The sequence below is a fragment of the Oryctolagus cuniculus genome, chromosome 16 (genome assembly GCF_964237555.1).
Source record: "Oryctolagus cuniculus chromosome 16, mOryCun1.1, whole genome shotgun sequence".
NCBI lineage: Eukaryota > Metazoa > Chordata > Mammalia > Lagomorpha > Leporidae > Oryctolagus > Oryctolagus cuniculus.
In genome coordinates, this window is record NC_091447.1 from 7,213,848 (window position 1) to 7,358,026 (window position 144,179).

General features: G+C 40.5%; 2 protein-coding genes and 1 long non-coding RNA gene across 3 annotated transcripts; 1 reads left to right on the forward strand and 2 right to left on the reverse strand.

Annotated features, from left to right (window-relative positions):
* Window positions 1–347: 347 nt before the first annotated feature.
* MEOX2 (mesenchyme homeobox 2) lies at window positions 348–78,528 on the reverse strand. The gene is made up of 3 exons (XM_002720835.5): window positions 77,727–78,528; window positions 17,849–18,021; window positions 348–1,748 (listed from the first exon to the last, which is right to left on the reverse strand). Exons 1-3 carry the CDS (start codon window positions 78,238–78,240, stop codon window positions 1,524–1,526), a joined length of 912 nt encoding a protein of 303 aa, XP_002720881.1. The 5' UTR covers window positions 78,241–78,528; the 3' UTR covers window positions 348–1,523.
* A 7,988-nt stretch (window positions 78,529–86,516) lies between these two features.
* Window positions 86,517–116,303, reverse strand: LOC127487326 (uncharacterized). Its single transcript, XR_011383046.1, has 4 exons — window positions 116,164–116,303; window positions 115,803–116,024; window positions 104,063–104,212; window positions 86,517–100,565 (listed from the first exon to the last, which is right to left on the reverse strand). It is a non-coding gene; the product is annotated as an uncharacterized lncRNA (long non-coding RNA).
* LOC100338530 (MAP/microtubule affinity-regulating kinase 3) lies at window positions 96,890–98,630 on the forward strand. The gene is made up of 2 exons (XM_008274089.4): window positions 96,890–97,927; window positions 98,053–98,630. Exons 1-2 carry the CDS (start codon window positions 96,890–96,892, stop codon window positions 98,533–98,535), a joined length of 1,521 nt encoding a protein of 506 aa, XP_008272311.2. The 3' UTR covers window positions 98,536–98,630.
* Window positions 116,304–144,179: the final 27,876 nt, after the last annotated feature.

Below are 144,179 nucleotides of genomic sequence, written 5' to 3' on the forward strand. Positions count from 1 at the left end.
GTTAAACATACATTTTAAAATATATGACTACTTTACTTATTCATTGTGGTGAATAATGTTACCTTTTCCCTTACTTTTATCTTTGATTTGTAAAGCATGCAAAGACATTCATTTGCCATATTCTTCAAATTAAGAAAATGGTTTACAGTATGATGATGTTTAGATTCTCTTTGATCACCCAAGGATTGATTTTTTTTTTCTTGCCATAATAAATCTACAAATGAAAACCTGTGATTCATTAATGATCTGGATGTGAATTAGCACAAGAGCAGATGAGTCTGGGGCTCTCTTAGATATGAATATTAAAATCTGTAGAAATTAAGGAAATCACAATGGGTAGACCAAAATTATTTACAAAGGATCATTTATTAAACATTTTTTACAAAATACAAAGATGGTTGTTCTGCAAGAATACATCACATATTAAAAATAACGTGTTTTTACTGAATTTAATTTGAAGATATTCAGAATTGTTTTGTCTATCTCCTTGGGGAGCCCATTTGGCTTTGCTCCTTTTCTGACACCATTGCTAAGAAGGAAGAAACATTTTCTTGTTAATTAAGTCATATTCATAACAGCTAAAATTTTACAGAAATAAAATCAGACAGTGTCTGCCTCAAAAAAGCTCTTTCCACAAAGTAACTGATTTGCCTATGGTCCTATTTTTTTTTTCAAGCTACAAGATAGGAAAAATCGAGGAGGAGCTAGGTAAGTTGTATAATAATGTATTAGCAGCAGTTGATAGTAAATGCAACATAAGATTTGTTTTGTCTGTGGTACAAGAATATGTCGTATCAGACTCTACTGTATTTTTCTCTACTTGTACACAAGTAAGCACATACGGACTGTCTCGGAATGACAAATGCATAAAAAGGCAGGAAGCTGGCCTGGTTGGCATTATCAGTGCCTATTTTCATCAGCTAATATGAATGTATTGCTAAAATTAGTGAAGACAGGAAAATGACTTAAGGATAATATATACAGAGTTAAAATACATCCTTTTTAAAAATCCACTTGAGTGATCTCAGGCACTTTGGCTGTTCAGGATAAAAGGTTTTATGTTTTATTCTTGATAGCAATTTCTCAGTGCAAGCAAAAGCAAATACCTGCCCACAGTCATAAACATGAACTCGTACATCTGGAATGTTTAAAGCAAGTTCATCTTCAATGTCTTCACTCTGGAGGCATCTTGTGTAGAAATGTGTCATAATTTGCTCTTGGTAGCCATTTAATTTTTCAGTGCAAGCAAAAGCAAACATACCTGCTCACTGTCATACACACAACCAAATATCTCTGGAATATTCGAAGCAAATTCACCTTCTGATCTTCATCATGGAAGCATCTTGGATAATTGGCACTTAGTGTAAACCCTCTATAAATCATGCAAAACAGAAACACGATGCCTGAATTTAATAATATTAAAAATCACGGCCATGGCCATCTCTCTGTGTAAACGCTGTTGGGTAAGGCTTGCCATCACGACGCTTCTTTCCTGAGAATGGAGCTGGTCCTGTCTGTGTGGATCATAAGTGTGCATGCTCTGAGCTGTGGTCGCTGTCGTGGCTGTCTTCGTTGGCCAGAGAGTCCCCTGTTTGCTGGAGTGTGGCCGCACCGATCCCCGACAGCTCTGAAGGGAGCAGGGTTCCTTTCTTCACGTTCACCAGTTCCTTTTCTCGGGCGGCAGCGCCCTGCTGGCCCCCTTTTACCCTCTTCCACTTCATCCGCCTGTTCTGGAACCACACTTTGACCTTGGACAAAGAAAGAGAACACACAAAGCAAAACAGAACATTAAATTCGAGTGCTTTCTCCTTTTGGCCTACCTAGGAGGAACAGATTCTCAAAGGCTTACACGAAGACACCATGTAGGAGGCGTAAATACAAAAATAAATCCATCCTGAGTTAAATCAGGTTGGTATTCATGATGATAATTTATAAACATTCAGAAGATGCATGCAGATGGTTACCCTTCATATTTTACAACAAAGGGAATTCATTGTAGTATTACCTCCCAGTTTTTTTTTTCCTTGGGGATTTAAAATTAAAAATCACAACAATAAAAAGTAGACAAGAAAGGACTTATCATTCAAGATGTCTCCAAGGTATTTGGCTCTGCTCTTGTACTGGTGCCCTGATAAGCATGGGAAGGGACATACCTGGTTATGTAGCCAGGAGCTTCATCAATGGGTTGAATGTTATGTGCACATTCATCTTAACACACTAATGTGAAAAACTGTTTTCCAAGGTTTTATCAGCTTAGTTTCCCTATTCATTCCAGGGCATAAAAGTTCAAGTAACCCACATCTATGCCAGCATTTGGATTTACCAGGTTCGACTTTTTTTTCCAACACGATGACAATAAATGTTATCTCTATGTGCTTTTATTTTGTCTTTCCTGTTTTCTAATGAAGTGAAGCAACTTTTAAGAGTTTAGGATCCAGAGCTGGTGTTGTGGCTCAGTGGGTTAGACTGCTGCCTGCGACACCACCGTGTCCCATGTTGGAACACTAGGAGTCCTGGCTGCTCTGTGTCCAATTCACTCCCTGCTTCTGCACCTGGAAAGTGCTGGCATTTGAGGAGTGAACCAGTGTATGGAAGGCCTCTCTCTCTCTCTTTCTCATAGAAAAATGAATTTTGTTTTTAAAAAAGCTAATAGCCCATTATTCTATTCTATGAAATACCTCCATGTCTCTGGTCTGAATTCTTTTTAAAATTAATCTTACTCTTTATGGACTTTTAAAATATGTCTGAGTTCTAATTTAATACATTCAGTTGTATGGAAGCTACTATCTTCTCTCAGTTTCTACCCCCCTTTTCTTAGAATATTTGTTAATGATCAGAAGCTCTTAATACATTTACATTTACACACTGTTTCTTTCATGGTTAGAACTATTGAAGTATACTCTCTGCTGAGGCCACAAATGTATTCTACGTCTTCCAAGAGTTTAAGGTTTGCATTTCAAATTGAACCTGTCAAACCAGGAAGTATTGAGTTTAGTATACAGAGGAAATAAAATGCTTCCATTTATTCTGTATGGATAACAAGTTGTTCTAGGCAGCTTCATTACATAGGCCACTGTTTCTCAGTGATCACTGTTTCAATTCCGTCATAAATCAAGTTTCCCTATAGAAAGTGGCTTCAAAAAGCTCATGGAAAATGGAATTAAATGATAAGTTGTGCATTCCAAGAGGTTTCTTTTTTCCTTAAGATTGATTGTATTTACTTGAAAGATAGAGAGACATAGAGAGAAGCAGAGAAAGAGGGACATCCTCCATCTGTTGGTTCACTCCCCCAAATGGCTACAACAGTCAGGGGCTGAGCTAGCCCAAAGCCATGAGCCCAACAACCACGTCTGGGTCTCCCATGTGGGTGGCAGGGAGTAAGTACTCAAGGCATTGTCTGCTGCTCTCCCAGGTGCATTAGAAGGGAGTTGAATCTGAAGCAGAGCTGCCAGGACTCAGACTGGTGCTCCACATGGGATGCTGGTGTTACAAACAGCAGCTCAGTGCCCTGCACAGCAGCACTGGCCCCATCCATGATCTTTTGAAGGCCCCTCACACGCACAGCTTTCTGCTCTACTCTGTTCTGTCCTTGTGCCAGTCTTTACCTGTGAGAACATCGTATTTTCATTCTTGTTGTAATTTTATACCAGATCTTTGTATCTGATAGGGATAAGTCTGCTTCACCACCAAATATATTTCTTCGTTCTTCTACACCAAATATATTTTGAATGTTCTGCATTTTCATATTGGAAACAATATCAATTTCTGTGAATACACAGCACCAACTGGAATGTGATGAGAACTATCTCAAATTTCAAAAGACATATTTGTATCTGTAACCTTCAAATCATATGATTCATAAAAGTCCATATAAATTCCTCAGACATTTACACAATATTAAAATTGAGACATTTCTCAACTCTGGATTGTCACTGCTTTCACTGCTGTGCTTAACTGTCATCATGTCTCACTTATTACCTATCCATATACTAACCCATTTGACAATTAAAAATAATACAATATAGTAAAAAACTGATTTAAAAATCAATGGTGAGGGGCTGGTGCTGTGGCAAACCAGGTAAAGCTGCTGCCTGCAGTGCCAACATCTCACATGGGTGCCAGTTCAAGTCCTGGTCACTCCGGTTATGATCCAGCTCTCTGCTATGGCCCAAGAAAGCAGTGGAAGATGGCCCAAATCGTTGGGCCTCTGCACCTGTGTGGAAAATCCAGAAGAAGCTCTAGGCTCCTGGCTTCGGATCAGCTCAGCTCCGGCCATTGCTGCCATTTGGGGAGTGAAATGGTGGATGGAGGATCTCTCTCTTCTCTGCCTCTGCCTCTCTGTAATTCTCTCCTATGTTATAAATAAGGCACTTGAGGCAAAGTTTACATGAACATGACACAGATGGAAACTCTAACACCAGGATTTAAGTGTTAATTCTGGCTCCAGAATTAGGGTTTGGGATTTTTTTATTCTAATTCTATCTCAAGCTCCTGTTTGTAGACCATTCAGGATAAGAAGGTAAAGTACAGGAGCGTGAACCATCCATGACGACTCTCGTTCAGGTAATTCCTCCACTTGCTGTGATTGGGTTGGTAAATGGGGCGCTATTTTCCTGTCCTGTACTTTAGGTAATTACACTACTCAGCCTAATCACCGTGCGAGCTTGACAGTGCAGGTTGCATTAGATCTGTTCCACATGAGCCGGGTCCTACTCTTGGCTTCACTTCTGAGTTTCTGTGTGAATTTGGGAAAATTACACTTTTCTCTGCCTCAATTTTCATATTTGCAATATTGGAATAATGAGGCTTTCAAGAATCTCCATAGGGATATTTGCTCCATTGACCATTCCAGATGGGAAAAAAAAAAACAAAACATGTAAGTCATCATCATAATCACTGTCACCAAGACTGAAATGTTCAGGCAAAATAATCTTGACAGGGAAAAAAAATGGGAGGAATAGCGTTCTCGAAATCCATGCTTATGTTCTTCACTAGGAGAGGAGGTACAGTAATACTGTAATACCAGCATCCATCTGTCATGTGCAATTCCATATGAGAAAAATCTAAGAAGGTACAGATTTTAGGAATACCACTTTGTATTTAAAAGACAATACATCCATTTGTTTTCTTTCTCACCATGTGACAATTTACTGTTTAATTTTTAAAAATTGTTTTTATTCATTTGAAAGGCAGAATATGAAGAGAAAGAGAGAGAGAGAGAGAGAGAGAGAGAGAGAGATTATCTTCCATCTGTTGGTTCAGTCTCCATGACCACAGGAGCCAGAAGTGGGCCATACCATATTCAGGAGCCAAGAACTTGAAATGGATCTCCCCCTTGGGTTGTAGGGATCCAAGTAATTCAGCTGTCATCCCCTCCCTCCCAGAGTGAGAATTAGCAGGAAGTTGGATAGGAAGTGGAGGTGGGACTGGAATACAGGCACTTTTCATTATGTGGGCATCCCAAATAATGGCTTAGCAGGTGCACCACAACAAATGACCTCCATTTCAATTTTTTAAAACAGACATCATAGTGGAAAATAAGAACTATGTACCTACAAATATTTTTTTTTGACAGGCAGAGTGGACAGTGAGAGAGAGAGAGACAGAGAGAAAGGTCTTCCTTTTGCCGTTGGTTCACCCTCCAATGGCCGCCACGGCCAGCATGCTGTGGCTGGCGCACGGCGCTGATCTGAAGCCTGGAGCCAGGTGCTTATCCTGGTCTCCCATGGGGTGCAGGGCCCAAGCACTTGGGCCATCCTCCACTGCACTCCCGGGCCATAGCAGAGAGCTGGCCTGGAAGAGGGGCAACCAGGACAGAATCTGGTGCCCCAACCGGGACTAGAACCTGGTGTGCTGGCGCCACAAGGTGGAGGATTAGCCTATTGAGCCACGGCGCCGGCTACCTACAAATATTAATATACATTTATACAACATATTTATGTGGAGAAAACATTTGATGATTTTATAATCATTGTAATACCTCATAAACTATTTTCTTTAAGAGTTGCATTTCATATTTGATATCAAAACTCCACAAAGTTAGTAATGGAACAAAAAAGCAGATTCATAATGGACACATCTTACAGAAGGAAGGACAAATACAGAACTCCAAAAGTTAACATGTTCACATTTCCTTTCAAATATGCTAGGAAGATTGGGGTGAGTTGAAATCAGAGGAAGATTTGGGGGAGACGTGTTTATCATCATCTCAAGATGAGCAAACGCAATCTGAAAAAATAATTCCAGATTATAAATATTTCTATTAAAATAATGACAGCATGGCAGACTTATACATAACGGAATTTTATAGTTCAAGTTAATATCACTTTATTAACCCAGCTTCATTGACTGGAATGAAAAATTTATTTTTCTATTTTTGTTTTGAAGGCAGTTGAAGTATGATGTATCTTCAAAATGTTTAGGGAAAGTGTGTGTTCTGAAAAAAATTATTCACTATGTTCAAAACTTTTTGCACTAAGATAAACTTTTAATTCTGTTTTCCACAATCTTTTTGAAATGCCTTTGTATATTCATCAAAATGCCTAAGATTTCAGCTTTTCAAAACAAGTATTCTAATGCTTTTAATGAAAATGTACAAGCATGGTTCATATAGTATGCTGAATTTATGAACCATATAAGCTTTATAGAATGAAAAGAATCCTTTTTTCCTGATGACTTCTGATCTCTAGTTATTCATCCATTCACATATTTTTAAGATGTTACTGAATGTCCAGGTACCAGCACTGTGTAGATCCATGATGAGAGGGGTTGAGTGAGGAATGCACAGATAAATAAAATGTAGACCTTGCCCTTAAGGCATTTACAATGAATTAATGGGAGGCTTGTATATAACAGATGGTTGCTGGCAATACATGAGGCTTTCATCAGTGCTGAGGATTGTAAAGGTTAGCTCCATACTCATATTCCTTAGAATGTCCCTAAACCATTCACTCTTATGGGAGGTGTCATTAAAAGCCCCCATCCATGTGGTGGCCTTAAACTCTATACTGTAGAGCTGTCACAGGACTGAGAATCACACGTCCTTGCCATTGTTAGCATCCTGTGTGCCTTCCGCATTTTTTCACTCCAATAACCTAGACTAGAACCTGGGGTTCTAGGAAGTTGACTTACCAAATATGTTACATACAATAAAGCAAACAGACTCTCTGAGCATGGTACATGCATTTTATGAACTCTGATGATGGTTTTATTTGGGGTTCAAGTCAATGATATCTTCTGATCTACAACTTTTCTGGAAAGTGGTGGATAAAGGAGGGTTTTTAAATCATTTCTTTCTAGATTGGATTTAAGGTAAGACTCGGTGTAAAGTGTGTTGTGTTATATAGTGTGATTAACAACTCAGATAAAATCAAATGCAAATAGGAATAATGTAGAGAGGTTGTTATTCATGAAATCAAAAATACATGAGCCAAACCTTCTATGTTATTAATATCTGTGCATACAGATGGTATTTTTCAACAAAATCTGCCTAATAAAAAATAACTAAAGCATGAAATAGATTGTTATAGTGGTAAATATTTAAAATCCCCAATTACAGACTTTCCTCTTCAAAACATACTACCATGAAGAAGTCTCCTTAGTCAACTAAGTATTTAATATTTACATTGCTTAGATGATCCAATTACTCCTCAAGTAAATAGAAAAGTCCATGTTCTCAATCTTGACTCTATTTAATGAAGAAAGCAGCCAAGAGAATTTTGCTCTGTAATTTGTTTCAATGAGTACATTTGAATTTGAAAAACACATTTTCATTTAATGTGTATAATATCTGCCTTCCTAGGTTTCACATTAGATTTAGAGAAGAAAACAAATTAAATATGAATCTGTAGTGTCTCATAATTTCCTATAGTGGCCACAGTGAATTAGGTTAATGGGAAACTGAATCTATATAATGTCATAGTCCATATTTATATTGTACCATAAATGTCTGACTTTTGTAGAAACAAACAATCATAACACCAAACATCTGGATGAAAACTGAAAATTTCAGTGACATATCCAGATGTCTCTACACATCTGGAATTTGTAGATTTAATGTTCCAACTGTTTCCATTTTTATCTGGGCACTTGAAACACTGTAGACACTGTCTAACAAATATTTATTCACATCTTAAAGATGTGAAAACATGCAACGAATCATTGTACAAATACAATTTTCAGATTTAATCACATCCTAGCGATTAAAGCTGGCTCTGGCAGTTAATGTAGACAACCCAATGTCAACAGGCCCTGCAAAGACTTACCCAAGTAGTTCAGCGGCAAAGAGGGGAGTTGAAGTGAAGAATTTGAACCAAGAACGCTTTACGGTAAGGATGAAAAAGAAAGAAAAGAAAGCTTCTGTACTTCTCCTGCCTGCAAGGATAGACGCATGTCTGCCTGAGAGTGGGGTCCCTCGGCTAGTTCCAAGCCACAGTGAACTCTGCTCTGCAGATCTGCAGCCGTGCATTGAGGTTGGGGTGCTTGATGAAAGGGGTACGGGGATAGAATACATTGCATGACTAACAACTGAATCCCTATTTACTGGGCTGCCTCTTGCCTTTATCACTAATTTTAGCACAAAGCTGATGACAAATGAATCACTTTTCTGCCTCTAGAATTTTCAGTTCTGAAGCTTGTTCTTCCCCCCTACAAATCAATCTTGCAAAACGGGCTCTTTGATGTAGTCATACAAATTTTACTATATCACTTTTTTTTTGCATTTTTATTTATTTCAAACACACACATAAGGAGAGGGAGACAGAGAGGGAACTCTCACCCAGTGGATCACTCTCAAATGCTAGATACTGCCGAGGCTGGGACAGGTTGAAGCCGGAACAAAGAATTCAGTCATTATATCCCAAGTGTATGGCAGAGACCCACAACTTGAGATTTCACCTGCTGCCTCCGAGGGTGTGCATTAACCAAGAAACTGGAATCAGGAGTGGACATAGGACTTGAAGCCAGTCTCTCTAATTTGAGATTGCAGGTGTCCCAAGCAGAATCTTAATCTCTACACCAAATGCCTCCCCCCACATGTTTTTAAGAAAACTGAATGCTCAATAGCTATTGTGAGCCATGGATAAATAACATGTTGAACAATAAATAACTCTTGTTGTGACAAATGAAACTCAACATAAGAAATGTTAATCTTATGATATTATTAAAACCAATCTTATTTTATTTATTCTAAACAAGATAAGAGTCGGTGAACTCAAGGGGCTTCCATAGCCTTGGAAACTCATGACTGGTGCATAGGGAGATTACTGATGCCATAAACAGCAGTGTCAATTTGTAAAGTCAACAACAGGAGTCACTGTGCACTTACTCCTCATGTAGGATCTCTGTCCTTAATGTGCTGTACACTGAGGCTTAATGCTATAACGAGTACTCAAACAGTATATTTCACTTTGTGTTTCTATGGGGGTGCAAACGATTGAAATCTTTACTTAATGTACACTAAACTGATCTTCTGTAAAAAAAAAAAAAAAAAAAAAAGAAATTATCAATTCCCAACTTGACTCTCACTGGGATTAAACATGACAATAGGTCTGATCTGATTTCATCATCATTTAAAAAAAATCATCTATTATTTTTCACTTTATGTTTCTGTGTGGGTGCAAACTGTTGGAAATCCTTAAGGTATACTAAGCTGATCTTCTGTATCTTAAGATAATCGAAAATGAATCTTGATGTGAATGGAAGGGGAGAGGGAGTGGGAAAGGGGAGGGTTGTGGGTGGGAGGGACGGTATGGGGGGGGAAGCCATTGTAACCCATGAGTCGTACTTTGGAAATTTATATTCATTAAATAAAAGATAAAAAAAAAAAACAATCTTATGATATCTCATTCTTGCTTCCAAAAGCGTACCCAAAGTAATAATGAGCAAAGTTGTTAGAAGTTTCATTCCTTTTAACTTGATCTTTTTGAAATGTCACAGTCATATAAATGCTAATAATGTCTTCGTACCTGATGAAATTCAATGAAAATTACTTATTTCATTAACATTTAATTACAATGGAAACTCACTACTTCTAATAACCACGTTTTCATACAAGGTGAAAGTTATTCTAAGTGAAATAAATACCATTTACTTAGTACACCATGACTTTCGCAAACTGAGTGAAAATATCAAAACTAAGTTACTTGTTTTTTTCCCTTACTTTGTTACAAAATTCCTAAATGGTAATATCTGAAGATAGGGAATCTTCGTATTCTTTTTTTTTTTTTTTTTTTTTTTTTGACAGGCAGAGTTAGACAGTGAGAGAGAGAGAGACAGAAAGAAAGGTCTTCCTTTTTTCCGTTGGTTCACCCGTCAAGTGGCTGCTATGGCCTGCGTATTGCGGCCAGCGCGCTGCACTGATCTGAAGTCAGGAGCCAGGTGCCTCCTCCTAGTCTCCCATGCGGGTGCAGGACCCAAGGACCTGGGCAATCCTCCACTGCACTCCCAGGCCACAGCAGAGAGCTGGACTGGAAGAGGAGCAACTGGGACAGAATCCGGCACCCCAACCGGAATTAGAACCCGGGGTGCCGGCGCCACAAGTGGAGGATTCCTTTTTCAAACTAACAAGACCAACTAGAATGACAGCTTTTTTTTCCCCTCTCCTATTCTTGCCTAATCTCTCAATGGTGTTTAATAACAATTAGAAACATCAATATCAATATACTTATTATAATTAACAACTTCTGCTTTACCCACCATCTCAGCTATCAAATGTATTTAGTTAAAACAGAAAAACTCAGTTTTATGAGTAAAGAACCATAGGTCAACATTACAGTTGAATCTAATTGAATTAATACTGATAGGTTCTGGTTATTTATAAGTATATATGTGAGCTCTTACTGATCGTTTCATTTACTAATTTAGAGACTACCTCCTTTTTTCCAAGATTATTATAAGAAATCTCAAAGATTATCATTACTATTGTATGAGCAGACATTGACTCTTTTCCCCCTAAAAGTAGTCAGTAATTTCAATAACTGGAAGAAAGCAAAATACTAAAAAGTATATATCATGCATTAAAAATTAGGAGTGATAAAAGGATTCAAAATACAGCATTTATTTTAAATTGAGTGCATCTCTGAGTTTTTCATAAATTATGGGAATAAGAGATCAAACAGTATAGTCTTTTATAGACAAAGTCTACAGAAAGCTCTCTTCAGCCTGGGTACTCATTTTATATATATATGTGTGTGTGTGTGTGTGTGTACAGGTATATATGAACACATATACACAGATATGTAGGTCTGTATGTGTACACAGAGATTTATTTCTGCATCTCTATAGCTATGTGCCTATCATCTATCTACCTCTCTATTACCTATCCAGGGAAAGAATAGCATTTTAAAAGAAAAAATACCATTCTCCAGGGCAGCAGTTACGATATGATCTCATTTTTCTGAGTTTTTTTCCTTTATCATTTCAAATTTGAATATTATAGTTATGAACCTGTTACTTATTTCTCAGTCTTCTACTTCACATAGGCAATATTTTTGAAAATTAGTGTATGAAAGGTTCGAAGTATTGGTCTCTGTATAGATCTGTCTTTAATGTTACTATTTCTTAAATGATTTTTTACATACCATAAACTTTTTTGTGTATGTGGGACCTACTCAAAGAAAGCAACTGACTTTTACACCAGGTAATGGTTAAATACTGATCCAAAGAAAGAAGCACTATTATAAAATCATTGTTAAGAAAGGTCATCTCAGAACAACTTGAACAGACAATATGTTGGCTCATGGAAACAAAACTGATTAAACTAAGTGTGTTCATAGAAATTTACAGAAACAAACCTAGAATGGGAAAAATTCTGTTAAAAATGAGCAAAAGACAAACCCACTGTTTATGTGGTGTACAAAAATATTTCCTTCTTTATACTCATGCAAAAAAAAGTGGATGGCTATTTTGAAAATACTTGGCATTGGGCCACTGAATGATTTATGAGTAGCAAACAAAACATAATCCCTCTCATTACCGCTAATGGAGTATAATCCAACGAGGTGGGGATTTTCCATTTATCTTGGCAGAGGTATTGAGATCTCAGTATGTTTATTCCGGTCATCTTAGCTGGTTTACAAATTCACAATATTGCACCTTTGATTAGTGCTGTGGAAAACATTTTGTGAAGTGGCAGGATCTCCCACTCCTTCTATATTTGGCAGCCTTCACTCTATAAAAATGTCCATTTGACCACTCCCTGTTAAACTCCCGTGCAGCTGCTTGCTCTTTCTTCCCACTGTCAGATACCAGATATCTGGCAGGAGACTTCTCCAAGCTTATCTGGATGAAGAAGAAAAGCCAGAATAAGCTCATCAGACTTCAAAATACCTTGGCACAGGAAGATCTTAAGACCGACTGGCTCTTCAAAATATTCTAAGTGGCCCTGCCAATTGAAGATTATTAGCTGTGGCTCTTGGGGATGTGGGAGGATAGGTCATAAACTGGAAGCTTTGAGTTAGAAGCTGGAGGGTGACTGCAGTGATAACTGCTCCACAACACAGCTTTAGAATTAAAAGACTTGAGCCTCATCTTTGCTCTAAGGTTAGCATTTTTAGTGGAGCTGGTTTTCAATATGAGCCTCTTATTTTCTTCCTGGTTGACCTTTGGATTATGGAGAAAAACACCATCTAAGAGTCTGCCTTCTTTGAGAAACTTCACAACCACTCTTAAAGATGGAATTCTGAAAATCTGAGAGATATTTAGGGATTTAATGCATCTTAGGTTTTTTTCTAAAATGAGACCCAATCATTGCAAGCCTTCAGGATGACACGCATAAGGCTTATTATGGAATGCATCACACACAATTTAACAGGTGATATAAATAAATAAGGTAGAGGTAGCTATAAATGTCATCAGTTACAGGAATGGATGTTTTATAGGTAATCACATAAAGTTTATATATAAAAACATGTCAAAGTCTAGTTCTGATTTTAAAGTCAGTTGTCATTTAAGAGAAAATTATTTCTCTTAAACAATCCTACCATGGAGCTAGATGAGTTAACATTTATTGTTTTTCCCATTTGCAGGATACAGTTTCTATCTTTGTGCTTAAATCTTGAAAAGCTTTGGCAAAGTCAAGACAAGCATCTGTTAGATTTAGAGGATCTTATTTAAGTGAAGGAAAACATTGATCAGTATGAGGTTAGATATAATATTCCTTTGTGAGTATGTGTAAGTTCCTGTACTAAATTACAGTATTTCACAGTGTGCTTTGAAGAATGCAAATGAAAAGGATGCATATATGTAGTTAGAGTTTTTAAAGATTTATTAATTTATTTGAAAGTCAGAGTTACAGAGACAGAGAGAGAGAGAGAGAAAGAGAAATCTTGCTTCCTGTAGTTAGAACATTTTATGGGTAGAAATCCTACAAAACGGTATCACTCAAGAACAAGATGAGGGTTACATGCTAAGCATGTATGGCATTAGTGAAAAATCAAAGTAATTGAATAGCTATGTTGTAATTTGAATATTTGTACCTTCCAAAATCCAAATGTCAGAATCCTAACTCTGCAGGTGACCACATTAAAAGGAGGTCTGGGGCCCACACACTGGAGCAGTGGGCTAAGCCTCTGCCTGCAACACTGCCATCCCATATGAGCTCTGCTTCAAGTCCCAGCTGCTCTACTTCCAATGCAGCTCCTACTTCCAATGCAGCTCCCTGCTGAAGTGCCTGGGAAAGCAGAAGAAGATGGCCAAGTTCTTGGGCCCTGCCCCAGAAGAGACCTAAATGGAGTCCTGGACTCCTGGCTTCAGTCTGGACTAGTCTGGGGCAGTTGCAATCATCTGGGGAGTGAACCAGCAGATGGAAGGTCACCCTATCTCTCTCTCTCACACACACACACACTTCACTTCTCTCTCTCTTTCTCTTTATCATTCTGCCTTTCAAAAAATTATTTTTGAAAAAAATGAGGATTTGGGGAGTGATTAGCTCATGTGGGCAGAGCTCTCAAGATTGGGCTGGGTGCCTTGTAGAACAGGCCCCAGAGAGCTTAGCCAAACCTCTCACCCCTGCGAGACGGTTGCTGTCCAGGAAGAAGCAGGCACTCACCAAACCGGAACTCTGCCTTCAGCTGGGAGCAACAAGTTCATGCTGTCTGTAAACCACCCAGTCTATCGGATTTTGTTCTGGCAACCCCAATGAACTAAGACAGGCAGCTTCCCAGTTTAAGAAGGTAGGATTCTGTGTATAACTCTATGTCTATAGCTTTAAGAGCATAATCTTCAGAAAATAATTTGAAAATATTTTACTAGGGTGAAAGCCCTGGCATTTTGGAGAAATACATCTTGGGATCACTAATATTAGAAAAATTGATGGTTGAAATCTGCAATATTTCTTCTGATAAGTTCAGCACAGTAAAATTCAGCCCAGAAAACAAAAAATAAAGCTTTTAGAATCTTAAGATGCTGTATAGGTGCAGAAGGCTAAGAATAAAATTAACATTTGATGAAACCAGGAACATATTCTAATATGATCCTGTCATTCTTCTCTTGTGACATTCAGTGCTGACCACAGTGTTGTTACTAGTCTAGTTTTTGCCTCTTCTGTGCATTCAGCTTGTCTAGCTTATTTTAACAATATTTTATATCTAACACCTGGCTCAATGTATATTTATGGTATAAAATAATTAGTTGACACATATATCAAATATTTTCCTCCTGTGATTGATGATTAAGTTTTGTACTTCATGCTAAATATTCTTTCATATGCATTATGAATAGAATTCTAAAGAAAAGAAAGAGCATACAATTTGAATCTCCATGCTGTGTCTTGAAAAGATTGTCACTTGCCTAACAATGCACAATTCTAAATGGCAAATCTCAGAATTCTAATCAGATTTTTGCATAACAATTCAATTCTTTCTGAGAAGCCCTTATAGTCTTAATTTTAATTAGGAATTACATTCCATACACATCCATCTCCTTTCCATATTATCTTGCAAAACTGCACCTAAATATTCGTGGAATAAATATAATCTGCATAATATCAACTGTTCAATTCTTTGAAAACATAATTATTTCTCAAGTGTTTTGCTGTTTTTTTTTCCACCAAGGCTGTGCTTAGATTATTATAGGAACGACTGGCAATGACATAATCTTCTCCTCCTGTCCACACTGAGTTTGGCCGTGTGACTTTCTCTGGACAATGAAATTAAATTAGCAAATATGATTCAAGTGAAGACCTGAGAAACCATTGTATGTTGCAGCTTTCCCTTTCAGTGCCCCTGGAAATGCTTCTACAACCACTTGAGGACTGGGATTCCTGGCTATCCTGTTAGAAGATGGAACCACACGCAACAGAAACACATTGTTTTAGCGGAGGCCCAACCAGCTCATAGTCAATCCACCAGCCAAGAGCAGATTCATGAGGAAGCCAGGTACTGCTGGCAATAAAACTGGCCAAGTAATTCCAGTCCAACTCTGACACACAAGATTGTGAGTGAATTAAAGCTCTGTACCCATTAAAATCCAGCAATGTTTAGAGTGTTTTGTTATACAGCATTGGCTTAGTGACATGATATTGAAAAGGGACTTCAAAAAAGTGAATAAAATTGTGTGTGCACATATGTGTACATATGTAGATATATGATTTTAACATATTATTATTTTTAAAGCATGTCAAGTCGTTTAGGAAAAAAAAGAAAAAAATATCCAAACGCCTCAAAACCTCTCAAACTAGGCTTATAGAATTACTTTTCAAAAGAAATTATGCTCAGACCAAAGTGAAACCTCTGTTCAATGAATAGATAGTTGGGGAAAACCATAGATCATCCCCAGATTAGTAAACACGGAGTTTCTACTTTGTCCTTCACTGAAGGCAGTGAACACTGGAAGCAAAACTCCAATTTCTGACTTCCTTCATGCATTATATAAAACATAGTTACCTTTCCTGGAGTTCACTACCCCTCTATAATGACAGAAATTTGTAGTTCCCCCTGCCTATTGTTCTGTCCTCAGTTAAAGAAATAATTAAATAAGAACAAAACACAGGATAGGCTGTAGTCTAGCAGTTATGATGTTGGTTAAGACACTTGCATTCCAGGTTGGGTTCAGCTCTGCTCCTGGCTCCAGCTTCCTGTTAACACAGATCCTGGGATGCCACTGTGGTGGCCTCAGTAAGCGAGTTCCTATTACTCACAAGGGAGACCTGGATTGGATTCTTGGCTCCCAGCTTCAGCCCCCAGCCAGGGATCATCGTGTACATTTGGAGTGTGAGCAAGCAATAGTTGTATCCCCTCTCTCTCTCACTCTCTGTCTCTCAAATAAGTAAATAAATATTAAATTTTTAGAAATTAAAAAGTAACAAAACAAATGCCCCCCTCTCCTTCTCTCTGCCTCTCAAATAAGAATATAAATTTTTAAGTAAACAATTTTTTAGAAATGAAAGCATAGTGAAACTATTATCTGATGATGTAGATTTTGGAATAGGTTTCCTGCATGCCAGAAACTGTACACTTATAGGGAGGACTTTGTGAAGTTCAAGGGAAGGAAATGTTGTGCTCCATAAGTTAGCTACTAGTCATAATATTTAATAAAACACAAACTGGCAATGTATAAAACCACATGAAAGTGTTCCTGTATGTATTTTCCCCACCCAGAAATAACCCACCAGGGCTGAGATGTAAAATTAACAGAAGGAAAGAAGATGATTTAAGAAATTGGATGAAGCAGCTTGCTTGCCTAAGATATGCATTCGTGTGTCCACACCCTGTTGATATTTCCTTGGTTCCAGTGGGACCCCGGAGGAGGTGTGCACAGTGAAAGAGGAAATGAGACTCCAGCCCTCACAGTGCCAATCATAACTGCACTGTCCATAAAGATGTTTGCATTTGCCTTTCAGGAATGTTTTTCTAACGCTTAACAACTGGTAACCGTCAGTAGGCTAGATTCTCCCAGGGCAAGTCACAGCCCTAACAAGGAGTGCGCTGGGTCACTATAAGAGGTGACCATTTGTCATCCAAATAAAATTCAAGAAGGGGATCTAAGAAGTGATTAATACAAAATTAACATAAAAGTACTCTTTAGGTCTTACTATTTGAGATGTGAAAATTTTTAATAATTCCAAAGTGTTCTCTGAGTTAGTAGCAGAATTTTGCATTACCAAGACCAGCACAATTTCAAAAACATTTGGAGTAATGGGACAAAAATATTCATGAATGGTCTACGTGCCCCGTGTCCCATCATTTCCTCTAAGCTGAACCATCTGACGATTTCTGAACCTGAAACACTAAATGGAAGTAACACGGGTCATTACCCATGCAAGCATTCAAGGGCCAGTGTGTGAACTTGCAATGCCTTCTCACCTCCCGCGGTTCCCAAGGACACCGAATGTGGAGATGCCAGAGAGCCACCACTCAGAGAGTGATTATCTGGAAGCCTGAACTTAGGAGACTCAGAATGGAGAGTGAGCAAATAATGAGCACTGAGGCTCAGAAGCTAATGTGTTACCACAACATAACATACTCTATTCTGACCAATACAGGAAACTACTCAAGGGTTGCCAACTTTCTAACATGCCAAATAGGAGACTTTGAAAGGATACAAAATTCCTCACCACATTCCATCTTTATGTCAAATAAACATTTTCACACACCCCATCACCACCACCACCGCCAAATGCAGGAAGAACATTATTGAAGAACACAGAATTCTTCTTTAAGCTCAATAAATGTAGGGTTTTTTTCCCCATAGAATCACTCACTGATTTTTAATTTTTTTCATTATGCTTGGCAAAAACTTAATCATGAAATAGTACACCTGTCTTCCTTTTGATAATTAAGAACCATGATATTACAAAAATGGCACAAGAGGGTTATTGAACCAAAGCAATAAAAATGATGCCCAGCTTTACCTGTCTTTCGGTGAGATCCAGATTCACTGCTATCTCGTATCTCCTCAGTCTAGTCAGATAGTTGTGATGGGCAAATTCTGCTTCTAGTTCTCGGATTTGCTCTTTGGTAAATGCTGTCCTTTCCTTCCTGGGTTTGCTGTTGACTTCAGACTTGTAATTTCCTTCCTGGGAATCTGAAAAAAAAAATAGTTCCATTCAATCAAATACATGCAATCATGTACTTTACTGTATTCATTGTGGCTGAGTTATTGCTTTCCCAGGTGCTATGCTGGTCTTGGGACAAATGGAGAGCAGAGGCAGGAAAATCCTCTCACTTCCACCATGCACAACACATTCCTTGGTTTTCCAATCTGCCTTCAAGCAACTGATGACCTAATTGGAGATGTGTCAAATTTTCTCCTTACAAAACATGAGCCACATTTAACCACTCATAAGATGATATTATAATAAAATGGACCAAATTCTGTCTAGAAGACAATTTTAGATATGAAATTTAGTAAGTTCTTAACACACATCCTTGAGGTCTAAGTATAAACAGAGTGATTTTCCATTTTTTAAGCATTATTTATTTATTTGAAAGGCAGAGCAAGTGATAAAGGGAGAGAGAGAGAGAGAGAGAGAGAGAGATTGATTCTCCATCCACTGGTTCACTCCCCAAATGACCACAAAGGCCCAGGGTTGGGTCAACCAAAGCCAAGAGCCAGGAACTCCATCTGGATCCTTCTGCTACTTTCCCAAGAGCATTAGCAGGGAGCTTGTTGGGAAGCAGAAGAGCCTAGAATTGAGCTGGCTCTCCAAGATGATGCCTATGATGCAAGTTGAGGCTTGACTGGTTGCAGCACAACAACAGCCCCTTAAACAGAATCATTCTTAAAAAAAGAAAAAAAGTACAACTTGGTATATGAACCTTTCCACAACCCAAGTGTTTAGCAAATGGACAATAGAAGTCCAAGCTCAAACTAAGTGTGTACTTACTGGCTTTTTGATTTCTAGTTAGATATGATCTCCTTGGGGCAAAAGCAATGCTTTTGTCCATTTAATATCGTACTTACTCCAAAGTGGAATACATAAGTAAAATTGTGATCACGTGTCTTAAAATATGAATGTAATTTTAAAATATTTCTCATCACATAAAATAAATATAAGATGCATAATGCCCTAACCAGCTAGCTAACAGTACTAAATCTTATAAAATATCACATAAAAAAACAAATAAGCAAATAAACTTAAAAAAAGAAAAAGGAAGGAACCAGGAGGATTGTGATCCTGAAGCCAAATAAAGAAAATTTTTATATATATAATATATATATTTATATATATATAAATAAATATATATATAAATAAATGTATATATAAATAAATAAATGTATATATAATATATATGTGTATATATAAAATAGGGTCCAGCATTGTGGAGCAGCAGTTTGAGCCACTGCCTATGACATCTGCATCCCAGGAGTACCCAGCTAAATCCTGTCTGCTTCAAATCCAATACAGCTCCCTGCTAGTGCAACTGGAAAAGCATCAGATGATGGCCCAACACTTGGGCCCTGCCACCCATGTGGGAGAGCTGGATGGAGTTCCAAGCTCCAAGCTTCAGCCTGGCCCAACTTCAGTTGTAGTCATTTGTGGGGTGAACCAGTGGGTATAAGATCTCTCTTTCTGTCTCTTTCTCTCCCCCTCTCTCTTTAATACTGCATTTAAAATAAATAAATCTTTTTTTAAAGCTTTAAAAAGTAACAATAATCATTTGGAGATATCATTCCATCTCTCTTCTTAAGAGTTCAAGACCTCCTTACCATGCAGTATATCCCTGAGATGTGGGATAGGAGACATTCTTAAGAATAAAATGTGTGCCTATCATGGAGAAAAAAACTATACACATATACCAGGTAAAAAGTAATGACATTCAGCTCTAGTAAGTCATGTCTAACTTATCCTCAGGGAAATGCCAACATAGTCAAGTTAAAGGGCACATTTATTTCTGATTTATAATCATCTTTCAGCTTGGATACAACCATCTTTATCAGGTGGACAGACACGCAACCCTTCCGCAAGCCCAAAGGTGAGAAACGATATAGAAAAATTAAGGTGAAGCCTTTGTTGAAGATTAGCTTTTAAAAAAAAAATGACAAATGTAAAATGCTATGCCTTCTAAATGATCTCTTCAACCACATTTGTTTGCTTTTCCATCTGGTGAAGTTAATTATTCCAAGAAGTACAAAAAATTATTATTTCTTGGACTAACTCCTTTCCTTCCTGTCAGCTTGGGGGAAGTCTACGTGAAGAAGACACTGCATCATGGAAACCCAGTAGACGAGGCACAGTAATGTAAACACGCTGGTTCTGCCTTGTGCCAGAACCTGAGTGAGCAGACCGGAAAGCGTCCTGGGTCTCAGAGCTGCAGCAGCAGCAGCGGGCTTGCATCAACCTCTCAGCGCACTGGCTGTTTTTTCCTCTCTTCGTGGGATCACAGTGTTGGTCTCACTGACTGCAGCATTGGCACTGTCCACAGCTCCCCCTCATTCACAGGCTGCATTGTTGGGCTTGTTTTCTGACTGCCCGCCTCTGGCCAGCACAACAGCATTTTGTGATCCCTCAAACACAGGTGGCTGGCACTTCACAAGGAGACGCAGGGACCAGGTGAATTATGTCACAGATGACATGTGACTGTCAGGTAGGTGGTACTGCCACAAGGCTGAGCTACCAGGCTGTAAGTGGAAGCCACAGTCTCTTACCCACATTTCTTGAGCCATAGATTTGTCAACTTCCGCCCTGGAAGATCATTTAGCCTTCCTGGCAGTGTGTAAGCAAAACTTCCTTGATGACTTGTCTTTTTAACTTTTGCTTGGTCTCTCTGGCAGACAACAAGGTCAGTCCTGCTCAGAACATTCAGATCACAAGCCCCTCTCACAAGCATTCGTGTTCTCACGTGAATCAAAAGGATTTGTGCCAACTTGGAGCCACCCTGGGCCTGCAATCTGTGGCTGATTATTCTCTGTGTGGGGACAAGGAGCTCTTCCCTTGAGTCAAACCACTCTGGAAACTGACAGCAAAGCCAGTGAATTTTTTCTCATGAGCAATGCAATTTGAATGATTCATGGTTAGCACATTCCCTTATGTAAGCATGAATGAACAAATTCACATTGAAGAAAGCCTATTCCCTTGTATTTATTTGTGTTTCTTTGAAATGGATCCCCTCTGACTTTTGCAAGATTCAGAGCACTTTGTAGACAGCATGTATACACACACACACACACACACACACACACACGACATGGCCCCGTGTTTGGAAGGACAGTCCCATGGAAGGGATCCATATGCACATCCACTGTAACTGGAAATACACAACAGGAAGATTATATATGCAGTGACAGCACTGAAGCAAAAATCAATCTGCCAGTCAATGTTGAAATACACAGTTTAGCACATGCTTGAATTCCAAGCTGAAATGGCTCACAGGGTGACATCCAGGGACAGAAATGGCCGTCATCACAGAAGCAGCCATGATGCTCTAATGAACATGACAGAGTGTAGGTGGGTGGGTGTTTTTGACATTGTCACCTAAGGGAGAGACTCCCTGTAGCTGAAGCCACACAGTGGCATTCATCAGCACACACTTGCATCCTCGCCTTCGCCATTCTGTTGTGGTTTTCACCCACAATACTTCCACTCTTTTATTAAAAACACACTCCCTGGAATTGCACTTCTGGACTGAGATTTCCCACAATTTTGATATTTTTTGCATGATTTTTGTTTTACAGTTTCTAAAGCCAATCATTTGCTGGTACTAAGGTTTCCCTTTTCCCCTTCCACCCACCGCCATTATCACCTGACTGACTATTCTTTGATGGAAAATGAGTGGGAGCTGTGGACGAGCCTCTTGGCAGATTTCGCTTCGGCTTCCATCTGTTTCCCAGCTGTTTCAGCAGAGGCAAAACGCCCTGTTTTCTTCAGCCTTCCATACTCTGTGCCAAATGGTAGGTGTTGAGGGGGTCTCTGGAAACTGCCTTCCTTTCTTCCCTTCAACCACACACAATGTCACCATCTGTAGGGTGCATTCCAACATAAAATACTGCAATTGTTACTTTTCGTCCCAGGTATTTTAGTGCACCTGTGGGTGAACCCGCACACTCTCACCTCGGGGAGGAATTGCTGACTTCTGTGTTCAGGTAGAATCCGCAGCCCCCCGAGTGTCCCACCTTGAGCTCCCCAGGACTATGCTAATGGGCAGAGTCTGCAATGCCTCCGTAGAGGATGAAAATTGCCCTCCAAGGACCACATCTGTCTGGTGTTTAGAACCTCCCCACATGTGACTTTGTATTTCCCCTAGTGCAGGAGGATGCCAAAAGATAATAATGTTTTATTAAGGACAAATCATGGGTGTGTGTGTGTGGGGGGGGGGTACTTGGCCTGTCCATGAGTAGTGCAGAATGCTTTTTTAGCAAAAGAGAAATAATAAAGTATGATTGAATATGTTTCTGGCTACTCTGGGTAAAATTATTAACTGACTGGAACGAAGAGCATAATTTACCTATGTCTGCAAAATATTAAAATGTAATGGAGCATCCATATAGCTTAGACTACAATGAATTCTTATTTCACATTCTGGAGGAAAAAAATGCATACCAGGGCTCAAGTACACTTTGGCCCTTTGGGATTTCGTGCATCAATGTTTTGTAAGCCATTCAAACTGAGTGTTATTCTGTTATTTATTAATGTGGCTGCACAGGTCTGGCAGTATAGGAAGCTAATAACCACCTTTGCATACATAGGGATTGTGGATGGAGGCAGGAAAATGTATAGAATAATCTTATTGATGCTAATAATTTTCACATTTAAACGGGAAATTGCCTTCTGATGGGCATTGATCCAACTTGCTACTCTAGCTCCTTAATGAGTGAGCATTTCAACCTCTCTCTCTCTCTCTCTCTCTCTCCCCACTCCCCCCCCCTTTTTTTTTTCAAAGTAAACAACATTCCCCAGGGTTTCTTAAATCCTCTTGCCAATCCACTCTCCATGTTGGTGAACCACAGTCATAGACTCTTTTAGTTGTGAATGTGTCTACTATACACTGGGGCTCGACAGCTACAGAAATGGCTCCAAACCATGCTGCCAGATCTAGAAAAGAATAGCTCTGAAAACATCCATTATTTCTTGTACCTCTGATGAGAGCGAAAGTACAGCTATCACAATAGTTTCTTTTAAGCCGCCCATCCAAATTTCACATACCACAACAACGAACTCCACAGATTTTTTTATGATTTATGCTAATAACTCTCTTCAAAAGGCAAAACTCAATCCACTTGCTGGACCCACATCTATTATGGGTAGAACTGTTCTTCTTGGTTATCTGGGTTCCTCATTCACCACTTCCTTGGTGAGTCATGGGAGTGTCTAATACACTCTCAGAGATGAGATAAATCAGATAAATCCCCATTTAGTTTAACTGAAGACAGATTCTGTTTTGTTAAATTGTGTAACCGATTGTATGTCTTAAATGAAACGTGCATAAATGATAGGCCATTTGTTTTTGTTAAGGGCACTGAATTTCCTCGGGGTCTAAATTGAAAGATTACTATGTGGAGCTAAACATTTTATGAAATATCCCTTCAACTTCAGCTTCTGTACTTCACTTTTTCCCATACATGTAGGATCTTTTTCATATAATTCATTCTTAAAATATAAATGAGGGGCCGGCGCTGTGGCATAGCCAGTAAAGCTGACGCCTTTGGTGCTGGCATCCCATACGGGTACCAGTTCAAGTCCTGGCTGCTCCACTTCCAATCCAGCTCCTTGCTAATGTGCAGAGCATTTCCCAAGTGCTTGGGCCCCTGTCACCCACATGGGAGATCTGCATAAAGCTCCTGGCTCTTGGCTTTGGTCTGGCCCAGCCCTAAGCCATTGCGGCCACTTGGGGAGTGAACCAGCAGATGGAAGATCTCTCTCTCTGTCTCTCATTCTTTCTGTAACTCTACCTTTCAAATAAATCAATAAATATTTTTAAAAATTGAGATAAATGTAAACGTAACATACATAAATGTATCAATATTTAGCAATAAAAATACTACAATGGCTAATTTATAGCATAAATCATGCTATACAAAGTAATGATATTAAGGGAGAAACATGGAGACTGGAGATGCTTTATTAAATCTATTCTTGCAAGGCATTTTTTTAAAGATGTGTTTTATGTATTTGAAAGGCACAGTTATAGAGTGAGAAGGAGACACAGAAAGAGAGATCTTCTATCCTCTGATTCACTCTCCAAATAGCCATAATGGCCAGGGCTGGGCCAGGTTGAAGCAAGGAGCCTGGAACTTCATCAAAATCTCCCAGGTGAGTGGCAGGGGTTCAAGTACTTGGACCATCTTCTGCTGCTTTCTTGGCTGCATTAGCAGGGCGCTGGATGTGAAATGGGGCAGCTGGGACTCAAACAAATGTTCCAACATGTGATACCAAAGGAGCAGGTGGTGGCTATCCCACCATGCTGACTCCTAGAAGGCATTTTAGAATAAAAAGAGAATTCAGATTTCCAGAATTATCATAAATTCATTGAGGGCTATAAAAATATACCAAAAAGAAAAGAATGAATTAGGTTAAGTTTCTGTGTATCTGAGAGAATAGAAAGAGAGAGAAAGAGACAAGAAAAGAGTGTTTAAAATTTTAAAATTGGTACAAATTTAATAAGTCATCATGAATTGGACATGAAACTTTTTAGACACATCGGAATTTACATAAAAATAAAACCTCCAGGTCTTTAAAGTTATCCACACCTTAGATGTAGATGTGTGCTGTGAGGTGGTAATGATCTTGCCTTGGCATTGCACTGCATTCCTGGAATAGACTGGCAACTGTTGTAACAAAGTCTCTGTTTGCTTCCTCCTCTCTCCTCTGTAATTTTGACATGATGGCAGTTATAGGAATTTAGGCCAACTTAAAATAGGTGCCCAGTCCATAACTCATTTCAACTGCCTACTTTCTGTGTCCATAAATCTATGAATCAAGTTTTGCTTCCAGTCTATTCTTAGCAGAGTTCATTTATTTGTAAATAATGGGAGTTTAAGCACGGATTTTGTTTTAATCTCATCATCTTGCCCTTTATATGATTTATTTACTATGTAATTCTTTCAGATAGACAGAGGAGTCCAACCCAATGGTCCTTCCTCCATGATACAAACACACAGTGAAATCTACAAAAATTTAAAAAGTTAATGAAATCACTTCCACAATTGAAAAAGTACATTGAATACAAAAGTGCTTTGTCAAACATTCAAAAACAGGCCAAAGACACAGAATGGGAGAATGTAATGAAATTCACTTCACTCAAATTAGTTTAAATTTAATTCTCACTAGGAACTGCGAAACACTTAACCTGGAAATGTAAACAGTGCATGTCTTCTGGGTAAATCTAAACTTTGTGGACCTTGCTACACATTTCTAGGTTGAGAAACTGGCCTCAGATGCCCACAGTGAACTTTATGTCTCTTGCTGTGTTACAGAAAGAAAGCATTGATTGCAGATATATCACAGTTGTGCATCCAACTACACAACGCATATGTGCATGGATTGTGCTTGATAGCCAATTACTTCTCCTGGTATTCTTTTGTAACTCCAGTGGGGCTGGTAATTTCCAGTGAAGGCTTTTTGATATGCAGCATTCCGTTGCATTTTTCTGGGTCACAATAGTTTAAGAGCATCCCCCTCCCATGGGTTTCCAGCAAATTCTTTCTGTTCCTTTCTTAAGTGCTTACCACATTGCACCACTACATGGAGATTTCTTCCTCTGTTTTCCCAGGTGCAGTAGCAGGGATGTACTCCACTGGAAGTGGAGCAGCCAGGACTCAGTGGGCAGCCATATGGGAAGCCAGCTATGCAGGTGGAGGCTTTAACCACTGCACCACAACACTGGCCCCGATCTCATTGTTATAATTTGTTTGGGCATTAGAAGTAGATAAAGATGATACTGATAATCACACCTACATTTAATCCAGGCAGAAGTATCAGGCAAGGTCATGAAATAGATTCTAATCTCAACACATGTTCACCATTCACCCTATATCCTGCCCTTAGTCAGCAGTTAGATTGGAGTTGCATAGTGCCACTGCCTCTCCAGGGACATGGGGAGGAAAAGAAACTCTTCTCACTAATTAACAAAAATAAGTAACTTGACAGGAGCCAGAGAAATTGTGATATGTCTGACTGCTGTCAACAGGGCAAAAAGAACTGAGCTGTCACACAATACCATGCAATACACAGAGTTGCAGTGAGGTGCCAGATAACTCAGTTCCAGTTGTGCCAGCAGCATTGAAATGCCTAGGTCACAGAACAGGTGAGTTGCCACAGAGTTTTCTTTTTATTATGGGAAACAAGTCTTTTCAGAGTGCAAGGTATGAATTTATACACTGATTCTGAGCCCAATTTGGGGGTAAGTTATTATAGTGATGAACATATTTTTGTAGTAGTAACATACACTGCTGAGCTTGTCATTTTTTTTTTCTTTTTGACAGGCAGAGTGGACAGTGAGAGAGACAGAGAGAAAGGTCTTCCTTTTGCCGTTGGTTCACCCTCCAATGGCTGCCGCGGCCGGCGCGCTGCAGCCGGCGCACCGCGCTGATCCGATGGCAGGAGCCAGGAGCCAGGTGCTTTTCTTGGTCTCTCATGGGGTGCAGGGCCCAAGCACCTGGGCCATCCTCCACTGCACTCCCTGGCCACAGCAGAGGGCTGGCCTGGAAGAGGGGCAACCGGGACAGAATCCAGCGCCCTGACCGGGACTAGAACCCGGTGTGCCGGCGCCGCTAGGCGGAGGATTAGCCTAGTGAGCCGCGGCGCCGGCCTGAGCTTGTCATTTAACTTTATGTCTGGTGTGTTTCTCTAGACTCAAAAGTCTAGGTAATTGAAGATTCTGAAATTTTTCTTATTCATCTTTGTACTCATTGTGCTAACCACCTAATTTTGAAACTGTTGGATTTTTTGTCATAATTATGATTTCAGAGGTGACCCTAAGAGAGTTGTTCTGTTATAGGAATTTAAGTAAATTTCAACTTGAAAAAAGGGGATTCTAGAAACTTTTCAATGTGCTTTTGTAGATCTCTCATAAAACCAACAGAAGATGGGGGCAGGTAAAATTACCTCCACCTTTTACCTACAATGATGTCTCTAAACGTGTTCAGACAGAAACATACATAACTAGAATATGGAAGGAGTGAACAATAATGTAATATATATTTCCAAATAGCCAAAAGAGAGGATTTTCTATGTTCTACTGTGAAGAGATGATAGGTTTGAAGTGAGAGATATGCTAATCACCCTGAATTGCTTATTGAACAATGTATACATAAATTGAAACATCACATTGCACTCAACAAATGTGTAAAATTATGTTAAAAATGTTTGAAAAAATTCCAGAACATTCCTTCCCACAACCACCAAAAAAAAAAAAAGAAAAGAAAAAAAGTAAAATACACCAAACCAGTGTCACTACTGTAACATGTAAAACCCAAAACCCAAGAGATTGCTTGTTACACTACCTGAATGAATAGACTTCACAAAGGTCTTAATTCCTAACCCCAGTGCTTCAGACTTTTGGTGTTGGACAATTCTTGCTACATCCGTAATCAGTGAAATGCAAACACCTGCAAGACAATGGTGGCCTGGCTAATGGTAGGAGGGCTAGCAACATCCCTGGTTTCTATAAGTAGGATGCCTGTAGCAACCCCCAACCTTTCCTTCTGTTGTTGTCAGATACCATACAGGACTCCCAAATGAACTTGAATTTCATAGAGAGAGTGAATAATGTTTTAGTGCATTAGAAATTTCTCATGAAATACACTACATTAAAATTATTGAGGTTTGAGGCAAAACCAGATTCAACTGAACATCTATATTTGAACTAGCTAAATCTAGCAAATACGATCCTAGTTGTGACGTGAAGTTATCTCCAGACATTGCAGTCTAGGGAGAAAACATCACTCCCAGTTGAGGTCTGCTACTTACAGATAATGTTGGGTATATGAAATCAATGACTCTAAGTTACACAACTCTCTCTAGGATGACCAACCTGAATTAGTGTGAATTTCTTATCTGAGTAATATCACCTTAATCCTAAGGCCAAGCCACTTTCTAGATTACAGGTAAAACTGCTGAAGAAGACATTTTGTCAATTAAGTACCTTTTATAACTTCAGAGCATTATCCATGCCAAGCAGTAAATTGGTTCATTTGTCTTAGCCATAGAATTGATTTTGCCATTTCCCTAAGATGTCCCTTTAGTGGTTTGATAGATTCAACAGATTTCAGAGGCAAGTATCACATATCTACAATACATCAAAGCACAGAAGAACTAGAAATAAGTCAACCATTTTGTTAAACACATATTTAATTAGAAAATATGGATTGAATTTAAGAACATTGATTTGATATGCAACAATTTTAAAAACTGAGGAAGTGCTTACAAATCATTTATTTCTACCTGCCCTAGTTATACCTGGAAAAATGATGCTTACGGTGGCAGAAGGATTTTTCAGACGTCTCAAAAAGTCCACACAATTCTAGGTGTTAAGGCAATTCTAAAGCTTGGTCATTCGGTTATAGAAACTGTTATGGTACTTATGATGAACTCCTTTAACATCTACTATCTATCCATGATCTTTTTTTTTTTTTTTTTTTTTTTTGACAGGCAGAGTGGACAGTGAGAGAGAGAGACAGAGAGAAAGGTCTTCCTTTGCCGTTGGTTCACCCTCCAATGGCCGCTGCGGCAGGCGCGCTGCGGCTGGCGCACCGCACTGATCCGATGGCAGGAGCCAGGAGCCAGGAGCCAGGTGCTTTTCCTGGTCTCCCATGGGGTGCAGGGCCCAAGCACCTGGGCCATCCTCCATGGCCACAGCAGAGAGCTGGCCTGGAAGAGGGGCAACCGGGACAGAATCCGGCGCCCTGACCGGGACTAGAACCCGGTGTGCCAGCGCCGCTAGGTGGAGGATTAGCCTAGTGAGCCGCGGCGCCGGCCTTATCCATGATCTTTTTACAGGAACAAAAGTTTCCCTGGCCATTGTGGTCATCTAGGTAGTGAACCAATGGATAGAAGATCTGTCTGTCTATCTATTTACCTACTTTCTGGTAACTCTGTCTTAAATAAATAAATAAATAAATCCTTGGGGGAGGGGAAGGAAAAAGTGGAGCAGATATTGTGGCAAAGTGGGTAAACAGCTGCCTGCAACACCAGCATCCCAAATGAGCACTGGTTTGCATCCTGGCTGCTCCACTTCCAATCCAGCTGCTTGCTAATGTGCCTGAGAGGGCAGCTGAGGATGGCCCAAGAACTTGGGTCCCTGCTGCCATGTGGGAACCCAGATGGAGATTGAGCTTGTTAATTCAACCTGGCTCAGTCCTGGCCATTGTGGCCATTTGGGGATTGAACTTGTGGACAGAAGATCTCTTTTTCTAGCTTATCTCCCTCTCTGTGTAGCTCTACCTTCCGAATAAATGAATAAATCTTTGAAATAAAAAAAATCAAGAATTTGAAAACACCTCTATTTAATTATGATACTATGAAAACTAAGACACACAAGCAGACTCTTGGTTACCCAAGAAGCCACATTCAGCTGATGTTAAGAGTACAACCTAGGGCCGGCGCCGCGGCTCACTAGGCTAATCCTCCGCCTAGCGGCGCCGGCACACCGGGTTCTAGTCCCGGTTGGGGCACCGGATTCTGTCCCGGTTGCCCCTCTTCCAGGCCAGCCCTCTGCTGTGGCCCGGGAGTGCAGTGGAGGATGGCCCAGGTGCTTGGGCCCTGCACCCCATGAGAGACCAGGAAAAGCACCTGGCTCCTGGCTCCTGCCATCGGATCAGCGCGGTGCGCCGGCCGCAGCGCGCCGGCCGCGGCGGCCATTGGAGGGTGAACCAACGGCAAAGGAAGACCTTTCTCTCTCTCTCTCTCTCTCTCTCTCTCTCACACTGTCCACTCTGCCTGTCAAAAAAAAAAAAAAATAAAAAAAAAAAAAAAAAAAAAAGATAAAAGAGTACAACCTAGAGTCGGCGCCGTGGCTCACTAGGCTAATCCTCCTGCAACGCCAGCACCCTGGGTTCTAGTCCCGGTTGTGGCGCCGGATTCTGTCCTGGTTGCTCCTCTTCCAGTCCAGTTCTCTGCTGTGGCCCGGGAAGGCAGTGGAGGATGGCCCAGGTCCTTGGGCCCTGTACCCGCATGGGAGACCAGAAGGAAGTACCGGGCTCCTAGCTTCGGATCAGCATAGCGCACTGGCCGTAGTGGCCACTTGGGGGGTGAACCAACAGAAGGAAGACCTTGCTCTCTGTCTCTCTCTCTCTCACCGCCCACTCTGCCTTTCAAAAAAGAAAAAAGAGCACAACCTTTGCTACTCACCTGCTTATTCAACCCTACTACCTTCATTTCCTGATCTTTAGCCCAGAATTGATGTGGAGAGGGTTAAATTAAGTAAGTAATTTAGATAAATGCCTGCATATTGTAAGTATTCACTGATTAATTGTAAACTCTAACCTTTAAGAGAGGACTGTAGCCTAAGGCCTTAGTATTTGCAAATAATACATTTGATACAATGAAGAATTAGAAAACTTAAAAAAATAGGAAAAATTTGTTCTTAAAATGGAACTCAGTTTAAAATGTAAGATGTTTAGTATTCACACAATGGATAACTGTGTTCTAATTCACACTGAAAAATAGATGAGCTCCTATAAGGAGCTGTATGTTATTTTCTGCCAGCCCACAAATGAAACAGAAGGTATAATTATGATTTCCAAGGCCCAGTAGCATCCACAGATGAATTTTTGTTCCCCCTGAAAGTTTCTTTGGGAAGCTTGATGAAATATAACTAATTCTAGTCTGCCCAGTTAACTGGAGTCAGATAGTATGATTGTGTGTGTGAGAGTGTGTTTGTGTAAGTATTGGTGAGTGTGTGTATGAGTGTGTTTATGTGACTGTGAGAGTATGTGTGTGTGACGAAGTGCGTGACTGTGTAAATATGGGTGGGCATGTATATGAGTGTGTGTATGTGTGAGAGTGAGAGAGTGTGTGTGTGAGGGTGTGTGTGTAAGTGTGTAAGTATGGGTGACTGTATATGAGTGTATGTATGTGTGAGAGAGTGTGTGTGTGTGTGAGGGTGTGTGTGTAAGCATCTAAGTGTGGGTGACTGTATATGAGTGTATGTGTGTGTGTGAGAGTATGTATGTGAGGATGTGTGTATGACTGTGTAAGTATAGGTGACTGTGTATATGAGTGTACGTGTGTGTGAGAGTGAGAGTGTGTGTGTGAGGGTGTGTGTGTGTGTAAGCATGGGTGAGTGTGTATATGAGTGTATGTGTGAGAGAGAGGGTGTGTGTGTGATTTTTCTCCTTTAAAGAGTCCCAGCAAACAGATACATGGATTTAATAAGAAGAGTCACATCATGCCTACATGTTAGAACATACAAAATGCTATAACTTGTACTCCTAAATGATTTTTAATCAAGAAAAAATTTACTAAAAAACACTTCTTAGCCCATTCTTTTAAATACTATGCCCTTATTATGTATAACTTTCTTCATATAGAGGGTTTGAGATGTAAATCACTCAGGTATTTCTTTTTTATTTCTGGATGATTAAAAGTCAATCATCTGCCTATTTATTTCACTTGACTTCACAGTAGAAACTGTAAATTATAAAAATAAACAATATATAAAAGTAATGATATAAAAATAAACTTAAAATCCGAGATAACCAGAGTTTCCAGCCCATGTACTAAACATCAGTTTGCTTGCATCTGCTGCTGGAAAGAAATGCCTTGTGATCCATTCCCTATTGCAGTGGCACGGGCAAGAAAGAACATTGTCTTGGGGTGAATCTTCTGCAACACATTTCTGATTGCTTTTGTAAAAGGACTTTCCCAATATGAGAATTCAAAAATCATAGACGTTCCATTTGTAGGACACTGCTTGATATCCTTCACAGATAGAATTCTGTTCACATTGACTAAGTAGTACTTGCTTTCCAAAAAAGTAAAATAGCCAAAGAGAAAATCAGTGCTCTGCAATGAAGTCAACTTCTTGTACAACTTAATGATTTCCTCAAATAACAGGGAAGCTCTGATGTAAACATGTTTGAGCAAAATAATATGCAAATGACAAAGAAGGGCTTACTCTTCCCAAAGTGTGTAAGTCGGGGTCAGCACTGTGGCACAGTACGTTAACGCGCTGGCCTGAAGCACCAGCATCCCATACGAGCGCCAGTTCGAGACCTGGCTGCTCCACTTCTGATCCAGCTCTCTGCTATGGCCTGGCAAAGCACAGGAAGATGGCCCAAGTCCTTGGGCCCCTGCACCCGTGTGGGAGACCTGGAGAAAGCGCCTGGCTCCTGGCTTTGGATAGGCGTGGTTCCGGCCATTGCAGCCAATTGCAGAGTGAACCATTGGATGGAAGACAACTCTCTTTCTGTCTGCCTCTCCTTTCTCCATTTGACTCTGACTTTTGAATAAATAAATACATATTAAAACAAACAAACAAAAAACCAAAGTATGTGAGTCATATCTCCATTGTCTTCTTCATCATTATTACTATTACTTTATATGGGGGGAGGCTGTGTGCAGGAGGGAGGGGAGAGAGAGAGAAGAAAACGTTAAGTGACATTTACTTATAAAAAATACTGAATGTGAGATCCAACTAGAGGGAATGAAATGATCATCCAAAGAATTTCTGAGTGTAAAATGTGAAGAATTGCTGACTTAGCCTGTGCAGAATACGCAAGCAAAGAAGGTGATAAGGAGACTGGGGAAGGCAGAATGGATACAGTAGTAATGATTATGAGTAACAGCAGAAGAGGCTTTCGTGTGGTGCATAAATGCCTTTCTGGAAGAGGAAGAAGAAGGTGAGGTCAGAGGCGCTGATCCTAGTGAATTTCTTTTATAAAGGAGGCTATGAAGGAAGGAAAGTGTAGGATTGGCTTACATGTGTGGAGAAGGGGGAATGGGGAATTGACTATCTTGCTGAAATAGGAAACTCAAAAATAAAGTATCTTTTAAATACCATTTGATACTATAATCCCTTTTAGAAATGTGTACACATAGCCTATACCCTATGGTGAAAGTGTGATAAGTGTCATATTTGACATGTGACAATGACGAGTAGTTTGCTGTACAATGTACTTTGAAATACACAGATTAATATGACATACTGCCTATCAGGAAGTACCTTACAATCAAGTTGGGGATAGGAGCAACTTAAAATTAACCATAAATAATTATAAATAGTAGTCCTCAGGGTACTATCAAACTATCATGTGTTAAGGATTGATACTTTGGGATTTATAACCTTTTTCTTTGCTAGAGCAATCTATGGGAAATGGCAATGATAATGCCATGGAGTGGGCATTTTGTTGAGCTGTTAAGAAGCTGCTTGGGGGCCGGCGCCATGGCTCAATAGGCTAATCCTCTGCCTTGCAGCGCCGGCACACAGGGTTCTAGTCCCAGTCGGGGCGCCGGATTCTGTCCCAGCTGCCCCTTTCCCAGGCCAGCTCTCTGCTGTGGCCAGGGAGTACAGTGGAGGATGGCCCAAGTGCTTGGGCCCTGCACCCCATGGGAGACCAGGAGAAGCACCTGGCTCCTGGCTTCAGATCAGCGCGATGCGCCAGCCACCACGGCCATTAGAGGGTGAACCAACGGCAAAAGGAAGACCTTTCTCTCTGTCTCTCTCTCTCACTGTCCACTTGCCTGTCAAAAAAAAAAAAAAAAAAAAAAACTGCTTCGGATACCCACATTTCATACTGGAGGGCTTGGGTTCAAGACCTGGCCCTGCCTCCAATTTCAGCTTCCTCTGACTCCCATTCTGGGAGGCAGCCCCAAGTGCTTGGGGCCCTGTCTCCTCAACGGGAGATGAGGTTTAAATTCCTAGCCTGAGACTTTGGCCTGATCCAGCCAGGGCTACTGCAGGCATTTGTAAAGTGTATCAACAAATGCAAAGTCTCTCTCTTTCTTTTTGCCTTTCAAATAAACAAATAAATACACATTTTAAAAGGGAAATTTAATTTCACTATTACATATACATTTCAGAGAATAACCTGAATGTTATGTTAAAATTTATTTTCCTGGGACAGTAGCTTTAACTGAAATATGATATATTTTTAAAAAGTCAAATTTTAGATTAGATACAAAAAAGTCTTCTATACCTACTTCTAATCTCTACCAAATGGTATATGAGTAAGTTTATTTGAAACGGAAGATTTCACCTAGGTTTACAGATAATCCAAAGGCACTAATTGTTTATTGAATAGAGGCACTCCATCCAAACCCATAATTTGATATTTTTTCATAGGCTCATAACTTTTTTCATGGCTCATAACTTTTGAAATATTTAATAAGTTTTAGATTTAGATATTAGATAGAAGATTGTAAGATATTAGATAGAAGAAGTGCATTTCATTACACTGAGGGGAGAAATGAACTGGAATTGTACATTTTTCTTGTACTTAACATGTAAGCCATCACTCTCAAAAGAGGATGCGATTTGTTCCTAAATGTGATTATTTACCAGCATTCCTGCCCTTGCACACACACAGCACACAGAAACATGAGTTAAGCACATCACTTGTTTCATATGGCAATAACTCTCAGAGTAGGAAATAAATCTTAGTAGCCATAAATATTTTTTAAAGTTTTGCATTGATTAACTGAAACTCTGGTTACAGCTACAGTTTATAATGGGCATATTTTTGCTTAAAACATTTACAGACTCAGAAAAGAAGAATGACTTGGGGAAAATAGCAGAAGGTTTGACACGTGGAGACTTGAGTTGAAAATCATTGCAATTTGCCATGTTCATGGTCTTCTAAGCCAATTCACTTTTCAAGTTCAGATTTCTTTCTTTCTTTCTTTTTTTTTTTTTTTTTTTTTTTTTTTTTTTTTTTTACAGGCAGAGTTAGACAGTGAGAGAGAGACAGAAAGAAAAGTCTTCCTTTTTCCATTGGTTCACCCCCTCCCCAAGTGGCCACTACGGCAGGTGCGTTGTGGCCGGTGCGCTGCGCTGATCCGAAGCCAGGAGCCAGGTGCTTCCTCCTCGTCTCCCATGCGGGTGCAGGGCCCAAGGACATGGGCCATCCTCCACTGCCTTCCCGGGCCACAGCAGAGAACTGGACTGGAAGAGGAGCAACCGGGACTAGAACCCGGGGTGCTGGCACCACAGGCGGAGGATTAGCCTAGTGAGCCATGGCACCAGCCGAGCTTTCTAATGTATACAATTATGCATGATTGTTGCAAACAGAAAATTGAGAGAATTTAAAATACAGATGCGGGAAATGGAAAATAAATTTAGTAATAATACTTAGTATTGATAATGTCAAAGAAAATGTACCATGAGTGGGATTTAATTAACTGAATAAAAAGTAAGGATTTACCTTAGTTTTTTTGAAAGGCAGAGTGACATAGAGAGAGGGAAAGACAAGGAAAAAGACATCTTCTATCTGCTGCTTCACTCAGCAAATGGTTCACTTCCCCAGATGGCTGGGCCAGGCCAAAGGCAAGATCCTGGAACTCCATCCAAGTTTCCCAGGTGGGTAGCAGGGGGAACCCAAGGACTTGGGCCATCTTCTACTGTTTTCTAAGGCACATTAGCAGGGAGCTGGACTGGAAGAAGAGCAGCTGTGACTCGAACTGGGCTCATATGTGACGCAGGCTTTGCAGGTAGCAGCCTAACCTGTTGCACCAAAATGCTGGCCCCTTAACTGAGATTTTTTACTGTCACATTTACCAGTATTTTAATTCCATTTAAATCACCTCACTGTCATTTGACATGTAGCATTTAGTAAAATGCATCTTTCTTTTCTTAAAAAATGAAATTCATTTTAGAAAGGAGGAGATGCTCTTTCTACTAATACATGTTTTTAAAAACTTGGCTGTGTTCATAATTCCTTTGGCCAGTGAATTAGGGTTAAGTATGCTTGCTTTTAAGAAATAAAAGTGTTTTAGCAGGTCTGAGTGTTTTTATTTCTCTCATACTATCTTTTTATAACTCTGTCATTAAAAACTCATCAAATTGAAGCATAAATCAGTTTTTAAATATAATTTAATGGCATTGTTTTCTACTTTCAAAGTAAGTCAAACTAAAAGGTGTTTATATGTTTTTTATGTGTGTGTGCAAAGAATTTAGGGAACATGAAATTAAAAGATAAGTTTCTGGGGCTGGCACTGTGGCATAGTCTCCACCTGCAGCACCAGCGTCCCACGACGCCAGTTCGTGTCCCAACTGCTCCACTTCCAATCCAGCTCTCTGCTTGTGGACTGGGAAGGCAGTAGAAGATGGCGTAGAAGATGGCATGGCCGGCTCTGTGGCTACTTGGCTAATCCTCCTGCCTGCGGTGCTGGTACCCCGGGTTCTATTCCCGGTTGGGGTGCCGGGTTCTGTCCTGGTTGCTTCTCTTCCAGTTCAGCTCTCTGCTGTGGCCTGGGAAGGCAGTGGAGGATGGCAGTGTGCCATCCGTAGTGGCCATTTTGGGGGGTGAACCAACGGAAGGAAGATCTTTCTCTTTGTCTCTCTCTCTCTCTCACTGTCTAACTCTGCCTGTCCAAAAAAAAAAAGAAAAAGAAAAAAAAAAAGAAGAATTAGAAGAATTACAATTAGAATTAGAATTAGAAGAAGCAGAATAAGAATTAGAAGAATAAGAAGAAGAATAAGAATGAGGAGGAGGAGGAAGAAGGAGGAAGAAGGAGGAAGAAGGAGAAGGAGAAGCCCCAAGGACTTGGGGTTCTGCACCCGCATGGGAAACCTGGAAGAAGCTCCTGACTGCTGGCTTCAGATCTGCCAAGCTCCAGCCATTGCAGCCATTTCTGGAGTGAACCAGCAGATCGAATACCTCTCTCTCTGTCTCTTCCTCTCTCTATCTGTTACTTTGCTTCTCAAATAAATATACAAATCTTTTAAAAAAGAAAATGCATAATCTGAAAAAGTACTTTTTCTATGCAAATTAGTTTCAATAGCATTTATTTTAAATGCATGATACCTTCCTAATCTGAAGAAAGTAACCCTACATTTGAAACACACTATATATATATATATATATATATATTTTTTTTTTTTTTGACAGGCAGAGTGGACACTGAAAGAGAGACAGACAGAGAGAAAGGTCTTCCTTTGCCATTGGTTCACCCTCCAATGGCCGCCGTGGCTGGCATGCTGCGGCCGGCACATCACGCTGATCTGAAGCCAGGAGCCAGGTGCCTCTCCTGGTCTCCCATGCGGGTGCAGGGCCCAAGCACTTGGGCCATCCTCCACTGCACTCCCGGGCCATAGCAGAGAGCTGGCCTGGAAGAGGGGCAACCGGGACAGAATCCAGCACCCCGACCGGGACTGGAATCCGGTGTGCCGGCGGCGCAGGAGGAGGATGAGCCTATTAAGCCGCAGTGCCAGCCAGAAAAATATTTTTAATATAGTGTGCCTGTAAAAAAAAAATCTTTCTGAGCCAGCCCTGGGTATAGAGAAATATGAAGAGACATTTTGTTGTTAATCACTGTATACAAGATAAACTTGAATGTTTATAATTGCTACCTAGTGTAATTTAAGTATTATCACCTCTACCTCTCAAATAAATAAATAAAATATTTTTAAAAAGATGTTTCTGTCAGTGTGAAAAACTTTTAAATCTACATACAATTTTAAATAATATGCAATTTTCATGAACTTTAAAGATTCCCAGCATGCATAGCTCCATATCTTTTCTGCACTAACATAAAGTTACACTTTAATTCCATTTTCCATGAACTTTTTGAAATCCTCTCAAATTTATAGTTTAAATATTTTAAATGTTTTAAATTTAGTCATCATTTATCACAGATGCATTTAGTCAAATTTATGTAACTTTTTTTGGTACATATATAAAAACACTTCTAGAATTCTGATCATCACTCTAAAGGAATTTCTGAATCCTCTTTTTTTTTTTTTTAACTAATTTAGAATGAATGCCAGTTGTGTGGTGGCAGAATGGGGAAATCGCTCTGACTTGTACAATTGGCCATGCTCCACGGGACATGTACCCTCCACACGGGGAATTTCAAAGCTATAAGCAAAGATGACGTCAAACAGCTCTTGAACTTCCTGAAAATTTAACAACTGGCTTCCTGAAGCCCCTATGAACCTGTTCCAGCACACTCAATACTGCAACACTTTGCTATTTCAAGAAAAACTAAATCCTGGTGTTCAAAAGCTGTCATACAATGTTGGATAGTAAGAACACATTAAGAGAGAAGGTTGATGAGTCTAAGAGGGTATGATTACTTCATTTACAAGTGATGCTAATGATCAGACACCAGTATTTAGAGTGGTATTCTTAAGTTCATCTGTAATACTCAGAACATTTTTCTAATTCATTAATTATATTGCTTGCTGTGTTGTTCTGACAGGGAATCCATTGAAATGCATAAATTGCTCTGCTGAATGGTGTACAAAAAAAATCTTCAGCACTGTTGTACATGGTGAAATATATTTCTTTTCAATCATTTGTAACACAAGTGTACATGCATTAACAATTGCTACTCATAGATTATTGGGATATCCAGCAATGATCACCACATCCAAATGTTTTGTTCTTTAAATAAAGTAATAGCTATGTCCTGCCTAAAGCAGAGAAAAAAATTATAGCCCAAAGAGCTGCCCTTTGAGTTCTCAATATTGGAATGTGAGACTAGAGAAATGGTTTCACACCAGTGGGAAGAAACTACATATTTCTCGTGACTGTAATAACATTTTTCTTTCAGGATAGATATTGGAATCATTTACAATAATTCTACACTGGTGTTACTTGAGGAATTTGCAACTCAGCTTTGGAAGTAATAGAGAGTCCAAATTGGCAAAACTCAACGAGAAAGAAGCATTGCTCAATTCTCACTTGACCAACCGTGCTCTTTGAAGCACTGTACAATGTAGCTACAGCATACAAGTACCTGCTCTCTAGAAAAGAGCTGTCTTACACGGGGTAAGCAGAGGGGAAGTTGCCACAGTGACACACAAACACATCCTGAATTCTGGGTAGTGTGCACGGGTATTTTTGTGTAGTCAAATTTTGTGTGTTTCTACACATGGCATTCCTAAAGAGAAATTTTCCTACTTTATACCTAATGTTAACTACAATATTAAGGGGAATCTTCCCTAAATGGGCACTTACTGTGAAATACTGAAAGTGAAGAAGAATTTTTTTATTTTATTTTATTTGACAGGTAGAGGTATAGACACACAGAGAGAAACAGAGAGAAAGGTCTTCCTTCCTTTGGTTCACTCCCCAAATGGCCGCCATGGCCAGCGCTGAGCCAATCCAAAGCCAGGAGCCAGGTGCCTCCTCCTGGCCTCCCATGCAGGTGCAGGGCCCAAGCACTTGGGCCATCTCCTACTGCCCTCCCAGGCCACAGCAGAGCGCAAGACTGGAAGAGGAGCAACCGGGACTAGAACCAGTGCCCATATGGGATGCCGGCCTCACAGGCGGAGGATTAACCAAGTGAGCCATAGCGCGGGCCCCAAAGAAGAATGTTTTTATGATTAAACTCCCTGTTAGTAGCCACACAGCATAATTAATCTGCCCTGCAGCTCTATTGTGTGGTAATAGCTATGGGAATGAAAATGGCAACAGCCTTGGCATGAAAACCTCGTTTCAAGTGCCTGTTTGCTACCTAACAGTTGTAATCCCTCTACTTTTAATTTATTGCCTGTTTTATAGATTCCTTAAATGGGCAAATGTGATAATATCCAGGAAATAACTTTACAATCTGCCCATAAATAAATATGGAACTTCATCTGAGAAGAGTGTCTACAGCATGTTGGAAAGGTATTTTCACAACACAGTTGTACTTTATTCCACCCCAGATCTCAGATGAACTGACATCTGTTCTCTAATCTCATCTCTCTCACATAACTACCCAACCAATTCCTTCTGTTCTGGAATATACTATCCCTCAATTGAGGGAGAGGTTCCCCTACAACACAGAAGACTTAAGTCTGAGGAGGTATGTCAAATTTGGTACAGTTCATGACAGTGAAGGTATGGAGTGTTAGGGATACTGTTCCTTACTTGATTACATTTTAATGCCTTTATTTTGAAAGAGCTCTGTTATAGACTTAGCTATAAAACAATGTCACATGAAAAGAGAGTACTGCATGGAACATGATAAGGTTTCTGTAATGAAGAGTTGTACAAATCAAATTTATATCTAATAACAAATTTGGTGAGATCTCCAGAATTTTTAACTTAAAAAAATCACACTGACATAAAACTAAAATCCAGAGTAAGAAAAAATAATGAATGAGCTAGCAAAACTGTGTCCATCCTTCCTTTTGAAGGTATTAATTTTTTCAATGGTGTTTTCTCTTTATATTCCAATGTTCTCAATTACCATATTCACTGTGCTCAAGTGCTTAATTCAAAATGTATTTGCCACATTAAATGCAATTCTTATATAATATTATCCATGCATCCAGTGGGTTTATATAGATGGGCATATGCACTGATAAATAAATATAGCATATGTATTTATCATGATAAATCAACTGTAGGTAAAGCTTACACTTTGTCTAATATTCACAGATAAAACTCAAATATTGGGGGGAAAAAGCCTTAATTTAGGTATTTAATTTGTCATCAGAAAAAAGCCTTTTTTTCAAATTAGGTGAAACACTGAGATATCTGTTCAGAAAAAGGAATCATCATGCAATTCTCATAAATCTCTAACACTCAAACATACACAGAGTGGGTGTTGGAAGAACACTCTCAGTGATAACACTTAGCAGTAACGTAAATTTGTCTCAGGAGCTCACCAGGAAAGTGTCTCAAAGACATCCCGTACTTTCAAGATTAAATGGTAAGATAGTTCCAGACATCTGGTTCAAAAACAGATTTTAGTAAATTCTACACCTAAGCTCAAAAGGCAAGGGTCTACATTAATGGTTCCATTTCTTTGTCTTCTCATGTTACACTATTTCCTTTCCTTAGCAATCTTACGCATTCATGGAAATTCTCAAGGATCATGTTCTAGGTTCCAAAAGGTAAAGACAGGAAGCTCAATTTTATGGAACATGAAACTAAAGTTTCTGTGTACAGCCCCTACATACTAGCAGCAATGCTACATAACTGGAACTTTCGGTTTGTAGGAGCCAACAACAAGAAGAAATTATGAAAAGTTTTATTACTGCAACTTTCTCAAAATGTCTAGAATTTAAATTTCTCGTTTTAAGAGATAACCATTTAATACAACATAGGACTTTGAAAATTTATTCAACTTTAATAAAATAATCAAATTTCTTAGTATTACCCTGAGTACATTAACCCATCTTCTTATAAAGAAATGATTTCAGAATTCTTTTATTTTTGAACTTCTCAATTTACAAACTGTTTTGAAGGGCTCATAAGACAAACTCAACTAATGGAAGCAGAATAACATCAGATGAATGTCTTTTACTCTCTTGTTGAAGTAGGGGAATCTGGTCTTCAAAATGGTGACTATTAATTTGTTGTTTGTTATCAGGTTAGGGATACTCCCATGGCATTCAAATCCTTCCTTAATGATGTCCACTCTTTATTTTAAAAATTAATTAATATTAATTGTGTCATGATGCCATATAATTATATATATATATATCAATATGATTGTAATATTTATGGACTTAGTGTAATACTTCTCTGAATTATCATTAACAGCATAAGCAATGAGTGTTCATATAAAAAAACAGCTAATTTGAAAAATAAAGTTGTATTAGCATGCTTTAGTTGAATAAAACGACAATTTTGAGCCATACACTACAGATGTGGGGATTGCTTTATTTCTTTAAAATGTAGCCAGTTACATATGGACAATAATCGGGGAAGGAAGGAGAAATCACATCACCAGTCTTTGCAGGAGGAACTGTGCTCGGGAGGCTCAGATGGCCCCCTTTTTTGGAAGCTGCATCATCCTCGCTGGGACACAGACACAGGCAGGGCAGGCCAGAGAACTGATCTGGGTCCTTTATTGTCGCCGTCAAAGTCTTACATAAAACTGTCTCCACATTCCATAAAAACGCCACGGTGTTTCAGGAAAAATACAGACCTGAGACAATAGTTTATTTTGGCTCAACTACAGTTCCCGAACTGAAGAGTTACTGCCAGAAATAGGAACCAGCTTGGAAAAAAAAAAAAAAAGTTTCTCTGAACTGAGATGCAGCGAAAGTGCTCCTGCATTAATTCCCTGGTGCTCTGGGACCCGAGTCAAGGGTCCTTTGTTAAGAACCTGGCAAACTGATGAATCACCCAGGGAAGTGGGAAGCTGTGGGCCTGCAGTCTATTTACCAAGGGAATTCCCTCTTCCTCGGGCAGCCCCTTGCCAGCACAGGTAAAAACGGCAGCAGCAAGGCCTCCCCCGTGATGATGAAGCATCACCCATGTGCAGGCAGCCAGGTTATTCACTCGCTAAGGCACAACCGCCCTGGGCTCTGGGCAGGGCTCCCATGACTCCCTGAGTGCTCTAAGCATCCGCTGCTCCTGGGCTTCCCCATCTTTGTTTGAATACTTGCAGTGGGAGGTATTCTGTTCCTCACTAGGAAACCGATGAGTAATAGACCATGTGACTTAATTAAGTAGTTTGTGGAAGTAGTGGGCTTGTGTTGGGTGGAGGGTGGGGTGTTGGGGGGTATGGGGAATGGGGGTGGTACAGGAAGGCAAATCAAGAACAAGGATAAAAATAAGTTCATAAATATCTAGGAACAACAAAGAACTGATTGAGTGATTGAAGAGAGATGCAAACATCCATGAGTCATCGAAGAAGAAAAAGGCATGTAAAACTGAGGAGTCATGAAAAGCTTTCATGAACAGATCAGGTGTACTACGGCTCTTAAAGAAAGGACAGAGCTCCTACAGTGGCAGAAAAGGGCCTTCCAGGTGACAAGAAAAATAGAAGCAAAAAACATGATCAGAAGGCAGAAAACAGAATCTGGAGTAGGAAATACAGATGGGAGCCATGAGAAACACATTCCAGAATGATAGGTTAAGTCCATGCAGGGCCTTGAATGAATGACAGGCTGAGAGAGGCAGTTTTTGTGAGCCTAAAGTGTTGTCACAACAGAGAGGAAGGGGGATAGCAAAAGTACAGGCGTCAGATCTAGGAAACATGGGGCCCTGAAGGCTAGACAGAGACATGGTGCTGCTGACAAGCCATCATGAAGTCTGGAACGAGCTGGAGTCCAGCAGATTCCAATATTCCTAGAAGAGTGGGGCAGAATCTCTCTGAAGGGTTTGAATTCTTTCCACTTTTCTCCATACCCAGTGGTTGGTCAATCACAGTGGTCTGTGTAAGTCTCCTTTGAGATGGCAAACACTGGAGTCAGAGTTAGCATCTTGTGCTAAGATCACTGCAATAGTCTCTTAGCCCAATTCACACTTCTAAACCTGTCATCTAGGTACTTCCCAATGTGGATTTAATCTACCATTTAAAAAAGAATATTTGCAAAGGAGAGAGTGAGAGAGAGAGAGAGAGAGAGAGAGCAAGCTTCCAGCTGCCTCCTCAAATGTTTATGATGGCCAGACTGGGCCAGGCCAAAACCAAGCAACTCAATTCCATGAGTCATCAATGCCTTCCAGAGTCTGTGAAGACAAAAGCCAGGTATAGAACCCGGGTACCATGAAATGAGGCCTGGGTCTATTAACCACTAGTAAATGCCCAACCCTACTCTACCTTTTAAAAAGTGTCCTATTGTCTCATGATAAGTGCCATATGTACAAACAATAGTGATCTCATTACTATAATTCAAGAACATTCCAAATTCATTTCATCTCCTGTGAATGCATTATTCCTAAATATCATAGAGAGCACATCCAATGTTCAGTAATGGGGTATGGGCCACTGAGTAGCTACAAAGATAAATAAGAAATATTCCTTCCACTAGAAGCTCAAGGAACTTCAGAGAGGAGAGAGGAGGGAAGAAACAGGGAAACAGAGAGAAACAGTGGGACAAATGTGAATACCTATGATTCTCTTATTTGCATTTTTCCATGCCCTGAACATATTGAAACTATAATTGTTTTGAAAGCAATTAAAGTGGAAAGATAAGTAAACCTGTAGTGGAAGGATTTGCACTGTTCTCTGAGAAGAGGAGACAGGCACTGGATCTGCCCCGAGGGGATCCCAGGGACGGGGCTTTGGAACCAGGACTTGGAACGAAAAGAGAAACCAGGATTGAGGGTACATCCAAGTGAACAGAGGGTGGAGATGCAGCAGGCAGAAGGCACTGGGCCACTCACTTGCTCAGCTGTGAGAAACAAGGATGAGGAAGAAAGAGTGGATATGAGGCTGGGCCAGCCTGGGGGAATTCCTCAATTCCCACACTGGGTGTTTGCTCTTCATAATGGAAGCCTTGGGTGATTTTAAAATAGATAGAGCAGAAAATTGGCTTGAATCTCTAATTTTGATATCTGTAAATGAAACATGATATACTTCCTATCAAGACTGCTTTGAAAATCTTCCTGTTTCTTTGATATTCTGAGAATTTCTTCCTGTTCAGAGCAATTAAAGTCAGCGATGGATTTATATATTGTGACTCATGTACGGCAGGCATGGAACAAAAATACTATCAGTTCATTGTGGCACAATCTTGATGGACAAAAGATGCCAATATATCGTCTCTGTAAAGTGGCAATAAGGGCATCATTTCCGTTCCTCACTAAAGTGAATTCTGTAAGAATGTATCATTTCTTCAGTCCTCTTGATGTTGACATAGGAATAATATCTCTTCCCTACACAGTGCTGTGGTTGGTTCACTTAATCCTTCACATGTGGTGTAAGGGAATTAAGGCACAGGGGGATTCAGTAATACATGCAGGATCACACAGCCGGCAAGGGCTGGGTTTAATCCCGAGGAATCTTGCACCAGATTCTCTATTTTAAATCCAGACCAAAACATTCTACTGAAGGAGATACAGAAGAAAGAAAAGAGCCCTGAGTGGCCGGTGCCATGGCTCAATAGGCTAATCCTCCACCTGCAGCGCCGGCACACCAGGTTCTAGTCCCTGTCGGGGTGCCGGATTCTGTCCCGGTTGCCCCTCTTCCAGGCCAGCTCTCTGCTGTGGCCAGGGAGTGCAGTGGAGGATGGCCCAAGTCCTTGGTCCCTGCACCCGCATGGGAGACCAGGAAAAGCACCTGGCTCCTGGCTTTGGATCAGCGCAGTGCGCCGGCCGCAGCGCACCAGCCACGGTGGCCATTGGAGGGTGAACCAATGGCAAAGGAAGACCTTTCTCTCTGTCTCTCTCACTGTCCACTCTGCCTGTCAAAAAAAAAAAAAAAAAAAAAAAAAAAAAAAAAGCCCTGAGCAGCATTTAATAGCTTGTGCCTTCCCAATCTAAAAACATCAAACATTATGTGGTTTCAAAATTCTCAGTGTCTTTAACTATACAAGTGGCTACATAATTAATAGAGCTACATCATTACCTAGCAATTTGCAATTCCTTGTAGGACAACTGAACATTGACAAGCATATCTTGGGAAGCAGGAATTGTCAATGATTCATTCAACTTCTTCTCAACATGGGATCTAAACATCTTGCAAAATTCCAAAAGTAACAGAAGATATCTTTTAATACGACAGGGCATTACGGCACAATTGTTTTAAGCCTGTAGGTTTCTCAGCAATTACCTTTTTTTTCTTTTTGGAAAATGTGGTTTTGAATGAAGGTGTGTCTTTTTATGATTCATAAGAAGCTGTTTGGTGCCCCAGGTGTGACTGCACTAAGCTACCTTTAGGATGCCCCTTTAGAATTGAGTGTCAAAGTATGAAATTCCAATATAATTACTCATGCGTTCTGAACACTCTCATTAAGTAATTTACAATATTTTCAACAAATCTATGTAACACAAAGCCATGACATATATGGTGCAATATCTTTTGAAAGCACAAGTCATGTGAACCGATCTACGCTCAGCCAGAAAAAGTATTTACCATTTTGAAAACATCAGAGACATTTCATATTGGAAAAGAAAGTATTTACTAAGAGAGAAAAGAGTACCACAGCCCATCTAATTAAATAAACACATATGATTTATATGCATGAATACTTTTATTTGGGGCTAATCATTGACTCATGTGCAAGCTTCATTTTTGCAAGTTCTCAATTTCTGTCATTGTAATCCTTTTAAGAATGTTATTTAAAAGAATCACACAACATCATCCTCCTGGAATTGGCTTTTCTTACTCACCGCAATTCTCTAGAGATTCATCCAACCTGTGTCTGCATCAACAGCCAGCTCCCCTTTAATTGCCGAGTTTGTTTAACCACTTGTCTGCTGGAGGATATTTGTACTGTTTAAAGTTTTTAGTTATTATGATTAAAGCCACAATTTCTTAAGCATGTTTTGTAAATATAATTTTCATTTATGAAATGAATGTAGTTTTTGAGTCACATGATAGTTGCACATTTAGTTTTGGATTTTTTTGTGATTAATTTTTGAGGGGCTGAGAAACACAGAAGAAAGAGTTGACTACCCAAATTCCTCCAATAACCAGAGCTGAACCCATCCCACATTGAGAGTTGGGAACTCAATCCTGGTTCTCCATGTGGGTGGCTAGAATCCAAGAATTTGACCCTCCAGATTCCACCTTAGTAAGTATTTATGAGATACATGCAAATAAATGAACAAATAAAAGTCTATTAGAACAATAACAACAATAAGTTGGATTCAGCAGGTTGGACCGGGAATTAAACTCACGTACTCTATTGTGAGATATGGACATCCTAATTAGCATCTTAACCACTAGAATAAATGCCTGCCCCATATTAGTTTGTTTAAAAAAAAAATCTGTCATTCTGTTTGCTGGAGTGATTGAGCCACATAAAACTCCTCCTAGCAGTATACGCCATCACTTAGTATTATCCTTTTTTTAAGTATTATAGCCATTCTGTCAGATAAATAACATATAACAGTTGGTTTTAATTTGCCCAATCCAGTAGCTCATTATTTTGAACCCTGGAAATGTTTTTATTTGCCATCCTCATAAAATTTTGGTAAAATGTCTTTTGATGTTCTTTGCCAATTTCAAAATTGGATTTTTTATTGTAGTTGATGAGCTCTTTATATATTCTTTTTTTAAAAAATTTTTAAAGCTCCAGCTCATTGGGTAAGTTGGGGGATTTTTATTATTACTATTATTATTTGACAGATAGAGTTAGACAGTGAGGGAGAGAGACAGAGAGAAAGGTCTTCCTTCCATTGGTTCACTCCCCAAATGGTCGCTACGGCCGGAGCTACGCTGATCCGAAGCCAGGAGCCAGGTGCTACTTCTTGGTCTCCCATGTGGGTGCAGGGCCCAAGCACTTGGGCCATCTTCCACTGCCTTCCCGGGCCACAGCAGAGAGCTGGACTGGAAGAGGAGTAGCCGGGACTAGAACCTTGCGTCCATGTGGGATGCTGGTGCTGCAGGCGGAGGATTAACCAAGTGAGCCACGGCACCAGCCTAGCTCTTTATATATTCTAGATACTAATCCTTTGTTATAGATGTGACTTGCTAAAAGGTTCTGCTATTCTGCGTTTTGTCTTTTCTTCCTCCTAGCAAGGTATTTTGCAAAGCAAACACTGTTAGATTTGAGGAAGTCTGATGTCTGCATTCTTTCTGCATTTATTTGAAAGACAGAGTTACAGAAAGAGGTAGAGACAGAGAGACAGAGAGAGGTCTTCCATCTGCTGGTTCACTCCTTTAATGGCTGCAATGGCCAGAGATGAGCCAGGCTGAAGCCAGAAGCCAGGAGTTTCTTCCAGGTCTCCCACCTGAGTGCAGGGGCCCAAGCACTTGGCCTATCTCCCACTGCTTTCCCAGGCACATCAGCAGGGAACTGGATTGGAAATGGAGCAACCAGGACTCAAACTGGCACCTATATGGGATGCTGGCACTGCAGGCTGGGGCTTTAGCATGCTGAGCCACAGCACTTGCCCCTCTATTTTTTCTTTTACAGATCATGCTTTTAGTGTAAAATCTGAAAACTCTTTACCTACCTTTACAGATCCAAAATATATTCTTATATAAATTTCAAAAGTTTATGTTCCAACTCATTTTGAGCTATTTTATTTATTTTATTTTTTGTTAGCGAGGCAGAAAGGCAGAGACAGGCGGGCAGACAGAGTTTCCACCTAGTCGTTCATTCTCCATCACGTCTGCAACAACTGAGGCTAGTCAGGCTGAAGCTTGGAGCTAGGAATTATTCCAAGTCTTTCAGGTTCCTGGAAGGAATCCAATTAGTAAGAAATCATATGCTACCTTCCAGAGTGTGTATTAGCAGGAATCTGAAATTGGGAGAACTAGGATTTGAACCTTTTCATTGTGATATGGGATATGAGTATGCCCAGTGGCATTTTAACTGCTACAACAAATGTCTACATCTAGAACTAATTTTTGCACGACATGGGAAATTCCTTTTTGTTCGTGGTTGGCCACTTGGCCTAGCATAACTTTTTGAAAATATTGTGCTTCCTATTGCTTTTGGATCTTTTGTCAAAAATCAGAAGGGTAGGAGCCGGTGCTGCGGCATAGTGGCTAAAGCCACCGCCTGCAGTGCCGGTATCCCATATGGGCGCCGGTTCAAGTCCCGGCTGCTCCACTTCTGATCCAGCTCTCTGCTATGACCTGGGAAAGCAGTAGAAGATGGCCCAAGTCCTTGAGCTTCTGCACCCACGTGGGAGACCTAGAAACAGCTCCTGGCTCCTGGCTTTGGATCGGCACAGCTCTGGCGGTTGCGGCCATTTAGGGAGTGAACCAGCGGATGGAAGACTCTCTCTCTCTCTCTCTCTCTCTCTCTGCTTTTCCTTCTCTCTCTGTTGTAACTCTAACTTTCAAATAAATAAATAAATAAATCTTTTTAAAAAGTCAGATGGGCATATTTGTTTGGTTTGTTATTTATTTCTTGGGTTACCTACTTTTTTTTCACTGAACCATGCTTCTCTTTCCATCAATACAATCACAATATTGACCAATGTAGCTGTGTAGTAAGTCTGCAAATAGACTGTATTGCTTCCCACACTTTTATTCTTCTTATGGAAAATCATTTAGCTTTCTAGTCCTATTGCCTTTCCACACATAACTGAGAAAATTTTCTTACATAAAAAAATTGCTGTTGATATTCTGTTAGGAATTGTGTGAAACTACTGTATCAGCTTGGAGAGAATTTACATCTTTATCGTGCTAGTTTTCCAATCCATAAGCACAGAATTAAGTTACATTTAAAAGTTTGTAGAACATGCAGTTAAAAGATAAATTGGTGGTGCCACACTGGGTTAAGTTGTTTGTGGTGTTGGCATTCCATAGTAGTGCCAGTTCAAGTCCCAGCTGCTCTACTTCCAATCCAGCTCCCTGCTAATGTGCTTGGGAAAGCAGAGGATGATGACCTGAGTATTGGGCTCCTGCCACCCATGTGGGAGACCTGGTTGGAGTCCTGGCTCCTGGGTTTGTTGTGGCCATTTGGAGAGTGAGCCTCAGTATGGAAGGTTCTCTCTTTCACACACTCTCTCTCTCTGCAACTCTACCTTTCAAATAAATATATATAAATCTCTGTTAAAAAGGCAAATCTGTTTGATGAATTTTTAAATTGTTTATTTTCTTTTTGACTTAACAGTAAGATGAGAGAGAGAGAGACTCTTCCATCTACTGTTTCACTCCTCAAATGCTCACTGTGGCTGGGCTGGGCCAGGCTGAAGCCAGGAGTCACAGATGCAAATGAGGTCTCTCACTTGAGTGGCACAGACTCAGCTATGTTGAGCCATTATCTGCTGCCCCCTAGAGTGCACATTAGCAGAAGCTGGAATTAGGAGCACAACCAGGACTGGAATGTATTCACTCTGCTATGAAATGTGGGCACCTCAACTGATATCAAAGCCAACAGGCCAAACAGCCACTAATTGGTGCAAAAATGTAAAATGTGTGCGTACAAATGGTCTCCAAAAAGTCTGAAAAATATGTATGTTACAAAAAACTTACATACAAATTCCTTTACACCCAAATAAAATTATCATTTAACCTAAGTACTCTCATGTATCTTACCATTTACAATATGTTGGTGTTCTTTGATTTTTTTAATCAGAATTTTGTAATTTCAGTCTTTAATATGTACACATTTGTATATTTTTTCAAGCTATTATAAATGGAATTGTGTTTTAATTTTAAAGTTTATTGCTCTAATTGCTTGCAAACAAAGACATAATTTTTGTGTGTTTATCCTATATTTTGTCGCTTTGCTGAACTCAATATTATGTAGTTCTGTGGGGGCATTTTTTGGTAAATTTAATGGCTTTCCATTGATCTAAAAATAGGGAAAAATTTTTTCCTTTCCTTTTTTTGTTCTGAAAATATTTATTTTCTCTTCTTGCCTTATGCACAAGCTATAACTTTCAGTATTATGGCAACTAAGAGTGATGAGAGAGGTCATCTTTGCCTTATTCAAGGTTTCCATGGGAAAGAGCTAAATATTTCATGATTAAGTGTTTAGCTCTGGGCTTACATTTTTTATTTATTATTTAGTTATTTATTTATTTATTTATTTTTGACAGGCAGAGTGGACAGTAAGAGAGAGAGACAGAGAGAAAGGTCTTCCTTTTGCTGTTGGTTCACCCTCCAATGGCCGCCGCGGCCGGCGCGCTGTGGCCGGCGCACCACGCTGATCCGATGGCAGGAGCCAGGAGCCAGGTGCTTTTCCTGGTCTCCCATGGGGTGCAAGGCCCAAGCACCTGGGCCATCCTCCACTGCACTCCCTGGCCACAGCAGAGGGCTGGCCTGGAAGAGGGGCAACCGGGACAGAATCTGGCACCCCGACCGGGACTAGAACCCGGTGTGCTGGCGCCGCTAGGCGGAGGATTAGCCTAGTGAGCTGCGGCGCTGGCCGACTTACATTTTTTTATCAGGTTGAGGAAGGTCCCCTTCACTCTACATCAATTGGTATGATCATGACAAGTTTTTGTTTTTGGTTTTACATAGTAAATTTTTAAATATTGACTCAGTCTTGTGCCCCTACAATAAATACCACTTGAGTACAGTACACAACTGCTTTACATTCTGAATTTTATTTGGCAATATTTTGTCAAGAATATTTTAAGTGTTCTTGATATATATTTTCTCATAAGCTTTCAGTCTACATTTATCTTTAATTTAAAGGAAGATTTTCTCACAGAAAACAAAAAGTTGGGTCATGTTTTGTAACCTATTTTGTCAATTTCTTAATTTCAATTGATGTATATTTAAATAATTATGTAATTATTGATTAAACTAGAGCTTATGCCTGCCATGTTTTCTTTTTATTTTCTCTTTTTCCCTCTGTTTTTCACTTCCCTCTATTTTCCCAACCATTGTTTTTGTTATTTGAACATTTATTTAGAATTCAATTTTGGCTTGTCTATTGTATTTCTGTGTGTCTATTTGTATAGCTTTTAAGAGAAGATTTATTTTATTTATTTGAAAACCAGTGTGACAGAATAATCGTGATCTTTCAATGGCCAAGTTGGGCCAGGCTAAAACCGGGAGCCTGGAACTCCATCTGGGTCCCATAGGTGGCAGGGGTCCAAGCACTTGGATAATCCTGTTTTCTCAGGGGCAATAGCAGATAGCTGGATCAGAAGTGGAGTAGCTAGGACTCAAACCAGTGCTGCACTACGAGATCTCATTTTCACTAGTGGCGGCTTCATCTGCTGAACCACAATGCCACCCCTATTCGTATAGCTTTATTAAAGTTGCACTTGGTATTGCATTATATATAAATAATCATATAATAATAGCATCTTCATTTTATTAATTTTGTGGAGCATAGAATGTTTATCTCCTCTTTTGTCCCTTTACATTTTTCAGCTTACATGATCATTGTCATACATATACCCTTTATCTACTCTTTGAACCACACTAGATAATGTTATAATTTTTTTGCTCATAATTGAGAAAACTCAAAAGAGAAAATGTGCTGTATTTACCTATAATTTTACTCTTACTATATTTTTTCTTCATTTTGATATTCTGGGGCTGAGCCTTTTATCATTTCTTTGCAGTTTAAAAAAACTTACGTTTGTCATTCTGTTTGTGCAGTTCCATTCAGAAAATTTCCTTACTTTTCATTCATTTGAGAATTTCTCGATTTCCCTTTCATTTTTGAAGTATTTTTTTCTGGACATAAAACTGAGATGACCTTTCTTTTCATCATGAACTTGCAAAATGCTGAATTATTTTTTTTTATGTCCTCCTGGTTTTTCATGGTAAATCCACTAGCTTGCAAAAATTTTTCCTCCATAGAAAAGGTGTCATTTCTCTTTTAGCACTTTTCAGATTCATTTTTTTTTTGTCTTTAGTTTTCAAAACCTTAATTATGATGAGTTTAGTGTGAATTTGTGTTTATCAGTTTGGGGTTTCTTTCAACATATTTTATCTTCAAGTTTACGACTTGCTGTTTGGGAAAATTTCCAGCCACTATTTTTTGATTACTTTTTCACCCACCTTCATTCTCTCTTGGGAGAGGAGACACTAAGGACACAATGATAAGAACATTAGAATTTTTCATTGTCCTACAAGCTCCTGAGGCACTATTTTTATATACATTTTCTTTCTGTTGTTCAGGTTGAATAACTGCTGTGAGTCTATTTTTAAATCTATTAATTTTTCCATTGTCTTCTCTATATGCATTGAGATTTGTACTTTGGATAGCATATTTTTCAGTTCCAAAATTTCCACTTAGTCTTACATTATATATTCTGGCTTTGCAGAGTTTTTTTGTTGTTGTTGTTTATTTCTTTGCTGAGATGTTTGAATTTATTCCTCTCAAGCATGTTCGTGCTTCACCATGGAAGAATATGTTTGTGGCTGTTTTGAACTTTTATCAGATGATTCTGCCAAAGCATCTTTGCTATGTGAGGACTCATATGTTGTTGAAGGTCATTTTCATTTAAGTGTAGATTTGCTTGATTCTTGGTATGAGCATTTTGAGCAAGTTTTCAACTGAAGCCTGGATCTTATTTAAACCTCTGACTTCTATTGACATCGTTCTGACAGTAGGGAGAGCAGCCTCCTCATTGCCTAGGAAGCAGCCAAATCAAAGTCCCCAACTCAGCCTCAGTTGAGAACATAGGGTAGGAGAGCAGCTGATTGCTGGCAGAAGGAGGTAAAGTTTCCAGCTCTCCATTCAACCTTATCTGGGAAGTAGAGGAGTAATATGTGCGTGACACTACCCAGGAAGGAGGGATTCACCTCATCACCTCTGGGTGGTGATGCGAGTCCTGCCTCTCTACACCCTTCCTTGGATACCTCCCCTGGAGGGCAGAGGATGAGTGGCTCATCAATGTCATGTGGGTGTGGAGGTCCAGACTCCACACATAATCTCCACTGAGTGTGTGTGTGTGAGTGTGTGTTGGGGGGGGGGGGGCAGGTGTTAATTAAATCCCAGTAAAGATGGTTCTTTACTCAGCCTTCTCTGACACTGGCCCAGTGGGAATGGGGTAAAGACTGCAGTGCCTATTTAAAGCTTGGTGGGAGTAGAAGTCCAGGCTAACCACTCAACCTTTGCTAGTCTGAATGGAGGAGAGGTCAGAGTTTTCTTCACTTCCCAACAGAGAGGCTGCTGTCTTGAGGTGTTATGATGTAGGGGGGCACCTATGTCCTGTACTTCTGACTGTGTCTATTGGTGTTTGGGAGCTGCTAACTTCAACTACAAATCTGAGATAGATGAGGCCAGAAGAAAACAAAAAAACTCAACACCATATTGTTCCTTGGGTCTCAAAGTACCTGTAGTCTATGGACTGAAAGTATGTGTTTCTCAAGTTCATATGTTGAATCCTCAGGCTTATGCTGATAGAGATTTGGGGAGATACTTAGGTAATAAGGGTAGAGTCTGATGGAATGAGTGCCCTTACAAGAAAAGACTAGAGATAAGTGATCTTCCTTAGATGTATGAGGACACCAGGAAGAATGGCCTCATCAGACAGTGGATCTGCCGACACCTGCATCTTGTACTTCCCATCCTCTGGAACTCTGAGCAATAAATTTTTTCCGCCACTCATGGACAGTATTCTGTTGTAGTAGCATGGTGGCTCTCTCTTCCTCTCTCTTTCAGAATCTCCTTATGTTTGTTTTATGTATAATGTTGATAATTTCTAGGTGTACTTAATAGAAGGAACTGAGAAAAGCAGATTTATTTCATCTTCCTGGAAGCAGAGGGCTGAAAACTCACTTTTAATTTATAAGCTATGCAATGTTATTTAAAAATATGATTATGAGTTGTAGGAGAACCATAATATTGATATTGTATCTTTTTTACAAACTATTTCATGTACTTATTTGTAAAAGCAGAGATTAGTAGTAGGAGAAAAGGAAATGATCTTGAAATCTGTTGTGTACGCATGGAATTCAAATTTCATATCTATATCTCTTACATGTCAAAAGATATAAAACGTCAGAATGCTGAATTTCAAACACATAGAAGAAGATCAGGATTACTTACTTTTACAATATCCATGTAATATAGACCCTCCAAACTCTTCCCACATTACTCATGTACTTGTCTTATTCTTTTATTAAATATATGTGAAAGTTCTGTTCCAATAGTTAATTGTACTGAGCACTTATAGCTAAAGAGTCTCAAAGATCAAGTTCAGAATATACATGAATAAGGTAAGTACAAAATCACTCTTTCCATATTAAAGATTGCCCAGTAGGCTACAAGATCAGTGAGAGGAAGGGAAGGGTATCTTTGACAGCTGGAGTGGGTCTTAAAGAATGAATGAGATTTCTGTAGATGAAGTAAGAAGCTAGTCCAGACAAAGGAAATATCAAGGACAAATTCTAGAAACACAAAGGAGCACTTAGGAAAGTCACACTGTCTTGGAACTGAAGCCTAGCACATGGAGAATGGAAGAGAAATAGCAGTAGAGTGTGGGCTATGACCAACACACAGTATAAATGCACCAGTTCAAGGGTTTAAGTCAGGGTGGACTGAAGAATGGGAATCTGAACGTATTCTTAGATATCCTCCATCCTCCTTCCACAGTGTTTCTACTTTGACACCATTGGCATTTGGAGCACATGATTGTGTGAAGGACTGTCCTACATACTGCAAGCTATTCAGTAGCATCTTTGATCCTTAACCCGTGGATGCCACTCCCCTGCTACCTCCAAGTTGTGACAACCTTGTGCCTTTAGACATAGTCACATGTCTCTTGGAGGGCAAAATCATCCTGATTTGAGAAACACCAATCCCACCTTAAAGTTGTAGCACTGTTTGACACACAGTCAGTGCTCAATGAACAATAGTCAAATCCATGGTCACAATTTCATTAAAAAAAAAAAAAAGGAAGGAGGCAGCATTTGGATTTTGGATAAACCAGTGAAAGCTACTACAATGACTCAGGTAAAAAAAAATGCACTCCAAAAAAGAAAGTAGAGTAGGGGAAAAATTATAAAATATCATAGAAAGTAAAATCAACAGACTTGGTCACAAAATACATAAGTATCTTATCTGTTGGTCAGTTAGTATCTTCTTTCCTAATTAGAGTTCCTAGGATCTGTAGCTGAGATACTTCACATAATAAATAAAGGCCAATGTTCACCATCATCTCTAGTTTTTCTTAGAGCTAAGGTTATTGTGGTTTGATAGATATTTAAAGTTTCTCAATTTCCTCCAAATTGATTAATATAATGGCACCGTGACTAAAGTGATGTGATTAAGTAGGCACTTATATAAAATATGGGGCTTGAGCTTTTAGAACACATTTTGCTGTTAAAATCAACCACACTGTTTTTTTGGAAGTACATTAGCCTGAGAATGGGAGGCACTTAATCTGCAATTTAAAATGACTAAATGCCTGCAGGAGTGCAGAGATGAATCAATCCTCCTAAAAATACAGTCATTTTAAAGAGGTATTTTTGAATGGGCTTTCCATTTGTGACTAGACCAATACACTCAGTTCCCTCTGTAATGCAAGATGCATTTATTACACAGCTGTTAATGAAGAGGGTAGTGCTTCTCTACCCTTGAAAGAAAGCAAACCTCTCTGAGAAAAGCTAGCTTCGCCTCCCAAAATCCAAGCTTACAGTTTTGGCAGCATTAGTTTGACTCTACCTACATGAGCTAATGGACACATTTTCTAGTGATCAACTGAGGCAGCAGGTGGTAAGTGTTACAACCATCATAGTTATATAATCATATAATAGCATCTAAACAGTCAAGTTAAGTAGGGTAATTTATGGTTATACAGAACTTTGCAATGTAACCATTTCATTTTCATTTTGGGCAAATCCTTTTTCACACCCCGAAATAAAAAAGCATTATATACACTGTGGTATGTTCTCTTACCCTTTATTATTTATTTGTTTGTTTATTTATTTATTATGGTGTTGACTAATAAATCTAAACCAGAAAAGTAGCACTATCTCTGCCATTTGATTTCCAGTTAATTTTTGGAAAGGAAAGAAAAAAATCAGTCAAAAACTGTTATTAAGAGAAGTCTACATTTAGCAACTTTGAGGTCTTCAAAGAAGGGTCCCACACCAACTTCACACAATATTTTTCAAGAATGTGTATGCCTTTTAGTGGCTTCTGGTCCTCCATTTTCTTAAACTAAAAGCAATTGAGTAGCTATGGAAAGAAATCTTGAAACAACTCTACTTATCTTCAACTTAAAATGTACTTATCAAACTGCTCCAACAGTGTGAACATCAGCAGAGCAGTTGAATCATGAGATTTGACCTATCAGCAAAAAGAATCTGAATGATAATAGGCTCAAAATCAAGAAACAAAGACAGAAAAGCTAGGGATATTAAAGCATATTTTGTAGTTGCCAGGCAATATAATTTTTCAAGGTTGAGTAATGCATTAATCCCCTATAGGAATAAGCAGACTTTCAGTTTCCATGGTGTTATAAGCCAAATTCTGATATTTTTGGCTTACAACAATGGATCAGGCCCCCATTCCTTCAAAGATTTTCCACATCCTCTTTAATATCCACACTGTGCAGTAACTGAGAGTACTTTGGTAATTTATTTGTATTTCACCCTGAGATTTATAGAGAATGAAACCTCTCCACAAGATTTATGATAGAATGCAGTGCATATGAAAATCTTAAAAGCATAGTTCCATTAAACCAATCAACATTTCCCATGATCAGAATGCAAGAAGCTAACACGCAATGTGCTTTGCATGCTCTGGAGGGCAAATCTAAAGTACCATCAATACTGTGGGAACCTATTCCTCAGAATTAAAAGACCTCTATCACTTTTCATCCAATAATTCAGAGATTTAGTTAGCTCAGGCTTCAAGCACACTAACATAGTGTTCTGTCCTGTATCTATGGAATAGCCCATCTAGAAGTCTATCCAAGGGTGGAACACAGCCTCTCCTAATTCAGTCCCAGTGACCGAGGCAAGACAGAACACACAGGCAAGACTCTTACATATCCACTAGCTTTATTTTCTTTAAAATTCAGAGATTTCAGAAAATTAGCATAATTATAAAGTAACTGATGATAGTTGAAGAGTAGAAAGATTCGATTTTCAAAAACAAGCACTTGTCTTGTGACCAAATCTGTGAATATCAACCAGGAGATATTCCTATAGTATCTTAAAATATAAGAATGACATAGCACTAAATTTATTTTTAAAATAAAAATGTGCAAGCTTCCAGAAGGCATGGACTATTACAAATAGCGGCAGTCATCCTATGAGAAAGTTAGATAGGCTATGAAAAGCAGGAAAGGCCATAGGTTGTGGCAACAGCATCATCCCAGGCACCGAGCCACTGGCAAAGACAGAACGAGTCTCTGTTTTGATCTCCCTACTGACACTCTGGTGGTCTTAACACCTCTGTTTGAATGTGTGCATGTGCACACACGCATGCCTGTCTGACTTCTTCATCTTCAGTTGACGAAAATTCTCAAATGGAACATTTATCTCAGATCAATAATTTCCTTTTCCTTTCTGTTTTATTATGATTATTAAATATAAACTACAGTTGATTGTGCTAAAACTACATATGCAGGAGATGGGTTAAGAGAGATTTGCTCAGTTATTGAGACAAATACATTCCTTAATCTAAAATCAGAGATTAATGAAAATTTAGGGGAAATTGCCATGTGTTATGCTTTTACATTTAATTTGGGGATACACTTTCAGTTGTCCTCTTAGTGTCTAGTTATTTCCTTTGAAAATTTTTTTTTGCATAGTGAATTGCCAATTAGAGTGCATATATATTTGCCTTAGAGGAATTCATTTGTTTTGATGGAAATAAATGATAATGAAACATAAATCTGGAATTGACTGGAATCAGACATGTAAGCAAACAACAACAAAAAGCCCTGAGCAATCAATGATTGATGGTGACTCTCTTAGTGGAGACTCCATTTTTCTAATAAAAGTTCTTGTCAAAGGTTTAATCACTATTTCACTTAAAAGTAGAAAATAAAATAATGTAGGTACAAATCTATTATAGGATAATTCAGTTGGAGGGCACAGATCTCCAGATATGATTTCTAGCCTTCTCTCTACAAATTTCCTATGTTCCCACAAATCAAGTCTTCTTCTTCACAAGGGACCAAGGAGCCTACACATTTTGTTGTTGGCTCTCTATCCACACTGTTGGGAGTATCAGGATTGAGGTTCGGCTGAGCATCTGGGCTGTAGACACCTGCTGACTTTCTAGCCAGTGTGACGACCATGCTGCTCCTTTTCATGCATCTCATTTCACTTATTAAATACTTTACCTTGGAGGATGAAGCAAAAGTGGCTTTTGTGTTTCCTGGCAGTCTCGTGCTTCAAAGGACTTAACAGTGATTTGTTTATTTCAGAGGAAATGGAAACCAGTCAGTGATGACAGATTTATTGGTTAAGTGGACATCAAAAAAAAAAAAAAAAAAAGGAAAACCAACAAAACTTTTCTTACAGTCAGATTTCTTCTAACCACACACTCAATGTTCAAGGCAATGTTATATGTTTTGGCAAATCAAATCCATGTGATTCAGTATAGTCAAATTTGTGAATTTAAATGACTTCCCCTGCCTACATTTGCAGAATAACCTAGCAAAAAGAAAATGAGCAAAGAAAGCTAAGGTTATACCCTAAGTAAAAAGGGAAAAAAAATTACCCTGATGGGTGGGTAACTTGGAGTATCTTTTGGAAAATAACTAAAATGATATTAAAAATAAAGTGATAAACTGTAAGGATTCCAGTAAAATGCCTGGTATTTAGGAAGGGAGTATTGGAAAAACCTCAAATTCCAGATCACACAGCAATTTCAAGTGCAACAACACTATAGATTTAGTTTTTCATATCAGTCATTGATGAAATATCCATTAATGCTAATTTAAGTTGACAGAGTAAATTCAAAGACTACACATCAGCTCCAGATTGATCCAAATTATTCCTCCCTGGTGAATGATCGATTTTATCAGGAAGTAAATGACATGCAGGGCAGTTATGAGCTTGCATCAACAAAAATTCCATCCTTTCCAGACTGAATTAAAAAATACCATCAATGAAGGTTCACTGTGCATTCAAACCAAATGGACATCAGTTGTTAAAGTATACAGTAGGCTGGGCAAGAAGGTGCACTTGCCATCAATCTCCCTGATCAGTTGAGCAATTCTCAAACATAGAACTTCAGCTACTTGGCATCTTAACAAATACATGGGACAAAATTTTCAGATATCAGAAGATCAAAATAAGAGAGGAAACTATTGGTCTCAGCTCTAAGTACCTAATATTAGGGGTTCCACCCTCTCAGTCTCACTCAATCACCTCGTCTTTAAGATTGAGGCAGTGGTATTGATGGATTCTGGAAGCCCTTCCAGTCCTAACTTTCTGCGAAGATAGACTGTAGGAAAGTCTCACCAACTTTCAAGATCAACATGGAAAGAAAAGAGGAGATGAGAAGAAAGTCAACAGAGGGAAACCTAGGTAGAGTTCAAAGTCATTTCACCTGCTTCACCATTTTCATCTAAAATCTGTTCCTCAAATATGGGAACACCAATCACGTCCAACTCGTGCCTGTAAATTGCTCCAAATCATCTTTCATTCACCTGACTCTGCCCTTACCTCATGAGAATGACATTGATTTCATGTCAAGAATGATGCAGCTTCTGTATTTAACCAGCTAGAAAAACCTCTTATCTTTAATGTTGATTTAAACAAATGATGTCCTGAGAATAATATTTTTTTTAAATTAAAAAGTTTACTGTGTATCCCACTTCCCATGTTGGATCATTTTCTCCCTTTTTTATTCTATAGGTTAGTATTTTCAGACACTAGTCTTGTTTATGTGATCCCTTTGACTCTTAGTCCTATCATTATGATCAACTGTGAACAGAAATTGATCACTTGGACTAGTGAGATGGCATTGGTACATGCCACCTTGATGGGATTCACTTTGTGTTTCTATGTGAGTGCAAACTGTTGAAATCTTTGCTTAATATATACTAAACTGATATTCTGTATATAAAGAGAATTGAAAATGAATCTTGATGTGAATGGGAGAGGGAGCGGGAAAGGGGAGGGCTGTGGGTGGGAGGGAAGTTATGGGGGGGGGGAGCCGTTGTAATCCATAAGCTGTACTTTGGAAATTTATATTCATTAAATAAAAGTTAAAAAAAAAAGAAGCTAATCAAGTTAGAAAAGAAAAAAAAGTTTACTGGCCTCAGATAAATTACTATCTCATTAATCATGGCACATGAGACAAAGGACTTTTTAAGTTGCAAAAATTAAGGATATGAATAAGAATAGTCTAGAAACAGATTGTGTGCATGATTCCAGGAACCCCAAACACATCCTGCCTTTAATGTTCTTATTATTTGACAAGGATCTTTGTATTTCCCTCCAAGGGTGACTTGATCCACACAGCAGTCTAACAGATTTCCATAAGCTCATTACTTCAGCTATAAGAAGTGAGAGGAACTGAGGAAGGTGTCACTTTTTTTCTTCTTCTGAAATCTCCCTGGATTTGTCTGTCAGTGTCATCCTCTATCAGACAGTTGCAAGGATTTGCTCCCATACTTTTCTTCCTTTCTCTTCCCTGGACCCTTCCTGGAACCTCAAAGCGGTCTATTCATCTTGGAGTACCCACAAGACAGAGTCAAGTCCCAGGCACATCAGGGGCATTGAAGGGATTATGTATGAACTACCATGCTCCTGAAATCTCTATGGCACTGGCATGTGTGCTGCAAGCTTGGAAGAGATGGGCTACAACTTAACACTAATTTCCATTCAGTGACATGGTCCTTAGCAACATTTTAAAGTACTTCAGCTTGATCTAAAAACCCAAGGCTTCTTCCTAAGGTTAGTAGGAGATGAAAAATGAAGTATTTCCATGAGAACATGGGAAATGGAGGAGTTTAAAAAATATTTGGAGAAGTGTAGAGAAACTGTGAGGGAGGCTTTTTGTGTATGCTTAGCCTAACACAGCAACTTCACAAGGAACTCTGTGAATAACAATCTGCTTGTGACTCAGCTTAGGAGGCCACTGCCTAGTACATAACCTTCTTGGGGCACAGTTAAATGATGGACCCATTTCATTCTACCTCCTTTGAATCTTGAGTTTTTAAGTGAAGCCAGTCAATGTGGAAATCTGCCTATTTTCTGTGATGCACTGAACTACTTCATTGCATTGCACTAACATGGTTCTACTGGTTCTCTATAATAGAGATGTTTTACAAACATAGAATTTCTTTTCTGTGGTTTCTACTACAGAAATAAACTCTTAGCTCTAGTTACTATAATCATGGAAAAAGCAATAACTTTTTTAATTGGGGAAAATCAGATGCATTAATATAAAGTAAAAACAATTGGCATTAAGAACATAGATTACCACATCTACACACATGTGCACTGATGGCCACTGATAACATAGGACAAAGTTTCAATATAAAAATAAACTCATAAATTTTCCTCACTTAAAATGACTAAAATGTTTTCCCGCCCCTTTTTTCTACACTGCCAATAAAACTTTACTGCAAATTATATTTGGTTTGGATTTTTTTTTCTGTTCCAAAACCCCTAACAAATAATGACAGTTGCCTAGACACTTATTTATTTGGTTCAGTGCTGTACTATGTGTACATATTTCTTTCCTGGGTTCCTAACATATCCTGAATCTAATCATTAACATTTTTCTTCATTTCCATACTTTTAATGCACAATCTCAACCCATAAATTCTAACATAATTGCACCCAGAGATATCTTTGTTTAGTAGTAATAATGCTTTTTCCACCACACAGCTTACAGAGCAATCCTCAATTAATTCCCAATTAATCTCCATTAAAAAAAAAAAGAATTCAGCAGTGAATAATCCTTCTGCTTCCCAAATCCTCATGCCGTGCGGTTGGGGCAGCTTCATTGCACAATGTATGGCCAAAACCCCAGCAGGCCCAGATGTTTCACGGGACAGACGCTGCACCCCTCACACTTCTCTACATTGACTTTCCGCAAATCCAAGATGAACGCTTTATCCCCACTGTCCTGCTAAAAATGCTTCAAATCTCCTTTAGGAATAGCTTCTGCTTGTCAGCTACCTGACCGGCAATTCTGGAATTCAGACAAGGGATTTGAAAAGACTGAATCTTTTGTGAGGCTTTAAAAGTTAATGATTCTATGTTAATTGCCACTGTCTGATTCTATTAGGCTTTCATACTTTTCCCCTGGAAAATCTAGCCTAGTTCCTGGCATGTTCCCCACCCTTTCCCAGAAAAATGTTCTCCTCCCTGTTCCTCTAGGGGCCTGGAACTCTCCCTAGTTGACCTTACATTTTTGAATATGTTTTATTGTTTGCCTTCCCACTTCCAAAATTCCATTTTCTGACACTCATATCCATTATTATGGTGCATTTGACCACATTTTAATTGCATATCTACAACTTACTTATCTAACATCTCAGTATCTCTGAATCCATCTGTCTTTTGATAACTGCCCAAATTCGATGCTTATACATTGTCGTCAATTAAGAATGACTTCAGGATGCACATCAGCCCTCAAATTCATGATTGCATTTTCTTCTAAAGAACAGCTGGTTGATGCAAATGTTTATTTCTAAAAGGTTCTTTTGTAAAATTGTGCTCTTTAAGTTTTACTTTTAAGGATGCTTTGACTTTTTATCATATTTAGTTTCTCTTGGTGTTGGAGTTCTCATAATCTTTCTCTGTTGAGAAGGTCCCTCTTTCAGCAGCTGAAGATTAAGAAGGTTGGTCTTTATGTCTAGACACTTTAGTGGAAACTGGACACTTTAGTGGAAGGAAGGGCTCTGTATTTGCATTATGACATACATTAGCCAGTAGCCACACACAGCCATGGTGAGCATGGAATGTGGTTAATTGAATCAAGGGATTGCATTTTTAAATTTACCTAATTAAAATTTAAACAGCCATAAGTGGTTAGTGGTTCCCTTACCACACAGCATGAAAGAGTATTATAATGGGACAGGCAGGAATGCTTTGAGCGCCTGGTTTGGCATCCTGGCTACACTTCCAATTCCACCTTCCTGCTAATGTACACCTTGGGAGGCAGCAGGTAATGATTGAAAAATTTAAGTCAGGGCCACCCACATGGGAGATCTGGATGGAGTTCCAGACTCCTGGCTTTGCCCTGGCCCAATCCCAGATGTGGCAGCCATTTGCAGAATGAATCAGCAAATAAGCGATCGCTTTTTGCCTGTGTCTGTCTCTCTGTTCCTCTGCCTTTCAAATAAATAAAATAAAAAAAATATTTTTATAAAGGGGAATTACAATTATCACTGATGACCACAGAGACAAGCCATGCATTGTAGTAAATCTGTAATGCTTAGTTGGACAGTCATGTCTGAAAAGAATGACATCCAGAGGACAATTGCTTGTGTCTTAGGACTTCTCATTGAGAAACAAGACTCTTCTTGTCTTGGAATTCTCAACTCTGGTGATATATAAGAATTGCTTAGAATTTTTGTAAGCTGGCAGTGTCCTGATGAAATGATGAAACACTTGGGACTTGCACCAAGTTACTGGGAAAAATGGGAGCAGAGACAGGATGGCAGAAATGAGCTGGCATTTGTCACGTGCTGATAAACACTGAACAGGACGTGCACACGTCCCATACCATTTCTTTCTCCCATTTTATGCTATGATTTCCGTGTATTGTCAAATTTAACAAATGGCAGCTCCACTCCAGATGAACTTAATTGTAATCCAATGCGCTTCTGTATTTTTGGAAAGGGCTTGTATTACTCCAGTGCTCACTAAGTTTGAGAATCATTGGTTTATGAAGAAGTCCTGATGCACAGAGGATATGAACTATCTTTCTTTAAGATCTGAAGAGATCAGGGAAAAGGAATCAAGACCTAAGTCAAAGAAAACAATATTTATTAAAAAAAATTTATCAAGAAGCAGGCTTTGTGGCATGGCTGGTTAAGCCACTGCTGGTGACACTGGTATCCCATATCAGAGTGCAGGTTTGAGTCCCAACTGTTCTGCTTCTAATCCAGCTTCCTGTTAATGCACCTGATAGTCCAAGTACCTGGGATCCTGCTACCCATGTGGCAGACTAGAAAGGAATTCCTAACTCCTGGTTGCTGGCTTCTGCCTGGCCTAGCCCTGGCTGCTTTGGGTATTTGGGAAGTGAACCAGTACATGGAAAACCTCTCTCTGTCTTTCTTTTCCCTTGCTATCACTCTGCCTTTCAAAGTAGTAGATAAATAATCTTTTTATAAAAAGAAATAAATAAAAAGACAGGACAAAATGCACTGCCATGTGCATTAACTCCTTTACAAAAAATAATGCTAACGGTGTTGCACAAGTAGATTTACCACCAACTTTCCTTTCCAGGTGGTTTATGGGACTTATCTCAGAAGACCTCATGAGAAGATTACTGTTGGTCTGCCCACCCTCTCTTTCCTTGTACTTTAATCACTGGCCAGGCCACCCATGTGGTCATCTGTCAGTATCTCAGATCCATGTTCCCTAATCCTGCAGCACTGTTTGACAATGGTTAGCAATGATCCTCTGCAAAGTGGATCATACAGAAACAGACATCCCGGACTGAAGCAGCATCATTCTATCAAGGTCCTCATAAAAGGGATTTTTAAAATTATTTTTTAGTCAGTCAACTTAAAAAATTTGAAAGCAATCTATTTTTCTTTAACTGACCAATATGTGTGCCACTATCAAATAGTACAATGCAGCTTGCTTAACATTCCTTATTTTTCCCAAATGTCCAATAATTTCAAGTTTGGTTTAGTGGCTGACATTTTAAAAACGATGAACTGGCTATATAAAATGTCCAACAATGCATAAATGTATAAAATGCATAAAGCTCAACAATGCATAACACAGCTCTGCATAGATCACTATAGAATCTCATGCCTCACCTAAAAGTAATGCCATAAGATATTCATACATATTGGTTAATAGGAAACTGGATTTCATAGTTACCAGATTATTAAAAATATAGACACCTTATCTTTTAAAATACACATTTCTTTAGCTTGGCTATGATAAATTTTTTAATAAACATGCACTTATTTTTGTCCATACTTAATCCAAAAATTGTAAATATATTACATGTAACCAAAGGTATTAGATGTTAGAAAGCATCCATTGATATCAACCAGACACAAATTCAAACAATGAGACTTTAGTGAATGTTTGTCTACTTTTCCTGTGAGTTGACCATACATTTTCCAAATTCGCCCAACTACTAAAAACCTGGATCTAGGAGCCTCAGAAAACCTCAACCATGGAGGATTCATTCATCATCAGTGCAGCATTTTCTAGACCAGATATAAGATTTACCAAATAAGTAGGGTTTACCTGACTCTATGCAAGTGATACTCTTTACTACTAGTGGAAAATGTAATGATTAATTAGGGAGGTATGCATTTGACAAGGTGTCATGCAGATTTTAATAAAAACAATGCATACAGATTGACAAAAAGATACTGCAGTCTGTGGGTAAAAAAATAAATAAATCTGACAGACAACATAGAGCTAAACACACACACACAAAGCATGTAAAACTAGTGAAATCTGGGTAATGTTGGTGAATTATATCAATATGAATTTCCTGGTTGTGCTATTATACTGCAACTATTCAAGTGACTACTGTTGGGGGAAGCTAGGTAAAGGATTTATAGGATACCTCTACATTATTTCTTTAAATACTGCACATGAATTTACACTTGTCTCAAAATAGAGTTTTTGTAGTGAAGTGCTAAACAGAAGCAAGTCTATTGGAAAAAGATTTGTTAGAACAAAACAAAATCAATTATCAGTACAGATGTAATCAACTATTCAAAAAGGCTTTAATGATTGGGTTAAGAAATTCTAGATGAAAGCCTATTAATAGATACTCCAAAATTCTTATCAAAGGAAATCATATAGTAAATACAGTACTGCATGTCACTAGGGGTTCTTGGCTAAATGATGGATGCAGAAAACCTGGAAAAATTCCTGAATGAACCCTTCACAGTGAGTTCTAGGTACTCACATCATGAAGTAACAGAACACTGTCTTGAATGCTAACCATGTATAATCGTGCTCCAAAGAATAATTTTGCCAGAAAAACACTGTACTCAATAAAACTTGATTGCACTCAGGAGCCAATCCAAGCAAAGTTGCCTCGTGTGTCAGCGATGGATATTATTAGCCACTTTGTGTGTCATATGCATCAATGTTTATGGTTAAACATTTGTATAGCAAGTGTGGAATAGCTTCAGGTTAATGCAGAAGTCTATGAAGAGAAATGATTGAGTCAACATATTACTGTGTGTTATAGTAAAGAAATCCTACAAGATCCCACTAGGGAAGAATAAAAACAGATAAAAAGGCTCATAGGACAGTTAACTTGGGAGTTCTGTGGGGAGGAGAATACATTAAATTCCGGAGACACAAAAGTGTGACTAGGAACAAAAGAAAGGATGATGTCAAGTAGAATACATTTGGTCCATGCTGAGTAGAATAAAGCCATTGCACTGAGGACCGAATGTAAGTATAGATGAGAAGTCACCAACGGGGAGATCATTAATGTGAAGACATTTGGAAAGCAAATTAAAATTAGTTACGTAAAGCAGGGATTTTTATGTGTGTGTTTGGGATTAGAGTCATGATTAGACAAAAAAAATGTGGAATAATCAACCCTACTTTCCATACTTGATTTTGTTTTGAGAGTCTTGAAAAAACAAGGATCTGAAATAACAACGAGAGGTCAGAGTTGGGGTCTTTGCAGGGCTCAGTGATTTATTGGAGGAGGAAGGAACATATGGGCCTGGTGTGCACAGGTTATTGGGAAGATGATGTGGACAGGAGAGGGAGAGAAAGAAGGAAAGCAAGTCTGCTTAGTGCAAACAAAATGGCCAATCACAAATATTTTTGAGCAGTTGCTGGACAAGGTAACTGTTCAAGTTAAGAAACTAGCAGTTATCTAAGAATGCAGAGAGAAAGTTAAGTACTTGAGACAAGGTAGGGCTGCTGGGTATAATTGCAGCTAATTTATTTATTACTTTATCTGGACACAAAGACAAATAAAACTATAGGTAAAATTCAATTTCACAAAATTGCCTTAAATTAAAAATTTTAGAATAGGAAATAGATTCTTCAATTCATCAATGGTTATCCAAAATATGAATCTATTTATAAAATTATCTCTAATTTATAATAGATAGATCCTGTGTGCATATAGCAGATATGAAACATTAAAAGGCTACGGTATTTTTCATGAGGTGTCAAAAATATTCAGGCACTTTGTTAGCAGGAGCTACATCACTGGAATGTTCAAAAACTGAAGCTAAGAAATTTTATCAGTGTTTATGTTCATAAAACAAGGATCAAAATGACTTAGGTAATCATAAAACCTGATTCAGAGAATGGTATTTTACACCCAAATAAAGCGTTTTGTCAAATTCCATTGTGTCCACTCAATGGCAGTAGCCAACATTTTAAATGATGCCGAGATTTATTTTTATTGGGAAGGCTAAAAACTTAAGGTTTCGAAACATTTTACGAGATTTTCCTTTTAAGGGCACTAGGCTGCAGTCAGGATACGGCAGTTAGTTGCCACTACTTGGCCGAATGGACAGACATTACTTAACTTCTCTGGGTACATTCCCTCATCCAAAATGTGCATTCATGAAAATGAGTAGTACCTGAGTTCCTTTTAGTAGCTGATACTTCTGAGTCCCAGGATTTGTCTAATTATAAACTGTAACTCATTAAGAAAACTGACAGAGCAGATATGTCCTGAAATCTGAGAGTTAATGAAATAGTGGATGTGGCTGAGTCTTACTAGTCACTTCTGCATACTACTGACCATTTATCATTCTGTTCTCCCCACTCCTTCCATGTTATTTCATTATCTAGAAGACAAGCAACCACTGGTCCTTTCCATTTCCCTCATGCTAGGGATCAGATTGTTGTGACTCTGAGCACTCCAAGAGTCAACTCTGTATTTTGGATTTTGATATAATGCTTGATTGAATTATTCAAAATCAACTGCTGAAAACCATCACCTATAATAATTTAGAATTTCTCTGGAATACATTTTCCAGTCCTCCGCATTGTATGGTGAATGTCTAGGAGGTGAACAGAGTCAGTTTCCCAGGACTGTTCCCCAGGGAGTTTTATTGTTCTCTGATGCCTCAATTTTAGCAATATTTCAAAGAATTTGTTGAATACACATAAGTGAACAAATAAACCATTGTCATTGTAAAAAGTCACTTTCTCCAAATCGAAACATGTTTTTATCTGTGTATTAGGAATATAATACATTTTTAGTCTTTACTAGTATTTGCATAGTTGTCATTCATGAAGATCTTCAAATACAACTTCTAAAAATACCAATAACCTCCAGAATATATATTTTCTCTGTAGTAAATGTCATATCATAGCAGGAAAATTTTATGCCTGCTTTCCTGGTTAACAGCTAAAACAAACACATGAAATTTCATTGTCATCTTTGAGGCTTTACGTTCTGTTTTTCTTGACTAATCGTCTCTCTATACATTCCTTTTTTTTATTGGACAGAATTTATTTTATTTTACAATATACTTCTCAAGAGAATAGATTTCGATGGAGAAGTGGCAAAAGACACTTTGAGGAGGAGCCCTAGGGAATCCCCAAGCAAAAGAGATTGAGAAGTGTAAGGGCAGAGAAGGCAACTTGAAGCTATATTATGACTTGGCTAGAATTCACTCTATGTTTCAGGAAAATATCATGCAACTTATTCAATTTGTAACCGGATAAAATAATCAGTACAGGTTTTTTCAAATCCTTAGCAATCACTTAGGCAAGCAACATCTTACAGAAGTCTTTGTAGTAAAATATGAAGTGGGAAGACAGTGCAACTTATTCAATTCGTAACCGGATAAAATAATCAGTACAGGTTTTTTCAAATCCTTAGCAATCACTTAGGCAAGCAACATCTTACAGAAGTCTTTGTAGTAAAATATGAAGTGGGAAGACAGTGCAACTCAGAAGATCACACACTTCCACTGATCCATGGTAAAGACAGTCCCTGATCTCCCTGACTCACAGGTCGTTTTAAGTGCTTTAAGAATATTGACTCCGTATAGTTGTTGGGAAACTAAGGCAAGGACAAGTTCAATTGCTGACCATGAGGTGATGGCTGGTGTGAGATGCAGCGAGGGTGTGGCCCTCATGGCTGGGTTCTCCCAGATCTACCGGCCACAGTCCTCCTTTGGTAAGCTTCTATGTATTTCATCATCAAACCTGCAAGGATCTGGCTTCTCATTGTGTTTTGTCAATGGAGGGCAAGGAAAGAGATTGGAGGACATGAAGAAGACAGGTTAGCGTCCTTATTTGACACCAGCTGCCAACACCAGCTGCCAACCTCCACCTGAAGTCTCAACTTTGCCAGAATCTCTGTCCTGCTACTTTCATTGGATTCTAGCAAAAGCTCTGTGTGTCACCTCAAGTTTAAGGGAGCTTTTGGGAGCACCTCATCTGTAATTCATTTTCTGTTGCTTCCCTGGGCACTGCGCACCATCCAATTGTCATCATCAAACTCTCTTCCGTGTTCTCTTGAGTTTGGCACCTGTTTGCCTGTCTGATAGGACCACTGAGAAACATAAGTCCTCTATGATTTATCAACTAATGGCTTAACTATGCAAAAGAAGTGTTGTCATGTTTTTCATCTTCCCAAACATCCGGATTCCCAATAATAAATTTGTTAAAGGTTCCACCTCCAGGAACAAAAAAAAAAAATCCTAGAAGAAAAAGGTATCTCTAATTGCCTGAACTGAAGGTGGACATTCCCAAGGAAATGTAGCCAGCAGCAGGCCCCAGATTTGAACACATGAACTCTGGCTTTCCTGCCATTTTAATCTGTCCCAATAGTTTACATCTACATGCTGTCTAGTTTAATGCATCCAGATCTGTTTATATTTCAAATAAGAAAAAAAAGCCCATGTAAACATAGTATATGGTTGGAAAAGATTTTGTCAAATAAGTAAACACACTGAGATCTCATTTTACAGTTGAAAAATATCAAATAAAGATAGTTGTCACTCGATTTAAATTCACTCAGTTAATGGTAAAGCACTGCGCACATAGTCCTTGAATTGTGAAAACTATTTGTTAAATTACTGGTGTCTTACAAAATCAAAGCTAAGTTTTATCCATTTGGTTTCCACTAAGTGTTTGATGGCACAATTTTATTTTCATGGACCGCATGTTTTAGTTACCAAAATAAACCAGTGATGTGTGAATTTTACTTTGCGGTCATATCTATTTGATAAGTCACTGATCATTTTGTTATTTTTCTTCAATTAATAAGAATATGCTCAGCTTTATTTGCTAGTTTTTCAGGCAGCTAAGAATAATACAAATGTTTGCTGAGCAGTCCAGTGTAAAAAGCTGCCTCTACGGATATGGAATACGCCACTGCATTCACAAATAACTGCCAATTTTCAAAAGTACACTTTTATTTGGGTGTCATTTCTGGCAAAGCTTGAAGGCTGTATTTTCAAAGAGGAAAACTACAAGGCTTCAAAATACAACTGGCCACCGCCAGCCTCGGCTGGACCCTCCTCTGGGTTTCAGCAGAGCCTCAGGGATGACTTCATCTAAGTCATTCTCATGCCCACACTCAAGGAAGATAACTGTGGATATTTTTTATTGGAGAAAATGGAAGTCTCTTGAAGACTGTAGAAAATAATGGCAAAAGGAAGGGAAAAACAAAAGAAAATAAAAACTACAGGGGACCTGGCAGTTTTGACTTTTATAACTGCCATTGATCATCACTTCCAGCCTGCTGGATCTCTCCACACAGCTGTATATTATGCAAGCTTAATATTTTATTTTGTGATTGTAGCACTTAAACATCGTATTACCGCATTTAATATAGATTCTCTAATTCAGATTTACTGTTATGAAGAAATCTAATTTGGATTTCTATTTACCTATTCAGGTACATATATGCTAATATTGTCTATAAAGAAATTATTTTATCTATAGCTACCAGATGTTAATTAATTCAGTATTCATTGTTATCCTCTCTTTGCCACTAAACTTTACACCAAAATACAATAAAAACCAAAAACCATAAAATAAACACTTTGCATTGAGAATTTCAACCCCTATATGCTAGTGAGCCTCAGAAAACATATCTATAGTATCTTCAGTTTAAAGCCTATAAACACACACACAAAATAATATTTAAATATATTTGAAACATTGGAACTTAACTGATTCTATGAAATTCTGAGGAGCCACAACTTATGAATTTAAAGCTGTAATTAAAACTCTGAAATTTTTGCCACTGAGATATTACATAGTAATGTATATTTGTAATAAAAATAAAAATTTCAAGGAGGTAAAGAATGAAGCCATCGATGTACACAAACATTTCAGAATTCCTACTTTTGAATAAATGTTAATTTTTTAACATAACACTACAATAATATCCCATAAGTTGAAGAGCCAATTTAGTAACTTTTAAATGTATATGGTATGGAGAAAGCAAAGTGAATATTTTGAAAGTCTTTTTATTTCTCACAAATGTTCTCCCAAAAAATGAATAGTTACAATATAGATTTTATCTGATCATTTTTGTTCATATGCAGATATGAGACCCAAAAACATATTACGAAATGTAAAAACCAATAGTCCAACACACAGTACTCAGTTTGCAAGCAGTGGCATGTATAAATTCAGAAATATTATATTGCTGTGGGAAACATAACATCATAAATGAAAGTTTCATGAACAGTTGGATACTTTATTATTGTGTATTTAAGATTTTAAGTATAGACAGAAATTAATTATTAACCCATTCAATCACACTGTAGACACCAAGTTATTTTCTGTAGATTTATACACTTACCAGTTAATTTAGTAACGCACATGTCAAAAGATCTTTAAGTAGAAATACTTACTCTGAAATGTAAAAACAATGTCTGGTATTTACGTTCATCAATTTTATGGTATTTATATCAATGTTACTGATTATTTTCCATCATAAAATATTACTTACTACCATTTTCTTACAGGGAAAATAACTTGTCTATACTCTGATAATGTATGTAAAACAGGAAGAACCACTTGGGTAAAGGGCATCCCATTTAGGTTAATTCTGTTGCAAAACAGGTAGTGTCAACTAAAGCTGAGCTCTAAATAACTTACCCTCATACATTTCACTACATCATAGCAATATAGTAATCCATAAGGTTTTCTCCAGTTTCGTTTTGAACTTCATGATGTAGGAGTAGTGTGGAGAGTTTTGCAACTCATTTTTCTTTATGCTATTTCTGTTTCAATTGGAGGCCTCTGTTCAAGTAAAGCTATTTAAAGAAACAGTCCTATGACCACTCAGCCAAACCAAATATAAAAAAGTTAGTGCTTCATTATCTTTACAACCTTTACAAAAAAAACTCCATATTAATCAATAAGCCATGTTAATAGCTAAAACACATGATATAGAGAAATAAGTAGTGATGATAAAATATGTGTCTTGTTGCAGAATTTTGTTGTGGAGGAGACATGTCATACCTACCTCAATTTCTGTTTTGTGATTTGTCCTTGGTCTGTATTTCATCTTTGTTCCTTCTGATTTTTAACCGTTGGAGTAGGTCACAAACATAAGTCAAGAAATGCAATGTAGTTTTTAAGTCAATAGTGGATCCTTCTTATTTTAAGATTATAGCTAAGTGGGAAATGTTATTATTGATCGTCTCACTTCACAGACTAATGTATCTTCCTCACAGAATGCTTCATTGTTACAAAAATCAGTGTGCAAAAATACAGGCTATTTGGGAAAGGTGGCTTATACACAGCTATGAACTCAACCAATATTAATTAATTTTGTAATATATGTTTTCCAATTTTTCAATCTAAGTAACATTTATCAATAATAGATATTTGCAACCCTCAATTCAATGCTTGTAAAAATAATAGGCTCAGAAATTCAGAAATAAATTACTAAAGTGAGCACAGCCTAAGACTTAATATATTGTCATATAATATTGATTTTTTTTTCATTCGAAATGGAGATATAAACAGCCCTCACATCTTTGCTCTGTATTTCAAGCTGCCATTTTAAGACCATTAAATGAATCAAATTGTCCAACCATGACTACATTACCAGACCAAAGACCTACAACAGATTTATATATAGGGACTTTTACACATGATTCAGTTATTAGTTCATCTATAGGCTGACATTTTCAAATGAAAAAAGCGTTAGTTCTTCCATTACCTTTGGAATTAGCCTCTCAAATTTCCATAAGTATAAGAGAGAGAATTGATCCTTTCTGGCATTTTATATATTTTCATTTAAAACTAATTTCTTGAAATAAGTAGGCCTTAGAGCAAATATTATAAGTTGTGACTTCCAGTGTTGTGATAAAGGCCAATGTTTTCAAGCACAGAGGGGAGAGGGGTAATAAACAAAACATTTTTTTTCCAGTTTAAGAGTAGAAATCAGCTTACAGGGTGTCAGCATAATGGTTTCTATTGATAGTTACTATTAAGTAAAAATTAAATGTTAAATATTTAACATCAAATTTCTAACCTGAGGGAAAGCTTATATGTTGTCATGTCTTGCACTTAATGGTTTTCCTTTTCAAATGTTTTAGAGATTTACATAGAACTGGAAAATATTCCTACTTTTATTTACATTCTTCCTTTCATTCATTGATGGCATTCAACAATAAAGCATCTTCATTTCAAAGAGTTCTTACCCAAAAATTAATCTACTACTCCAAGAAAAAGAGTGAAAATGGTACATTCTGTAGTTTTGAGACTTTTAAATTGTTCAACATTCTCCTTAATCTTTGAGATCCAACAGAGTATTTTCTTCTACTCTAAAGCAACTACTAAAAAGACACAATTCAGTAACACAGAAATGAATAATATAACACAGTCATGGAATATCTAGGAAAAATTACAATATGATGCACAATTAGCTTGAGTAAGATGTAACTTTGGGTTTAACTTTCAGTTTATTAAGTGCAGTGTGTACTTGTCATTCTGCAATGCCAAGCATATAGACAAACACTGTTCCACAACAAATGTTTTATGAGTTGGTAGCTATAAATAAAATATTTGCCATTTTACAAGAATCTAATATAATGCAACGTCTAATAAAATTCATGTCTCCAAATCATGCCCTGTTTTGGATTAAGTTCTGACTTTTAGGAAATACAAACTTATATTCACTAATTTGAAAGAATATATTTACAATATATATTGTATGTCCCCCACAAAAAAACTGGCATTACATCGATTAATCAATTTTAGTTATTTTAACTGAAAGTGGGCAGTTTATACCCTGTTCCTACACTACTTGGAGAACAATCAAATGTAATTGAAGCCAAGCAATTGACACTATTTATAGACATTGCTCAGAATCACCTGCTTTGTATTGATTGTCTTAAGCACCATTGTAAACTTTCAATTTTTAAGAGTCCCTTTGAAGACGTAGCAGATGTTGGCTTGCTAATAATGCTAGAAAGCATAGCGGGTTCAAAGTTACAAAAATGTTAACACATATAAAAAATAATGGTGTACTTTCCTATTAAACTTGGTTATTTTCAATTGTCAATAAACTATAATGGAGGCCTAAAGTCCATAAATATTTGCTTCTAAACCCCTAAGCTTCCATGATTTGTACATGTGTGTGTTCATGTGTGTTTGTGAAGGGGAAATGCATATCCATACTGGGAAATGTTACACACTGTACTTTTAGCATCATTACTATGGATACAGATGCGTGGTTTATAAATATTTGGGCCGCTTTTCAATATTTTCTAGTGATCTAAATTCTGTTAGAATTTAGCATTGTCACAAACACTACAAGTACAGTTTGGTGTTAGATGCAGGCGTTTGGACTTCGCCGTGTTTGGACTTCGCCATGGTTGTATGCATCGCGTTCATTCTCCACTATAACTACACAGTGATTATAAACTGTATGACCAAATGCACATGATCTCCACGATGCATGATCTGCATTTCACTTAACACAATTTCAACTTTTCAGAGTTCAGAAATCAACTCCATTTTAGGTTTTAGAAATATTGCAGTATTAAAACTGTGTTATAAAGCAAGAGTTATAATGTTAATATGCATGATAAGAATAGGCCAGAATAAGAATTATTTCTACTGTTGCTTCAGTTTCTGCTATGTTGAGAAGTCCTTATAACACTAAGGAGTAAAATAAATTCTAACATAAATTATGGAAAACCAAATGCAATATAGGAGAAAGACATCTTAAACTTAAATCTACCTAAATGTCTAGTCAATATTAACTCAGAGGTTAAAACTGGCCAATTAAGTTTAATTTCAATAATTATGCCATAAATAGATCGAGCCAGAAACTGTTGTGATGTTTCCTTTTAGTCAAACATTCTTCCAGAACGTACCATCAAAGAAAACCCTCATCTAAAGTCCCCAATGATTTTATCCTTGGTGATGGCTGAGTGTATTTCCCACTCAAGCTGTAATCTATCAATACTTTATGCGGCTGACACAAACTTGCTTTTCATGGACCCTAAATATCAGCTTCAACATGTAAAAATGAATTTTACTTTGTTATATGGCTAATTTCTCATCCATGAGAGAGGAGCTAAGGAGCATTAAAGGAGGCCAATTTTTTTTTTTTTTAAGTTTCATTGAAACAATTCGTGGGCATCAGTTCTTGTATTCCACTTTCTCTATCTGTCCCAAACAAAATCACACTTGCCCTATGAAATTCGGATTTGCCCTAAGACACTCAGGGGTACTGGGCTGAGTCAGGACGCCTGAGGAGGGAGCCCATCATCCGGCTTCTCCCGCGGAGAGTGAGAAGGGCCGCTCACTCAGAGCTTCTAGTTCTAGAAGGATGTTCTCATCAGCCCGAACCGCCTGAACTGCCACCGCTTCCACACCAACACTGATATCCAGCGCCCAGTCTGTGCAAGGGCCATTGCTGTCTAAAACTGGCCCTTGTTTATTTATTTATCTTTAAATAATGAAGATGAAAACCTTCTTGCTGGGATTAACCTTTCAACTGGTCTTAAGAGAGTTTCATTTGTAGTTAGTAAAACCCATTAAAAATGAGTGACATCGCTAGTAACTTTCTTAGATATTAACTAATTTGTGATGGGGCATTAATGGTCCACCCCTGACCCTGGAAAGTAAAAGTCGAAAGAAATCCAGCGCAGGCTAAACTGAAGAAAGATCGGTAGCATCGCTGCAAAGCAATTCCAACGCTCATTTCCATCTGCGTCCTTTATGTGGCCTAAAGCTTTACAGGAGATAGACATCTGCCAACTCTTTCAACCCACGGCTGAGATTATCTTCTGGGACTATAGACATCAATTTCGCAAAAGAAACACACGCTAAGTGTTCTATTGCGCAAATGACATCTTCCTAAAACACGAAGGAACCCAGGGTCACAACTCCCCTTCAGTGAAAAATCCTCTGAACAATTTCATCACAATGCAGGCAGGTAAGGGCTTTGCAGACCTGCCTCTGTGGTTAGATTTCCCGGGCAAGCTGCGCGTTCCGGCGCTCCCAGGGCTGTTAGGTTCCGGGCACGCAGACGAACGCCTGGTGGGTGCCCCGTTGCGCGTATCACTTTGAGCAGACAGCACTGGACCTGCCCTTGGATTCCCAGTTTTTGTCGTATTGCACTCATTGAGAGAGGAGTTGATCTTCCACCCTGAAACCTCTTCGATTCTCCCTTTGCATTGGTATCATACGAATACTACTAACTACTCCTAACAATCGTCTTTCTCCAATACTTTTCGTCATCTATTTGTTTAAAAATTTCTGACATGCTCCTTAAAAAAAAAAAAAAAAAAAAAAAAAAAACTTCTTAGACACTATCTTCCTTTCCCAAGAAAGGGAAGCATTTACCATTTAGAATAGGTTGCTATTTAAGGAATCCTGAAATCCAGAATAAATAAATAAATAACCTAAAACTTTTTTTTTTTCTCATACGCTCTGCCAAGTTCCATTCCAAGGTTCCAAATATTGTGCAACGATTTGGAAAGCCAGTTAACGATGGGAAAAAGCGAGCCATTCGGAGTCGGGAACATGCGAGGCAGAAGTCCGGGAGCCGCACCCGCACGCCCGCCCCACGGACACGCATCCCCAGGCGCACGCCCCTCCCGGCGCCGCGCCCGGCCGTCACGCCGCGCAATCGATTTCACAAACTGTCACTCGCTCCCCTTTGGTCTCAAACTTCTGGAGAAGTAGTTTGGGACCTTGGGAAGCCTAGAGCTGCCGCTGCTGGCTGCGTGTAGGTTGCGCACAAGGGTAACACTCCCCTCGCCCCCCCAAGTAACTGGGACCACAGCCGCATCTCCCAAACCTGCGCGGGCTGGACACTGCCCCAGCTTTTGCTGTGCCCCGCTGCAGCCTCCAGCGCTTGCAAACTGCCGCCCTGGCCCGACCCAGCTGCGTCTGCACTCCGGCCGAGGGTCCTTGGCGCGCACCTTACCTGAGCTGTCGCTTTTCCTCTTGCCCCCGCTTCGCTTCTCCACCTCCGCGGGTGACAGCGTCTGACGACCGTAGTCCCCCGGCGCGCAAGCGGCCCCAGTCGGGGTGCTGGAGCCCAGGCTGGAGGAGTTGGAGCACAGGACCGGCGGGCTGCTGCCCAGTTCCGGGGGCCCTCCGGAGTCCGGCTGCAGGCAGAGGCTGTGGCGCGCCGCGCTGGGCGGGGAGGACATCTGCGGGAGGTGCCAGTTGGTTTGCAGCGCCTGGTGCTGTTGCTGCTGGTGGTGGTGGTGGTGGTGATGGTGGTGGTGGTGGTGGCCCCGGTGGTGCTGGCTGGCGAACATGCCCTCTTCGTTGGGGTATCCCGCGATGATGCACGAGGACGACGAAGTGGAGAGCTCCGGGTAGGACATGTGGTCGGATCTCCCGTGCAGGGCGAGCGACGACTGAGAGAACGGGTGCAAGCCTTGCGCCGTGGCGTGCGGGCTGCGCAGGCAGCCAAAGAGCGGGTGTTCCATAGCATGCAAGTCGCGGGCTCCAGGCGGGAAGACTTCAAGACGACCGCACCAACGCTGGCACCACCAGCCTGCGGGCGCTTCTCCGTGGCAATCGTGTGGCTTCCCCCGCACCCTACGCCGCCCCTGTGTCCCCAGGCCAGAGCCGCGCGGGCTTTCCGGCAGCGCTCGTGTAATCCCTGTCCTAAACCCTCGGGCCGGTCTCCTTCACATATAAACACTGGGACCCAGAGGAGCTTCCCTCCGAGCGACTCGGATGTCAAGAGTGGGAGCGGTCGAAGCCAAAAGAAGGTGGTCCCAGAGAACTATACGCCTGGGGGGTGGGGTGGGGGGGGGAGGAAGGGCTCTGGGAGGTTATAAATAGAGTGTAACGTGAGCCGGGGGCTGGCTTAGGAGCCTGGCGCTGACCACATGCGAGCTCCTCCAGCGCGCCCGCTCAGTCTGCGCCCCGCGCTCCCAGCCCCGCTTCCCACTGCCGGCTGGACAGTCCTTCCGCGTGTCCCCGCCCGCCCGGCCCTGCCAGCAGCCCCGGGCTGCAAGCCGCGCACCAGGCGCCGGGATCCCGCCAGTCCCGGCTCCGCACCCACCCCCCAGCCCCTACCCGCGCACCATGACTTGTCAGTGCCATTTGGAAACTGTCACCCGCAGGAAAGCTTAGGGGTGCGCCCAACCCCTGGGGGAGTGAGCGCGGCTGAAAAGGGCAGAGCAGAGCCAAGTCTAGCGCACGCTGCGAGAAGTTTCTCAGACTTCGCTCGCTGCGTGCGCCCCGGGGCACAAGGCGCGCCCGGCTTTTTGCCGCCGAGGTGTGTGCGCCGGCCGGGCACCGGGCTCTGGGGTAGGGTCCAGGTGCGGAGTTGCGCAGCGCGACCCGCAAGTGGGCAGCGCTCGAGACCGAATGGACCGGGACTGGGTGCGGTGAGCCGGCGGAAAGTGCGCGGAAGCCCGCGCCCAGGCATCCCGACGTGAGCCGCCTACTGGTGCCCTGCCTTGGCGTCCCGCCCCCTGACCGTCACAGCGAAACTGGTCCCACTCCATTTCCCAGCCACCAGTCCATCTAGAGCAAGCTGTCCTGGGCCGGGAAGATTCTGAAGAGAGTTTGTCCCTGTCACATGCCACGTGCGGATTTGCACGCGTGCTCCCAGCCTCGCCCCCTCCTCCCCCAGGAGGCAACCCAGGGCCCTTGATTTTCCTCCAGAACCCCACCGCCTCTCTCCCGCTCCCACACAAACCAGCTCCTTCCACACACTCCTCCTCACTGCGCTATGGTGCCACTGATTGGGAAACCGAACACTCTGATGCGTGCCATCGGCGCTTGGGCGTTTCGGGTTTGCATCCCGCAAACAGGAAAGCATAAGTTTGGAGTCCCTGAGCGCATGCGGGCCGCTGGCTCTGTCCCGGGGGCGCACCGGGCCGCGGGGCAGCCGGCTCCCAGCTGGGCCGGTGCCGTCAGGAGCGCGCGTGCCCTCACTGCTCCCGGCCGTGCCACCAGCGGTGTTGCCCCGTTATTTTCATTGTCTCAGGTGTCCCGAGGATGGGGACCAGGTCTTTGAAGTTGTTCCTGAGATTAATGGGCACAGCAGACGGGGCTGGACATCTGGTTCGAATTAGGGGCGAGTACTGAGCCATCTCTGGGCGGTGTCCCCGACGGACGGGCAGGACCCTCGGGCCCCTGCCCGTCCCCGCGGTCCTTTGGAGGGGAGCCGCAGCGCCGCAGCTTGGCGAGAACCCTGGCATCCGCGGGAAAGATGGAATCCGTTTCCGCGGCCTGGAGGTGGGGTGCAGCGGGGGTTTGATGGGGAATTGGGAGACGTGTGAGCACTGCTGGCTTGAACGGAAATGGAGCCCTATTTGGAGGGAAATTAGTTTTGCAGACTTCGTTTAAAAAAAAAAAAAAAAACTAAAGCTTTTGTTGAGCGGCGGCTCAGCCTTCCAGTCTGGGTCTGAGCTGGAAGCGGCCGCACGCCGTGGACGGTAAGGTTTTCTGCGCCCGCGTTTCGGCATCTCCTGCGGTTCCAGACTTCCAGAGGGGGTCTTCTGCGGGTTGCACGTTTCTGGGGGTGTTCGCGCTCGCAGGGAGGCATCCAAGACTCAGAGCTTAATGATATTCCTTCCTGCCACTCCCTCCACTCTTGGGGCTTTATTAAAAAAATAATAATAGCAATAATAAAGGGGAGGTGGAGGGGGGTCTCTTCCTCCAAAACCTTCGGAATCTTCTTTGAATTTCCATTGTGTTGATGGCTCCACTGCGTGCTCCGGTAGGGAACTTGAAGTACAAAGAGCAACACAAACTACCCCCAACACCCTTAGCTACTCTCTGGGTTGTGGGTGCAAGGAGCAAGACTTTTTTTTTTTTTTTTTTTTTTTTTTTCCAAAGTGGAATTGAGGCAAGCACGTCCATGAAGGTAACCAGACACGTGGGTTTGATAGGGACGCTGGCCACCAGAAGCCTGGTGGAAAATGTCAGCCGAGAGGGACCTAGAATGCCACCCGACCCGCAGACGTGGGGCAAAGCACCCAGAAACGTCCTTCGGGTTTTCCTCGCGTTTGTTCAGCAGCTGCAAAGCCGCGCGTGCCTGCGCGCAGGGGAAGCTGCGTGGTGCAACGAGCGCACGGCCGGGAACCTGCGCAGCGCCCCAGGCTGGCTGCCTCCCCCTCGCTACGTCGGATGCTAACAGGTCCAGCGATCTCTCCACAACCTGCTGCAGTTGGCTTTGGGCACCGCGAGGCCAGAAACCTGGGAAGGAAAATTCAAAACTGTTGGAGTAAGGAGGAGGCGCTCCCCCAGGCATGCAGCTGAGGTGAAGCTAGGGAGACAGGTCCTTTAAATAAAGGGAAGACCCAGCACGCTTACCCTGGGTAGAAATACCGCAGTTCAGATCTCTTAACATAAAGCATAATACAAGGAAAATGTATTTGGGAGGAGAAAGAGTGTGACTCAAAGAAGAAAGAAATCAAAGATCGTCTTCTTACTGCAGTCTAGAATTTAATATGACTTCCTTATTTTTCTCTGAGTTTCGAAAAATATATGAATTATTCCATACCATGTTTTACATTTTCATCCTTTAAGAATATTTGGAATAAAAACAGATATATTGATTTTTATTTTCTAGGCCATGAAAAATTTTTTTCTTAAAAAATGTAATAATGACAGGGAAAAAAAAAAAAAACCTAGCATTTCCCAGAATAGTTAATTCGATGTTTGCATATATAAAATTTGATGTTGAAAGATGCCATTTTTATCTAGTTATTTCAAGAAGAATAATGCAAACTACAAAATTGGTTATAAAATTTCTATATAACAGTATGTGTGGTCTAGTAGTTATTCTGTATTTACTATATTCTTGGTTTTTCTGAAAAAAAAAAGTGCTTTATGCAAGGATTTCATACCCAGGATCACATTAAAAAGAGGTTGATAATATGAAAATGTTAATCAGGTCTTGTAGGGCACACAATCAAAATTATTTTATGGATGTACTGGGCTCTTTAAACTTGATAATGTGTGAATCCATCATTACCTTTGCCAAAATGAAATGAAATTCAACAGTAAAGGCAAATATCTTTATACAAAGCAAATTAGGACTATCTGGTTCAAAGGATAGTAGAACTTATATCAAACAATCTAAAAAGTTGACAGGTAAATTTTATTGTGATATTCATGATGATTCTTTCAAAAGTTGCCATGGACATTTGCAACATGTAGCGTGATGGGAATTAAAATGTTTAAGACTAAATATAATGAAATTCTACTTTGCATTTTACCTGATAGATAAACTTGCCTTGGTAGCATACGGCCAAAACATTTGAATTTAGCTGTGGATCACTAAGTTGAAGCTGGAATTTGTTTTACAAATATTATTAAGCATATTATAAACATTATTTCTGCTACATTTTTCAAGGAGTAACAGCTATGTACTTTGGCCCTTCTGAAATAAAGAATTTTAAAAATATATCCAAATATGCTAAATGCCCAGGAGTAATTTATGTGGTATATGAGCTATTCTATTTCTTGAAACTAAGGAATTGCCTTTCTCAGGGAATTACTCATTATAAAATTTAAGGAACAATTTTGCTATGGCTTATGCATACCATTCAGTTATTGTTTCATACTTTACCAGATTTTTTAAATGCTGCTATTTTCACGTAACACTAACTGATGCTTTCACAATAAAGCTTGCTGTATTTCTCCATATACTATAAGAAATAAATATGCTACCTCTGAAATTTAAAGCAATATTCAACATACTTGTTTTTTCTAACTTCTAGGTCTTCCTGCATTTAGATTTATGATTTCTTTCAGAAATTGGTGATTTTCTTAGTTAAATTTGGTGCCTTATAGTAAACAATACTGCATGAAATAGTAAATATAACTTTATGCCTAAAGCAATGAGATGAAACACAATGTGTCAAAATAATGCAAACTTTTTAACCAATAATCTTCAGAAAACCAGCACGAAATAAAAATTATGATTGGTAAGAGCAAATGTAAAAGATTTCATTGAAAAGTCAAAACATAGACCGTCCTCCATACTTCCAACTGCTTTCTACAATCATTCATGCATTTCGCCTTTTTTCTTTCTTTCGTTTTTTGTTCTTTTCTTAGTGGGCAGCGGTAACATAGGGAGGACAGTAACTGCCCTCAGATTTCTCAGACTTCTAAGTGCACTTCCTTCAGTCCACCTGTTTTAAATCCAGATTTAGTGCACAGTCACCTCTTCATGATGCAAATGGGAATAGTTGCATAGGATTCCTACATTTTAATTTGCATTCACCCCGGCTCTTCTTATTTTTATTGATAATTTTAGATATTTTCAAAATTCTGTGGTTGAAAATTTCTCTTCTCTATATCTCTATAATAAAATGCCATGTATAGCTATATAATACGTTATAAATTCCACAGGCTCAAACTCATAACCATTCCATTTCTATCCACAATTTAAGGAAATTCTACATTTACTTCTCCCAGGTCATAAAAAGCAATGCGATCCTTTTAAACGGGTTGAATTTAGATCAAGTTCATAAATTCAGAGGGCAAAAACTCAGTGGAAACTAAAGATGGGAATTACGGGTAAAACCTCTTCAGAGTTTTCCAACTTGAAGAACTGAGCCTGCCTGGTATCATCTTGGTGCTTAGTTCAGTTGTTTTTTTCTTGTTTGTGTTTTTAATTTTCGTACTTCATCCATTTGTCGTATGTTTCATTCTAAAATTTGCTTTTCCCTTATGAGCTTAGGTTTATGATTTGAGTCGCTAAAGCCCTCCTGTGTTAGTTGTGTTAGAAAGTGCCTCCAACCATTTCACGGCACACTCTAATTTTATAGGAGCCAGACTCAGCAAGGGAACACCAGCTGCCTTTGATGTCAGCCTTCTTGTTTAGAGACACAAAAGAAAAAGTTCTACATTTGCATAGTGAACAAAGTGGAAGTTATGGCCAAATACAGGATCTCTCATAAAAAAAATTTTTCAAAGTTTAATATTAGTACTTAATTTACAAAGCTTAGAGTTTTAAAGAAGATTTTGAGAAGTGCTATGGAATATTTTATGCATGGCAGTGGCCCAGGGACATGGATGAAAACAAGGAGGAAAATGACTAAATCATAACTCTCAGCCTGTGTCTCCAATGACCTGAGAATTAAGAGATTATAGGAGGTCAGATTAAGCCAAAGGAAAATCAGGAAACAGTGTTTAGCAAGCAAAAAGGCAAAAAGAAAGATTAGTTGAAAGATACAGGAAAAAAAATGTTCTATTTGTTAATACAAATATGTAAATCATAAGCCACATGCATATGCTAATGGTTAAAAGATCTCAGGAACACATCTCAATTAAAAAATTAAGTGATCAGAAAAGCTCATGCATTTAATCATACGGCACATGTATTTTTCATTAAAATAAAAAAGAAACAGCTTTAAATAATTGCTTGTGCCTAACGAAAACCCTGGGTAAAGGCCTCACTGATGCATGGACAGGCAGGCACTACCCAAAGCCTAAAGCCTGAATGATCCCTGCCTTTTTGTCTCACAGCTTGGTAACCTAAAACTCACTGTAGTTGAGTGTATTTTTTTTCCTAAATTGTATTTATTTTTAGGGGCCGGTTTTTGCAAAGCTGGGATAAGAGCATATACATGTATTGGAAGGTTTTCAGCAGCTGTTGGTGGCTGAGTGAAAATTTTCAAAGGTTTTGTGCCAGCTTCACCCTAGAGCACTTCAGGGAACAAACAAGGGAATACTGGTAGAACCCAGCACTAAACAGAGCTCAGAGGGAATTCCAGTTCCAGCCCAGGGGCCCAGAAAATGCAATTGCTCAGGTGGTCAGACTCACTTTCACCCACAGGGGGACTTGTCTGGCCCAAGTAAAGCTCCCTGGGAACCACACAGCATACAAATACTAAAGGAGACTCTTCCACCAGGGAGAGAGGCAACAGAAGATCCATCCTCCCACAATACACTTATTTTATATGACCCCTGTCCTGCGATCACCCCAGGCCTTGGTCCTATTCCACATTTCTAACCACTGACTCCTGTGAATATAAATAACTAGAGCACAGGAAAGCAGCAGGGACCGAAAAAGTGAAAATGATCCTGAAACCCTTCAGGATAAAAAGGAATAAACTCACTGCTGACGTTGAACATGGCCTCAGGGGTGAGGGGGAAATTGGTCAGTCCTTTCCCGTCATTTAGGGCATCTGTACCACTCTGCCACAGCATTTTGACAACAAAATTTATTAAACAGATTAAGTGTCCTGGTTATAGTGAGATGGATGTTTCTGTGAAGATAGATACACAAGGTCAAATCGAATAAATTGATCAATAATCAAACACCATAATGCTGGTGATCGCAAATACCTTTTAAGAATATTCTTCAGAAATGGTAATTATAAACAAATTAAAATACCATAAGTATGACTTTCCAGCATAATATGTTTTCATTTTTCCCTTCATAGTTATCATTCGTAAGACAATAGCACCTGTCAATAGCTTATGAGATGCTTGAATTCCTACAAGTTCTGTTCTTACTCACCTCTTGTATCCTTTGGATTTTTAAGATCAGATCTTCCAAAGTACATGGCATAGCATAATCTGATGGATTCTGCCCAGGTAGATGGCTCAGGCCCAAGTACTATCACCTGACATTCTTTCAGAAGCAAAGATAAGCTCATAATTACAGAATTCGTCAAAGCTCTTCCCTATTGTATGTGTGGTGGCTCAGAGCTCATTGAGTATCTATAGAAGAGATATAAAGAAATCCATTAAAGCTTGCGAATATTATGCACTGTAAATTTTAGGCTGTTGAATTAGCTATGGGCATTCTTCTTTCTATAAGAGTATTACAAACACACCAGTCCATGCATCATTCTGTTACATAAATGCCTTTTTTACATAAGTAGTGCTCATCCAATTGTTGTCACCTGGCATTTGTGCCAAATATAAAGGAGTCACAGCTAAAACAAAAATTGGGTTCAGTTCCTCATACTGTACTAGTAATTCCAATAATCAAAATTTGCTGAATTTCAATTTCTGTTGAACAAATGCCGTGATACTGTCTCTCTCAATCCCACTAGGGATCTGCTTGAGTCAGAAGTGGGAAGCCACCCTACACAAACCGCTTTTCTTCCTCCCTTACACAGACACAATCAATCATCAAGAAGAGTATTCCCAAGTAGAGTTCTTTAATATTTATTAATTACAGCCTTCTCTCCATCACCAGTGTCATGACTTTATTTGAGGGTGTCACCCTCCTGGCTTGAATTACAGAGAAATCCCAGGGTACTGGAGTAGCTCAGAGGGAGGGCAGAGAATTGGTTAGGATCTTAGCTCTGACACTGTCTAATTCTTGCAGTATACCCATTTGTTTACACAAAATAATATTCAATAAATCAGACAATGTTGCAATGTGCCTATCACAGTTCTAATAAAGCTAAACAAACACTGAGTAAGTCTAAGTTACCTTTAGTGCTGCACTGTTCGATAGACATATGGTTTCAGTGCAGTCTTAAATGTGGCTATTCCAAATGGAGTTTCACTTTAAGATTAAAAAGCACATCCAACTTTAAAGAATTCCCTGGAAATTAACAAATTTATGTTGATTATAATGCAAATGGTTACTGTTGGAACACTAAGCTAAATAAAGTTACTATTCATCACATCCCTTTCAGTTTACTTCTTTAGTGAGTGGAAAATTGAAAATGACATACGTGGCTTGCATTATACTTCTCTTGGACAGTGCTGTGCTAGAGAATGTCATTTAACTTTTTTTTTCCCTCTTTTATTCCTTCCCTTGCAAATAGGTACCAAATTACATATATATCTGTCAAAATGATGTAGGGCCAGAATCCCTGTGTAAGTTGATCCCCTTGACCCCATGATGAGAAGCTTCACAATGTGGCACCACACCTGGAAACCTCCAGAGCAAGAGCTCAAGGAAACACAGGAACTTCCTGGAGCAGCAAAACATCCTACTTGAAGCTGTTCAGTTACTCCTCTGGGCATCAGAGTTAATTCACTGTTGAGCTGCTTGAAAGAGTCGGTCTGGCAGTGGTCTCTGTGAAGAAAGGAGAGGCAGGTGGATTACTGGGGATGCGCTGGACAATGCTGTCACCATGGTTACCCTCTACCTCTTACTGCCTTAGCACAACTTCAGTTCCTACTCCTGCAGATTTTGATGCAAGCTGGCTGGCCCTCAGGGCAGCAGTTGCTCCTGCGAATTCGTCATCTCAGCGTGTGTCTCCTGGAAAGCACAGCAGGGGAAGACAGAGGTGGAGGGTCACATACCTGCTCTCCTATTCTTTGATGCCGAGGTGAAACATGTCATTTCTGTACTCACAGCTCAGGGACCAGAACAAAGCCATGTAGACCTGCGAAAGAATTGGAAAGTATTCTGGACCACATAGCCCTGTGGAGAGCATTAAACGTTTCTGTCACGGCACCGTACATTTCCTGAGTTATTCCAGCATTCTTATGTTGCTTTTTTCTAGTGTAGTGTCTGACACAGACAGAACACTCAGTGCAAGTACACTCTGCGGAGCATTTAAGTCCACAAGGTGCACTGAATCATCACACTTTAGCTGCCAGGTGGCTGCTGTATCATCAGGAAATCTATCTGCAGCTACAACTACAACTTGTCCAGCTTCCATTTTTTAAGTTTTTTTGTTTGTTTCTCATGTTTTGTTTTGTTTTTGTTTGTTTTGCTGTGGTTTTTACTGTGGAGCAGAAGGCCATCCCTAGATTTCTTTGAAACTAGAACAACAAATATGTTCATTTGCAAGGGCAGAGGTTCAAATTCTAGGGGATTCCATGCACAAGAATCTGCAACCACAGTATGGCACCAGTCTCTCTTGGTGTAAATCAGATTCATTCCTTGTCAGATATTGTGTTTTGTTTGCTGTCAATATCATAAATTCTTTCATGGTTGATTCACAGTATAAACTCTGAAGATAATACCTTGAGTTGTGTTTTGTGTTTGTCACTTACTAGCACTTACTTAATATCTTTACATCTAGGATTTCTCATCCCTAAAAATAAATCCGCTGGGGTCAGTGTGTAGTGCAGCTGTTTGAACTGTTACTTGGGAAATCTCCATCCCATCTTGGAGTGCTTGGGATTGAGTCACACCTGTGCTTCCAATCCAGCATCCTACTAATGCAGCAGATCATGACCCAGTTACTTGGGTTCCTGCCACCCACATGGTGGACCTGGACAAAGTTCCTGGTTCCTGACTTCTGCCTGGCCCAGCCCTGGCTATCTCCCCCTGCCCTTTCTCTCTCTCTCTCTGTGTTACTCTACCTTTTAAATAATTAAACAAATAAAACATTAAAATTAAAAAAATGTTTATTTCTATAGCTTCATATTAACAATTAAATTATATTGTTTATATGTAATTCTACTAGCAAGTCAACTTACGTGATTCTATAAATGTTAGATATTACTGTTATTATGATAACTTTTATTATGATCATTATCATTAGTCCCATGGTTCTTGTTCTGTATAAAAAGATCTATAGTTTGTCTAAAACAAAGTGTTAAAGAATTTTTGAATTTTTACTTATATCTAATTATCCATTCCATTTTTTCCCAATTAGTATGACAATATCTTGAGACATATTGGCTAGGACAAAATTCCAATTCCAAAATTTTAGAGGGAATAAATAATATGCTCATGAAAAAATAATTTTAATTATCTCAACATTTTAACGTAATTACCATACATTTAGATTGTGCATGTTTCACTTTACTTTTATATTTGTTTCAAAATAAGATTAAAGCAAAAGCTCTCAGCATATAGAACCTTGGGTTTGAGATGACTAATAAGTTGTTCCATGTGGCCAAAAGTTATACTGATCCCAAGTTACTTGACTTCCTTCCAAAGGAAATTGATAAGAGGTCAATGTGCAACCCAGACGAGGTTTAATGGGGCTTATGCTCCAACACAGAGAGGTCTTTTGCAGAAAGGGTCTGGACAGTGCTTGCTTCTGACTAGTCTGGAGCTGGCAATGGATCCAGGTCAAGTCAGGAAAGGCTAGATTGAGTGAATCCTACTTCTACCCCATCTCAAAAGGACTATTAGAGTCCAAGGGAGAAGACACACTGTTGCAAGCCTATAGCACTTTTGAATGACTTTTCAGTGCTATTTGACTCTTGTGACCGTAGGTTTTACTGGACCTAGCCTTTGGCTCTCAGATAATGAAGAGTCTGCTGACAAAAGATATTTAGTGAGACAGACAAATCGTACACGCAACTTCAATGTCATATTCAACTCCCTTACGTCCAAATAATCAGGCATACCAACAATAAAATAAAATGCCCCTGAAACAATACAGAATTTGGGATTTAACATTTATTTACATAATATGTTTGATTTGTACAGTGAGTTTATATAATTTATGCTAAAAGTAAGCTGCTCGTACTAGCTAGTACTGACTAAAATGCATACTAATTTATAATTGAACTCCTTCCTAGTTCTAGAAAGGCTCATAATAAAATATGCTAGAAGAAAGTAATTTAAAATGAACACAGGAGAAGTTCTAAAGTTGTTTCCAAGCCTTAGTTATAAGAAGATCTCTTTTTGCCACTTGAATTTGTGATGGAATCCAGCTGTGAAAGAGACTGTGGGAAGCACAGCTGCTGTGGAAGATACAGTAAAAGTGACCCCGGCTTCTTTTGCAGTGGTTTCCCTTCTTCACATCTATTACAGGTTCACATGTGGCAGCTACAAGGAAGTTAATGGATCTGGGCACAACTTGAAAATAACTCATCTCTCCAATGCCCACAGAAATACCATACCTAGGTTTTCCAGGTCCATTACTTCACTTCAATATCAATTAAGAGTCAAATAAGAAATACATATCCAGATGGGCTTTTGCACCGGCTCAATAGGCTAATCCTCTGCCTGCAGCACCAGCATACCGGATTCTAGTGCCAGTCGGGGTGCCAGATTCTGTCCTGGTTGCTCCTCTTCCAGTACAGCTCTCTGCTGTGGCCCAGGAGCACAGTGGAGGATGGCCCAAGTCCTTGGGCCCTGCACCCACAAGGGAGACCAGGAGAAGCACCTGGCTCCTGGCTTTGGATCGGTGTGCTGTGCTGGCCACAGCGCACTGCCGGAGCAGCCATTGGGGGGTGAACCAACGGAAAAGGAAGACCTTTCTGTCTCTCTCTCTCTCTCACTGTCCACTCTGCCTGTGAAAATAAATAAATAAAAATAAAAGAAGAAGCCCACATCCTGTATTTGATCACGTGGGCTTGATTCCCAGCTCTGGCTCCTGATTCTAGCTTCCTGCCAACACAGATCGTGGGAGGCAGTTAGGATAACTGAAGTGGTTGGATACCTGCCACTTAACGTGGGAGATCTGGATTGGGTTCTTGACTCCTGGTTTAGAGTCCGGCCCAGTTTGTCATTGCAGGAATCTGGGGAGTGAACCAGTGGATTAGAATGCCACCCCCCATGGAAATAACTAGTTTTTCAAAGTCTATGTGAAGAACAGCTCTATAAAGTCTGAACAATAAAATATTACTCAATAGGCCTAAGCAAACTGAATCCCATGGTATCCAATGCCAGAAAATCAGATTGACTAGTGGAAAAGGAGATGAAGGACAGGAATCCCTTATTTCAGTGAAGAAATATAAACAATGAGCAGCAGAAGACTACTGCAGCCTCACTCGCAGTAGTATAACAAGTCAAAGGGATAGTGCTTACCAGTTACTAAGCTGACAAAGTCGAACCACAGTAGGCAGTAGTAGCAGAGGTTCAGGAAAATCATAAATCACATTCACTACTGGTGAGATGATATGCAAAGCGCATCTCCAAGAGGAATTAGCTGCACATCAAATTCTACTAATTCCAGGTGAATCAATATATTAAATTTAAATGATCAGGCCAGTGCTCTGGCTCACTAGGCTAATCCTCCGCCTTGCGGCGCTGGCACACCGGGTTCTAGTCCCAGTCGGGGCACCGGATTCTGTCCCGGTTGCCCCTCTTCCAGGCCAGCTCTCTGCTGTGGCCTGGGAAGGCAGTGGAGGATGGCCCAAGTGCTTGGGCCCTGCACCCGCATGGGAGACCAGGAGAAGCACCTGGCTCCTGGCTTTGGATCAGCGCAGTGGGCCAGCCGCAGCGGCCATTTGGGGGGTGAACCAACGGAAAAGGAACACCTTTCTCTCTGTCTCTCTCTCTCACTGTCTAACTCTGCCTGTCAAAAAAAATTATAAATGATCAGACATATAGAAATAATTCTCTGTGTCTCTGAAGTATTATCATATTAAAAACTGATTAAACACATTAAGGTAAATTATTATAAATGCACTGCAAGTACTAAAAATCAGATTCTAAAATAAGGAAGAATATGAAAAGCTAGTCATGATATAAAACTAAGGGTAGGTTAGAAGTGCACGTATAAAATGATTGAAGTACACTCACATTTTATGTGTTTTTTATTTATATGTGATTTAAATAGATATCTGATATCAAAGATATACTCAAAAGGACAACAATTTAATCCCATCTCTGGTTGATGGGATTAGTGAATATTTATGTATTATATCCTAAGATGTTTCAAAAATTTTTATAATTTTTATAATTATATTATATTTATAATTATATTATGATTTATAATGAACATATATTCTTGTACTTTAGCATTTGGAAAATAACCCTGTTATCTATAAACAATGATATGGTTTGAATAAGCTTTTCAGATGTCAACAATGTCCATTATACACGCGCACACACACATACACACACACACATATATGTAGACATAGTTGTCACATGGCTATGGATTGGCTATCAGCTCTTCTAAATACTTGATTATGTTTGCTGCTTCTTTATCCTGGAAACTATTGCTCCTCTGTCTACATAACACTCATTCTTCCAAAACTGTGTTATTATTCTATCTTCATTTTGCAACCCATGTAAGCCAACTCAAATGTGAAAGATTCAATTGTCTGCTTGTGCAGTACTGAGAGGCATATGGAGTGCATTACACCTAAGACCAAGAGTTGACACCGGCTGCATGGTGGTGTCTGGAGTATAAACCAAGGTGTTATCTTAGACAAATATAATCCTTGATGGTTTGAGTTATGGTAAATTTGAAACCAATTCTTCTCCCATGTGTGAAAGTAGAGATTGGGCGAGATGCTTTTTTTTTTTTTTTTTCCCAGTGGCAGGGTTGAATCTTTAGTGGGGGTCAGAACAGTAGAAGGTGTTCTTGTATTAAGATCTGACAAGGGAAAGTTCAGACAGTTACAAGACACCTTCTGTTGTCTACAAGGCATGAGCAGCTGCAGCATGGATGCACAACTTCACAGGGCTGCTGACTCCTGAGATTGTCCATAAAACTTCAGACAGAACTTAGAATGTGCCCTTTTGTCCCAAGTTGATTTTGGTCAAAATATGTAATATTTAACAAATATAATGCAAAAATAAGCACATTCAAATACCTAACACATAACCAAAGAAATTTCCTTTCATTGTTACTGAATATATTGAATGAAGAAACAGTTTTTTATCAGTAGCAAAAAAAATATTCTGGGTTAAAGTCCCCGCCTGCAGTCCCATATGGGCTGAGTCCCAGCTGCTCTTCTGATCCAGCTCTCTGCAATTGCCTGGGAAAGCATCAGAAGATGGCCCAAGTCTTTGAGCCCTTGTGCCCACGTGGGAGACCTGGAAAAAGCTCCTGGTTCCTGCCTTCGGATTGGTGCAGCTCCAACCATGTGGTCATTTGGGGAGTGAACCAGCGGATGGAATACCTCTCTCTCTGTCTCTGCCTCTCTCTGTAACTATGTCTTTCAAATAATGAAAAACAAATCTTAAAAAAAAAAAAAGAAATATTCTCTCTCTCTCTCCCTCTCTCTTTCTCTCTCTCCCTCTCACCTATTCTCTTATCTTTTTGTCTGCCCTTCTGACCACCCCTACTTCTCCCTAATTCTTCTCTGTCTCTCTGGCATATCGGCATTTTAATATTAAAATGCCTTTGGCATAATGAGAACTAAATTGTCCTGGCATTTCACTGAAATGTAAAATTAAAACAAATCTTAAGTCCAATGGAAGGATGTACAAACTCATCTAATTCAATTCTCTTTGTTTAAAGAAGGGTTCAGAGATTATTGACAACTTATGAATGACCTATAAAGTCCCAAATTAAATTAATAGTAACTTTTTAAACAAAGTGACAAAATTTAAATCTCACAGAAACAACAAACCTGGTATATTTCAAAACAGTATTGATATTTGTTATTATTTCACTGCTATCAGTTTTAAACTTTCATTAAGAATCTGAAAAAAGTTTTCTTGCATTCTTAGGTCCATATCATTGTTTAGCTGGAAAGGGAGAAATATTTTTAAAGATTATATTTATTAATATGAGTATAGTAAATCACAAAACCTACATGTATAACTAACATAAATGGTAGCACAATTCTGTGTTTTCCTAAGCAAGTGTACAAGGTTCTATTTTGATGACAAAGTTATTCTAAGGATTTCTTTGGCAAAATAGACCCAATATACATCTTTAGTCTCAGATAAACAGATGGAAAAAATAATTTCACCAATTTGATTGTTTCATTCATCATGACTTTGTTTTTAAAAAAGATTTTTTTTTTTAAAAGGCATAGTGAGAGAGAGAGGGAGAAAGAGAGAGAGAGAGAAAGAGAGAGATTGAGATCTTCAATGTTTTGGTTCACTCCCCAAATGACTGCAAGAGCTAAGGCTGGGCCAGGCCAAAGCCAAAAGCCAGGAGCTTCTTTCAGGTTGCCCACGTGGGTACAGGGGCCTAAGCACTTGGACCACTTTACACGGCTTTCCCAAGAGCATTATCAGGGAGCTGGATTGGAAGTGGAGTAGCCAGGACTCAAACCAGCACCCATATGGGATGCTGGCATCACAGGCAGAGGCTTTACCCACTACCCCACAGCAACGGCCCCATTCCTCGTGACTTTCATCCCAAATCCTACCTGAGTGGCTCCCAGCCAGCTCACACCTGACAAGCAAAACAGCAGAACTCTTCCTCTGGCGCTGCCTTTGCTGAAGATGGTAATGTGATCACAGTCCCATGATAACTGCGATGTTGCTTAATATTGCCACCATAGCCCAGCTCAGGAACAGGGGATAATTTATACAAGCACAGAAGAGTGGCTTGTGCTATATTAAGTGTAAGGAATGTTATCTGGGAATAACAAAAGTGCAAGTAATGAAGCTTTTAACTCCCATTGCTACAAATGCCCCCAACTGAGCGTGTTTTACTCAATTGCTATTATTGCTTACACATTTTTTTTTTTTAAAGATTCTCATTGCGGGTGGTCATTTGGTGCAGCCCTCAGGATGCAGGCTAAGATGCCCCCGTCCCATACTGGACTCCTGGCTCTACTTCCAACTCCAGCTTCCTGTCAATGTGAGCCCTAGAAGGCAACAGGTGATGGCTCAAGTACCTGAGTCCCTGCCACCCACATGGGAGACTCAGATGCAGTAACCAGCTCCTGGCTTCAGCCTGGCCCTGCCCCAGTTGTTGCTAGTCTTTAAGGAGTGAATCAACTAGCAGATGAAAGATCATTCTCTCTTTTTTCTTTATCTCTATATTCTCTCTCTCCCATTCCCTCTCCTCCCCCTCTCTTTTGCTTTCAAATAATAAATAAATTCAACAATTTTCAAAATGCTAATTTTAACATTTGTGTTTCCTAGTTGGAGAAAAGTTAAAAAAACATAGTTTGTGTTTAATATCAGGTTCAATTACACAATTAATTTAGTTGTTAATGGTTTCACCTCAGCTAATATATGCTTAAAGCTTGAAAAAACTAATCTGGGTACTGAGAAAAATGGAATTCCCTCATCCATATCAGCAAATCTTTGTGAACAATCAATATTTCACTGTCCTGTTAGCCTTTTAAAAGATTATTCTTTCATTTTATATAGGCAAGATTAACTAGAAGTACTTTTCCTAAAAGTCTGTTTATGTGTATGTGTGTGTTACTAAAGCACCGCTATAACTTACATTTAAGGAAAGGAAGTAGTAAATACTTTCTGCTGACTACAAATTATTATATTATCTCAAATTCCCATTGTCAACTAAAGCATCACCATTCTTATACTTTAAAAAAGAATTTAAGGGGCTGGAACTGTGGTGTAATAGATAAAGCCACTGCTTGCAGTTGCATCATCCCATATAGGTGCCGGTTTGAGTCCCAGATGCACCACTTCTGATCCAGCTCTCTGCTAATGTGCCTGGGGAAAGCTGCGGAAGATGGCCCAAGTCCCTGGGCCTCTGCACCCCCATTGGAGACCCAGATTAAGCTCCTTGCTCCTGGCTTCATACAGACCCAGCTCTGGCTGTTGCAGCCATTTGGGGTGTGAAACAGCAGATGGAAGACCTCTCTCTCTCTCTCTCTCTAACTCTGCCCTCCAAATAAGAAAATAAATAAATCTTTTCAATATAAAAAATAATTCATGCCAAAGAAGCCATGCACAAATACAAGTTTTCTCACATACTAGGAATACCGTGATCCATGCTGTCCACTCGATATATATTTTTCATTATAAAATGATGAAGAAAGCTGAAAGGTTTTGGAAAGAATGCAGAGATCAAGAGGAGAGATTTAAGTTTCTGTAGATAGAAAAGTTGGCTGTCCACTTGCTGCTCGGTCTCAAAGGCCCATCATGAACTGGGTGTCATCTGACACAGCAAGCATTGGGGTGTACACAGCAACATGCTCTCATCAAGCTGAATACTCCTGATCCGCTCTGAGCAGACCCTGGAGGCAAAAGCAAGTTACAGGAAGAACTGGCCCAAATGCTCCTGGTCCCCACTGCTGCCATTCTGTCTTCCCTGCTCCAGACTCTGCCTGTGGCCACTTGAGAAGTTCTCTGTGATCAAAACACCAAGGATGAGATGTCTTGGGCCCGGTTTGCAGAAGTTCTGCAGTGTATTCGGGCACTGCCTGAAAGAGGACACTGGCCATATGAATGCGACAAAAAGGCAAAAGGCAAGCATGCTCTGTGTTTTTCCCAGGATGTCCTCCTTCTCCAGCCCCTGCAACTCAGCTTTGCACACAGACAACAACCTACACAGTGATATAAACCTGATTCTCAGGACTTTGAACTTGGACTGGCGACTCTACCAGCTATGGCTGTTCTTAAGCTTGCAGAGGATCGGATGCCTTGGGGGAAAGGATGAAGAAAGATGCCTTCCTCTCGGTTCTGTCGATGAGAATAATGTGTCTGGCGGTGTCAGGGGCAACAGAACACTTTGTCAAGGTTATCATGATGCCAGAGAAGTTGTAACATCATTCTGAGACCTATCATTCAGGGTAAAAGGCAATGGGATGTGTCTCTGGAGTGTAGACCATCAGAGGTCTTAAAGACCCAACAATTGTTATCACTTCTTAAGGAGAAAGGAAAAGGCCATAGGTGCATCCTACGTGTTTAAAGTGCAAATTATAAACATCAGTCTGTATCACCAATCTAAGCCAGAAGCTCTTGGGGTCTTTGATATTAAGAGAAAGCTGGTTGAGGAAACCCCCGAGGATTAGCTGTGGCTGTGATTGGTGCCCGCCGGTCTCTGACTTCATAAGGACCAACTGTCATGAAATGGAAATTTGGGCAAGTCCCTGCTGGACTGCCATTGCCCATTTCTCGCTCTGACTTCATAAGGAGCCCTGTGATGACAGGATTCCACACGCCTATATAAGCGGCTGCGCGGCCCAGGTTTTTGTCCGCTTTACCAGGGAGCTATTTCGGTGACCTGTGTGCTTGGACCCATCTTTGCATGCGCTTGTGCTGGTTGGTGTTGGTGTGCTCTTTTGTTCGTTTGTTTGTTTCTTGTTCTATTTGGTTTTTCCTTTCCCCCATTTGGATTTAGTTTGTTTATTTTCCTCCTATTTCTTTTTTGGCCCATTGTGTCTTTTTTTGCGTTTTTTTTCGTTTTTGGCTTCCCGCATCTGTAGCTAGACAGCGTGGCTAGATCTCGGAGTGTTAGTGTAGCTATTTAGTGTTTGTTGTTTTGGAGTTTTTCTGGTTTTTGTTTTCTGTTTTGGTTAGATAGGACTTAGTTTTGCCACTGTGTTTGATAAGTGTAGTTAGTATAGGTAGTGTGGTGCCAAAGTCAGATCAGCAGGTAGTCCCCTTGTTCTCCCTTTATTTTGTTAGTTATTGTAGTTAGGCTAGCTCCTTAGTTAGTGTGTATGGACAGGAATATTAGCCAGAGTAGTGCAGAGAGCGTAGTTAGGGACACCAACCTGGAAGGCCGTGAGGACCTGGATGCCATCGCCAGCTCTCAGCCTGAGCTCCAGTTGCTGTCGGCCCTGGGCCGGGGCAGCTTTGGCATGGTGGTGCTGGCCCGCCAGGCATCCAGCCAGCGGCACGTAGCTGTGAAGCTTTTCCATTTACACACCGGCGACCCCTTCGGCACCAGGCGAGTGACGCAAGAGGCCAGCATCATGCAGCTCCTGAGGCACCCGAATATCGTGCAGCTGCTGGAGGTGGGTCGTGTCGGCCATTACCACTGCCTGGTGATGGAGCTGGTGGACGGGGGCGACCTCTACCAGCACGTGATGAGCCGGGGCGGCCTGTCAGAGCCCGAGGTCATGGTCATGTTTGACCAAGTCCTGGTGGCCTTGGGCCACTGCCACGCACAGCGGGTGGCGCACAGGGACCTCAAGCTGGGGAACCTGCTGCTGGACTCTCAGCTCAACGTGAAGCTGGCGGACTTTGGGCTCAGCTGCCATCTGCCCGAGGGCGAGCTGGTGCAGGGCTTCCGCGGGACCCCGGAGTACAGCGCCCCCGAGGTGTTCCGGCAGGATCCTTATGATCCATTCGCAGCAGACCTTTGGAGCCTGGGGGTCATCCTCTTTGCCATGCTGGCGGGGGCCATGCCCTTCAGCGGGAAGGACCGGGAGGAGCTGCGGGACTGCATCCAGAGGGGGAGCTACGAGCTCCCGTGTGCGGCCAGCCCAGCCCTGGAGGAGCTCCTGAGCTCACTCCTCAGCCCAGACCCCTTGAACAGGCCTACGGCAGAAATACTTCACCTGCAATGGTGGTTGGAGGGAGCCGAGGGCGAGGAGATGACTGTGGTGCAGCCCCTGGGGGTTCCCGAGGACCCAGACGCCCAGGAGTACCTGGCGGGCCTGGGTCTGCTTCCGGATGCTGGAGCCTCGGTGCCATCTGGTCCTGGAGGATCCAGCCGGATGTCCCTGCAGCCGGACTCCCGGAGCCTGGAGCAGGTACAGCCCTGTTGGCAGAGCGCGGGTCTGGCTGTGGTCTCCCCGCACAGCCTCACGGTTGTGGGCATGAGGGAGGTCCGGAGTGCACCTGTCCTCCTCACCTGTCTTCCCCCATCTCTCCTCAGGGACACAGGGAGCCCGAGCCGGAGCCCGAGCCAGAGCCGGAGTCCATGTCAGAGGCGGAGTCGGATTCAGACTTGGTGCTGGAGCCTGAGCCCGCGCCCGAGCCAGAGTTGGATCCGGAGATGGAGTCAGAGTCGGAACCTGAGCCGGAGCCTACCGTTGCTGCCCCCGTGCTGGCCATTTCCCTCCCTGGACAGCTGCAGGAGAGGAGCCCTGGTGCCAGCCCAGCCCCGGAGCCCATGCCTGTGGCTGCCCCCTCCGCCCCCAGCCCCAGGAGCAGTCCGCACCTGGTGGTGCCAGAGGTCCCAGCAGCTGAGCCTGAGGAGGCTGGGAGCTCAGCATCGGCCTCTGTCCCGAGCAAGGGCCGGCAGGGGCTGGGCAGGAGGATTGGCAGGAGCATCCTCAGATTCCTCCTGCGTGCCTGCTGCCTGCCGGCCCCAGCCCGTGGCCCTGGCCCCCACAGCCAAAAAGTGACCCCCAGGTAGCCTGCCTCAGTGAGCAAGCTGAGCTGCCGGAGGGCTCGCATTTCTTGAGAGCTTTCTGTGTTTCTCGTCAATAAAAATTTAAGCTTTATCCATGCTATTGGTGCTGCGTGTGTTGGGTCCCTGTGTGCACCTTGACGTGGTTGGATGGAGTTGACTACCAGATGGATCTCCCCTGGACAAGTACGGTCCCCTCTCGTTGCTCTGGGTTAACACAAAGGCTGACCTCCTGGACCTGAGAAGAGAGCGATGGCTCCCAGAAGCTGGCTGGAGGGGAGGTTGATGGTGGTTATTGGTGGGTGGGGGATTGGGTGTGGGTGGTGCGAGTAGGAGGGAGGGTCTGGGGTGTGGGAGTTTTTGTTTGGGAGGTGGAGGTGAGGGAGGAGAGCATGGTGAGGCTTGTGGAGGGGGACGGGTAAGGGGGGGGGGAGGCTCAAACGTGCACTGTTGCTCCTCCACAGGAAGGGTTCCTGGATCTGTGACACAGCAGGGAGGTCCTGTCACTAGTGATGTGCATGGAGGCTGAGCTGAGAGTGTCCACAGGCAATGTCCACCTGCACTGCCATTGGAGAACATGACCCCACTCCCGCGGGCCATGTTCCTGACATCACAGTGTGCAGAATGGCCAGCTGTGGACTCGGGCAGCTGCAGGTGGGAGCTGGGCAGGAATTTCTACTGTGGCCTGGGTTCAGCAGAAAACAGAGGCTGCCATGTAGTAGTTTTCTGAAAGTGTTCAGGACATTGGTTCACCTGGCCCCTTCCTGGACATCCATAGCTGACTTTGCAAACAGTAGGGAACTGAAATAGAGTTGGGGCTGTTTATAGAGGACAGGGCCTCTCGGACACCACCAGGGGAAGCTGTGGATATGGAGCACTCCACACCCATGTTACATGTCTTAACTCCATGCTTCAAGGAGTTGCGAGTTTGTTCTTAGGTCATGATCATTTCTGTCACACACATCTGAAGGTAGCATGGATGCTCTGCCAAGATGGATCACAGCCCTCTAGCTCTTCTGCCTCTTCCCTGGGCAGAATTGGTGCTGCACTGTGCTCTAGCTTATGCAGGGGGTCAGGCCCTTCTTGGAGGCCTCGGGGAAGTTACAGGGAAAAGTGACTCCAGAGAAATCTCAAGATCAGCTCCAGGAGGGACAAGTGGGTCATGGTGATCCTGATGGATAAGGCTGTAAGCTGTGTGCAGGGCAGAGGTGCAGACAGTATGTGTGAGCTCTTTGGGGAAGTCTTTCCTTTGGGGTGAACTACAGTGGTCATGGCCAGGTATAGACCTGGGTCCTCCCCATCCAGGTGAAACTGTCCTTCTCCTTGAGGGCAGGGCTGGGGCACAAGAAGCAGGCAGGGATGGGGTGGCAGGCTTGTTGCCCCCGTCTGCTCCCTGGTGTGGATTTTCTTGATGCCCTGCTGCACACAAAGTGTGGACTCCCAGTGTGGCTGTTTTTCAAACCCATGCCAGGCTCTGTCCTGTTCAGGGCAGGACACAGCTCCTCCCCTCACACTGGGGACCTTCGCTTACCTGCCCCCTGCCCGCCTTTCCCTCTGCACACATTGGACGGCCTTGTTAGACACAGATCTTGGGCCACTTCTGGGTCTTTGCAATCCAGAATCTGGAACTGCATCTGGGTCTGCCATGTTGGGTGTCAGGGACCCAAGGACTTGGGTGTTCGCCTGCTGCCTCTCAGCGTGCGATTAGAAACGTGAAATCGAATGCAGTGGCAGGACCGGAACCCAGGTACTAGGACAGGGCATGTGTGCATCCCAAGTGGGGTCTTAAACCCTGCCCCAGACACCTGCGCCTCTTGGGTCTTATTTCAACTAATGAACTCTATCTCAATGCTGCTATAGAGACTGCGCTTTTCTGTTTTTGAATCTTTACAATGCACTGCCTGAAAACATGAGTAGATGTATTTCAGGTATCACTTACAGAGATCTTATATTTCAGGTTCCCTTTAAAATTCTCACCAAGAAACACTGACAATCCGTTAATCCACTCTTTTGCAACTGTGACATTATCTTTGGTTCTGTCAAAGAAAAAACATCTGAAAATAGTGTTCATTAGTAAGTTTTAATTTGCATCTACTTATAATTCAACAATAGGTATGCCAGAATAGGTTGAAACCATTTCATGGGAAGTAAATGGGAGACATTTTGTTACAATATTCCTGAAGCAGTCAAAATTGGGGGAAATATGTTTCCTGTTACATATATTTATAAATTTGAATGTCCTAGTTAGAGGGGACAGAGAGAGAGAGAGCCAGAGAAAAAGAGAAAGGGAGAGTGAGACATTTCATACATTTCATTAGCTGCTTCACTCCCATAATGTCACAGTACTAAGGCTAGGACAGGCTAAAGTCAGGAGCCAGGAGCTTCACTGAGGTCTCTCACTTGGGTGGCAGGGCCCCCAGAATATGGAACATCTTTTGCAGCTTTTCCCAGGCCATCAGTAGGGAGCTGGGTTAGCAGTGGAGCATCCTGCTCAGGAACTGGTTCCCAGTGGCGATGTCGGCACTCTAGAAAGCAGTGTTACTGAGTATGCACAATGCTCCTTCTCCTTCACCCACTCCTAACATATTTTTAATGATTTTTTAAAAACATGTTCTTCAAAGGTAGAGCAGTGGAGAGGGGGAGAGTCAGGGAGAGAGAGAGATCTGCGGGTTCACCCCTGAAATGGCTGCAACAGCTTGTGCTGGGCCAGGCTGAAGCCAGGAGCCAGGAGCTCCATCAGGAAGTCGGATCAGAAACACAGCAGCTGGGACCTGTACCACACCATCCGATGTGGATGCTGGTGTCATAGGCAGCAACTTAATCTACTGTGTCCTGATGCTGGCCACTCCCCTCACATTTTAAAAGGAACTAGTCAATCTGCAACAGCATTTATGTACTGCATTTGTGATGCTCGTACAGCACCAGGAGCTGGTGTAGATCACCACTATGATAATTCCTATCCTAGAAAATGTGGCAGTGACCCAGGATGGGGTCAGCCTCTGTGACGACATGAAAAGCCACCCCCTGAGACACTGGCGCCCCATCTGGCACCCATTCATGTCCTGGCTGCTTTCCTTCTGATCCATTCTTTGCTCATTGCCCGGGAAAAGAGCAAAAAGTGGCCAAGTGTTCACCTGCTCTGACTTCATAAGGACCAGCACTAATGAAATACAAATTCATGCCAGTCCCTGCAGAACTGCCATTGGTCCCTTTCTTGCTCTGACCTCATCAGGAGCCCTATGGTGACTGAAGTCCACACATCTATATATGCAGCTCCCTGGCCCAGCTTTTTGTGCACCTTACCCTGAAGGTATTTTAGTGACCTGCATAACTTGGACTCATCATTCTAGCATTTCTGCTTGTTGGTGTTGGTGTGCTATTTTGTTTCTTGTTCTATTTTGTTTATTCTTTCCCCCAGTTTGTTTTTTCCACCCATTTATTGTTTGCCCCATTTTGTCTTTTTTTGCAATTTTTTTTTTTTTTATTTTTTGCTTCACGCATCTGTAGCTAGACAGCGCGGCTAGATGTCTGAGTGTTAGTGTAGCTATTTAGTGTTTGTTGTTTTGGAGTTATTAACTTTTTATTATTTTCTGTATTGGTTAGATAGGACTTAGTCTTGCCACCATGTGCTAGGGTAGTTAGTGTAGCAAGTGTGGTACCATAGTCAGATCAGCAGGTAGTCCCCTTGTTGTCCCTTTGTTAGTTATTGTAGTTAGGGTTGCTCCTTAGTTAGTGTACATGGACAGGACTATTGGACAGAGTAGTGCAGAGAGCGTAGTTAGGGACACCAGCCTGGAAGCCGTGAGGACCTGGATTCCAATCGCCAGCTCTTAGCCTGAGCTCCAGTTGCTGTCAGCCCTGGGCCGGGGCAGCTTTGGCATGGTGGTGCTGGCCCGCCAGGCGTCCAGCCAGCGGCACGTAGCTGTGAAGCTCTTCCATTTACACACCAGTGACCCGTTCGGCACCAGGTGAGTGACGCAAGAGGCCAGCATCATGCAGCTCCTGAGGCACCTGAATATCGTGCAGCTGCTGGAGGTGGGTCGTGTCGGCCATTACCACTGCCTGGTGATGGAGCTGGTGGACGGGGGCGACCTCTACCAGCATGTGATGAGCCGGGGCAGCCTGCCAGAGCCCAAGGTCATGGTCATGTTTGACCAAGTCCTGGCGGCCGTGGGCCACTGCCACGCACAGCGGGTGGCGCACAGGGACCTCAAGCTGGGGAACCTGCTGCTGGACTCTCAGCTCAACGTGAAGCTGGCAGACTATGGGCTCAGCTGCCATCTGCCCGAGGGCGAGCTGGTGCAGGGCTTCCGCGGGACCCCGGAGTACCGCTCCCCGGAGGAGTTCCAGCTGGAGCCCTACGACCCCTTTGCTTCAGATATGTGGAGCCTGGGGGTCATCCTCTTTGCCATGCTGGCGGGGGCCATGCCCTTCAGCGGGAAGGACTTGCGGAGCTGTGTGACTGCATCCAGAGGGGGAGCTACAAGCTCCTGTGTGCGGCCAGCCCAGCCCTGGAGGAGCTCCTGAGCTCACTCCTCAGCCCGGACCTTTTGGACAGGGTACAGCGGAAATCCTTCACTAGCAATGGTGGTTGGAGGGAGCCAAGGGCGAGGAGGTGACTGTGGTGCAGCCCCTGGGGGTTCCCAAGGACCCAGAGCCCCAGGAGTACCTGGCGGGCCTAGGTCTTCTGCCAGACACTGGAGCCTCAGTGCCATGTGGCCCTGGGGGATCCAGCCTGATGTCCCTTCAGCTGGACTCACAGAGCCTTGAGCAGGTGCAGCCCTGTTGGCAGGGCGAACTTCTGGTCACAGCCTTGTTGCACAGCCTCACCATTGTGTGGGGCTCCCTTGCACACGCAGCCTTGAGAAATCCCGAGTGTACCTGCCCTTCTCACATGGCAGTCCCTGTCATCTCTGTGCCTCAGAGAGTCAATGCCCAAGCCTGAGTCCGAGTCAGAGCTTGATCAGAGTTGGAGCCGAGGCCCATGCTAGAGCTGGATCCTGCCATTGCCACCCCCGTGCTTGCCTCTCCACTCCCTAGACAGCTGCAAAAGGAGAGTAGCCCTAGTGCCAGTCCAGCCCCTGTGTCCATCTCTGTGGCCGGCCCTTCCACCCCTGCCCCAAGAGCAGTCTGCACCTGCTGGTGCCAGAGGTCCCAGCAGCTGAACCGGATGGGGAGAGGGGATGGGAGAGGTTTCTTATTTTAAAACTCTGTCTTTCAAATCTGAAGGTAAAATAGATGCTCTCCATACAGATCACAGCCCTTTTGCTGTTCTCCCTCATCCTGGCACAAAATCAGGGCTGCATGTGCTCCAGCTTGAGCAGGTGGTCAGGCCATTCTTGGAGAGCCCCTGGGAAGTTACAGGGATAAGTGACTTCAGAGACATCTCAAGGTCACCCCCAGCATGACAAATGGTTCACCCTCCCTCTGGCAATATGATCTGCTGTGGGCTCTCACATCAGTCTCCAAAGCATGTGTATCTCAGCTGCAAGGGTGCTGTGTTTCCTCTTAGCTCATTCCTGAATGTCTTTACCTTCCACATTGATCCACTGGATTCCTCTTCCTTATGTACAATTTCCACTGGAGATTTCTTCCCACTGTTCCCTGTGAATACATTTCCTTCACTTTTTTTCTGCTATTTTCCCCTCTTCTAAAGCTGTGCATCTGTTGCCTTGGAATCTCCCTGAAACAATATAATTTTTAAATCTTTTTACTTGAAAAAAATTAACAGAGATACAAAAATTATATGTATTTATAAGCTAATATATTTTGTTAAAGGTATAATATTCAATCAGTATAAATATATTTATCCTTTCAAGTGCTTAACATCTGTTTGTAGTGAAAACATCCAAAAAATCCTATCTTAGGTTTTTTTTATTGATGGAAACATACAGTAAATTAACATTAACTATCTTCACCCTACTGTCAATCAAACCCAAGAACTTCTTACTCCTATCTAGATACAATCTAGCACTCATTAATCCATCTCTCCCAATCAATTACTCTCTACTTTCCTACTTATCTCTGCTAACCACAATCATAATTTTAGCTTCTCAGGATACAAAGCAGACTTATAGCATGGCAAATGCACTAAATAGCACTCTGGCCTCAGAATCAGCCCTTAAGGCAATCAGATCTGGCTAAAAAGCCCATAAGAGTTTCTCAGGCATGGAAAGCCAAGATACTGTGGCCAAAAATGACCTAAATGAAAGATCTCTGTGAGTGAGATCCCAGTGTAAAGAACAGGCCATCAAAGAAGGAGGTACCTTTCTCTGAAGGGAGGAGAGAACTTCCACTTTGATTATGGCCTTGTCTAAATAAGGTCAGAGTTTGTGAACTCAAGAGGATTTCATATCCTTGGCAGCTCATGACAAGAGCCTCGGGTGATTACTGACGTCATAAATAAGAGTGTCAATTGTTAAATCAACAATGGGAGTCACTGTGCACTTATTCTCCATGTAGGATCTCTGTCCTTAATGTGTTGTGCTATGCAAATTACCGGTAAAACTAGCATTCAAACAGAACTTTAATACTTCGTGTGTCTGTGTGGGTGCAATCTGTTGAAATCTTTACTTAGTATATACTAAATTGATCTTCTGTATATAAAGATAATTAAAAATGAATCTCAATGAAGAATGGGATGGGAGAGGGAGTAGGAGATGGGATGGTTTGTGGGTGGGAGGGTGGTTATGGGGGGAAAATCCGTTATAATCCAAAAGTTGTACTTTTGAAATTTATATTTATTAAATAAAAGTTTAAAAAAATAGCTTCTATGATATCATCCTTGTGATTATTCCAGAACTATTCACAATATCCAGGAAATGAAAATAACCTAAATGTCCATCAGCTGATTAATGGAGAGTAAATGTGGTACATTCCCACAATGGAATGTTGCTCAGTCATTAAAAGGATGAATTCGTAATTTTCAATGAAACTGGATGTCATTATGTTACGTGAAAGAAGCCAAAATTGGAAAGAGAAACAGCATCATTTTTAATCTTATAGAAATAACTTTATAAGTGTTGATGCTAAGAAAACAAAACAGTAATAAATTGAGCACAACTTTTAAGCCATGGAAATAAAGTTCTTCTTAAACTTTACAGGCAGTCTTTTCATGGAAAATCAAAACAAATGTTCCTGCCTCCACTGGACAATCAAGTCTAATTTAAGCTGTCAAGTAACTCATTGGGATTTCTGAGCCTCCCTCCCTTAACGATAGATGTGTGCCCATCCTCAGCAGAGGGACACAGACTGCAGGCAGAGGAAGACACCCCTTCCCTTGCATTTCTCTATCTCCTTCTTGTTTCTGTTCTCTAATCCTTCATGGTGAAAGCCTACACTCACCCACTTTTTCCAGGGAACTTAAGTCACATGTTATGGGGTCATCTATTTATTTTTTAAAATCTTTCCCTACAGAAGAGTTACCTCTTGATCAATTCACCAATAAAATGTCAATGCATAATTTGCCCAAGTCTGCATCATTCTGCAAGGCCAGATTCACATAAGGCCCAATACTGTCAAACTCCAGTCTATACACTCATTTCATGTGAAGACTTTTATTGGTTTTCTACTTTGCCCAAGCACCCATAGCCTTTATAATTGTTCATATGAACTCAGAAAATGTTTTACCCCGATTACTTCCATTTTGCCTGTCTTATCACCAAAAACTGCCTGTAGGAAGCCATAATTCAGTACAAGGAGAATAGGGATGCAGAGCAGATGGAAAAGGATTAGCGTTGCACCTTGCTTTACCACACTCTGGCTTCAGGAGCTTGGGCAAGTTATTTCCTGTCTTTGCAGCTAATGTCCTCACCTGGGAAATGTGTCTAATACCTGAAGGATTGCTGGAGTGAGGATTTTTTTTTTTTACAGGCAGAGTGGACAATGAGAGAGAGAGAGACAGAGAGAAAGGTCCTCCTTTGCCGTTGGTTCACCCTCCAATGGCCGCCGCGGCCAGCTCACTTCGCTGATCTGAAGGCAGGAGCCAGGTGCTTATCCTGGTCTCCCATGGGGTGCAGGGCCCTAGCACTTAGGCCATCCTCCACTGCACTCCCGGGCCACAGCAGAGAGCTGGCCTGGAAGAGGGGCAACCGGGACAGAATCCGGTGCCCCGACCGGGACTAGAACCCAGTGTGCCGGCGCTGCCAGGTGGAGGATTAGCCTATTGAGCTACGGCGCTGGCCCTGGAGTGAGGACTTTGAGATGTGAGGGGACAGAGCCTGTAGAAGGTAAATGCTCATCATTGTTAGCCATGCAGTTGGACCTCATGCTGCCTTCAAGCATGAAGCATGCAATAACTCTCATTTGCAAATCTTATTATCAATAGGACACCGAGATATTTCACTTGGTTGAAAACTGATTATATGTTTATTTAAATATGGTTCTAACACAAAACTAATTAAAAAATGAATATGCTCAATGTTGTGTTTTTAATGCTTTTGAATTACGTGTTTTCATTTAAGTGAAAGGCACTGAGACAGATAAACAGCGGCAGACAGACACGGAGAGATCTTCTATCTGCTGATTCATTCCTCAAATGCTCATAACAGGCCAGGGCTGGGTCAGGCCAAAGCCAGGAGCCAGGAACTCAATTCAAGTCTCCCAGGTGGCTGGCAGGAGCCCAAGTATATGTGCTGTCTCCCAAGGTGCACATTAGCAGGAACATGGGTTTTAAGTGAATCTAGAACTCACACCAGGCACTCAGATATAGGATATGGATGTTAAAGTTGTGTCTTCACTGCTGGGCCAAACACTGCCCAACCAACAAAGTTCTTTTAGTGATTTCGTGTATCCCCTGATTAGCAGCTCTTCAAGATATAGAGATGCACACATTTTAAAATGTTAAACAAAATTTGCTTTTAGGCACATTCTTCCAGATAGACATGTTTTAGCTCTGTTACTCCCCAATATTAACTTCAAAATGAGAAATAGAAGATATTAGCCTGGATCTCAAAAACATGTCAGTAACATTAATAGATTTCTGTCTAGAAAATATTGATGAAAAAATACTGAGGCCATTGTGTGGTTACTATGAAATAAAAGTAAATATTTAATTGTGTGTGGTATGTACTGTATAAATTATATAGACTATAAAGTTATGGAAACTAATATATGTGAAGGAAAAGCAATATTGCACCAATGAAGCATACTATTTGTACCTCATTAACTGGAAGTAGTGAAAATTCCTATGAAAGAAGAATTACTCCATGAATGAAAATCTCATGAGAAATTGAAATCCAGTGGTCTGAGGTCACTGAAAAATCTAAGCAATATGTTATATGTTTTGAAATAAAAATTTCATTATAAAACATAATATAAGGATATTCTATACCGGGTTTCACTTCACCTCTTCAATGGGAACTTTTTAAGAGCTGTTCAAACTGGAATTTCAACAATGTTTTGATAAAACGTATTTTGTCACAAAAACCTTCTGACTTAACAGTTTGTAATTATTGATATAGTTTATGCACAGAGAAATTTGAAAACTTGGATAACTATTCTGATAGCAATTCTTCTGCCCAAGTAAAGTTCCTGACAAAAACTGGACCAACCAACCCATGAGTCACATTAAGCTCATCTATTTTCACTTAAGTATAGGCAAATATTGATAAGAAATAGTTTATACAAAAACCTTCCACCTATCTTTACCATAAAAATTTATTTGCCCAGTCTTATCAATTCCATATACAAACTATATTTTTATCCTTTCATGTTTCTCTTTGCAATCACTTCCATATCTGAGTTTTTGTAAAATAACTTCACATTTTTCTGTTAGAATTTTAGGCCTCATGAAATTCAAACTATGTATTATTAGCAGAAGGATAAAAGTTAAGTCCTGCTACAGCTTTTTGTAAATGTCTGACGTTTACACACAAAGCCTAGCTTATATAAAGATCTAATTGCAAGGTAGCACAATGTTGTTTCTTCTATAAACATTCCCTTCCTAACTGCCACAGGTCTCCTTACTATCTTCAAAACAAAAATCCTTTGCCTGATGAATTGATTGTGTGAATTCACTGCAGGAAGCTCAAACTCAATGAGATTTAACAAGAAGGAATTTTTGAGTCTCAGATAGCATGGAACTCAGAGAGGGGTTGGGTTCTGGGTCTGCTCCTTTGGGGTCCCCACCCTACTTCTCAGATTTTCCTAACTGCTGGCATCTTTGTGATTTCCTCAGCTAATTATCCTCAACCTGGTCCCTCTCATGGAATGGAAACCATGGAACATACCCTCTACCATGCACCTTGTTGGAAAAAAGGTAGCTTCTCTTTTCCATGGAACTAGAGAAATGTTCTCCGTGATTCCCACTTGCTTATAATTACCTCCTCCTGAGACAATCAATAGAATGGGGGTGGAATTACTATAATAGACTCATCAATGTCTTGAGGGTGATGCTATGCTATATAATGAACACTGAGAAGTCAGTTGTGTATTTTATGTAACAGATCTGATTTTTGCAAGGTATGGCCCGATTTGCTTGTACACACTCTAAATGTTTACCTGCGGTTTCTGAAATGTGTCTCTCCTCTTTCCCTTTGGTCATTTTTTTTTTTTGGGTCTTCACCTTGTTGATAAAAAATGAGCTTCAAAAAAGGTGTTTGTTTTTATGTGAGAACTGTTAATCAAGTGCTTTCTGTGTGCTAGAGCCAACTGCTTACAAAGATAGATGATAGGACATCAGCTTTTAGAAGGGCCACAAAGTTAGCAATAACTATCATAATGATAACCGCAATAGCCTTTGCTTCCAGCCTTTAGACGGGCCACAAAGTTAGCAATAACTATCATAATGATAGATGCATTAGCCTTTGCTTCTGGAACCTCTAACATTCAGTGTAATAGTGAAAGTCATTCTTTCTTTAAATATTGTTCCACTGTCTTAATTAATTAATTAATAACAATAAGTAATAAAAACTCAAAATCTTGCATGTGGATATGCATATGGGTATGTGAAGTCAACTATACGTAGCTCTGTATTGAAATATTTCATATTTTCTCTTTTTACCTGGGCTCCAGACATAATCCAACAAGTTGCCCCTTGGTTTATTATCCAAGGAAAGGCAGGTGTTCACCAAACAGAATGAGAAAATTAAAAGCAGCCTAACTGCAGAAAGTCCCTTTGAACCACAAGCTTACATTTCTAATGGTTTTACAATCTTCTCAAGCTGTCAATAGAAAAACATGGCTTGACATTGAACACATACCAAGTCGGTAGCGTAACCATTTTATAATGTCTGATTGGTCACTGAAAAAAAAAAGTTCAAAATTCAATCCATGTGATGGAAATGCCACTTAGAAAAAGACCATTCATCCTGCAGTACTTCAGGAGAACTGTGGTTATAGCAGTTGCCATTTCATTCTGCAGCACAAAGGTTTTTACAGAATTACAAATGGAATGGTTCCGAGAACGTTGCATGTGGAGCGTTATTAATATAAATTTCACCATCATAAAATTCACCATTAGAAGAAAAAAACACAATATTACTTTTTCAGCTTTACGGTTTAAAAAAAACTTCCTGTGTTAAATGAAGATTTTCAGGTTTATATATGAGAACCTTAGGAATACCCATTCATAATTCCACAAGGGCATTCATTCATTAAGTTAACTGAAACATATTTAACACTTGCTCTGTTGTTTCTCATGTGGAAAGGATTTACCTAGTCATCTGTCCAACTGACATTTATATTAGTTGTGGAATTTGTATTCTATTTGAGAGTCTATGGGAATATATAAATGGTTAGAGATTGCAGGTTACAGATTACCTTAATGAGAATGGCTGTGTCAAAGGATTAATGTGTTTTCTAACCAAAACAAATAAACAAACCAGTAATTAAAATACATCGAATGATTTTTAAAGTGAAAAACTGAAATGGAAAATCATAAAAAAATTAGATTTCATCCACATTTGGAAGTAAGATTCATTTCACACAACTCATTGCAGTTAAATTTTGGGGCCTGTAAATCTGAACTTCTCTGTGAATTTCAGCTAAATTTCCATTGATCAATTTTGAGAAATCCAAACTCACTGATTTCTTCACCTTCTAGGTTTTTTTCATTGTAGACTAGTACTTTCAAAAGGTCAGAATCAAGAACATAAATTATCACAAAAATCAAAAAACATGAGGTTGAATGGGGGCTAAAGTGAATGTTACTGATAAGAGATCGATTTCTCAGATGTCTTTTATCGCTTTTCCCCATCACTGCATAAAATCAAGAATTCATGCTACCACAAAACTGAAATTCATTCATGTTCTCATCTATACTATAAAGTCAAGGGTGTTTGAGTCACAGCTTGAAATGCTTGTATCCCATATCACAGTGCCTGGTTCCATCCCGTCTCTTCCACTTCTGATCCAGCTTCCTGCTAATGTCCATCCTGGGGAGCATCAGATGATGGCTCAGGTGCTTGGGTCCCTGTCACCCATGTGAGAGACCCAAACTGAGGTTCTGGTTCCTAGCTCTGGCCTGGCCCAGCCCTGGCTTTTGCAGGCATTTGGGAGGGAATCAGCAAATGGAAGACTTCACTTTCTCTCTCTCTGTCTCCCTCCCTCTCTCTCTGTTTCTGTCTCTCCCTGTCTCTCACTGTGTGTCTCTGTCTCTATGTGTCTCTGTCTCTGTCTTTCTCTATCTCTCTGTTTTTCCACCTTTGAAATAAAATGAAATTGAATAAATTTTAAAAATTGAAGTTAAATATTATTCTCTACCTTGATAATTATGGCAATGGCTAGTAATAACTCCCATGAAATACCTGCACAGGTTCAAGGACATAACAGCCATAAGGTCATTTTGAGACCTGGAGATGCAAGTGCTTTATAGCTTCATTAATTTTTTGTAAATTCAATTCCTTAAATGCCAATGTCACACACTTGGGTTTTGAATTTTTTGCTTTATATAGGATTAATTTTTAGAGCAGTTTTAGTTTCACAGAAAGATTGAGCATAAACTTTATAGAATCATCTTACATCTCTTGCTCTTACATGTGCACAACTTCTGCCGCTATCAAACATCCAGCACCAGAGTGGAACATTTGTTCCAATCAACAAGTCTATGTTGTACATCATTTTCACCCAAAGTCTATACTTTATGTTGAGTTCAATATTAGTGTCCTACAGTCTACATTCAAAAGAAAAGATTTATTTATTTGAAAGTTAGAGTTACAGAAAGGAAGAGGGGAAGGAGAGGGAGAGAGAGAGGGAGGGAGACAGAGAGAGAAAGAGAGAGATCCCATCCACTAGTTCACTCCACAGATGGCTGCAACTACCAAAGCTACACCAGGCTGAAGCCAGGAGCCAGAAGCTCCATCCAGATCTCCCATGTGGGTAGCCGTGGGAGGTCCAAGCACTTGGGCCATCTCCTGCTGCTTCGCCAGGCACATTGGCAGGTGGCTTAGTTAGAAGCAAAGCAGCCAGGACACAAACTGGCCCCTGGCTGCCAGCCCCACATCCTACACATGTTGAGAAATCTATGATCACATGTATCCTTCAAGGCAGTGTCACATGAAATAGTGCCACTGCCCTAAAATAGCTCTTTGTCCCACCTGTTCATCCCTCCCTCCAACCAAACCCCAATCAACCACTCAAGTTTTCAATGCTTCCACAATGTTACGTTTTTTAGAATGTTATATAAATGAAGTCACACAGCACATCCTTTGCAGGTCAGCTTTCTTTCCCTGAGCCATATACAGTTAACTTTCCTCACAACTTGATAGCTCATGTCTGAATAGTATTTCACACTGGTGGATTCACCCAGTTTATTTTTCCATTAACTTACAGAAGGAAACCTAGATTCATTCAAAGTTTTGGCAATCTGGGCTGGCGCTGTAGTGTAGTAGGTTAAGCCTCTACCTGTAGCACTGGCATCCTATATGGGCGCTGATTCATGTCCTGGCTGCTCCTCTTCCTATACAGCTTTCTGTCTATGACCTGGAAAAGTGGTGGAAGATGGCCAAAGTGGATGGGTCCCTGCACCCGCATGGAAGACCTGGAAGAAGCTCCTGGCTACTGGCTTTTGATCAGCCTAGCTCCGGACATTGCAGCCATTTGGGGAGTGAACCAGCAGATGGAAAACCTTTCTCTGTTTATAGCTCTACCTCTCAAATAAATAAATAAAAATCCATTTTTTAAAAAAGTTTTGACAATTATAATCAAGAAAACATCCATGGGCAGGTTTTTGTGAGGCCACAAGTGTTTAGCTTCCTTAGGTTCATATCAGGAAGTGTGACTGCTGGGTCATATGGTAAGCATATGTTTAATTATCTAAGAAATGTTCAGGTGTATTCCAAGGTGTCTACACCATTTTGCACTCCCAAATGAAATAAATGAGAGTTCTTGTTGCTCCACATCCCTGTTGGCAACTAATAGTATCTATGCTGTAGACTTTGTTCACCCTGGTAAGCAGGTAGTGTGGTGTGTCATAGTTGTTTCCATTTTTGTTTCCCTAATGATGTGCAACATATTTTCCTATGCTCATTTACCATGTTCATGTCTTTTTATGTGAGGTAGCTGTCTGTAAAGAACTTTGGTCTATAATGGATGGGTCTGTTAATTTTTGGGGCTGCTGCTGTGGCGTAGCAGGTAAAGCAGCCGCCTGCAGTGCCAGCATCCCGTATGGGTGCTGGTTCGAGACCCAGCTGCTCCACTTGTTATCCAGCTCTCTTTATGGCCTGAGAAAGCAGTAGAAGATGGCCCAAGTCCTTGGGCCCCTGCACCTATGTGGGAGACCTGGAACAAGCTCCTAGCTCCTGGCTTCAGACGGGCGCAGCTGCAGCCACTATGGCCAATTGGGGATGAACCAGCAGATGGAAGACCCCTCTCTCTCTCTCTCTCTCTCTCTCTCTCTCTCTCTCCTTCTCCTTCTCTGTGTAACTCTTCCAAATAAAAATAATGCTCCTCTTCTGATCCAGCTCTCTGCTGATGGCCTGGAAAAGCAGCAGAAGATGGCCCATGTGGTTGGGATCCTGCACTCATGTTTGACACCCAGAAGGAGTTCCTGAATCCTGGCTTTGGATCGGCCCAAACTCCAGCCCTTGTGGTTATTTAGGAAGTGAACCAGTGGGTGGAAGACCTCTCTCTCTCTCTCTCTCTCTCTTTCTCTCTTCCCCTGTGTCTGTAACTCTGCCTCTCAACTCTCAAGTAAATAAATAAATCTTTAAAAAATGAAAATGACATGATATGAAAAAGTACTTGCTTCTATGAATTTATTTTAAACAACACTTATTTTAAATTCATGATAACTTCCTAACCTGAAGAAAGTTAGGCTACATTAGAAATACATTATATCATGCATATCTTTCTAAGCCAGCCTTAGGGGTAGAGAAATATGAAAAGACATTTTGTTGTTAATCATTGTATACCAAATAAACTAGAACATTTATAATTACTACCTAGTGTAATTTAAATATCTTAATATAATCACATAATAGAATGAAATATCTAATGTTTGCCAATATATATTTTAATTTAGAATAATCATAAAGCTTGAATTCATTTTAAGAAGAAAGAAGCAGATTAATGCAAAATAAAACTGAAGGAGTCGAACAACTACAGGTAGGCAGTTAGAAGCATGAAACTGAATTTCTGACTTTTTGTTAGTCTAATCAGTTGTTTTCATTTTAAATGTAGAATCTTTGAACATAATATATTTCAGTATGAAAGACTTTGGTCTAAAGACATGTTGACATTTCCCATAACATCTTAAAAATACAGCATTTATATTAGTGATATTTTGCTTGATGCACTGAAAAAAAAAACACACAAAAAAGATTCCCTTGAGCTAACTAGGAGGACACAAAAAGCCTCGTACTTTAACCAAATCATATTCCAAATAAAAAAAAAAAGCCTCCTTAGAAAAAGACAAATATACTGTACAGACCATATCTGGGAGTGTGACACGCGCTTATGATTGGAGGAGAAAAGCTCATTCACTGTGCCAGTGAGGCTGACACAGTCTATGGAATGACCACGGTCATGACCATGATGACCACTCCCAAGTGCTCTCTGAACTCACTCAGACCCCTGGAATTCTAAGCCCTAGGTGCATATTCTCAACACATACATCAGTATGTGACAATGGGCATGCACCCTAATTATTTATGCCTATGGAAAATCCCTCTAAAAAACTACTATTACAATTGGACAAACACTGGGAAAACACATGGGTGACAGACAGCCACAGACTTGATTTAAAACCAGGCCAGAAAGGTCAGAGTCCTGTGTGAACAAAGACTAAGGCTGTCTCTGCCTTTCCCACACTGCTCTCTGGAGATCAGGAGGATATAATATTTGGGTTTCCAAATCTTTGCCTTCCAAAGGGAATTTAACATTCATAGAATTCTCAGTAGTAAGTAAGAGCCACCATTTCGCCTCATGGAACACTTTTTCAACAGAGCAGATGCTAAAGATGACATATTTGACTGAGGTCTATCTTAATGTGACACAGTGTGTTCTGAATGTTTGGTTTATAGTGGGAAATACAAGAAAATATTCTAATGAAACACTTATTTTAGATGAAAATTTTTTCACTTTCCCCTTTTCTATTTTCATGATTTTAGCAAGGAAAGAAATATTGTGAGATCTCCTGGAAATGAATATTTGAAGTCAAAATATTATGCTATTTATTTTTCATGTTATGAAATTTTAGAGTTTAATGTCTCATATTTAGAATACTTCCTCAGTGTCTAATTTATACATAGCCTGCATAATACCATGTGAATTTTATAGAAAAAAGAGATACAGATATTACCTTGAAAATATTCCTTCCTTCCTTTTAATACAGAATGCCAGCTTAAAAATTGCACATTTGGTGTGCTTTCTGTGGTATTTCCATCTTTAGCCATCAGAAAATGGCCATGCTTCATTAACAGACGAGCTTTGTTAATTTTTGTAATACATTAAGTAAACTATTTTGCCAGATGTTGTCTTTGAGTATTACTTTAAAGTTTACACTTTAAATTTAGCATAGAAATCAATAGGGTGTGAGTACTCTAGGTAATTAGATCTTAATTTTTGAGAGTAGATCAGGTCTAGGATAAAGCTTCTAAGAAGGGGTTTGTTTTTGCCACAGTTGTCACTCAAGAAGTGACCCATGAGATGGAGCCATGGAAAATCCCTGTATTTCCAGTGATCAGATGTTTTCTAACCCTGTTGACTGACTCATAAAAATGGCTGACTCTGCCACTCCACAGCTGGGGAAGTGGACCCTGAAAGATAGATTTCCTTGTTTTGTTGCTCTGTGTTTTCCCATAAACTCCTCAATGCATTGTGGACTACTCACTGACCTCCGGAGCAAGTGCAGATCGCGTCCAGCATTCAAGGCGAGAAGAAAGAATGCTGCTCCGCGGGATGTGTGATCCCTTCTGGCCCTGCGTGATGGCGAAGCCTCAGATGTTCTCAACTGCGCAGGTTGCCCTAAAGCAGGAGACTGTTCCAGCTACAGCCAAGAGGACCGCGTAGGCTCAGGAGCGCTGCCTTCCCAGACCCGACTCGTTCTTCCCAGGAAACTGGATGGAAAGGGGAAACACCAAAATTAAAAAACAAAAAAACAAACAAAAAACCACACCAGTGAAAAACCGGAAAACATGCTTAAGTGCTGGAGAAGTGAGACTCTGTTGGGAATACAGAAATAGACATCTTAATTACCTGGAACAAGTAAGAGCAAAATATGAGGTACAGCTCCCCAGAAAATCAATGCTCGGTGCGTTTAGCACCTGGGATAACTGCCTTACAAACGGCCCTAGGGCACCGGCCGTTGGAATGCTGAGTTAGGGTGCGCGCTCACCGGTAGCAGTGACTCCATCCGGACAGCGCCATCTACCTGTTGCAGCGCAAACTGCAGTGGAAAAAAATTTCCCAGCCTTGTTCAAACTGGACCACCAAAACAAACTTCTGAAACTATGCAATGTCTATTTGTGTCTAACACATGGCACATTTCGCTTTGGAGTCATCATTTTGTACTTTTACTGTGGCTTCATAACAAGTGCTGCAGGCTGTTTCTAGGTAACGAAAAGGATGTAGACAGTTTGTGAATCGCTATGGGGATCTTACGATCTCACAGAAACACAGCTTCATAAGTTAGTTACTATTTGAAAATTCAGTTTATTTGAATCACTTCCAATAAAATACGGGGGAAACTATAGGGTCCGTTCCTGCATTACTGGCCGCTGCATGGTATGCTAAAATCTCAAAAAATCCCATCTTCTCTCCCTGGCAGGGACTTGAGCTTGAAATATACAAGCCTGGAAGGCCTTTATTTTCCTCTTGTGGAACTGGAATGTAATTGAAATGAGACATTACTAAGTCATTAAGGCATTATCACAGGCTGGTTTTGGGTAGTCATTTGGTTTGGAGCCTGCAGGATGGGAAGCGAACTATTTTAAGTTTTGCTTTGGAGCCCTGCTGTAGTAAAAAGACATTAAAGTATCTCATGGGCATGTGGTGTAAGTGCTGCTGTCCAAAACCAACAGTCAATTGGCTGCACACTCCCTCATTTCCTTACCCGCCTTCTCCTCCTCTTCTGAAAGAAGCAGAGGAATTATTTGAGCATTTTAAAGTAAATGTCCTTTGGGGCCCAAGATGTCTCACTTTTCTATACCCCACTGGAGAAGCAGAAAGGTTCTGTCACCTTGGGGACCAGCCCAGACTGTGAGGCCAAGCAGCCAGCAAATCTCCAAGGTGATGTAGAAGCACATTGAGGGGGTCACTGAACAGACTCAACGTTTGGATCTCCTCTAAGAATGGAAGACGGAAATCTGCTTATAAGCACACACAAGAAAAAGCAGCAGGGGCTGGGGCTGTGGCATAGTGGATAAAGCTGCTGCTTACAGTGCCTGCATCCCATATGGGCTCCAGTTCGAGTTCTGGCTGCTCCACTTCTGATACAGCTCTCTGCTATGGCCTGGGAAATCAATAGGAGATGGCCCAAGTCCCAACCATCTGCGGAGTGAACCAGCAGATGGAAGACCTCTCTCTCTCTCTCCCTGCCTCTGCCTCTCAAATAAATAAGGTTTTTTTTTTAAAAAAAAAAAAAAAGAAAAGAAAAAGCATCAGTTATTCGCCTTGGGGTATTTCGATTTTTGCATGTCACCTCCAGGATGAACTACAAATGAAAGAATATTTGTAGAATCCCAAAGACCTGTGGGGTTAACTGTTTTAAAATTTTATGAAGAAGTTTAAGGGGTCACAAATAATGTCCCTTTTTCTTTTTCTTTTTGGAAGAAAAGTATTGAGATTGTACTTGTCTAGACCTCATCAACATAAAGAACCATTCCTTTCTTGGGAAGGAAGCTTTCTTAAACCCTTGGTTGACTTCACACAATAACACAATCTGGTACACAAATGTAGGCAATTGAAACGAGTCGTTTGGGTGAAAATCTCTCTGTCTTCATCTCACTCTAAATATTACCTAAGTGTAACCTGAACCATTTTGAGTAGCTCCACTTGAATTGTGTTATGTTTTCAGTAGTAAAGACTGATAACTTGATCGTTCCCAAGGGTTTGATGCTTACGATTTAAGTACAGAGCTGACGTTACACGCCACTTTTCTGAAAACCCCAGAGCTATATCAGAGATGAGATAAGTAAAGACGTTAAGAGCTGTGAAGAAACCTGTGGATATCCTCAAACACAGGACTATTAGTTAACTTCCCAATAGACTTGGTCAGTTCCACATTAATATAATCTTGTTACTGGTAGCTAATGGAAAATAACAAAAACTTGGCCTCAATATTTGTAATATCGACCTATTTCTTTGGAAGTTGAATTGCTAGAAAAACAGCATTTAGACATCATTAAACACATTCCAGATATTCTTTGTTTGGAGGTCATGAGTTCCTTTTTTTTTTATTTTCCCTTGTCTGTTTCTCACGTGAAGTTAGAATTGTGCTGCCAGGAAGGTCTTCAGTTCAAGCCATCATCATTTCTCCTCGGGATTATTGCTGCCCTTTTGTGTCCCCAACTCCAGCCCCACCATCCTTCAGTCCATCCTTGGCACAGTTAGACTTGTCTTTCTGATCTCATTATCCTATCATCATTGTGTATAGATAGGCACTGCTCTTCAACAATCGTTGCTCATGGGGAGATTTTGTCTCCCCACTTCTCCTTTGCAAATATGCAGTTCAGACACAATGATCTGACGACAGTTCTATTAAAGACTGGTCTATCTCACTGTTCCTACCCATGCTTAGGACATATTCATTCATGGTCACATCTACTAAAATGGCGCTCCTTTGAGAAATCTTTCTTGACCTCTGGATCCTTCTCTCCAGCTCCTCATGTGTCCAGCTCAAGTAGTACTATAAGCACTTGAATGTAATTCACCAGATTATAAGGAGTGTCTAGGCAGATACATGGGGAGCCATTGAAGGAGCGTAATATTGAAGACAATGCCTGACAAGGAACAATTCATCAGTATCAGTTAATCGAATGAAAAAAATTACTGAATATGCAAACTGATCAACTCAGGAGCTTTAGAAACCAACAAGCTTGGAGGTAGTTTGGGAAAGAGACTCTCTGAGGCCACTTTTGGAGAGAGGCCACTATGACAGGCATTTAGTTCTGTTTCTTCCCCTTGTATCTTGACAACAACCCCTTGTAGGACCCCAAAAGCGGTGTCCTCTTGTGACGACCCCAGAAACACAGACTCCAGACCAGACGATGCAATAGAACAGGAGGTAATTTTATTTCATTTGTACAAATGGGCCCCCTACTGCTGCAAGCAGCAAGCAAGTGAGAGGAGCCCTGAGCAGCTATCTCACACAGCTTTTAAAGGGCAAAACCACAAAATTAACATATTATAGGCTGGCGTAAGTTCATTGGATAATTTTCAGTAGCAGGCCTTGTATGGCAGTCTAAAAGTGGTAATGTCGGTGGAAAAGTACTAGGTCAAAGGGATACATTAGGGGAGGGGGTTTCTAGGAGAGAGAAATAGGTTGCTACGTGCCTTGCAGCTTTCTTTGTTAACCTTGAGCAAGCGTAGGGAAGGGGCTTATCTACAAGGCAGGTGTTCTGTGTATCTCTGGTTAGTAGCTGACTGCTTTCTCTGTGAACCGGTTTACTCCCCATTTCCCAAGGCCGTCTCTGGAACGGTTTGTCTCAGGAGCCCCATTTTTTTATGGTGGCTCTTGGCTCCTTTCACCCCTAACAATAAGCCCCCTAATTTTAGTATCAGTATTTAATATGTAGCTACCGTTAGTGATCTATAATGTTGCAGTAGGAGTAACACTCTGTGCCTTTTTCCTTTGCATTTAAAGAGAGTGTGTGATCCAGTAGAACAAGGCAGGGGCCTTTTGCTCTGGGCCTGGGATGAAATGCGCAGCTTCTGGAGCTGTGACTGTGTGGCTGCTGTTCTAATAAAGGAACGAGGCCACCACTGATCCCTCTCCTCCTTGGTTTCTGGGATACTTGGAGTTTTCCAGGCGTCCTCCAGTTTTGTTTATTTATTTATTTACTTATTTATTTATTTATTTTAAGTATGAACAAGTACGGCCAGCTGGCTAGAATATGCTTCCCATGTGTTCTTAGTAACTTTTATTTCCCCAAGGGCTAGCCTCTGCTTCTCAAACCTGGCTACACATTAGAATCTCCAAGGTAACTTTTTCAAAAAAGTTGTGAATTCACAATCCCAGAATCTGATTAAATTGGTTGAAGGCAGACTTTAGGCAACCGTAGGTTAAAGAATGTCCCATCTATTCTATTATGTGGCCAGATATGGCCATCTCCCTTCTCAACATTTTCAGGTAGAATACAGGAATGGCCTGGCCTTCTATTACATTTGCACATCACTTCCATGGATACCTTCCAGGGCAGGAGACACTGCATGTTCAACACATGCTGGCTATTCAACTATGAAATGAATGATATGGGGAATTTATTTGCATTTTAGTTTGAAGACGTGACTGGTCAAAAATGCCTAACGGGATCGATAGAATAAAAAAAGGTGTCATTGGATGCCTTGCTATTGGTGTCTGACATGATCTTTGGGAGAATGTGATATAGACCTGGGAAAGTCCAGTTCTAGAAAGCCCCATTCTCTCACAGCAGGCCAAAGCATGGGGAGAAAGAAGTTGAGAACAAAAAAAGGGACGATTTTCCCCAATTTCTCTTTAATTCTAGATTTTTCTTACCGAGTCCTCATTTCCCTAAACTCAGACCCCCTTTGCATTGAATATGTGATCTGAATAGGTCCTAAATTAATGTCAACTGTTAGTGAAATTAAACAATTAAACCATTAGCATTGACACAGTAGACCAGTATTGAAAAATGCACAACCTCCTGTATTGGTGTAACAGTAGAAAAGCAAGTAGCACTCAGATGTCCTTTGACTGTGTAATCAGTTACTTTCATTTTTGGGGTGACTGATGATTCTGTTGCAATATTTATTTGGGGGTTTGTGGAGGGTTATGGAATAGAGATGTTGCTAAATACAGAAAACCTGTAATATCTGTTCAATGAGCAGTTGGCGTAAATGCTATTCAGTTTATTGGTTGTCCAATGGCCATTGGACATTTTTCTTCAATGACTGATAGTAACAATGCCAGAGGGATTTGGACACTGACACCTTTAGGTTATATGTGCATTCTGAGTCAATTTTAGCTACATGTAAGTTGATAATTATGCAGAAATATGGTTGTAAATAAATTGAATTGAACATTTGGCTTAATGAAGATACCTTGGAATGAATGACAAAGAGAAAACTGAGAGACAAGCCACCCCCTGATTATCTAGTTCTTAGGAGTCATAGCTATTCATTCTTTGGATCATTTGGTGGGATTCCCATGTATTCATCTGAATATTTTGTTTTTCTTTAGCTACTTTTGGTTTACTACAATAGCACTATTCTGGGGTAGATGGTTGGCACAGTGACTAAGGTGCTGATGTTCTACATCAAGGCACCAGGATTTGAGCACCGATTCCATATCTGATTCCAGTTTCCTACAGATGCTCACCTTTGGAGATATCCACAATGGTTCAAGTATTTGGGTCCCCACCACTCATGTAGAGACCTGGGTGAAGTTTATGGCTCCTGTCTATGGTGGACATTTGGGGAGTTAAACAAGCAGATAGAAGTTCTCTATCTCTGCCTCTCTCTTTCTCTCTCTCTCTAACTAAAATAAAACAAAACTATTTGTATCCAGGAAAAATAATAAAGTGTTCCAGAATAGAAACAGTTAGATTAATCTTCACATTGAATTTCATTTAGGAAAAATAAATTCTTTTGTCCTGGACTGACAAATTTCCAAGAGAGGTTTTTTACCTAAAAGACGAGATGGTGCAAAGACTATTAGGTTTTGTGGAGGAAAAACAAAGAGAATTTGAAGGCAAATTAAGTTAAATTCTGTGTCACACCATATCCATAAATGACTTCACTTTATATTATTTACACAGTAATTTTCTTTAAATGAACAAAAAAATACTTTGTATATCTTTAAAGCTGTATTGCATACACTGGTAAGAAATAGGCACAGAAGAAAAATGCTGATATTCCTAGGAATGAAGACTATGTGGATGACTGAGCATCTGTGACAGCAACCACAAATCTCATATCCATGATGACACTGGATTCTTAGAATATTGTGTGAATTTGGAAATATCATCCTGCCTGTTCTCTGGATTAAGGAACTGAGATTGAAGGTGGTTAAAGCACCAGGCAAAGTCATAGTCAGATACTTTGTGATGGGTTCAAATTGCAAAATTATTGTGTTTTGTTTGACTGTCTTTGTCTTTCCAAGACAATCTTAGTCTTTCTGCTTTACCATACACATAGGAAAACTCTCCTCAAAGTCTAGAGCCAAAGAAGGCAAAAGCATCCAGGCCACTGACCAATGGAAGGGGCAAGACTTGGAGGGAGGTTAGCTGAGTCATCATGGGGGTCTTGGGAAGAGTTAGGACTTTAGAAGAAAGATCCAGCTTGAGCAAATGTCTTAACTCTTCTTATGGCTGTCAAGGTTTGTAGAAATTGATTGCAATGGTTAATTTAGGTACCAACTTTCCTAGGTTTAGGACTACCTGGAAACCTGGGAAAGCATTATTATTTGGGTGTGTCTGTGAGGCTGTTTCCAAACAAGAATAGCTTGTGAATTTGAGTGACTTTGTGATAAGACCCGACCTCAGTGTGGGTGGGCACCATCAGTTACCAAGGGTTCTGGAGGATAAATACAGAGGTGAATTGATTTCTCAGCCTGAGAGCTGGAACCACGTATGACATGCTCAAAAGAACTGCTTTGCACAAAAGAACACCAGGCTTGCTGGTCTTGGGCTCCAGTATTTACACCCAATGTCCCCTTGCTGGTGCTCAGGCTTTCAACCTCAAATGAAGAGTTGCAACCTCAGCTTCTCTGGTTCAAGATCCATGAACTTGGAATGAACCATGCTCCCAGCATCTCAGCTTTCTACTCTACAAATGATCTGTCGTGGGACATCTTAAGCTGCCATAATTTTGTGAGCCAATTCTCCTAACAAATCTCCCTTCACAAATCCATATACACATCCTACTGCTTCCATCTGTCTGTAGAGCACTAATACATTGGAAAAGGAGAAGATGGGACTTTATAGATCATTCAAATTTTGAATATGGTGTGCTAAGAAATGGTGCCATTAGGAACAAAAAGGAACATTGAAAAGTGCCTATTTTTGTATGAACAGAAGAAAAATAATCCCTATTTTTTATGGTGTAAAGATGTTATTCAAATTAAAAGTCTTTCTATCCTGTTCCAGTGATGTCTCCTGAGTTTTGGCTCAGTATCTAACCTCAGATTAGTATTTTAGCTCCTGTTGTTGTGGTTTTTGACTTGCCTTTTGAAGCTGTGTCTTCTCCTCTCTTACCCAAATTTCAATAGAAGGGTAGTGCACTGCACTATTCTGTGCATTGATATTCTACTTTGTTTCCAAAAAGTATATATGATTCTGAAGATCTGAAGCTTAGCCCAGTCACTGCTGAGTCTATCTAGTAGTTTTTGATACTAACTTTGTTTATTCTTGAATTTTGGCTTAAAGAATGATACGCCTTGCTCTTATAGTGCCATATTCTGCCTGTCTTCCAGTACTTTAACTTATAATTGTCCCTGTGTAAATTTGTTTCCAAAAATAAGCATCAGTGGTAACCACCAGGCTTCAGGCATGAGCCATTTTCAGTGGGCCACCATCCAAATACATGTTTGCTTTGGTTCTTCCATATATTTAGATGGCCTTGATTTTATTTAATAGATATAATTGTAAAAATAGATATATTCATGTTAAAAATATCACCATCTTTTCTTTCTCTTGCTTTTGAAACTTAGAACAAAAGCAAATAATCTATAACCTCATTTTTTTCTAATTTACACAGTGAAATTCTTTATGTTGACCTGGTCAATCCTACTCCTTAGAAGTAACTATGACTAAATTTCCTAAATATATTTTTCTTATTTTTATCTACACACATATTCACTCTGCTGTATTTGTTATTAATTATTATAATTATATAATAATTATAATTATTAATTAGCCTACAAAATTAGATTCATGTTACAAATCCTGGTTTGCCATTTTTATCCACTCATTAAATTATATACAGCTTTACATGTCACCACCTCCTTCTTTTTAATAGTTTTACAGAAATCTTTAAATGTAGCTACTTTAATTCTTTCTCACATTTTATTGCTAATGATATTGAAACTGTGGTACCATGTGCAATGAATATCATTCTACATGATGGTCTATGATTGTGTGTGTGTATATGTGTGTCTGAGTGTGTATGTGTGCATGCGTGCTGTCATGGTTGGGCTCAGATAACTGGAGAGTAGATTTGTAGAGGATGAATTTTTGGGACAGAGTAGGCAAATTTTAAAATTATGAATGCGTTTCCAGGCTGTTCTTCAAAACTCATATCTACCCACAGCAAATGTTTAGGAGTGCTATTGCTTTCTCACTATCACTGAATATTTATTTGAATAAGTAGTTAGGTAAAAAAATGGAACATTTATTATTTGGAAGATTATTAGATGAAGCTGGACATCTATGTGCTTATTAATCATTTATATTTTTCTTATATTACTTTTCATCTTTGTTTCTTTCATCATATATATATCTTATTTTCTATGAACTCCCAAATGTTATTAACTGTCACATTCAAGAGCTACTGTTTTTAGTCTGTTACTGATATGTTATTTGCTGTATTTTATTAATTAAATGTCTTCCTCTGTTCAAATATATCAGAAACTGAACAACTTAAATGATTGTATTTGGAACACTTAAAATTACATTAAAAACAACCACATATTGGTTTTTTTTAAAAGATGTAGATTAAATAAGCACCGTTTGGAGAAATAGACTTAATTTATCTAAATGTACATACAGTTACAACAAATTCAAAATGCACATATCTTAGATATTGAAAACATGTAAGGCTGGCGCCACGGCTCAATAGGCTAATCCTTCGCCTAGCGGCACTGGCACACCACATTCTAGTCCCGGTCGGGGCACCGGATTCTGTCCCGGTTGCCCCTCTTCCAGGCCAGCTCTCTGCTGTGGCCAGGGAGTACAGTGGAGGATGGCTCAAGTGCTTGGGCCCTGCATCCCATGGGAGACCAGGAGAAGCACGTGGCTCCTGCCTTCGGATCAGTGCAGTGCGCTGGCCGCAGTGTGCCGGCCGTGGCGGCCATTGGAGGGTGAACCAACGGCAAAGGAAGACATTTCTCTCTGTCTCTCTCTCTCCCTGTCCACTCTGCCTGTCAAAAAAAAAAAAAAAAAGAAAAGAAAAGAAAACCTGTAAATTATGGCAGCCTTGTATTATTGGTTCTAAATCATTGCAGTATGATAAATGAAATTGAAGAGCTATTTAGCAGACAATGGAAATATTTACACAGAATAAACGAAATGAGATGATGCTTGCCAGAATCCTTTATATGGTTGTTCATACACTCAGCCAATTTTCAGCATATTAATAAGTGGTGTGAGTAAACAAGTGTATGATATTATTTTCAAAAATATTGCTTCACAATTAATTTCATATTGATTTTCTTTTTTTTAACTTTTATTTAATGAATATAAATTTCCAAAGTACAGCTTATGGATTACAATGGCTCCCCCCCATAACGTGCCTCCCATCCGCGACCCTCCCCTTTCCCTCTCCCTCTCCCCTTCCATTCACATCAAGATTCATTTTCAATTCTCTTTATATACAGAAGGTCAGTTTAGCATATATTAAGTAAAGATTTCAACAGTTTGCACCCACATAGAAACACAAAGTGAAAAATACTGTTTGAGTACTAGTGATTTTCAGTATAGTAGGAATTGTAATGGAAGTTCAGGACCAGACTTATAGGCAATAATCAGGTGTCAGTGATTATGCTTTGAGAGATGGGGATTGAGGAGCTGGGAGAGAACAGGAAATGAGAAAATATAGCTGGAGAAAGATGTCCAGAGAGCAAAGTGCCATCTCCTCCAGGCCCAGGGTAGCTTTACTTGTACCTGTGCAGGGATAAATTCCCCTGTTCTCATCTCCTCACCTTGCTGTTTGTGAGCTCTCTGAAATCTTCTAGGAAAATGAAATTGGTGCAGAGCTCTGTGTTTGCTCAGAGACCTGTCCTGCCCCTTCCTTTTCTTTCCTCTGAGTGAAGAGATCAGCTGGGAACTTGTTCACCACGTCAGGGCATCCTGGGTCATGACAAGGTATTTCTAAGAGTCTTTTAGAGCAGATACATTCCTGCTACCAAGATTTGTTCCTTTGTCTTCCAAGTGCATAGATTATAGGAGTTCAGGTAAATGTTACATACATTAAGATCAATAAATAATATGAACTGATGAATGAGCATCCAATGATTATTGTATACTTACAGTATACCTAAGAATACATGGAAGAGAAAAACCATAAAATTTCTGTCATGAAGTTCAAATATATTTTTAAATTTTGATTTATCTACTTAGTGTTATTTATTTGAGATGCAGAAAGAGAGAGGGGGGAGGGAGAAAGGGGGGGAAAGGGGGGGGGAGATCATACATCTTCTGATTTTCTCCACAATGCCCATGGCAGCTGGGTCTGTGCCAGGCTGAATCCAGGAGTCAAGAGCTCAGTCAAGTCTCCCACATGAGTGGCAGGGACCCACATACTTGAACCATCACCTGCTGCCTCCCAGGGTGTTCATTAGAAGGAATCAACAATTCAGAGCAAATTCCTGCATCAAATGTCTGAACTTGAACACAGGACACAGTCATTCTAACCAATGTTCAGCTGAATGCCACTCCCCAAACATATTTTAATGTGCTTTTTCATAATATATAACAAATAAAGTGGTTTGATGTAAATCATGGACGCTAGAGTCTTACAATCTGGACTCCAGCCCCACCATACCTTCTTACCAGCTCTGTGACAGAGGACAATTTATTTGACCTTTAAAGTGGTCTTTTATTGTGTTGTCTGGGATGATTTCCTTCCATCATTTGAAGGCATAAAGGAGAGCACACTGAAGTAAGGCAGAATTGGGGCTGGTAGGATCTGCCCCTGGTGCAGACACCTACATGCTGTGGGCCCCAGAGTCCTCTGAGAGTCAAGGGGATGGGACAAGGTAAATTCTGAAGTCTCTTCCGTTTTTTAGGACACCAAGAAACTGTGTCCACACATTGATTTCACATTCATGAAGGAGAAGTGGCTTCCTCAGGGTGTTCCCATTCTTTTATTTTAAAAATTCTGTTGCAAAGCTGTATTTCTGAATCTGGAAGCAAAATGCCTTGTTAGTTTCCACATTTCAAATCATTTATTTACTAGGAAAGGCCTTTGCCATTGGATTTTAGACAGCCCGTGCTACAGCTTATTTCCCAGGGGTTCTGGAGGAAAAGGCCGCTCCTTCGAAACCTACATTTTTTCGAAAGGTGGAGCTGAGCTCTCATCTGTAGAAAACATCTGTCAGAATCTGTGATTCAGTGCCAGAAGCCTTCTTTTGGAATCCTGTCATACTAACAGCACTGGATAACAAAAAGAAGCTTTGTATTTCAGTGATGCCTGTATTTAGACCACCTTTCCAATTCATTTATAAACATGTCTAAAAAACACAGGCTATGTCTAGACAGCCTAACTCAAAGGCACCAAAATCAAACAGAAACAGTGGAACAGCTTTGTTGAACTGCTGTATTCAGTAGTCTGCACACACCTAGGAGTTTATTCCACTGGTAGGTTTCATAAAGATATTAATATATGTATGCTATACATATACATACATACATATACATGTATACACATACATACACATACATATATGATAAACACATATTTGATACACACATTTCTCTGTATATAACTTTCTATGAAACAAACATACTTTAAATCATTCTATATCAGCTTGGACATATTTTAAACATATTTATTAACTGTCATTGATGCTGATAATGTAAAGAACTATAGGCTACTCAAGATTTACTCACATTAAAAAGTAAAGCAACACCAGGATGTCTGTGAAAATATTTTGCCTGTGTTTAAACTGCATTATTTAGCTTTTGATTATTAAAGAAGGATTCATGTATCTTAGATTTTTTTCTCAGGTACATATCTTGTAAATACTCTTTCTCAGTGTTTTGCATGTGTTTTTGTTTTTATTAACAGTATCTTGAACTATAAACATGTTAAGTTTTGACGATGTATCCTTTGCTGAATTTTTTCCCTTTTATGATTTATTTATTAATTTTTGAGATAACATTTTTAATTTACATTATTGTCAAAGAGTTAATCCTCCAGTAAATAAAGAGTTCAACAAATGAAAAATAAAATGACCATAGTCGAGCAGGAAGATAGCAAGGGCTCTAAACAATAATCAAATGAAAACATGTTCAGCTTCACTCATAAAGGAAATTTCTTATTTTCTATGTTCCAGTTAGAATATCTTCAACGTCATTAAGATTTTTCTTTTGTGTCTTCTTTCAAAAGTTATACTGTAAAGTTTTGATTAATTCTGCATTAAGTGTGTATGTGACATGTAGTAACAGTCAAAGTGTATGTCTATTGAGTTGTCCCAGAAACATAGATTGAAGTGGTTCTAGTTTTTCATCAATAGCACACACACACACACACACACACAGTCTTCAAAGGTTAATGGAAAATGCATATTCTGAAAAAATATGCATGAATTTCAAGAAAAATCAAACTGAACTTATACTGATTTGTTAGATTAGAGCAGAACCTAGTTTGAAAAATTGAGAAGGATACGACGTCAGTGAGAAAAGATTCCCTAGCAGAGTGACATGAATCCTGCTAAAATTGAAGCAAAGCAAACATCAGATTTATGCTGAAGCATGAGTGGAAGAATGGTGAAATCACTGATGCTTTACAAAGCATGCACGGAGACAATGCCCACCTAACACGTGGGTAACTCATTTAAAGAAGGGATACGATGTTGTTGAAGATGAAGCTTGCCACGGCAGAACATCCGTGTCAATTTACATAGAAAAAGTAGCTTCTTCAGACCCTAAATGAAGAGGACCAACAAGTAACATAAGAAACAATAGAAACCAACATCTCAACTGGCTCATTTTCCACAGTCCTCCCTGCAAATATAATTGGAGTAAACTTTCCACTTGATCGATGCCAAAATTCTTGCATCCAGATCAGCTGCAGAAGAGGGCAGAGCTTTCAATGGAAACTTTGAGCAAATGGGATGAGATACTGAAGCCCTTGTAAGGATTGTTAGAAGATGAAACATGGCAATCAGACCAAGTGCAATCCGAGCAGTGGCCATCAAGAGGTGGGAATTGTCCAGTTCAGGGAAAAGTAGACAGTTCAAGAGCAAAGGCTGTTGAAACATTGTTGGAAGGGATCCTCATGGCATTTGCCTGTTGACTTTCTGTAGGACCAAAGAAGGCTCATATCTACTTAATCTGAGAGTGTTGAGAAAATTAGCCACAAATTTAATGGAAAAGCATCCAGGAAATTTCCACCAGAGTCCCTCTCTACAACGATGCTCCTACTCATCTTTCTCATCCAAAAAAAGCAACTTTGATAAGAGTTTCCATGGAAAATCACTGGACATCCACCTAGGAATACTGATTTGGCTCCTTCGGACTTTTTTTTTTTCTAATCTTAAAATCTTTAAGGGACACACATTTTTATTCAGTTGATAATGTAGAAATGACTGTTAAATTGTCAGAGCATTCATTCTTCAGGGATGGACGGAGTGACTGATGTCATTGCTTACAAAAGTGTCCTGAACTTGATGGATCTTATGCAGAGAAACAAAGTTTGCATTTTTAATATTTGCCCTTTTCATCCCTTTTTAATTTGAAAAGCAAAAAGATATATAGAGACAGAGAAATATTCTATTCACTGGTTCACTTCCAAACCGCCTGCGACAACCAGAGCTGGGCCAGGCTGAAACCAGGAACCAGGAATTCAAACAGGGTCTCCCATTTGGTGACAGGGACCCAACTATGTGAGATTATCTGTTGCTTTCTAGTGTCGTGTATTAGCAGGAAGCTGGATCCAAAGCAGAACTGGGACTGCAACCAGGCCCTACAATATGGCATGTGGGCACTGTAAGCTATGTCTTAACCACAACACCAAATATCCACCCCATTTTTATCTTTTAATTCCTGCTTTGTGTGAGTCTTTGAAATCTCTTCATGTTGTGTGTATGCATTGATATAGCTACAAATACAAATATATATATACAAAATATAAATGTAATTGGGTTTAATTTGCTAAAACTTTATTAGGAATATTTGCATTTATGTTTGTGGTGGATATTCATCTCAACTTTTCTGTATCTGTTTTTGGTATCAGGATTTCTCTGATCTCATAGATTTTGGAAATATGCCTTCCTGTTCAATTTTCTAGAACAGTTTGCATAGGATGGTTATCATTATTTCCTTAAATATTTGGTAAAATTTTTCCCTGAAACAATCTGATCCTTGGTTTTCATTTTGGAAAAGTTGTAACTACAAGTTCAGTTTCTTTAATAGATTTAAAGCTATTTATCTTACATATTTTTTTGAGTGAGGCTTCTTGGTTTGTGTCTCTCTAGGAATTTATCCATTTAGTGAATTTTTTGAATTTATAGGCATAAAATGTATTATATATTTTATTACCCTTTTACTATGTATAAAATTTGTAGTAATGTCACTTTTTTCACTCCTAACTTGATAATTTGTCTTCTTTCTTGTTTATCAACCAGGTTAGTGGTTTCCAAGGAGTAGCTTTTACTTTTACAGTTTTTCTGTTTTTAAAAGGTTTCTAAATGCTTTTTAAATGTCTTATTTGATCTATGTGTTATTTCAAGTATTTCTTGTAATTTCCAGATATTTGGGGATCTCCCCAATACATTGCTACTCTTGGTTGCCAATTAAATTCCATTTTAGTCAAAGAGCATATGCTGTATGATTAGAGACCTTCCACAAATATTAAGGTTCTTTCACAACCCAAAATATTATCTTTTTAGATAAGTGATCTTTGCACTTGAAACAAGTATGTATTTTATTGTTAGTTTCCTATAGATGTCAGTGTATTCTAGTCAGTTGATTATTTCTTTTTCTTTTTTCTTTTCTTTTTCTTTCTTTTCCTTTTTTTTTTTTTTTTTTTTTTTTTTTTTTTTTTTTGACAGGCAGAGTGGACAATGAGAGAGAGAGAGAGAGAAAGGTCTTCCTTTTCCGTTGGCTCACCCCCAGTGAAGTCAGGAGCCAGGTGCCTAATCCTGGTCTCCCACATGGGTGCAGGGCCCAAGGACTTGGGCCATCCTCCACCGCACTCCCGGGCCACAGCAGAGAGCTGGACTGGAAGAGGAGCAACTGGGACAGGATCCGGCGCCCCAACTGGGACTAGAACCCGGTGTGCAGGCGCCACAGGCGGAGGATTAGCCTATTGAGCCAAGGTGCCAGCCAGTGATTTCTTTCTTTATCCTTAATGAAGGGTGAAAGGTCATCCTAGGCCTGCGCCACGGCTCACTAGGCTAATCTTCCGCCTTGCGGTGCCAGCGCACTGGGTTCTAGTCCCGGTCAGGGCGCTGGATTCTGTCCCGGTTGCCCCTCTTCCAGGCCAGCTCTCTGCTATGGCCCGGCAGGGCAGTGGAGGATGGCCCAAGTGCCTGGGCCCTGCACCCCATGGGAGACCAGGGGAGGCACCTGGCTCCTGCCATCAGATCAGCGTGGTGAGCCAGCCACAGCGCGCCAGCTGCAGTGTGCTGGCCGCAGCGGCCATTGGAGGGTGAATCAACGGCAAAGGAAGACCTTTCTCTCTCTCTCTCTCTCACTGTCCACTCTGCCTGTCAAAAAAAAGAAAGAAAGAAAGAAAGAAAGAAAGAAAGAAAGAAAGGAAGGAAGGAAGGAAGGAAGGAAGGAAGGAAGGAAGGAAGGAAGGAAGGAAGGAAGGAAGGAAGGAAGGAAGGAAGGTCATCCTACATGTGTGAATTTGTCCATACTTCCATACTTCCCTTATGGTACCATCAGTTTTGTTCTTCATGTATCATAAAGCTCTGTTACTTTAGGTATACACAGTTTAGGACTATGATATTTTCTCCATCAGTTGACTCTTTTTTATTATTTATTTTTATTTTTAAATTTTGTTTAAGGTACACAAAGTTCATGTATTTAATATATACAGATTTAGGAACATGGTGATACTTCCCACCTTTCCCTCCCTCCTGCCCACACTCCCACCTTCCTTCCACTTCCCTATCCTATTCCCACTCTTAGTTTTTACAAAGATCTATTTTCAGTTTACTTTATACCCATAAGATTAACCATAAACTAAGTAAAGAGTTCACCAAATAATACGAAGAAAAAAGTCAGTGTTCCTCAACAGTAGACAAGGGCTGTGAACAATCATCAAATCTCAAAACGTCAATTTTGTTCTAACACATTACATTTTTGGTACTCTATTAGCTACCACAGATAAGGGAAAACACATAGCATTTGTCTTTTTGGGGACTGGCTTATTTTACTAAGTATATGGTTTCCAGTTGCAAATCTTTTATTGCAAAAGACAGGATTTCATTTTTTATCACTGAGTAGTATTCCATAGCATGTATATAACATAATTTATTTATCCAGTCATCAGCTGATGGACATCTGGATTGCTTCCATATCTTAGCTACTATGAATTCAGCTGCAATAGACATGGGGGTACAATAGCTCTTTCATGTGCTGATTTCATTTTGTCTGGGTAAATTCCCAGGAATGGGATGGCTGGGTCATGTGATACATCTATTTTCAGATCTTTATGCAATGACTTCTTCATCCCCTTCAATATTCTTAACCCTGAATCTTATTAGCATTGTTTTCATTAATATGAAAATTGCAGCATGATACCTTTTCCCATTCATTTACTTTGACTTGTGTTTGTTATTTCTAAAATAGAATTTTTTTAGGCAGAGATAGTTGATTCTCACTATGTTAGCTGATCCAGCAATTTCCATGTTTTAATTAAGTATTTGGACCATTTAGATTTAATGTTATCATCAATGTTACCAACTAATACTACTTCCTCACTATTTGTTTTTAATTTGTCCCATTTTTTTTTCTTATTTTCATACTTTTTTTTCCCTTTTTGAGATAACTAAGTATTTTAATTATTCCATTTTATAACTTGCTTTGGTTCTTAGCTGTAGCACTCTGATTTGTAACAAATAAGCACATGAAAAGATGTTCCATATAAGGAATAATTCAAACATTCAAATTAATACTACAGGGAGATACCAATATATGCTCACTAGAATGGGTAAAATGCAAAAGGTGGAAATTAACACATATTTGTATAGAGTGAGGTAATTGGAACTCTCATGGATTTTAAAAATTGTGCAACTATTTGAGGAAGCTGTTTGCAAGTTTATCAGAAAGCTTAACATATGCTTACCTCATGAACCAGCCAGTTAACAAAAAGACATTTAACCAAAAGCACTGAAAGTGATGTCTATATAAACATGACTCATGAATGCTCATAGAAACTTTATTTATAACAGAGCTTGAAAACAACCTAAATATCCATCAAAGTGTGAATGGATAAACCAATTTTAGAATATCCATGTAATGAAGTCCTACTCTGAAACATGGATGAATATAAAAATAATTATTCTGGGGTTTGGTGTTGTGGTGTAGCATGTAAAGCTACTGCCTGCAGTGCCGGCATCCCATGTGGGCACTAGTTTGAGTCCCAGCTGCTCCACTTCCCATCCAGCTCTCTGCTATGGCCTGGTAAAGCAGTAGTAGATGACCCAAGTCCTTGGGCCTCTGCACCTGCGTGGAAGCCATGGAAGAAGTTCTTGGCTCCTGGTTTCAAATTTGCACAGCTCCAGCTGTTATGGCCATTTGGGTGTGAACCAGTGGATGGAAGACTCTCTCTCTCTCTCCCCACCTCTGCCTCTCCGTAACTCTGTCTTTCAAATAAATAAATAAATATTTAAAAAAATAAAATAAAAATAATTATTCTGAATGTAAGATGCTAGACAAAAAATAGTTTCCAGTAAATGATCTCATTTATATAATGTTTCAGAAGTTTCAGATTTGCCTAGCTTTTTTTTTTTTTTTATAGGCAGAGTGGACAGAGAGAGAGACAGAGAGAAAGGTCTTCCTTTGCCGTTGGTTCACCCTCCAATGGCCGCCGCAGCTGGCGTGCTGCGGCCAGCGCACCACGCTGATCCGAAGCCAGGAGCCAGGTGCTTCTCCTGGTCTCCCATGGGGTGCAGGGCCCAAGCACTTGAGCCATCCTCCACTGCACTCCCGGGCCACAGCAGAGAGCTGGCCTGGAAGAGGGGCAACCGGGACAGAATCCGGTGCCCCGACCAGGACTAGAATGTGGTGTGCCAGTGCCGCTAGGCGGAGGATTAGCCTAGTGAGCCACGGCACCGGCCCAGATTTGCCTAGTTTTAAAAGTTGATTGGTGATTACTGGGGAGAGGGGATAGTAGTGAGGGACAAATTTCTAGTTAAGTTCATTATCTTGAGTGTAATGATGAGTTATGATACATACATAGATAGATGATAGATAGATAGATAGGTAGATAGATATTTAGATAGATAGATAGGAAATGTCAACTATCTCAACATTAGATATTTTAGGCAAAATTCAAAATACAAAGCCTTATGTTCTAGGAATTCAAAGGATTTTCTGACCCCGGGGGACTGAAGCATTTGCAGGAAGTATTTTATAAGGTACGAGAATTCAGTTTATGTCTTGAAATTAATTGGTGTACTCATGAAGAGAAGTTAGGGTTCAAAACTGGGCCCTGTTTATGAGAGGTACTAACCACCAGCAATATCCTATAACTTGACACTAACAGGGTATGTCTGCTCATGGAGGGAGCAGAGAACAATTGCATTCAGTTTTTCCTTTGTTCTCTCAAAACTCTCAAATGGGGCTTGTTATTTCCAATTGGCCTGGTGATATCTAAGGCTGTTCTGTCGCTGTTCAGTATTCATTCAGGAACTAGAATCTCCACACTCAGTAGCCATTACAATTCCTAATCTCATTCATGTTCAGTAATGCCTCTCCACCCCTCCCTTGTTGCATCCACTGACCTATGGAACCTGCAGGGAGACACCAAATGTGTCTCCATCATCTCTATTTTGCAACCATTGCATCTTCCTTCTTCCCACTGCTTGATGTGGAAGCCCCCCAGGAGTCCAGGACCACCTGAGAGGAATGGTCCAAGGAGACTCCACACATGTCACTACACTCTGTGTTTCTTTGATCTAGAACTGTGTCTTCTTTTGACAATACAGTACCCTCCTCCCTTGCTTTTCTGCCACTTTGAATGGAGGGCACAGCAACCAGGCAGCTCTACTCACCCCTCAAAGCTCTCTCTCGTTTTCCTAGACTTCTTGAAACTTTTGCAGAGCCTGTTTAGCTAGGATTCGCAAACACTGCCTGGATGTTGTCTTCACCACTGCTTTTGGGCAGGAGGTCACCTCAGTATGGAGTGTGGGAGTACTGCACTAACTATTGTTTTCTTCTTGGAATCTGAGGTCGGGGCCAAAACTGAAGAGAAAGGTTTCCATGTTCACATCCTGTTATGAAGGCATGCTGCCAAGGATGAGACGGAATTGACTCTGACTATCAAAATCTGTTTCTCAGGACGTGAAATTATAGGAGGCATCACTTACCAGCGTCTTGAAAGAATGCATGATTGGAGTTGGGTTAGTTAATTTTCTTTGTATTTGCATCTGTTTCTGACTCTGTGCTAATGTGGCATTAGGTTTTGGAGTGAACAGCAAAACAAGACCAGGCAGAACTCTAAAAATGTCAAAATACTGGCAAGCGGTCTTATTAATATAACTTTTCCATGAAAGTTATCACAGTAAAAATCATGTTTTCAAACAGCTTCTTCTATAATATTTGAGATGAATCTAACTTGACATTAAAATCACAGCCTGTTTCTTGCAGCTAATATTTATGATTAACTATCTTGGGCATGAGATAATAGAACTAAATGCCAAGCAGTTTTACAATGTCTTGAAATTTCTACTGAGTTTTTAATATTGAAAAGTGCATTAAAATGATAAAGCCTTAAGACATTTTCATAAAGCTGGGGAGAATATGTACAAATTTTCCAGGAGGAGAGTCAAAGATAAAAACCTAAACAAGGCCAGCGCTGTGGCTCACTTGGCTAGTCCTCCGCCTGTGGCACCGGCACCTCGGGTTCTAGTCCCAGTTGGGGCACCAGATTCTGTCCAGGTTTCTCCTTTCCAGTCCAGCTCTCTGCTGTGGCCCGGAAAGGCGGTGGAGGATGGAGCAAGTGCTTGGGCCCTGTACCCGCATAGAGACCAGGAGGAAGCACCTGGCTCCTGGCTTCGGATCAGCACTGCACACCAGCTGCAGCGCACCGGCTGTAGCGGCCATTTGGGGAGTGAACCAATGGAAGGAAGACCTTTCTCTCTGTCTCTCTCTCTCACTGTCTAACTCTGCCTGTCAAAAAAAAAAAAAAAAAGAAAGAAAGAAAGAAAGAACAAAAAAACAAGTGAAAACTAATCTCACTCATGCCATTGCATTGAGAACAGCACTTCAGGTTTGAATCATGTAGTATCTAGCCAGGACACTTTTGCTTTGCCATTTATCCATGGGGATGAACGGGATAAAGGTGGGGTAATGACACATTGAGGAATTTTTCTGTGCTCAGGAAGAGTCTCAGTCAGCTGAGTAAGAAATGCTGCTTTTGTGTCTAGCTAGGATCAGGGGATCAATATCTCAGCTAATTATTTGTGAGCTGAAGAGCGGGAAGTTGAGCCTTGGAGTAACTAAACAAGAAGGATGTCTGTGAGTCTTCAGAGAGACACAAGGAACAGAGGCCAGGGCGTCCCTCACTTGTGTTTGGGAGGGTAATTCTTGCTATAAGCCACTTTCCAGACACAGAAAAGAGAGAGGGGGCACTCAAAAACCACATGGGTGCATGGTTCTTTTCTATTATTATTATTACTCAAAAGGCAGAGAGATAGAAAGAGAAAGAGATCTTGCATCTGCTGGTTCAGTTTCCAAATGGCTGTGATGATCAGGGTTGGCCAGGCTGAAGCTAGGAGTGGGGAACTCCATCCAAGTTGTCCAAGTGGGCGGTAGGGGCCCGAGCACTTGTGCCATCTTCTACCACCTTCCCAGGTGCACCAGCAGGGAGCTGGATCAGAAACAGAGCAGCTAGGGCTCCAACCATTGCTCCATTTGGGGGATGAAGTGGCCACAGGCTTCGCTGGCTTAAGCCACCCACTGTACCACAATGCCAGCCCCTGCTGCGTGTTTCTTAGCCATTGTTGTCTTAACAAAGTGCTATGGTCAAATGCAGTATTATCACAGTTACCTCTGGTTAGGTATTGGATGGTTGATTTAGTAAATCTTCCTTTACATATTAAAAAAAAAAATACGAATGGATGACATTGTTTCAGGTTTTAATTATTTTCATTAGTGCCCTGAAAATAAAAGCAAAATTTTTAAGGATTTATTTATTTATTTTAAAGGCAGAAGAAAGGCAGAGTTACAGAGAGGCAGAGACAGAGGCAGAGAGAAGAGAGAGAGGTCTTCCATTCACTAGTTCCTGCCTCAGATGGCTGCAACAGCCAGAGTTGCACCAATCCGTAGCCAGGAGCCAGGAGCTTCTTCCAGGCCTCTCACATGGGTGCAGGGGCCCAAGGACTTGGGCCATCTTCCACTGCTTTCCCAGGCCATAGCAGAGAGCTGGATCAGAAGTGGAGCAGCTGGGACATGAACCGGTACCCATATGGGACGCTGGCACTGCAGGTGGTGGTTTTTACCTTCTATGTCACAGTGGCGGCCCCCTATAAATTTTTTTAAAGATTTATTTATTGTTTATTTTGAAAGTAAGAGTTACAGAGAGAGGGGGTGGAGAGAGAGAGAGCGCGCGCTTCTGTCCACTGGTGTTCACTCCCCAGATAACCAAACGGTTCAGGCCAAAGCTGGGCCTTGAGCTTCATCCAGGTCTTCCACGTGGGTGTCAGGGGCCCAAGCACTTGGTCTGTCTTCCACTGGAAAAAATCTCAGACTATTAGCAGAGAGCTGTATCAGAAGTGGAGCACCCAGGACACAAAGCAGCACCCATGTGGAATGTCAATGTTGCTGGTGGCAGTTTTACCCACTCTGCCACAACACCAATCCCTAAAAATGAATTCTTAACTTCCAACATGCAAAGGGCTTAAAAACCATCAACTTTCTATAGCAAAGAAAAGCTGACAAACCTGAAAGATCAACAACTCTATTTCGATCCGCCTGAGAACTGAAGTCACAGGCAGACCATTGCTCTGGAATCTGGAGAGGAGAGTGGTAGAGAACCCCAGTAGGTGCAGTCCAGAAGGCAGCAACTGGTTGGAACACTTAGAGGGTAATTGCCTCATTGCTGGAGACTGACCATGGGCTAGTTTGAGAGGTAAACACTCTGGGAGCAGAGCCTTAAAGAAGCTGCTATGTGTGACAGAATTTTTGTTTTACTTCTAGGAGCCTACCAGTTCTTGGGATAAAGGGAGAAATCATGATATGCTTCTGCAGCAGGAGAGAAAAAGCAACCACTTTGCAAATGCCTCAGTCTTCCATTCTCCTGAATCAAGCCTGTCCTAAGGGAAACTTTTTTTTTAATACTTATTTTATTTGTTTCAAAAGTAGAACTATGGAGAGATGGGGAGAGACAGAGATCTTTCATCTGCTGGTTCACTCCCTAAATGGCCCACAAAGACCAGGGCTGGGTCAGGTCAAAATCAGCACCCTGGAAGTCTATCCAGGTTTCCCACTTGGGTGGCAGGGGCTCAGATACTTGGGCCATATTTCACTGCCTTCCCAGGCACATTTGCATGGAACTGGATCAAAGTGTAGCAGCCAGGACTTGAACCAGTGATAATATGGGATGCTGGTGTGGCAGGTGGCAGCTTAACCCACTGCATCACAATGCTGACTTGGCAAAGGAAGCTATTTTACTGAAGTTCAAAGAACTTAGGCTTCTCCAGGGACTAAAAGAACTGGGGAAGTAAATACCAGTTCCAGCCTCTTTCAGACCTCCTGTCTCATCTAAGGAGTGAAACCTAAGCCGAAAAGCACTTGTGAAGGTTCCTGGAAATTTTCATCTTTTCATGGAAAACTCTGCTCCAAATCCCACCTTCCATGTCTTCAGATCACATAAAGGGAGGGCCCTGAACCTCTTTGGCTCCTTATTTTTATTATTTTCAAATCATGTTTTTTGCATGTGTTGCACTGTAGAGCATACCTGCACTCCATCTTGAGTGTGTACTAACACTTTATTAGTAAATTGTAATTCTTGTCTTTGAATTTTTTTGTGTGTTGGAAATAAGGACATGGACCCCCTTAGCCCTTCAATAATTAATATGCTAAGGACTCTAATGAAAAAGTATACAACACGCAAGAACAGATGGCAATGTAAATGGAGAAAGAAATTCTAAAAGTAATCAAAGGAAATAATAAAAATACTATACGAGAGATAAGGAACTGTTTTTGATGTTCTAATGTACAAAATTAACAAGGCTGAGGAAAGAATCAGAAAGCCTGCAGACATATTGATAGAAACGTCCAAGCTGGAAAAGCAACAGGGAATAAAGAAATTGCATGGAAGGACTGTTGGATATTGCAAAAGTATTTCACATATGGAACTGGAATACTACAGGAACAGCAACAGCAACAACAAAAACAAAAGCAGAAGAAAGATTTGAGGAAAGATGGCTAAGAATTAATGACATAAAAATACATAATCAGAAATCTCCTGGAGCACCTAGCAAGATAAACACACACATACAAATCTACACCTTTTTATATAATAGCCATGCTGTAGTAAACAGAAGACAAATAGAAGATCTTGAAAGAAGCCCAAGTGGGAAGACACATCTTACCTACAGGTGAACAAGGATGAGACTCACAGCAGACTTGCCTTTAGAGATGATGCAAGCAAGAAGGCAGCACAATGAAATGCTTAGCATTGAAAGAAAAAACCATCAACCTAGAATCCTATATCCATAAAATTTTCATTAACAGGTAAAGAAGAAATAAAGACATCTTATGCAAATACAAAAGGAGTGAATTTGTTACCAGTAGACCTTCTGTGCAAGAACTGTGCTCTTCAGAATGATGAAAATTAAATAGCACAGAAACACAATCTGTACAAAGAAATAGCAGAAGAGAAGCATAAAGATGAAGGTGAAATAAAATATCTTATTTTTATCACTCTTAGTTGATCTAGTGCTGACAGTATGGTTTTTAAATTAATAATAATAATAAACAGGGCAAGCATTTGCTCTGGTGGTTAAAACACAGATTAAGATGCTTCCATCCCACACTGCAGTGTCCATGTTGGATTCTTGGTTCTGGCTCCCAATTCCAGCTTCCTGCTAATACAGACCCTGAGTGGCAGCAGTGTTGACTCAGGTGGTTTGTCCCCTGCCACCCATACCAGATGCCTGGATTAAGTTCCTGGTTCCTGACTCCAGCCTGGCCCAGCTCCAGGCTGTTACTGGCATTTGGTGATTGAACCAACAAATAGGGGATCTCTCTCTCTCTCTCTCTCTCTCTCTCTCTCTCTCTCTTAAATTTAAAAAGAAATAATATCCACAGTGTACACAGTGTAGTTGGTGATTGTAGCTTGTAGGTTCGTGAAATGAATAACCTCAGTGTCATGGGGATGGCAAGGATGAATTGAGAATGCTTGGTTACCAGCTACCTGCACTACACATGCAGCAATATAGTGTGATCTAAAAGTGGATATTTGTGAATATATATAGCAAATTCTAAGATAAGCACCAAACCCCTTGAAAAAGGAAATACAGTTGATAAACTCAAAAGGGTGAGAAAATGGAATCACATAAACTGCTAAATCAAACTGGAAAAGGCAAAAAAAAAAAAAAAACACTGAAATACAAGTAAGGGAAAATGCTATCAGGTACTAAAACTAGTAGCTGGTAAGTTTTTCATAAGTCTAGGCATATTTGTGCTTCTATTTCTCTCTCTCTCTCTCTCTCTCTCTCTCTCTCTCTCTCTCGTTCTTACCCTTGCTCTCACCACCCCCCCCAACCCCAAACACACAGATTCATGTCACTTTCATGTCCAATCCCCTTGTAGAGGTCACAGCAAGAGATACTAAAATGCTGCATTTTGTCACTTGGCACACCACTAGCTGTGCTTTTGATCACACCCTAGGTGATTCTGCTACATGCTAGAATCTGAGAGAACTTAAGTTGGGCCAATTACATAACGATGTTCCCTGAGAGTTGTCAGCAGCCAACACTAATGGCAACGATGACACGAGGACTTCACAGGATCAGGACAGCAACAGCCTCCACTATGGGGCACTAGGGTCAGTTCCTCCCGACACTGTGGCGTAGTAGGTTAAGCCTCTGCCTGGCACCCAATATGGGCACTGGTTTAAGTCCCGGCTGATCTACCTCCATTCCAGCTAACTGCTAATGGCCTGGGAAAGCAGTGGAAGAAGGCCCAAATGCTTGGGCCCCTGCACCTACGTTGGGGACCCAGAAGAAGCGTCTGGCTCCTGGTTTCAGATTGGTCCTCCTTTGGCCATTGTGGCCATTTGGGAGGTGAACCAGCACCTCTCTCTCTGTCTCTCCCTCTCTCTGTAACTCTGCCTCTCAAATAAATAAGTCTTTTTTTTTTAAAAGTTATAGGTTAAATAGGGAAAAAGAGAGCTCTTGGGAGGTAGGGTACTTATCACATCTTCAGCATGTTACACTCTTCCAGTGGGAAGATGTGGTCCATGCTGGTCATGAACCCAACCATCTGAGCACAGTTGATGGGGTGCATGCTAATCAAGCATGAGATTCAGTTGGAGAACCTCTGTGGAGTGCACCTCAGAGCAACAGATGGCCATTGCCAATGCCAGTCTGCCCTCCTATGGCATGATTTGCTCTTTTTTAGGTTTTTCACAAATTTAAAGTGAATGCATGTGAGTTCACCCATTCTCCTATCATACAGATTACATAGAATATACCATCTAGGTCAGGCATGTGACACAGTGGTTAAGGCCACTTGAGATGCCCACATACCATAACGAAGGGCTTGATTTGAGTCCTGGCTCCCCTTCCAATTCCATCTTGCTGCCAATGCACACTCGGGGAGACAGCAGATGATTGGTTGAATACTTGATCCTGGCCACTGACTTGGATTGGATTCTCAGCTCCTTACTTTGGCCTGGCCCAGTTCAGATTCTTGCAGGAATTTGCCTCTGCTCTCTCTTTCTCTCTCTGCTGGTACATTTGCACTCTGGCATGGAGCTCTTCCTATACATGGAGGAGGACATCCATTTACACACAAAACTTCAGCACAAATCTCATCCACAGGTCTCCAACACAAGAGAGACAAAATGCATGCATCTTTGCAGAGTGGGACAAGCAAATGTCTGAAGATGATTTGTTATAGAAAACAGAAGCTCATGTTGAGAAAATTTACTGGATATTCTTGCCAAAGAGCAAGAGAGAGGAAAATCTTGCATAAATCTTTTTTGAAAAAATCTCATTTGAATGTGTCACTAGGATTATTTATAACTGGAGACTCAAATGACATTGTACTCTCCTATAACACCATGGGATACATTGTTGGAGCCTGTCAAGAACTGACACTCAGGGCAAGCATGGTAGAAGGAATTGGCCATGACATTGAACCTCTATACTTGTGCAGGATCCCTCTATCCATCCACACTGCAATCTAGCTTTTGAGCTAAACGAAATAGTTTCCTTTACTTTGTTATTGTTTGCAAGTCCTCCAGTAGGGTTTGCTACCAGATTCTGAAGCCCATTGAAATATTATTACAACTGGGTAGGAAAAAAACTCACTGATGTCTACTGTAACAAAGTTAGCTTATATAATATGTGCCATTCTAGCAGATTAAGGCTATTAAGCATGCCTAATTTGGTTGGCTATATACATGGTAAATATAATAAAACATTTGTTCCGTACTCACCACTAAAACAAGCCCAGTAACCAAACTCTTGAAAGAGTAAAACCTATATTGTTCTCTGATTAAACACATATTACAGAAAGCATAAGCAGATCCTGTCAAAGTATATCCCTGTGACACTCTGAGGTGCATATGATTTTCATAAATGCGTTTATGCATTTTACTGAGCTCAAAATCAGCAGCATATGTTTAACATTACATGCTGAGGAAATTCCAAGTTTACATTCAATAGTTAATGTAAACAAATGCTTAGAAACACATAAAATTCTTATAAACTGTCACTACCTCACTGTCACCTGTCAGTGTCAACATTTCAATGTTAACAGGCACACATTCACTGATGGGGAGTGATCACATGAAAACCATGTCCAGATAAAGCTTATGGAAATGAACATGAAAGTTTTATGCAGAGGAAAGAAGATAAAAGAAGATCCTTCACCAGCATTTGGATAGATCTCTGCTGGCCCCTGTTCTGCTTTGTGTGCTGCCTGAGCAGGACAGGCAGGGGCCTCCCTGGAGGCTGAAGAGGGAGACAGGGCAATGAGAGGATTCTGCCTTGGCTGGTCAACGTAGGTCATCTAGGAAGGCCAGTGTGTGATAACTGGCCAGCATGTCTGATATATCATTATGCATGCCCAGAGTGATCAAAATGTGAAGGCCTTTAGTGTGTCTTGACTCTGGATTATCAAATCAGTCATGTTGGATCCCTAGCTTGTGCAGATGGCTGATAAAAAATATTGTCTGTACCTATCTTCCAGCATCTCTTTGTAGGATTGGAGGGATCCTACCCTGGCAATTGAGATGTTGCCAGAGAGCTACCTGTCTCAGCACCCTTCTGGCTGGATGTGTGGGAACTGTCTGTCACTCTTTGCAAATAGATGGACAGGATTTGGATCCCTGGAATGCAGCTTACACCCAGATCATCTTGACATATACATATTTCCCTCTCTAGACTCTCATCCCCAGAGAATCCATATTTAAACTGTGATCATGTGTGTTCTCCCTCTACAGTTAGTCTGCATTCTCTAGAGCCTCAATGAATCTGAGTCACAATTCTACCAGTCAGTGGTTCGACACCACTGCTCTCTCTGTGCCTTAGTTGAATCATGCAAAACAAGGACAGACAGAGGACTTCACAGCCTAAGTTTCAGAAAGTTCAGCTCCACCATTTTCTAGTCTTTTTTTTTTTTTTTTTTTTTTTGACAGGCAGAGTGGACAGTGAGAGAGAGAGAGACAGAAAGAAAGGTCTTCCTTCCTCTGGTTCACCCTGCAAATGGCCACTACTGCCAGCACACTGTGCTGATCCAAAGCCA

Bases quoted from the DNA above. Each gene is read 5' to 3' on its own strand.
- MEOX2 (XM_002720835.5), bottom strand. From the start codon at position 78,240: ATGGAACACCCGCTCTTTGGCTGCCTGCGCAGCCCGCACGCCACGGCG. The intron at 18,022-77,726 runs GTAAGGTGCGCG...TTTTTTTTTCAG, and splicing joins GAGGAAAAGCGACAGCTCAG to ATTCCCAGGAAGGAAATTAC. The intron at 1,749-17,848 runs GTAAAGCTGGGC...TCTTTGTCCAAG, and splicing joins TGGATCTCACCGAAAGACAG to GTCAAAGTGTGGTTCCAGAA.
- LOC100338530 (XM_008274089.4), top strand. From the start codon at position 96,890: ATGGACAGGAATATTAGCCAGAGTAGTGCAGAGAGCGTAGTTAGGGAC. The intron at 97,928-98,052 runs GTACAGCCCTGT...ATCTCTCCTCAG, and splicing joins ACTCCCGGAGCCTGGAGCAG to GGACACAGGGAGCCCGAGCC.